The following is a 133,673-nucleotide window of genomic DNA, read 5'->3' on the forward strand; positions in this document are numbered from 1 at the left end:
CAGGAACACAGAAAAATTTGGGGTCCTGCAGGCCCCATATAAGCACAGGGTAGGAGCCATTTATCATGGGAGGAATTTGAAGTCTGTGATTCCCTAAAGGTAATGACAGCTCTAACAAAAATCCCAAATCCAGCTCAACTGCTGACTAAGTTGACTCAAACCCCCTCCCCCCACCCCCATAATGGCCTGACAGAAGGACATTCTCATTAATGGGTATAAATATTATTTACTTCAGTTTTACAATCTTTCTATATATAACAATTTGTAATTCAATAAAAAATTACAAAGCATACAAAAAAATCAAGGAAAAATACAAGGAAAAGGTATTTTGATTGAAAACTGTAAGGGTAAAGACAAAAGGAAGTGTACAAGAATAATGAGCTTTAGATAGTAAATTTGTTTCATATGGGGATATGGATTCTGAAACTGCCAGCTCATGTGACTGACACACTGGTCCTTACCACCCAAAGGTGACTGGTCCAGGTAAACGAGTGGAAAAGGCAAAATTGGCTATATAAATCATAAAGTCCAATGCACATTTGATCAAAGTTAGCAGTAAAACTATATAGGGCCATAGGAGCCCGTAATTTTTATTAAATGCTGGACATTGTGGATTATACCAGGCTTTGGGTTGCATTATCTTTCCCTAAAGATGGATGAGTTTTTTTTCTAGCAGGCAAATAAATTGCCAGTGCATTGGAGAAAGAAAAAAGTCAGGTTGAAAAGCAGTTGTTGAGGCATCCATCTCAAGGAATTAGAAGAGACCAGTAAAATAACACCAAAGAACACAGAATGAAGGAAATGTAAAAGAAATTGATCAAACAGAAAATACAAATCTAACAGAGAGATCAATGAAGACAAAAGTTTTTTTTTTAAAAGACTAAAGCCATCTTATCAAAATTGACACAAGAAGCATAAGTTTGTTTGAATGTATTCTAATATCTAATAAATAAATTGAATCCATAAATTTAAAATTTTCCACTAGGAACTCTCCTAAGCTTAGATAGCTTCCTTAGTGAATTCTACCCAAAATTTAAGAAAGAAAGCATCTAGTCTCAACAAACTCTTCCAGAGAGCAAAAGATGGGAGAATACTACTCAAGTTATTATTATTATTTTTCAGGCTAACTTAACTTTTTTGAGATACCAGAGCTGGGGATTGAACCCAGGATCTAGTATGTGGGACACTAGTACTCAATCACTGAGCTACATCAGCCCCCCGAGTTGGTTTTTTTTTGTTGTTTGCTTATTTTTTGTTTTGTTTTGTTTTGTTTTTAGGAGACACCAGGGATCAAACCTGCCATCTCTCATGTAGGAAGCAGGTGCTCAACTTCTTGAGCCACATCTACTCCCTGGGCTAGCTTAACTTTGAAAGGAAAAGTATAGGCCAAACTCACTCAGGAACATAGATGAAAAAAAATCCCAAGCAAACCAATTTCAGTTTTGTATACAATATAACACAACATATTTGATTTATTCCAAGAATGCTGTGTTAGTTTAACATTGAGACCCAATATAACTCATCATATTAACAGAATAAAGAAGAAAATGTGTATGATCATCAGGAGAAATAGAAAACATATTTAAAAATATTTCATACTTACCCTACATTTAAAAACTCTAGGAATAAAAGAGAACTTCCTTAATTTATTAAAAACACAGTAAACATATATTGGGAAGTTTTTCCTCTGATATCAGGAATAAGACAAGAATGACTGGGAAGCGGACTTGGCTCAATGGATAGAGTGTCCGCCTACCACAAGGGAGGTCCACGGTTCAAACCCAGGGCCTCCCTGACCCATGTGGAGCTCACCCAGGCACAGTGCTGATGTGTGCAAGGAACGCCATCACTCAGGGGTATAAGGAGTGTGCCCTCTAAGGAGAGCCACCCAGCACGAAAGTTCAGCCTACCCAGGCGTGGCGGCCTCACACACAGTGAGGTGACGCAGCAAGATGATGCAACAAAAAGAGACACAGATTCCCGGTGCTGCTGACTAGAATAGAAGTGGACACAGAAGAACACACACCAAATGGACACAGAGAACAGACAACTGGGGCGGGGTGGGGCGGGGTGGGGCGGGGGAAAGGGAGAGAAAAAAAAAAGAATGACTACTATCACCACTTTAATGCAACAATACAGAAGGTCCTGGTCAATGTAAAAATACAAGTAAAATGAATAAAAGGTATGAAAATTATAAATAAATGAATATAATTATTCATTGATGATATGCTTCTCTACTCAGATAACCTGAAAAATAAAACATAAGTTATTTTTTACCTACCAGTAGGTTGCTGGATCGAGGGCTAATAAAAAATAGTATTTTTATACAGTGGCAACAATTATAAAATGAATCATAAAAGAGATACCATTTTTATTAACATAAAAACATCAAATACCAAGGAATAAATTTAACAAAAATTCTATCCAAAAAATTGTTTTAGTTATTGAGTAATGTTAAAGAATGCACAAATAAATGAGATAAGCATGTCAATATTATCTGTCATTTCAAGGTTATTCTGAACAAAATCTCAGCAGGGTTTTCTGTGGCTCTTGACAAGCTGATTTTGAAATTAATAGAAAAGGCAAAGGTTCAAGAATAATCAAGACACTCTTGAATTTCTAAAACAAGGCAATGAGACATACTTTACTGGTTAGCAAGACTTATTAAAAAGTCACAGTAATTAAGACAGTGTGGTATTGTTAAAAAAAATAGACAAAAAAGCCAATGAATTAGACTAGAACAGAAAGCCTAAGACCAGACTCATGGATGTATGGGTTCCTGATTTCTGACCAAGGTTTTGTGTGACAGTGGAGAAATGATAGTTTTTTCCAATAAATAATGATGGAAGTGAAATCTGATCCCCACCTCACAAAATACAGAAAACTTAGCTGGAATTCTAACCCACTGCTGATGAGTGTATAATTTATCATAACTCCTGTGGAAAAATGTTTGGCAGTATCTGTTGAATCTGAGCATACCCACATCATAGAACCTATCAATTCTACTCCTAAGTATACAACCAACAGAAATGCATGCACCTGCTCATCAGGAGTCAGGAGAATGTAAATGTCCATCAACAGAAGAATAAATATTCTCTTCTTTTGTGATTGGCTTCTTTTGTCCAGAACTGGTTTGTAAGGTTCATCCATATTTTCAGCACTATAAAGTACTCCTTTGTGTGATTTTATTCATCCTTTCTAAAGAAAGGAATTCCTAAAATACATGTGCCAATTATATATCCAAGACTCTTGCATAAATCAGGCCTAAATCACTGTCAAAGATCTACAACTGTTAAAGAGATGCCTGAACATCCTTTTATTTTTTGTCTTTTTTTTTTTTTTAATGTTACATTAAAAAAGTATGAGATCCCCATATACCTCCCACCCCCCTCACCCCACTCCTCCCAAATCAACACCTCCTCCATCATCATGGGACATTCATTGCACTTGGTGAACACATCTCTGAGCACCGCTGTACCACATGGACAATGGTCAACACTACAGTCTACAATCTTCCCCAGTACACCCAGCAGGCTATGGCAGGACAATGTCCAGCAACTGTCCCTGAAGTACCACCCAGGACAACTCCAAGTCCCGAAAATGGCCCCACATCTCATGTCCTCTTCCCTCACCCTACCCTCAGCAGCTACCGTGGCCACCCTCTCCACATCAATGCTACATTTTCCTTCATTACTAATCACAATAGTTCCAGAATAGAATATCAGCAAGTACACTCTAATCCATACTCTATTCCTCCATCCTGTGGACCCTGAGGTGGTTATGTCCATTCCACCTCTATATCGAGTGGGGCCTTAGATTCCACTTGGATGGTGGATGCAATTCTCCTGCTTGCAGTTGTAGGCACTCTTGGCTCCCTGGTGTGGTGGTTGACCTTCTTCACCTCCCTGTTAGCTGGGTGGGGTAAGTCCAATAAATCAGAGGGTAGGAGTTGCAAGTCTGTTGAGGCTTGAACATTCCTTAAAAGACACTAACCTCTTGCCAAAACAAACAAGTTTATGAATCTAACTTCTGCCCACAACAAAATTGTTGTTCCTTCACTCACTCACCTGGACAGCTGTGAATATGAATTTCTCCCTGAATTATCCTTGGCTCCTCTTTCTCCAACTTGAAAATCATGTCTGTTTGGTATCTTGATACCCTATAATGGAAAATAATAAAGGATTTGGGGACACTTATTTGACTTTTGAAGAATGAACAAGGTATAGCCTCAGTGTTGGCAAAATTACATTTGCACCAGGACCAAAAAGAAAATATTTTTGTGGCTAAAAGGAATTAAGTAAGAATCTTAGATCACTTCAGACACCCCACAATTCCTAAAGAATTGAAAAATAACAGAGAGAAGAAAGCCGTCCTTACCAAGAGCGATGAGGTTGCTTTAGTTCTCCAGCATCACGTCCCTATACAGTTTCCTCTGAGTAAGGTCTAAACTCAGCCACTCTCCTTAGGTGAAGTCCAGAGCCACATCGCTGAATGACAGTGAGCCCTGAAAAGGATTTGCTCTACATTAAGTGAAAGTGAGAGGCCAAAAATTCCTATGTTAATGCAGATGACTAAAGGAATCCCAAGATTTAGGGAGAGAGGCATATTGGATGTATCACGGGCAACCCATTCACCCTGTGTTCCTAAGAAGGCCCCAGAGTATAAGCACTTTACCATGGGAAAAGCAGGGTTTCCTTAGGTAATATTATTTTATTGTTTTAAACATGTCCTTGATGGCTGTAAGTATATTCACCTAGGTTTCCAGACTTTATGCATAGTCTGTATAAAGTGAACATGGTGAGGGGAGCACCATGCCTTTAAATAGAACTATGGACTCTTTTCTAGAGGATAGGAAAATGGTGGAAACTGCTGCCATTTCAATGGAGGAAAATAGATCTCAGTTGCTGAAAAAGTGAAAAAATAAAAATAAAAAAGATCTCATAGTTACTGAGTCATAATAGCTTACATAATTCATTTAGGCAAGAATGGTATAATTTACCAGAGTGGTAAGCCACATGTTTTAAACCATGGAGATTTTTGATAGTGGCTAAGTGACTATGGGGTTCTTAAGACCAATTAAAAGGGTAACCCATTGACACGACTTGATCTCAATAACCAACGTGTAGGTCTGGTGAAGAGAAAACTGACCTGAGCCATATTAAAAGTCAGCCTCTTACACAATTCTCAATTTATAGATCCAGAATTCCTTGAATGAAGGGGATGGGTTCCTTGAAGCCTTGCACTAACAACAGAGGTATGGACTTTTGTCTTCCTTCAAGGACCTGTGGCCATATATAGCGGTAAAGGTGTACCGGGAAAAAAAAAGGTATACTGGGCTTATGGAGTCGTGGGATAAATGGAGATTTTGCCCAAGTCAGTCTCTCAGTGGGTCCAATGGGACCCTGAGCCCTCCTCTGGTCATTTTCCTCACTCCTGAGTGAACAGTTGGCAAGAACAAAGAGCAAATGGAAGAATCCTCACAACGGCTCTTCAACCTGTGAACTAAAGTTTGTGATGTCAGAAGGGCCTGGTAGATACATTTCCTTTAAACTCACTAATTTAGCCTGTGCAGAAGATAGATAACATAAAGAAATGAAAATATGGTGGTGACTCTAATTGTAGCTGCCTTTCCAGATGAGGTCCTTTCAATAGACTAAATCAATAATGGCCCTAATACTTGGTATACAAGAATGATCTAAAACATTTTTTTTCAGTCTATATTAAAAAACAAGGGACAGATGCAGGACATTATATATCCTGCCATAACCTATCGAATGGACTGGGAGAGAGTGTAAACTACAGTGTAAACTAGAATCCATGCTGTGTAGCAGTGCTCCAAAATGTGGCCATCAATTGCAAAGAATGTATCACAGTAATTAAAGAAGTTGTTGATGTGGGAAAAGTGGGGGGTGTAGGGAGTGGAGCATATGGGACTCCCCTATATGTTTAAAATGTAACATTTTGTGTGAAATATGTATTTTAAAAAAATAAAAAAAAAAATATTTTTAAAAGGAAGGAATACTAGAAGTAAGTCCCCTTATACCCAGCAGGGACTACAGTATACCTTTGCATTGTCTGAGGGCCATAACCTATCACTGGTTCTGTGCCAAAATTAAGTCCTCAGAGACCTTGAAGGTTGCTCCAGTACATTGATGATAAGACCTTGAGAGTGGACTGGCATGGCTGTGTCTGCTTAGCCCTGGCAGTGCTAACTCTAAAGCAGTGCTAACTCCAATTCTGATTGCAAATACCTGAAGGAATGGGCAAGGGAAGAATTCAAAAGAAACAAAAGTGACACTAAAGAGGATATAATCCGGTTGATAATTACTCCAGGCAATTTGCAGCTTAAGGAGTTAGAAGAAACACTTGCCTTAGCAAAATCTTAACTGTAGCATGTTTCTGAAGGATTTTTCAACCCTTCATGTGCTTGTTGAGATTAGGCTCACTGATGGGGAGCCCAACTCCAAGTTGAAACGTTTGTATGTACATTACTTTGGCAAATATATCAGAACACAGAGCATGGCATGTCATAGAGAGCAAGGAAAAGAGCATCACTACAATTGCCTTGGCAATGGAAAAGATACCCTGAATTTTGAAAATGTTGCTGGATGAGTCAGCAGTTTTCATAATAAACAAAAACCAATAGAACAGATGGCCAACAACCACATGAAAAGATGTTCAACATTTTTAGCCATCAGGGAAATACAGATTAAAACACAGTGAGATAACACTTCACCCCCATTTCCCCTCTAGTGTTTTGAGAGACTTCCTCTTTATTCCCAGAAGAAGGGAATTCCTGGCGTTGATAAACATTATTCACCTTGGCACAGATACCTTGTGGTGTGGAAAAACTAAAATTTGTTTTTATGTTCTCATGACCTCCTCTCTCTCTGCCTTCAGCATATACTTGACTCCCTTCAACCCAGAAACCTGTTGGGGCCTGTATTAGTCAGCCAAAGGGGTGCTGATGCAAAATACCAGAAATCTGCTGGGCATTATAAAGGGTATTTATTTGAGGTAGGAATTACAGATACCAGGGCATAAAGCAGAAGTTACTTTCCTCACCAAAGTCTATTTCTGCATGTTGGAGCAAGATGTCTGTCTGTGAGGGTTCAGGCTTGCTGGGTTCCTCTGGGCTCAGCTCTTCCGTTTCTTCCAGAAGGACAGCTGTAGAGTATCAGGTGAATGGCTGTGTTTCTTTTCCCCGGGGCTCCAGCTTAAGACTTCAGCATCAAACTCCAACATCAGAAAACCCACAACTCTGTCCTTTGCCATGACTTTTATCTGTGAGTCCCCACCCACCAAGCGGCAGGGACTCAATGCCGTAATCACGTGGCCCAACTGAAGCCCTAATCATAACTTAACAGGTCCAGGTACAGATCAGATTACAAACATAATCCAATATATATTTTTGGCATTCATAACCATATCAAACAGCTACATGGCCTGACCCCCTAAAAATTGGATGTCAGGCAATCTGGACTATCCAGTGATGTTACGGAAATGACATACCTCAAAAGAGTAGCAATTCCTTTTTTAGAGTGTGGATAAATCTGTTTTCATTTCATTTCCTGAAAGTCAGGGTCAGCTTATGAAAAGTTGTTAAACATCATACTAAATGTAAAATGTCAACCCTAACTCTAAACTTGCCCTATTCGGAGCATCAAAGAAGGCTTCATTGGCTTTTATAGTGGCTTTCTGATTTTGATAGTCCATTGAAGAAGGGAGTGTGAAAGTTGTTGTATACTGTTAATGATTGTTTGCCCATGTCCTGCCTGAAATACCATGATTGTTTATGAAAAGTATGTTTAATAAAGCTGGAAAGAGTTTGGCTTGAAATTAAAAAAAAAAAAAAAAAAAGACCTGGAGAGAAAGAAGTAGAAGGTTCACTAGATGTTTTGATAAAATACACATGTGTCAAGAGAAGCAAAGAGAATGGAGGAGGGGTTACCATTTCATTGATTTTATTTTATTTTTTGGTGGATCCAGATACCTGAATGTCTTTTCCCAAGTAGAACAACAAAAGATTCTCCAGTTACTCTGGGCTGCAGTTTAAGTAGCTTCGCTATTTGGCCCCTAATGTCCCAGAGGATTCAAGGGTATCTGAAGGTACTATAGGACATAGGATGGTATATGGAGCCTACAGCAAGTCCTGACAGAACAATCAGAGTTCCCTAAAATTCTGGAGCAAAGCCATATTCTTTGTGGCAAGTTACTCTTCTCCCGCTGAGAAACAGTTGCTCACAGAGACATCCCAGTTCCCACAAAAGCCTCAATCACTGACAAAATCTTATACCCCATCCTCTGAAGCCAAATAACTCACCCCCTTAAACCCCCTATCATAGTTACCTAAACACTGACTAAATTCTCCCCAATAATGACCACCATAAGCCACCAGTCACTAAAACTCCAATTGCTAGTTCCCATAGACACTCAATCACTGACCCCATACCCTGGTAGTCATTGACTCATATACATTCTCAATGAGTAAATTCCACAGGTCCTCAGTCACTGTAACAAACAAGACAACACGCATTGACTGCCACAAATACTCTGATCATTGAACACCATCTCTATGGACTAGAAATTACTGAACTCTATCAATGCACTTCCAAAAGTCCTCAATCGCTGACCTTTTAGGTCCCTAGGCCAAAATCCGTAAACACAACCCTTAAAAAAAACCATGAGAAGGCACCAATCATCTATCCAAAACAGAGAATCACTCACTGACCCCCAAATATCCCTAACACTGATGTAACAGACCCAAAATTATGTACTCCCAAACCCTCTATCATTTGTCTCTCACAGGCCATCCAAAAATTACCCTTTTGGTCACTCATTAACTAGCAACCACAGACCCTGCAATGAGCACAAAGATACCAAATGGTCCCTCAACACTGAACACATAGAAACCCAAAACCTGATTTTCATGGGTTTCCCTTCATTACCATAAATCAATGCCTCCAGAGAGCCATGATCCCTAACCACATAGACAATCAAGATCCTGTGGGGATCACTGACTGGACACCAGTGGGGTGGTCAGTGTATTTCTTGTAGTGTCAGTGATTCCAGAGATCCATAATCACTAACCACATAGACAACCCAAAACACAGGACTCCCAACATGCAAAAACCCAAAATGATGGACTCCACAAAACTCATACCCATGTGCTGAGACCCCTGATGATTTCTGGCCCTTAGACACTTATTCACCAACCTGCAGAGTATAACAAAACTATAGTCCATTAGGATATTCAGTGAACCCACAGATCATCAATTCTTGATCCCCAGAGATCCTTCCACTTCCACAGATCATGAATCACCATCACTGCCTGACATTCTAGTCCTTGAATCTCTCACCTCATAGAAACTGAGTATAACAAAGTCCCAATCATGGATATACCACATCATCAACCTTTCAACAGACTGGTAAATCACTGACACCCAATATCCCACAAACCTTATCACTAGCATCAAAGATCCACCCCTCCCCCCATCACCAACACACTCAGGCTATCAACCTTGACCTTATGTTGCTGAACCCTGTAGACCTTCCAGTGTATTCTCACACCCCAGTCACTGACCTCCTTACACACATACCCATAGAATACTTCAGGTCTTCACAAAATCTCTAAATCCTAGACCCCCACAGTCTGCCAATTACTGATGCTGAACTTCAATAACTGATCTACAGAAAACTCTAATCACTGGTTCTCAAAAGATCCTCAATCCCCATAAAGACTGAAACACTCTAAAAGTCCCCCAAATACTGCTCTACTAGTTAAACCCAGTGATTTCTAATCACTGACCTTGAATGACTCCCAATCATTGACCCAAAAGTCATACAAATCAATGACACCCACAGGGTTCCTCCATTACTAATGTCCTCCATCTCTCAAATCATAGACCTAATGACCTGCAATTCACTGGCACCCAGCTTTGAACCCTTCCAGAGGCGACCAAGCACTGACAGCCATGATTCTGCATTAACCCCAATCCAAGCCTGCACAAGAAAGACCTGATCCTTGAAGCCCAAAAGCCTACAATCTCTCTCACAGGCTCCCAAGTTATGAGAGCTCCAATCATTATACACTCAGGAGTCCTCAATAGCCAACCCCCATTCCTCCCTAAAACTCCAAATAACAGAATATCTAGACTTCTTTCAGTGGATCTTGTTCACCAAATCGTTAAGTTCCTTGTCCATTTTTTGAGTATTGGTGAGGGGGAGAGAACTTCATAACAGAAGGAAAAAACTGACTTTCTGGCTCCCTTCCAGCTAAGTCATGCACATGGGACCTAACCTGGCTGACATCAGTGTAGGAGCAGTGAACCAGAGAAGCAGGGGCTGAGCAGATTCCATTCTGGCAAGGATAGCAGCAGCAGCAAATCTGACATCAGTGGGAAAAGTGATAGTGAAACTGGACTACAGCGACCAGAGTCTAATTATGATGGCGTCAGTGGTTCTAACAGTGGAGACTGTTCTAAGCATAGTGTGTTAAGACAGAAATATGTGTTTTCCTTCCCCACCCCAATGGCTCCCTTGTCTGTCTGCTCATTGCGCCTGCCCATTGTCTCTGCCCATTGTGTCTGTTTGTTGTCTCTGCTCATTGTCTGCTTGTCTTCCTTAGGAGGCACTAGGAATCAAACCAGGGACCTCCCATGTGGGAGGCAGATGCCCAAATGCTTGAGTCACATCTGTTCCCTGTTGGTTGTGTCTGCTCATTGAGTCTTGCTTGTTGCATCAATTCATCGTGTCAGATCATTGTGTCTGTTAGTCTTCTTTAGGAGGCAACAGGAACTGAACCCGGGACCTCCCATGTGGGAGGCAGGTGTCCAACTGCTTGAACCACATCCACTCTCCAATAATTATTTTTTAGGAGAGATCAGATATTGAACCTGGGAAGCAGGCACTCAACCACTTGAGCTTACATCCACTCCCTCTTTGCAAAATTCCTCCAAGATGGCTTCCTTGTCTGTCTGCTCATTATCTGCTCTTTGTCTCTGCTCATTTTGTCTGCTTGTCTTCTTTAGGGGGCACTGGGAACTGAACCCAGGACCTCCCGTGTGGGAGGTGGGTGCCCAACTGCTTAAGCTACATCTACACCCTCCTGGTGGATTTTTGTGAGTTTAAGTAAGAATTTGATTTCCTTAATATTTATAGTTCAGTTTAGGCTTTCTATTTCTTCCTGGTTTTAATTTTATTTTAGTTCACAACTTTATTCAACTTATTTTCATAGCATTTCCTTTTTTCCTTTTTAAAATCTATCCTATCTAAAAATTACATCTCCATTTTCATTCCAACTCTTGTTTTGTGGTTTTTCTCCTTTTTTCTCCATTAGTCTTAACTGAATTTTGTCTATGTGTCTCTTCCAAAAACCAGCTTTTCACTTTACTGATATTTTTTTTCTTCTATTTTTCATTAAATTATGAAATTTCCAGTTTCATTAAATTAATTAAATTTTCACTTGTTTCTGAATTTCAAGTTGGATGCTTAACTCATTAATTTTCAGTTTTATTCTTTTCTAATGTAAACATTTTTAAAAAAAGATTTATTTATTTATTTATTTTAACCCCCCCCCCCCCCCCCCCCCCGGTTGTCTGTTCTTGGTGTCTATTTGCTGCGTCTTGTTTCTTTGTCCGCTTCTGTTGTCGTCAGCGGCACGGGAAGTGTGGGCGGCGCCATTCCTGGGCAGGCTGCTCTTTCTTTTCACGCTGGGCGGCTCTCCTCACGGGCGCACTCCTTGCGCGTGGGGCTCCCCCACGCGGGGGACACCCTTGCGTGGCACAGCACTCCTTGCACATATCAGCACTGCGCATGGCCAGCTCCACACGGGTCAAGGAGGCCCGGGGTTTGAACCACGGACCTCCCATATGGTAGACGGACGCCCTAACCACTGGGCCAAAGTCCGTTTCCCTAATGTAAACATTTAAAAGGACAAAAGTTATCACTAAACCTGCTCTAATTGTACCATGTAAGTACAGATAAGGAAAAATCTACATCTGTTAAAGGAATGTATAGACATCATGTAAAAGACACTAAACTTGAAATATTTTCTAATTTCCATCATGATTTCTTCTTTGACCCATAAGTTATTTAGAAGTATAATTATATTTTTTGAAGTGTAAGTTTGGAAACATAAAAATGCTTTTAATTTTAGGAGAAAATGCCGAATGATCACCTCCAAACCAAACGGGGATAAGATAAATAACTCACCTGAGACAATGCCATTCTCTGTTGCTCTGCAGAAAATGGTAAAAATCTGTCAAGGAAGAGATGAGTGTAAAGTGAACATAAAAAACAACAACAACAATGACAACAACAAAAAACAGGAGCTACCGGATTCATGATGAAAGTGCCACATGAAGAAGCCCGTGTGTGGCCTCGCTGCTCCAGAAGAAGCACGGTGTAGTAGCTGCAGCCTGGGCACGTGTGACTCTGGGCTAAGGCCATCTGGAACTGGTCTGTGGGAGTTTATTACAAGTGGATGATGTAGATTCTTGGCTTGGGGTATCAATGGTCTTTTAATAATTTACTCTACCCTTCTGACCCAGCAAATTCTCATCACAGAAATTAATTATAGTAAAATAATCATGAATAAGGACAAGTATAAAGCTGTGAGAATGGTGAGTACTGTGTTCAGTATTCAGAATTAAGAAACAAACTCAATGTCCAAGAACAGAAATTTAGGTATAGCCCCCCCCCCAAATGGAGTACTACTCAGCCATTAATAGTGTTATGGAGGAGCAAGTGTAGCTCAGCGGATGAGCACCTGCTTCACATGGACCAGGTCCCAGGTTCAATCCCTGGCACTCCTGGTACCTTCTAAAAAAAAAAAAAAAGTGATACGGTGATATGGTGGCGACCAACCCATTGGCATGGGAAATTTATTCCTACTTATTGGTACATTTAAATAAAAATCGGCTAAAAATTCTGCATATAATATGATCTCATTTTCTTGTGGTAGAAATATGATAGAAAAATCTGAAAATATTGGTTTGAGTAAGGGTAATTCTTATTTTCTTCTTTTAGCATACTTACTTTTCTTATTTTCTTACCATGAACATATATTATTTGTCATATAAAAATCAAAAGAATCATTCTATGCATGTGTTTCCTCCACTGGCCCTGTCGTGTGAGCTCCTGTCAACCTATTTTCTGAGGGTAAGAGTATCTGTGGGTGAACAATGAGGTTACACCACAGAGGTTTTTGTGGAAAGTGAACCAAGCAGGAGGTGTCAGCCTTTTCTATGGGTCAGCTTTGGTCCGTGTTTGTTTTTCTCTGTTCCTTTTGCAAATACATGTTTTATATTTATTGATTTTAATGATGATTTCTGATATAAGAAGATCTGTGATATGGGAAGGGCATTGCACTGAGTATTAGAAGACCTCGAGTCTCATCCTGCCTCTGTCACAAATACACTGGGGTTCTAGGCACGATGGCTTCAAAACTCTTTTAAAAAGAGGCGGAAGACTTAAATACCTAAGACCGATGAAGCCAACACCTCTGAGCTTCTAAATGAAACACTAAAAAGAAAAAGTATTTTTTCTATTTTGTGAAAGAATCAGCATCTCCCTAGAGGTGGGTTAAGTGTGTTTATGATTTGGTGCCCACTTAGAATCTGGAAATGGGGGTGGCATGAAGAGTGTGCTTGAGCATATGTGTGTGTTTCTGAGTGAGAAGGATGGACAGAGAACGTCCTCCCTCAGCTGGGGCAGGAGGGAGATATGAGAATTCCTCAGTGCCAGCATTTTCTGCACCCAACATCCTGTGAACTGCCTGCCTCTACACTCAGGCTCTGGCATTTCTTTCCAGCTTACCTAATGGGAGAGTTAGCTTCCTTGGATTCAGGACCTGGGAATGTAAATACAATAAATTGGAAGAAATGTTTGTTATTACCTATAATTGTTGAACAAATGCATACCCTATGATCTGATAATTTTATTTCTAGGTATGTGAGCAACAGAAACTTCACCCACATTTATAGGGCCACTATATATAGTAACCAAAAAGTAAAAGAACCTAAATGTCCATAAACATTAAAATGAATAAATAGAATATTATATGGCACTGATGTCTGTCTGTCCCACTCCTGGGGATAACTTTGATTGGTCAGTGGGATGGTGTCTGCCGTTTCTTCACCAAGTTTCTTCACTTAAAGTTACTATTTTCTCCTTTGTACCTAGTAACTATCTTGTGGGAGACACTTCGAGACTATGTAAATACTATTTTTCATCAAACTTTCATCCTCTGAAAGTTCCTTGCCTGAATAAATAATTATTGTGGTGTTTGCCAAATGACTTCCACATTTATGAGTCAACATTCTATGGGAAAGAAGAGATTTCCCTCTCTGCCACTTACTTATTTATATTGGGATGTTCTCCTGAGTTGTAATTTATTATTATGAGTATTTATTTACTTTGTTAGATTATTTAAAGTAAGCCATCACAAATAAGACGTTAGATTTGTCACTTTTAAAAGGCTGAATTTTGAACAGATTCTTGGACTGGTGGCTCTTATACATTGGCTTGTTAGGCTTTAGCACCTGTCTCATCTCCAGGTGCTTTTCCAGAACTACCTTCACCATGAAGCTCCACGAATTTTCCCAATTCAAACTTAGGTTTCTTCAGCATTTTAACTTTTCTAACGAACTCATCATGGAGAGGATAGATAGATTGGCAAGGCTTTTCTATGTCTTTACCAATGCTGGCTGGAATAAATTTATTGACCACTTCTTTCAAGTCATTTGTCTGCACCTCTCAGGTCATGAATTCCATCATCATCTTCCGGATTTGTTGATGCTGGGCAGATGAAGTCTTCCAAATCTGATTGCTGCATTTTTTTTACTAAAACCAACACAGAACAGATGAGGCAAATACCTATCAGTAGTCTTGACATCAATATGTTGACCATTTTTGACGATGGAGTACATTTTGTCATGGGTGAGAGCCATGCCACAGAAGTTGGTTAGGCTTCCTAACAGTTTTTGCCCTGCACATCCTTAGTAATTAGCTTGAATTTTCTAAATGCAACTTCATCATTCTGTAGATCAGCAAGGCTCACTTTAAAAACACCACCCTTAAGGCTACCAGGTACAATTTTTGTTCCTTGAGTCCTTGTAACTAGTGTTATCCCAATATTTCTTATTTGAACATTGCTGTGCTTTTACATCATACCAACCTTTCCTAGAAAATGGAGTGACCACTTTCTTCTTTGCTCCCTTTTTGCTACCTTTTGTTAAGGCACTTGTTTTTGCCTACTGCTGTGGTGCTGCTCAGATCCAAAAAAAACCTCAGTGTTTATTTTTATGCTCATATTTTATAGGATTTGTCAAACTGGAGTCCATTCAATCTGTCTTCTATGCCCTTTTTATATTTTCTCAACATTCTTTAAGAATTTCCCTCTTTCTGGCACAGCAAAATTGTCCAGGATCATCTTGTATTTTTTTGTTTCCTGCCCTGGAATTAGTCATTTATTTCTCCAATGATCTGTTTCCTTTTAGTCGAATGATAAATGCACTTTCAACACTAAATGCTAGTGTGCTCACTGCTACTAGAGTATCACAGCTTCTAGGCCTTCTCAGCAGTGAGAGTCAGAAAACATAAGTGTGCGGTTATGCACATACACATCTATATCAATCAATCAATATATTTATCTATCTATCATCTATCTACATATATTAGAAACCATGAATTCATAGAGTAACAGTATTTTTATAAAGTTTCTCTTAATGGTTCTAATATGAAGTCCCTGACTTCTTTTCCCTTTAATTTTTTCTTTAAAGCTGTGCCCAGAAAAATGTTATCTAAGAGCTTCCTTCTTTTGTTCTAAATCTAGAAATTTCCTTGACAATTCTATGAGGCAGGCTCTCAGCCAATGGAGAGCCAAACCTATGGATCATAGAATTCTAAGTTTTTATTTTATTCATTTTTTTTGTAACTTGGCAGATTTTGAAGACCCTTGTACTCCACCAAGAGCTGTGCATGTACTTACATAGTTAACTCTTTCTCCTCTCCCCACAGGTTGGCTCACATGTTCCCAATGGGAAGACTTCCAGGGATAGATGGTCACCTGCACCACCTGATGCTACAGTAGATGGGGGTGTCTGATGCCTGCTACAACTGTCCTAGAAAGAGTCAGGAGAAAAATCAATTGACTTGAGGCCAAGAGGGAGGTTAGGTCTTCCCTTACCATTTTAGATTTGTTTAGCACTGGATGTTTCAAAGGACTTCTACTTTCCTAGCAATAGGGAAGGAAAGGATGACTGTGGACAGAGGCAGTTTGAAAAAGTACTTAGCTTTATCTGCATCTTAAACTATTTTCCTAGGAGGGAGACTCTATTCATATACTGTTTTAATAACTCAAATTTATAGAATGACTTGTTCTCAACAGATTGGACTATCTGCCTTTCAGCTCAGGAAGGGTAATCCAAAAGAAGGTGGTCTTGTCGTCAGAGTAGCAGCCACAGTCCCTTCCAAGCCCCCAAAATCCACCTAGTCTGACCTCTGGCCACCTTGGTTATTTTCATCTCCTGCCCTCCCAGTCTTCCTTCTTTCCATTCTAGCCACAAGCCTTCCTCTACATCCTTAAATAGGCACTTTCTACTTCAGAGCCTTTATACTTATCTTTCCTGTGGCCACGAATGCCCCTTAGGACCTACTGCTTGTTCTCTGTTATTCTGGTCTCTGCTCAAGAGGCAGCAGTAGGCAAGAATCTTGCCTTGATCATCCTATTTAAAACTGTAGTCCTGCCCTCATCCAATATCTTCTAACTCCTTATCACACTTTATTTTTCTCCATGGCACATTTCTACCCAACATAATATCAATGTATTTTTTCAGTGTTTATTTCTTCTCACTAAAATATGAGCTCCGTAAGAAAGATAATTTTGTTTTCTTTCTGGCTGTATCCCCAGGATCTAGAATAGTGCCTGGAACATTGACTCAATAAAAACATATCAGGTTAAAAATTGAACAACACTTAGCACCTCCGCCTTACCCCAGGCCCATCATGCAATGAAATCCCCTGGGCTCTAAGCACTAAAGCACCCAAAAATGACCTTTGACCAACTGCTACTGGCTTACCTCCACCTAGCTCAATCCCTGAACCATTTCTAACTCACCAATCCTCCTGATGACACTTCATCCCTGACCCAAGAGAAACCCAATTATAGCGTCTCAGAAGTTCCTTGATAGGGAATTGAACATTAACTTTACCAGATACCTGAAGCAAAAATACAAGGATGGTGGAGAGTTGACAGGTCAATTTAAATCCAAATGGCAGCTATAAGAGGGAAGAGAGATGGATATCTAGTAATCAAAATTCTGTTCACAGGAGCAGGGTATGGTTTGGACATGCTTGAAGAAACACCTATCAGTGCCAGGGCCCCATTAAGAACAGACTGAGCAGGAGCCCAAACAGGATGGTCCAAAGTGCCAAGCTACTTCCTTCTTCCCAATTACGATGACACATAGCAGGAAGTGGAATGAGGTCCTAAAACAGACAGGATAGAGTGAGGTGCACTGTAAGATCACCCCCAGGGAGGAGCTAGGCAGGAACCCAGGAACAAAACAGAATTTTTTGCTTTTATATGAAAAGAGGAATCTAATATATACGATTAGGAACATCAAGGGATCTGCAGAACCCCATGTTTTGTCCTTCAGTAATATTTTGGAAAATCCTTGTAGTTCAGTAGCATAGTCTCATCCAGTGTCCTTTAGTGGTTGGCTTTGCGCCTGGAAAAAACTAAACTGACAGTAAAAAAGGCTGCAGCTCCCTTTACTGGCGATCCTATGAGCTGGCCAGAAACTGCTCAACCTGCCCTTCCTATGGGACAAAGCGGCTGGGGGTGGGGAAGGAAGAAAAGGGACCGAGGACATCACCCACCCACACTCACCACAGGCTCGCTCCCGCATCTCACTGATCGCATTACCAAGGCCCACAGTCGCCCCAATCGCGTTTCCCGTCCTGTTCTTCCTACTGTTCATGGGGATAAATGAAAGAATGGACGGGGACCAACACTCCCCACACTCGGGAACTCCTCGCCATAGGCTTCAGGCTCCGCGGTCAAAGACACCGAATACCGATCCCCTGGGGGCGCTTCACCACGCCTTACTAGATCTTCAGCACGCTCGGACGCAGACCCGCTCATCACGGACCATTTGCGGCCCTGAACCCCCAACACCACGACTGCAGACTCAGCGATCTCGCACCAAAGCCGCCTTCTGGAACCATCTTCCTGCGGCCGCTGGGAAGGTCCCTCTGACGGCCCACCGAGACCTTGACTCTGGCGCAAATTCCCAGGCGAAGTCCCACCGATCTCGCGCGGCTCCGGGGGCGGGTGGGGCCCCAAGAGGCAGTGACCCAGCAGCCAAGATGGCGGCGCCCGCCGTGCGGCCTTTATCCCGAGCACTGCCTTCACTACGACGGAGGAGATGGTTCAGTACCGCGTGGAGAGCCAAGAGGCCCCGTGGTGCAAAGGGGGCAGGCAGCACCAATCCAGCATCCAAGAGGGAAAGGGCTTCGGAGGTCTTAGAGCACGATCCCTGTGCAAGGTGGGGAGAAGCCGAGATGTTTCAGGGGTCAAGAAGGCGGCACCCGTGGAGCAGCCTCTTACTAGATGGCTCCATCTTCCCTTCGGAGGTGGACTGGACTTGGGCGGTAGACAGTCTGCTCCTGGGAGCGACCGCTACGAGAGGGAGTGAAGTCAGGATAGTACAGTCCTTTCCTGGAAGTTGATAGAATACAGCACGCCTACTTAAGTTTGAATTTTAGATATATGATGCAATGAAAAAAATTAAAGGTAAGTGAGGCATACTTATCTGAAATTCAGATTTATGTGTGTGTCCTGTATTTTTTTTTAAATTTGAGACAATTGAAGATTCGCATGCAGTTGTAAGAATTCATACAGAGATTCTGTATACCCTTCACCCAGTTTTAAGTAACATCTTGGGTGACTATAGTAGACTACTAGGAAACCGATATTGATAGAATCCAGTGATCTGTGTGCGATTTCACAACTTTCATCTGTGCTTATTTATGTGTGTGTATTTATATGCGTTTTTACGTGTAGATTGTCTGACCGCCACTACAGTCAAGTTACGGATCAGTTTCATTACAGGGATCCCTTATGCTGCGGTTTACAGCCATAGACACCTCCCTCCCTCCCGCATCTGAAACCTCTGGCAACCATGAATCTGTTCTCCATCTCTACAATTGTGTCACTTCAGGAGTGTTATATACATGGAATCATATGTATATATATATGTGTGTGTGTGTGTGTGTATATGCAACCTTTGGAGATTGGCTTCCATCCAATTTATTGTACCAATAATTCTGTCCTTTTTATTGCTGAGTAGTACCAATTCCATGGTACAGATGTACCACAGTTTGTTTAATCACTCACCGGTTGACAGGCATTTGGGCTGTTTCCAGTGTTTGGCTATTATGAGTAAAGCTGCTAGAAACACACATTTTCATTTTTCTGAGATTAATGCCCAAGAGTGCAATTGCTGGGTGGTATGGTGATCACATGATTACTTTTGTATGATACTGCCATACTCTTTCGCAGAGTGGCTATAATATCACTACCAGTTTCTGCATCCTCACCAGCATTTGGCGTTGTCATTGTCTATATTTTTCAGTCATTCTGATAGGTGTGCAGTGTTTTCTCACTGTGATTTTCACCTTGCATTTTCCTGATGGCTAATGGTGTTGAACATCTTTTCACGTGCTTATTTGTCATCTGTTTATCCTCTTCTGTGAAATGTCTGTTCCTATCATTTGCCTATTTTCTTATTGGATTGTTTGGTGTTTTTCCTCTTGAGTTTTAAGGGGTCTTTACATAGCATAGATTCAAGTCCTTTGTCAAATGTATGGTTGCAGATTTTTTTTTCCAGTTCGTACCTTATCTTTTTCATCTTTTACACAGGGTCTTCTGCAGAGCAAAAATTTTAAATTTTTGTTAGGTCCAATTTATCAATGTTTCCTTTTATGAATTGTGCTTTCATTGTCATGTCTAAGAACCTTGTACTAGCCCTCAGTCCTGAAGATTTTCTCCTATTTTTTCTAAAAGTTTTATAGTTTTACATGTTACAATTAATTTTGTGATCAGTGTTGAGTTAATTTTTGTATAAGGTGTGACGTTTAGATTGAGGTTTATTTTTTTATCTACGTATGTTCAATTGCTTCAGCCCCATTTGTTGAAAAGGCTGGCCTTCATCCATTGAATGGCTTTTGCTCCTTTGTCAAAAATCAGCTGGGCATATTTGTATGGGTATATTGCTGAGTTCTCGATTCTTGGGGTGGTTTGTTACATAGCAATTGTATTGGGAACATTGGGAACAGATGTTCTCTTCACTCTTCTTTGACTCCAATAGCCCCCTCTAGAACCGCCGTTTCCTCTCCCTACCCCAACCCCACAGCATGAATATCCTTCTCACTCTACTCTACAGCAGCCCGCCTCTCCCATCTCAGGCTCTGATGCCCCACACCAGATTCCTGTACCTGCCCTTACTTCCTGCCCCCTGGGGTGGATGTCTCCATCACTCCACTTATGCTCTTATGCCCCTACTAGGCTGCCTCCTTTGCAGATGCCTCTCTTATCCCATCTGGGCCCCTATATACCAGCACCTTTCTCCTCTGGTTGTTCTCAGACTCCTGCCATTGGGCTGTCCCTCTGACTAGATGCTCTACTCACCCAAAATAGGCACATGGCCCAAGCTGGAGCTGCCTCTTATTCCTGCATACACAGTCCTTATCATGTTTGAACTCTGACACCCCAAGCCAGGCTGCCCCTCTACAGGGATGCCCTCCTTACCCCAGTCTTGGTTTTGCCAGGCTGCAATCACAAATACCACAAACTGGTTTTGACTTAAGCAACAGGAATTTATTGGCTCATGGTTTCAGAAGCTGGAAGGCTGGCTTCCTCACAGGGTCATGTGTCCTGGCTGGCCAGCAACCCTTGGGTGCTTTGGCCTTCCCATCACATGGCGACGTCCTCTCCTTTTTCTTCCAGGTTCTACTAGACTTCACTCAGTTGGCCCACACCTTAACTAAAACAACATTTTCAAAAGATCCTATTTACAGTAGCTTCACACTCAGAGGAATGCAAATAAAGACCACGGATTTGTCTAAATGGAGGTACATGACTCAGTCCACCCCACCCACTACCACACTCTGCATAGGCAACCACCTCACTATGTTTAGGTTCCTGAACCAGGCAGTCCTCCCGTGAAGACACTCTCCCCAGCCCCGCCTCCCTCCTGATTTACTTGAGACTTGTTAGCCTGGTGTTGGGGTGGGACCAGGGCTAAGGGTGGGGGTGGTCTCTAATCTGCTTGAGCCTCAGTCTTAGGAAGGTTCGAGAACCTTCTCTAGGTCTCTAAGTGTGGACATTATAAGTGTTCCTGTCCCTCCTCCAGAGTCACACTTCTTCTCCCTGTTTGCACCTCAGCAAGCTGTTTCGAACACCATCCCCTGCAGATTAAAGCTTTTTAAAATGTAGGGGAGATAAGGGAGATGGGTCTGACTGGAGTTTGGGTGATGGCCTTCATTTTCTCTCCTAGCTGCAGTGGAATTCCACTGTCGACTCCCCAGCAGATTAAGTCTTTTGTTTTGTAGCAGAGATAAGGGGATGAATCTGAGTTGTTAATTTTCAGTTTGTCTAGAATTTTTCTTCTTGTCAGGATGGGAAAGACTTGTTTCTAGTTCTTTCCATCTCAGAGTACAGTAATGACTTTTGTGAACCATTCATCCTTGATTATTTAGGAAAATATTCCTGTAGCCAGTGCCCTAACTTGCCATGTGTCTGTGACTTATTTTCACATGGTTTAGGTAAATAAGGAATAGTAGAAAACAGGCCAGAGAGTAAAAAATCTTTTCTACTTCTTAGAATTTACTGCTGAGTTCAGATTCCTAATATTTTCACCTGATTTTATCAGAGTTCATAATCAATATTGTGTTTTCCATTCCTATTCTTTCAATTTGCTTCATGTATAAATAAACCATAGTCTTATTATTCTAGCATGAAGAATATATCTACATCCCTACCTTCCATCAGCTATGCAGACCTGAATTATCAGGTTTCAGGCACTCGATCTAAATGGTATCAACATTTATCTTTAATTCTTTTATAAGCCTTTAGCTATACCTAGTTCTTGATTTTCTGTTGCTATCTATGTCCATTGAAATGATACCATTTTTGGTCCAAAACAGTAAACTCTGCTGAACCTATTTCTCCACTGAAGAAGATATAAGATTTAGAGGAATTAGCTCAGCATAAATCTCAGTCCCACTAACTATTGTACCTCAAGATTAAATTGTAAAGTTAATGACCTAAAATTTGTATATTAAATAATAACGAGGAGAGAAAAGAAGAAAAGAAGAACATGCAAACATACATATAACAAGCAAAGGGAAAATATGCAAAGCTACTACAATACTTGCTTCTGTAATTGGTCATGTGGCCATAATTGACATGTCTATCTTCTATCTTCTACCCATTCCTTATTCCCCAGGTGCTCACCCAGAACCTCAGCTCTTCATGGTTCTTTCCCTGGTGAAGTAATCCAAACTCTCATTCATGAAGGATCTTAGTCCTCAATCATCCTGTCTTTTTTGGTTGTAGTAATTTTCCATTAATGTTTACTATTGGGCATAGAAGTATGAAGAGGTGCCCCAGAAAATCCTGTAGGTTCCAAACATAGTCCTCCTTGTCCTTATTGGTTAGCAAAATCCAATTTTCCCTTGGTGTCAATCACTCACTTTAACCAGTAGAGTAACCATTCTTTCTGCTGTTGGTTCAGTAGACTAAGGATGCCAAAATGGCCATATTTATTCTTCCAGTTCACTGGAAGCATAATTGTGTGCCTTGTTGGAAACATACCCACCCCCCTTGGGGACTAAGCCTCCTAATTAGCAAAGATGAAGTTTGCCAGGAAGAGAATCAGGTATCTGCAAGTAGGTTATAAGCTATATTAGCGAGAGGAGCATCTTTTACTCTGATTCCTACATTTTTGAACCCATGTATTCTAACTTTGGGACTGACAGCACCTCCATATAATAGTTTCTGGTTCAAAGCATGTACTGCATCCTGTGATATAGAATCCCAGGCTTCCAGGATGTTGTCTTATAACTGGTGCCATAACTAAGTCTTCAACAAGCCATTCCAACTTTTAATTAATTCAGGTACTTCTAGGTATTTAGCGTGTTGCAAGATTAGTTAATTCCATGGGCATGAGCTGTACTTGCTTTGCTGTGAAATGAGTCCCTTTATCAGAAACAATGCTTGATATATCTGTAGAAGATTGGCTTCACCAAGACATGTACTTTAAATAGTCTTTTTAGGTAATGGTGAATATTCTTTTGTGGTACTCCACCAGAACTCAACCAGATTAGTTAAAATATGGAATCTAAAGCCATATTTAAAAATTTTTTGTTCTCCTATTGCACTAAACTGTTGTTCTATTTTGCTCTTCAAATGGGTTTTGAACCCACTTTGACTTTGTAATGTCATGCATTAGTCATTTGGAAAATGTCAGTTTTTACTGAGTTACCTAATTCAATGGTTTTTACCTGGGGGCAGTTTTGCTTCCCAGGAACTGTTTGACAATGTCTGGAGACACTTTTGATTGTCACACCTGGGAAGGAGTATGGTACTGACATTTAGTGAGTATAGGCCAGGAATGCTGCTACACATCTTACAACACATGGGATAGCCCACCACATCAGGGAATTATCTAGCCCAAAATATCAATAGTACCAAGGTTGGGAAAGCCTGAGCTATTTAATGTTGACACATTTCATTATACCATATCAAAATTTTATGTTTGTTAATGTCACCAATCTTCTCAGAAAAGTTACAAGTATTGAGAAATTGTCAAGCTCATGTTGGTGGACACAAGTTCTTAAAAAAACTCTAATTTTAGCTTTAAAGCTCAAATGTTATTAAATTTTATTATTTACAACATAAATTGTTAGTTATTTTCCTTGATGATGGCAAAGCCCAATTCCTTCATTTTCAAGAAGCTGCCTTCCAAATAGCTAAGTTTGGATAACGAGTTTGTTTGCCAATTGTTCTTTCAGTTAAAAATGTTCCATCAAAAAAAGGAGCTACTTTTTTTCAAAAAACTCAACCAACCACCTAACTTTTTCCTCATGACAACCATCACAGTCAGCATATAGGATCAGTGCAATATAGGTAGTCACTTAAAATTTTTTTCCTTTTGCTGTAAGTGTGTAAATAATACAATGGCTAATAATAAAGTTTGGTGCCATTGCCTCGATTGTGGTACCAGCAGTTTTACCCATCATTGCTTTGAACCATCAGTGCAATTATCAACACAGTGGAAAAAACAAATAATACCTTAGCATTATTAGGAAAAGTATTTTGACCTGAAAAAGTCTCATGTATCTCCAGGGGTTTAGAGATCACACTTTTAAGAAGTTCTGTTCTAGACCTGTGCAAGAGAAGTAAACCCCTATTTGTTTAAAGCACCATTAATCAGAGTTTTTGATTTAAGATAACCTGTATCTCTAGTTTTCAGAGCAAAAGAGGGTATTTCCTTACCTCCCTGATGAGTTCTGCCTGTCTCCTGGATCTGGTTATCAGAAACAGATCTTGCCTGGTTCAAGTAGTTACTCAGCCAAGGTGCCTTCCAGTACATTGTGATTCTCTTTGGAGGCGTTTTCAGCCCTGGCCCATTTTCCCTGGTCCTGAGGAAAGGTCGCAAAGATATGCTTGTCGAGGAGGAGAGAGGCAGGCGGAATGAAAAGCAGTACATGGAGCTCGCGTTGACTGCTCTGCCTTCAAACTTGACGGCCTAGAGGTAGTTCCACCTCCGCTGCTGGCTCACCCCTTCCCCCGGGGACGTTGTCTGCACGTCCCCGCCCCGCTCCCAGCCGAGCCTCTGCTTTATCTCATCTCTTCAACGTTACCCGCTTTGGAGCACCCTTGCCAAAAACGTCAGCAGTTACAGAGGTAGAGACCCCTGAATTTACAGTAACCTACTTCCAATTCTGAGAGAGGACAAATATAAGAAGTGAAGAAGCAGTTCTTTTTGAGTGGTTTAAATGTTGATCGTCGTTGATTTGCAATTGAAGACGGAAAATCGCTGCACCGTCTGCCATGAAGCTTCTGCTAAATTAAGCTAGAACCTTCCTATAGGCTAGGCTATTTACCATTAGGAAAAAAGTGAGGTTAATTTTTTTACTGTAGTGAAATAATTTCCAAGGTAAGTGAAATGAAGGAATCAGGGCACAGAGAGCTCTTGTTTGATTCTGTTTGCTTTTATCATTGCTGTGTCCATATACGATATTTCCTTTTATTAACACGCCTCAGCTTCTCAGTATCTTTGCACTGTACTCAAAAGTAGGCTAGCACCACCTTCTCAGGCAGTTTTACTTAGAAATCGGCTCGACGTGTTCTCTGGACCCTCTCCTTCCCTGTTCCTAACTTTTGCAAACACAGTGAATATTATTTGGTCCACAGCTGGGGACAGTAGTGAGAACACAAGTTTTGGTCAGATCAGTCCTGTGTCTGCCGCACAGCTGAAACCTTGCACAAGTAAGTGACTTCATTTCTCTCAGACTTAATTTTCTTCTTTTTCAAGATGCTTTTGGCTGTTTGGGGCCTCTCATCCTTCCTTATACGTTTGATGATAAGCATTTCCATTTAGACAAAGTGATATAGCCTGTGCATTAAATCAAAATTATTTCCAAGAGTACCTAGTCTCCAAGATGGCCAGATAAGTAATATAGGCCCTATAGTCTTTGAATGATCAGAAGGGATGTGAGACTGAGTGTGTATTCAGGGCTGCCTCCAGACGATGTGGAGCTATGCTAATCCAAACTGGCTTGGATGTGGAGAATATGTAACTCACCTGGAGGAAATAACCTATCTGATACTAAGATCTGAAGAACCTAACCAAAGGTCTGTTTACCAGCACTGTTAGTCTTCCTAATCCTATATCCTCTGTATAAAAGGGTCTGGAAAAGGCTGTTCGGGGCTTGGTTTTTATTAGGACAAGAGTCCGCCGAGCCCGGTCGGTCAAAATAAACCAACTTCCTTCTCGGTATTCTCGTGTCCTGGCCTTTGAAACCGCGCATACCCGAATTTCTCCACTACATTTCTGGCGACTCTGGTGGGATGCGCTGAGAAGGTCAGAGGCGGCAACAGTTGTTTGCCCCTACCGGATGTCTCCGGGGAGGCCGGGAGGGCCCGGGCGAAGCCCAGCCCTGGGCGCCCCTGGACACCCCTTTTGAGTCCAGAAAGAGGTTGTGGTTTTCGCTGGAGCCCTTCCGGAGGAGCCGGGGACACTGGGAGGTTTGAGAGACCCTGAGAACGAAGCAAGGAGCTCCACACGTCGGATTGGTAAGACCCCCGGGGGCATAGTGCAGGGAAGGCCTAATTCTGAAATTAGGAGGGAGTCTGATCAACTCTCAAAGAGGAGGCCCTAGTACTCCTGAGAATACAGGAGGAAGCCGTCTCCTCTCCAGGTCCGAGGAAAGGAAAGCGGGGTGGTTGTGTGCGTGTGCTTGTGGCGACTGAGTGAGACGCGGAAAATTGCTTCTGCGGCGCGAGTGCGGAGTCCCGATCCGCGGTTCCGTGGCGACCTCATACGATCAAGGGCGGTCTGGGGGGTCCCTGCAAAGGGACCCCCTTCCATATCGGGGGCTTATACCGATCCGCTAAGGTTAAGAGGCGCCTGAAAGTTCCCGCGAGGGACGCGGCCGGAGACGGACAAAGCGAAAGGCTTGAGTGACTGTTGTACACCGCCGGCACAGGGTGGAAATGGGAAACACACACAGTAAAACCCCGTTAGGATGTATGCTAGAAAACTTCCCCCGTGCATTCCAGGGAGATATGTATGGCATAAGGTTTCAGCCAGGAAAGCTTAGGATGCTTTGTGAGTTAGAATGGCCAACTTTCGGCATGGGCTGGCCCCAGGAGGGCACTTTGGATCCCCGGATCATCCGTAAAGTCCACGACGCAGTGACTGGAAATCCAGGGCATCCAGACCAATTCCCCTACATTGATGCTTGGGAAAATGCTGTGAGCCAAAACCCGCCTTGGTTAAGGAAGTGCATGACTAAGGAAGCTAGAATTCGCTTAATGCAGACACGGAGGAGTGCCGTCCCAGGGACCAGACCAAACAATCACCGTGCAAAGGGCACAGAGAAAGTGCATCCCAAGTCCAGTGCTAATCTGCCCGTTTTGGAAGGGCCAGATGAATTTGAATTTCCACTGCCTTATGCGATGACTCCCGCCCCGGCGGTACTAAGGAATGAAAATGAGCTAGTCTCCCTAAGCAGTGACCCACAGTCGTCATCCGCACAGGGAAGTGCGATAGCCACACCATCCCCGCTGCTGCTTTTGTCACCACCCCCGCCGCTGCTTTTGTCACCATCAGAGAGGGCACCTATACTATCCCCGCAGTTGCCTTTATTGCCATCTGCTCCTGAGAGCCCTACACCATCCCCACAGCAGTTTTTACCGTCTCCGCAGCGGTCTTTGGCACCTTCGGCAAGGAAAAATGCAGACCAGCTGCTTTTACAGCCGGTTGCCCCTGGCAACGCTGCTGCAGCGCTGCTTGTCAGTCAGGGAGGAGACTCTAAGAGATTACAGCTCAAACCACAGGGAGCCCCGGGGGCAGAGGGAGCAAGGGAAAAGGCTGCTTTCAAGTTCCCGCTCCGTGAAACCCGGGCCCCAATCTTTTACGATGCAGATGGCCAGGTTCAGGGGGGAAGCCGGACATTTATCTATCAGCCCTTTACGACAACTGATCTCTTTAACTGGAAAAGCCACACCCCACCATTTTCGGAGAAGCCTCAGGCCATGACAGACCTTTTCCAGTCCATCATACAGACCCACAGACCCACCTGGGCTGATTGTAAACAACTTATAATGACTTTATTGAACTTTGAGGAGAGAATGCGGGTCACACAGGGAGCGCTAGCCTGGCTTAGAGAGCACCCACCTGAGGGAACTTTGGACAGTGATCAATATGCCCGCTTGCAGTTCCCAGAAGAGGACCCCCTGTGGGATCCAAATAGCGCTGTCGGGCTCAACCGACTAGAGACATTCCATAGGGCATTAGTTGAAGGATTCAAGGCGGGGAGCTGCAAGGCAGTGAATATGGCAAAGACCAGTCAAATTCTACAGGCTCTAGATGAGAGTCCTGTTCAATTCTATGAGAGACTGTGTGAGGCATTCCGTGTATACACGCCCTTTAACCCAGATGCTCCTGAGAGCCAAACAATGGTAAATGCAGCATTTGTTGCCCAGTCACAGGCTGACATTTGGAGAAAGCTGCAGAAATTAGATGGGTTTGCTGGAATGAATATCTCTCAGCTCATGGAAGTAGCTACTAAGGTTTATGTCAACCGTAATGAAGAAACAAAAAGGGAGGAAATTAGGAAGATGAGGAAAAAGGCGGATTTTCTGGCCGCAGCCATAGTGGAAAAGTCCATTCCTGTGACAAGGAAGGTAACTTGGCAAGCCCCAGCCCCAAGGAGAGGGAAGGGCCCACGTCTAGGGCGAAATCAGTGTGCATACTGCAAGGAGGATGGACATTGGAAGCGAAAGTGTCCTAGCTGGCCACTTGACCCGGCCTCTGCAGCCAAAGCATTAGCCAGAAAGGCCAGTGGGGTATCACAACCCAAACGCTGGGACCGTAAAGGTTCAGAGAAGAAACCTGCAAATCAGATCATTGGGCTGGCAGGAATGGAGGACTCTGATAGAGATTATTAGGACAGACCAGGCTCCTATTCCCTTGGCCCCGAGGAGCCTATGGTCGGAGTTCAAATTGGGGGCCGCACCATACAGATGATGGTTGACACTGGGGCTCAACATTCTGTAATGACCAAGCCAGTTGGGCCTCTATCAAAAAGGCAAGCCACTATTGTAGGGGCAACTGGCAAAAGTGCCCAACGGCCTTTCCTTCAAGCCAGGACTTGCAACATTGGGGGAAAGGAGGTCACTCACGAATTCCTTTATCTTCCGGAGTGCCCAGTCCCCCTCCTGGGTCGAGACCTGCTGTCTAAACTACAGGCTCAAATTACCTTTAGTGCCACAGGGCAATCCACACTGACCTTGGGGCCACAAGACCCTCCGAAGGTAGCGCTAACCCTTCCTCTGCAGGAGGAATGGAGACTATTTTGCCTCAGTGAAACTGGAAAATCCATGGCCATACAGCTCCCCTTTGAAGATGTGCCTGAAGTATGGGCAGAGGGGAACCCGATGGGGATGGCACATGACATTCCTCCAATTATTATTGAAATAAAGCCTACAGCCAGTCCAGTAAGCATAAGGCAGTATCCAGTTCCACGCGAAGCGCAAGAAAGGGTCCAGCTACATATTCAGAGATTGCTGAGTGAGGGCATATTGAAGCCGTGCCAGTCTCCGTGGAACACCCCTCTCTTCCCAGTTAAAAAGCCTGATGGAGATTACCGCCCAGTCCAGGACTTAAGAGCAGTTAATTTGGCAGTAGTAGCCCTTCATTCTGCAGTTTCTAATCCTTATACTGTGCTCAGCTTAATACCAGCATCGGCAATCTATTTTTCATGCCTAGATCTTAAGGATGCCTTCTTCTGCATTAGGGTAGCACCAAGGAGTCAGCCGATTTTTGCCTTTACATGGGAAAATCCAAATTGAGGTGAAAAGCAGCAGCTGACATGGACGCGATTGCCTCAGGGATTTAAAAATGCACCCACTATTTTTGGACAAGCCCTGGCCAGTGATCTCAAATCCTTTAAGGCAGAAAGCCATAACTGTTTTCTTCTCCAGTATGTAGATGACCTCATTCTCGGAAGTTCCACCTATCAGGACTGTGCTGGTGGAACCCATGCTCTTTTAAAACATCTACAGCAGAAGGGCTATCGGGTGTCTAAGAAAAAGGCCTACCTCAGGTCAAATATCTAGGTTACAAAATAACACAGGGGCGCCGTGAATTAGGACTTGAGAGAAAGGAAGCGATCTGTAGTCTGCCTGAGCCCAATTCTCGCCGGAAGCTGCGAGAGTTCCTTGGGGCAGCTGGATTCTGCCGCAATTGGATCCCCAATTTTGGGGTCCTCACGCGCCCTTTATATGAAGCCACAAAGGGGGGAGATAGGGATCCCCTGCTCTGGGAAAGCCCACAGAAAAATGCTTTCACTGCTCTCAAACAAGCTCTAATGGAAGCACCGAGTCTCGGACTTCCAGACCTCAGTAAGCCGTTCTACCTCTATGTTCACAACCGCCAAAGCATAGCAGTAGGAGTACTCACTCAATACCTCGGTTCCTGGCAAAGACCTGTAGCGTATTTATCTAAACAACTGGACACTGTAGCCCAGGGATGGCCTTCATGCTTGCAAGCTGTAGCGGCTGCAGCCATGCTTACAGTAGAAGCTATAAAATTGACTCTTGGGCAGCCTATTATTGTCCGGATTCCACATGCAGTAGTCACAATCTTAGAAGCCAAAGGAACACATTGGCTTACTAACAGCCGCCTGGTTAAATATCAGACTCTATTATGTGAGAACCCATCCATCCAGCTGGAACTTGTAAAAACCCTAAATCCAGCCACCCTGCTACCCATAGAGCCAGGGGTTCCATCCCATAACTGCCTGGAAACATTGCAAGAAGTATATTCCAGCCGGCCAGACCTTCAGGACCAGCCATTGGCAAATCCTGACATGGAGTTTTTTACAGATGGGAGTAGCTTTATGCAGGGCAGCAATCGACGAGCAGGATATGCTGTAGTAACATCTGAGACCACAGTAGAGGCACAGCGCCTCCCAAATAACACATCAGCACAAAAAGCTGAACTCATTGCCCTCACCCGAGCCTTGCAACTTGCAGCAGGAGCCAAGGTTAACATCTACACAGACTCCAAATATGCCTTTCTTACCCTGCATGTGCATGGAGCCTTATATAAACAAAAGGGACTCATTAACTCGGGAGGCAAGAGCATTAAATACGGCACACAGATTCTGGAGCTACTAGATGCAGTTTGGGAGCCTGCCAAAGTAGCTGTAATGCACTGTAAGGGACACAAGACCAGCCACAGCCCCATTGCCCAGGGAAATCGGAGGGCAGACGCTGAAGCAAAAAGAGTGGCGCGGGAGGGATCCCTATCTGAAAACCTGGCCGCTGCTCTCATTCCTCAACCCCTTAATTATCAGAACATCCAGCATACACTGCCTGTCCTTGCCCCGCAGCCTCTGAGTCACCGAGAGCCACAATATACTCAAGCTGAGAGAGAGTGGATACTCTCTGAGGGTGGGACACAAGGGGAAAATGGATGGTGGACATTGCCTGATCACAGAATAGTTGTGCCACAAATATTAGCAGCAGCTGTAGTTCAAGACTACCATGAGAACACACACTTGGGAAAAACTCATCTTAAGGAAGTGTTAGAAAGATTCTTTTACATCCCAAGACTAGTCACTATCACCCATGCTGTATGCCAATGATGTGTGACATGTGCAAAGAATAACCCTCGCCAGGGGCCCACAACAGCCCCAGGGGTCCAGAGAATTGGTAGTATGCCCCTCGAAGATCTAGTAGTTGATTTCACTGAAATGCCATGATCTGGAGGCTATAAATATCTCCTAGTCCGTGTTTGCACGTTTTCTGGCTGGGTGGAAGCCTTCCCCACTCGAACAGAAAAAGCTGAAGAAGTAGCCAAGGTTCTCCTCAGGGAAATTATTCCTTGCTATGGGCTACCGCTCTCAATTGGCTCTGACAATGGACCAGCCTTTGTCTCTGAAATCACTCAAAAGATTGCAAAGGCACTGCGCATCCAATGGAAACTGCACACCGCTTACCATCCTCAGAGCTCAGGAAAGGTAGAGCGAATGAATCGTACAATAAAGACTTATATTGCCAAGATTTCCCAAGAAACTGGGCTAACATGGGTGCAAGTACTTCCAAGTACTCTCCTCCAAATTCGAGCCAGCCCAAGCTGAAAACTAAGCCTAACTCCTTATGAAATCTTCTTTGGGAGGCCTCCTCCCTTAATCAGAAATATAGAGGGGGATCTTAGAGAAAGAGGGAACTTATCAATAGCTCAGCAGATGATAAGCTTAGGAAAAACCCTACATAACCTGCATTGCTGGGTCCAAGAAAGGGCCCCATTAGCTTAAGCAGCTCTGTACACCCATACAAGCCAGGAGATGCAGTCTGGGTCAAGGACTGGAAGTCAGCTCCACTAACTCCTCGATGGCGAGGGCCCTATCTTGTCATTTTATCCACCCCCACTGCAGTTAAGGTAGCTGAAATCATCCCGTGGATACACCATAGCCGAGTCAAGCGAGCTGCCTCAGAGTCCTGGACCTGTATTCCAGATACCCACAGCCCAACCAAACTCATCTTGCGAAAAAGGGGAACGCCGAGCCCTGCTCCAGTCACACCCCAGAAGCTGACTGGTCTACGCACGGCCGAAGATTGAGGAGGGAACACCGAGCTCTGCTCCAATCACACCCGGAAGCTGATTGGTCTACGCACAGCCGAAGATTAGGAATCCGGATTAGTCCACTGCAATGCCCCTTCGACTGCTTTTCCTATTTCTAACCTTAACCCTCCCCTGGTCCCAGGTCAGCACCACAGAATGTGAGCCATGTATACAAAAGGTGCGTACAGGGGCCCATGTCAACACCACATTAATATATCATAGTCATTACACCTGCAAGGGCCAGGTAACCACCTGTCAGTTTCAGGGAACCTCCTATAGTGTCTGTAATGCATCTGGCCAAATAACCTGCTATGACCCTAGACCCCCAACAGTCTCCTGTAAATGGGAAATAAGAGTGCTTAATCAAAATGGGGCGCTGCTTTCCTCCACCCCAGTCATGAGCCAGAACGAACAAGTGTCCCTCCTATTTGACGCATGTCAGGTTATAGACTCTGGGATACCATGGAACACAGATTGTGGAGGGCTCAGCTGGGAGCGGACGTATACTCATAGCAATAAGTACATGTGCGCTCCAGAGATGAGAAGTGCAGCCCAAGGGGGGAGTTTTTGGTGCAAATACATAGGTGCATACTACTGCCCCTACTGGTCTTATATCACCTGGGCCACCTGGAAAACAAACATAGCTAAACAGACAGCTATCCTCACCAAAGGTATGGCCCCGGCTGACTATCCACGTGGTCAGTATAACCCTTTAAATCTCACCATCCTTAAACCTGAATCCTGGCAGACTCAGGGAGTCCAAATGGGCCTCTGCATTGATGGTAAAGGAATAGACCCAGGAGCCTACATCTGGGTTGGGTATCGAGAATACCCACTCACAAGTAAAGCCCATTCTGTGTTCCACTCCTTTTATGAAGAAATGGAAAAGCCCTTTTCCATCCCACAAGCAGCAACAAACCTCTTTATAAGCCTGACTGAAGTGGTGGGGGCCGCCTTAAATGTCTCCTCATGTTATGTATGTGGCGGTACTAATATGGGAGACCAATGGCCATGGGAAACCAGGAAATACAATTACAGTCAACCATATAATGCAACTGGCCTCCCGGCTGTCCCCCGAGATAGTATGTGGCCCTTACAAACTTCTGTCATAGGAAAATATTGTGCTTCAAGGGCCTGCCTAAGCTCCTCTATAGCTGTTGGAAATCTAACATGTACAAGGGGAAAATTCCAAAATCATACCACAAATACAACAGAACCTTGGGGAACATGGAACGAATCAGACCTCGTTCTCATAAATCGTACTTTCCCCAATTTAATCACAGTGTGGAACTCCACTGCAAAGGGCCCCTTCACTGCCCCGAATGGTTTGTACTGGATTTGTGGGAAAGTTGCATTCCGAGAACTGCCACGAAACTGGTGTGGAACTTGTATGCTTGGTACAATAAAACCCTCCTTCTTCCTCATTCCCCTAACAGAAGGGAAAGAGCTAAGCCAGCCAGTGTATCAAAACATAAGGGAAAAAAGGGCTGTCATTACCTGGGGAGGTGAAGAATGGCCCCCTGAGCGTATAATCCAATACTATGGGCCAGCAACTTGGGCAGAGGATGGCATGTGGGGTTACCGAACCCCTATCTATATGCTAAACCGAATCATCCGCCTACAAGCGGTGGTAGAAATAATAACTAATGAAACTGCCCATGCACTGAACTTACTAGCCCAAGAGCAAACTAAATTCAGGAATGCTATCTATCAAAACCGTCTTGCCCTAGACTATCTCTTGGCAGCTGAAGGGGGAGTTTGTGGAAAATTCAATCTCTCTAACTGCTGCCTTGAATTAGATAACACTGGAAAGGTTATTGATGAAATTACAAGCAATATAGTAAAAATTGCTCATGTCCCAGTGCAAACCTGGAATGGCTGGAATATAAATAACCCCTTTGGAAGCTGGCAGTCAATAGTAAACAATTTCAAGCTTCTATTGGGAATAGTTGCCCTCTTCATAGGAGCATGCACCATCCTTCCATGCCTCCTTCCTTTCATCATAAGCAGAATGCGCACCCTAATAAATGGTGTAGTAAAAAGGCAAACAGCTGCCCATCTCATGGCTCTATATACATACCAGCCAGTCCAGAGGGACTCAGACAATAGTGATGCCGAAGCTTAATAACTTAAGTTCGGCCTCAAAGGGGGGAATATGATATAGCCTGTGCATTAAATCAAAATTATTTCCAAGAGTACCTAGTCTCCAAGATGGCCAGATAAGTAATATAGGCCCTATAGTCTTTGAATGTTCAGAAGGGATGTGAGACAGTGTGTATTCAGGGTTGCCTCCAGACGATGTGGAGCTATGCTAATCCAAACTGGCTTAGATGTGGAGAATATGTAACTCACCTGGAGGAAATAACCTATCTGATACTAAGATCTGAAGAACCTAACCAAAGGTCTTTTTACCAGCACTGTTAGTCTTCCTAATCCTATATCCTCTGTATAAAAGGGTCTGGAAAAGGCTGTTCGGGGCTCGGTTTTTATTAGGACAAGAGTCCGCCGAGCCCGGCCGGTCGAAATAAACCAACTTCCTTCTCGGTATTCTCGTGTCCTGGCCTTCGAAACCGCGCATACCCGAATTTCTCCACTACAAAAGAAGGCTGTTGGAATTGTTATTGCCTTTGCATTAAACCTGCAAATCACTTTGGGTAGAATTAACATCTTAACAATATTTAGTCTTCCAATCCTTTAGACCATGGAACGCCCTCCTATTTATTTAGATTATCTTTGAGTTCTTTCAGCAATGTTTTATTGTATTCCATGTATAAATTCTTTACATTCTTGGTTAAAATCATTGCTAGATATTTGATTCTTATAATTGCTATTGTAAATGGGAGTTTTCTCTTGATTTCTTCTTCAGATTGTTAACTACTGAATTCTATAATTATTAATTATAGAAACTAATGATTTTTCTATGTTAATTTTGTACCCCATCACTTTGCTGAATTTGTTTATTAGCTGTAGTCACTTTGTTGTAGATTTTTCAGGATTTTCAATAATAGGACCATGTCACCTAGAAATTTACTTCTTCTTTTCCAACTTGGATACCTTTACCTTTTTTTCTTGCCTAACTGCTTTGCCTGGAAGTTTCAGTTCAATGTCAGCTAACAGTGGTAACTATCCTTGTCTTGTTTCTGATTTTAGAGAAAAGCTTTCAATTTTTCACTATTGAGTATGATGTTAATTGTGAGGTTTTCATATATGCCCTTTGTCATGTTAAGGAAATTTACTTCTATTTTTAAATTTCTGAGTGTTTTCATGAAGAAAGGGGTGCTGGATTTTGTAAAATACCTTTCCATATCAGTTGAGATGATCATGTGTTATTTTTCCTTTGTTCTATTATTGTGGTATATTACATTAATTTATTTTCTTATGTTGAACCTCCTTGCACACCTGGGATAAATCCCATTTGATCAAGGTTTATAATTCTTTAAATGTGCTGTTGGATTCTATTTGCTAGTACTTTGAGGTTTTGTGCATCTATATTCATAAGGGATATTGGTTTGTAATTTTCTTTTCTTTTAGTATCTTTATCTGACTTTGGTATTACAGTGAGGTTGGTCTCATAGGATGAGTTAGGGAATGTTCCTTCTCTTCAATTTTTTTGGAAGGATTTGAAAAAGATTGTTGTTAATCCTTCTTAGAATGTTTGGTAAAATTCACCAGTGAAACCATCTGTCCTGTGCTCTGGTTTGGGGGAGGTTTTTGATTAGTAGGTCAATCTCAACTTGTTATTGGTTTGTTGAGGATTTCTATTTCCTCTTTAGTTGGGGTAGGTATTTTGTGTGTTTCTAGGAATTTGTCCATTTCCTCTAGGTTTACATAATTTGTTAGAGTACATTTGTTCATAGTATCCTTTTATCATCCTTTTTATTACTGTGGGGCTGGTAGTAATGTCCCCCCTTTCATTTCTGATTTTAGTTATTTGTATCTTTTCTCTCTCTTTTTCCTTTGTGAGTGTAGCTTAAAGTTTGTCAATTTCACTAATCTTTCTATAGAATCAACTTTTGTTTTTGTTGCGTCTCTCCATTGCTTTTTTTCCTCTTTATGTTCCCTTTCATTTAAAAAATTTTATTGAAATATATCACTCATACATAAACATACATAAACAATAAATGCATAATAGTTGTAAACTTCCAAAACAAACGTGTGTATCAAATAAACATATATAACATCTCACCCTAACACCAATAACGTGCATTGTTTTTTTTTTTTTTTTAAAGATTTATTTCTCCCCCCACCCCAGTTGTCTGTTCTCTGTGTCCATTTTGCTGTGTGTTCTTCTTTGTCCGCTTCTGTTGTTGTCAGCGGCACGGGAATCTGTGTTTCTTTTTGTTGCGTCATCTTGTTGTGTCAGCTCTCTGTGTATGCGGCACCATTCCTGGGCAGGCTGCACCTTCTTTTACGCTGGGTGGCTCTCCTTATGGGGCGCACTCCTTGCGCATGGGGCTCCCCTACACGGGGGACACCCCTGCGTGGCATGGCACTCCTTGTGCGCATCAGCACTGTGCATGGGCCAGCTCCACATGGGTCAAGGAGGCCTGGGGTTTGAACCGCAGACCTCCCATGTGGCAGACGGACGCCCTAACCACTGGGCCAAGTCCGTTTCCCTACGTGCATTGTTTTTACACCTTTTTAACTAATGATTAAAGAGCACTGTCAAAATATTACTACAGAACAAAGTATTTTTTCCCTAATCAATCCGATTATTATCTTTATATCATTTATATATGAACATACATAAACAATTAAGTGTGTAGTAAAAGTTATGAACTTACAAAGCAAACATGCATAACATCATACAGGGGTTCCATACATCAACACTTCAGCAACACCTTGCATTGTCATGAGATGTTTCTTACAAACTATGAAAGAACACTGTCAAAATCTTACCAGTAATCATAATTCATATCTTACATTTGGTGTGTTTGTCCCCCAACTCACCCTATTATTATTTGTTAAATATATTTTTTTATGACAGAAGTTGTAAAACAATCATGCTCATGTGTAGAATTCCCAAATGACACCCCTCCATCAACACAATGCAATGTGGTGTGTCATTTGCTACAGATAAAATAATGTCATCTGATTATTGCCATGTCCATAGCATACATTTGGCTCACATTTTCCATACTGCCTCAGTATCAACACAGTACATTTTTTACATAGGTGCAAGAATATTTCATTATTACTACTAACCACAGTGCATAAGTCACTCCACCTGTATTTTTCCCATGCTTCTCCACATTCCCAACACCCAGCAGTAGTGATATACATTTGTTCTAGCTAACAAAGGACATTCTTGCATCTGTACCATCAACCATAATTCTCACCCACCTCTTGGTTTACTGTGCTATCCAGTTCCTGGATTATTCTCAAGCATTCTGTCAGTGGGCATTTACATAACTAGACTACCATTTTCAGTCACATACCCATTTATAAACTAGCTGTTACCTATTGTGTGTTACCATCCACTCTATACATTTCCACAATTTTACAGAAAGCTAATTAAAACTTCTACATACATTAAACATCAGTAGTCCACTGAGTCCTTCTCTTATCTCCTTTAAGAATCCACCACCTACCATCAGGTCTTGAAGATATTTTCCAGTAATTTCTTCTAGAAGTTTTATGGTTCTTTTTAGTTTTTTGATTCATTGTGAGTTAATTTTTGGATAAGGTGTGAAATAGGGGTCCTCTTTCCTTCTTTTTTTTTAAAAGATTTATTTTTTATTTATTTCTCTCCCCTTCCCTGCCCCCCCCCGAGTTGTCTGCTCTTTGTGTCCATTCGCTGTATGTTCTGTGTCCACTTGTATTCTTGTCAGTGGCACCCAGATCTGTGTTTCATTTTGTTGCATCATCTTGCTGCGTCAGCTCTCCTTGTGTGTGGCACCATTCCTGGGCAGGCTGCACCTTTTTCGCACTGGGTGGCTCTCCTTACGGGGTGCACTCCTTGTGCGTGGAGCTCCCCTGTGTGGGGGACACCCCTGCATGGGCCAGCGCTCCTTGCGTGCATCAGCACTGCACGTGGGCCAGCTCCACACGGGTCAGGAGGCCCTGGGTTTGAACCGCGGACCTCCCATGTGGTAGGCAGATGCTCTATCCATTGGGCCAAATCTGCTTCCCTCTTTCCTTCTTTAAACTATGGCTGTCCAATTCTTTCAGCACCATTTGTTGAATGGATTGTTCTGCCCGAGCTGTGTGAGTTTGACAGGATAGTCAAAAATCATATCTGTGACCATATCTGTGACCATATCTGTGAGGGTCTGTTTCTGAACCATAAATTTGGTTCCATTTGTGTCTTTAGGCCAGTACCATGCTGTTTTTACCACTATAGGTAAGTATTATGATTTAAAGTCTGGAGATGAGGGTTCACTTTTTAAAAAATGATGTTTCTGGCTATTTAGGACTCCTTACCCTTCCAAATAAATTTAATGATTGTGTTTTCAATTTTTTCTTTAATGCTGGTGGAATTTTTATCAGGATTGCATTAAATCTGTATATCAATTTGAGTAGAATTGACGTTTTACTGATATTTAGTCTTCCAGTCCATGAGCATGGAATGTTCTTCCAGTTATTTGGGGCTTTTTGATTTGTTTTAACATTGAGTTGCAGTTTTCTGGATACAAGTGCTTTACATCATTGGTTAAGTTTATTCCTGACTATTTGAGTTTTATCTGTCATATTTTATTTTCACCACTCTTTTGACACTTTTGGTTACTTTTATTGATATAATCTTCATTTCTAGACTCTCTGCCAGGCCCCTCTCTCCTGTCTTTTCTTTTCAGGCTCAAGCACACCCTTTAGTCCTTCTTGAAATTCTGGTTTCTTGCTTAGAAATTCTCTCAGTTTCTGTTTATCTGTGAATATTCTAATTTTGCCCTCTTTTTTGAAAGACGGTTTTGCTGGATATAAGATTCTTGGCTGGAAGTTTTTCTCTTGTGGTATCTTAAATATATCAGACCACTGTCTTCTTGCCTCCATGTTTCCTGGTGAGAAATCGGCACTTAATCTTATTGGATATCCCTTACATGTTATGCGTTGCTTTTCTCTTGCTGCTCTCAGAATTCTCTCTTTGTCTTTGGCCTTTGACATTCTGATGAGTATGTGTCTTTGAGTTTGTATATTTGGATTTTTTTAGATGGGAGTATGTTGTGCTTCTTGCACAGGGATATCTGCGTCCTTCAACAGGGTTGGGAAATATTCCACTGTTATTTCTTAAATATTCCTTCTTCCCCTTTTCCCTTCTCTTCTCCTTCTGGGACACCCATGATATGTACTTTTGCACGCCTTTTGCTGTCATTTAGTTCCCGGAGACCTTGTTCAATTTTTTCCATTCTTTTCTTCATATCTTCTTTTGTATGTTCACTTTCAGAGGCTATTTCTTCAAGCTCACCAATCCTTTCTTCTGCCTCCTCTAATCTGCTATTATATGATTCCAATGTTTTTTATTTTTTTAAAGATTTATTTATTTATTTTTCTCCCCTTCGCCCCCCCCCCCCGGTTGTCTGTTCTGTGTCTGTTTGCTTCGTCTTCTTTGTCTGCTTCTGTTGTTGTCAGCGGCACGGGAATCTGTGTTTCTTTTTGTTGTGTCATCTTGTTGTGTCAGCTCTGTGTGTGCGGCGCCATTCCTGGGCAGGCTGCACTTTCTTTCATGCTGGGTGGCTCTCCTTCCAGGGTGCACTCCTTGCCTGTGGGGCTCCCCTACGCAGGGGACATCCCTGCGTGGCATGGTACTTCTTGCGCGCATCAGCACTGCGCATGGGCCAGCTCCACACAGGTCAAGGAGGCCCGGGGTTTGAACTGCGGACCTCCCATGTGGTAGGTGGACGCCCTAACCACTGGGCTAAGTCCGCTGCCCCCAATGTTTTTTAAATTTCATTCATTGTACCTTCCATTCCTATAAGATCTGCTATTTTTCTATGTATGCTTTCGAATTCTTCATTGTGCTCATCCAGTGTCTTCTTAATATCCTTTACCTCTTTAGCCATCCAATTGAATTTATCAAGGCGATTTGTGTGAACATCTATAATTAGTTGTCTCAACTCCTTTATGTCATCTGGAGGCTTATCTTGTTCCTTTAACTGGGCTATACCTTCCTGTTTCTTGGTGTGGATTGTAATTTTTGATTGGTGTCTTTGCATCTGGTTTACTAGATTATTTTTTCTGGGTGCAGTTTTTCTCTTTAGTTTAGGGCTTCCTGTCATTTCTCCCTTGCTGGTTATGCAGTAAGAGCCAAGCATGTACTTAGTGTTGTAAGCTGTGGAGGCTCAAGCAGCTCTCATTGCACCAGGGAACAATGAAGCTTCTTCCAACTTTCTCCTTTGCCTGGGGTAGGGACAGAGTCAGAGCTATGTGGAATAATCCACTTGCAGGCCTAGACTGTAGTTGCCCAGAGAGACTGATGATGCTTCATATCTCTTCTCCCCTGCCTGGGGCAGGGATGGAGCTGCAGGTATGGGCAGCAATCTAAGCAGTGTGGGTTCAAGATGACTGCAGTTGTCCTGGTAGACTTACGATTTTCAGTCTATGCCAGCCAAAATTCCCTGCACTTACCTGTATAGGCTGGTGCATGGTTCCTCAGCCTCCTCCCCACCAAAGGGGGGTTGAATTCAGACTGCAGGCTGATCTGCATGAAAGAAACTGGTTCCCACCGACACTGAGAGTTTCAGTCAGCCCGGCTTCCCCTCAGGCTGGGGACAGAGTCAGAATGGTGGCTACTGGCCTCTGACTTTGGCTGGTCCTCACCCCAGGTGTTCCCTGGATTATCTCTTAGCCAGCCAAGTCTCCCAATCAGTAGCCAAAATTGGCAGCCAACTGTGTCCTCCTCCCCTGTTTCTGTGAAATGGAGCTTCCAATTCCTGTCCCTGAGCAGCTCCTGGGGTGACTCGTGCTGCCAGAGTAGGATAATTACTGGCCTCCGCGGGTTGGCCAGTAACTTCTTGGAGAGGCTGGCGCAGGGCCCTGCAGCTTCCTTCCTGCTGGAGGTGGCACTGGGGCCTAGGCTAGACCTGCAATATGATCTGGATGGGAAGAAGCTGATCCCCACCAGCATGAGGATTTTCAGTCTGCTCGCTTCCCCTTGTTCCTGGCATGGAGCTAAGACGGCAGCTCCCAGCCTCTTCCTAACCTGGACAGGCTCAAACCTTAGCTGTTCTCAGGATCATACTGCAGCCAACTGAATTTCCTCATCATACTTGAAATTGGTGCCCAACCATTTCTTCCTCCCCCATTTTGGGAAGTGGAGATTTTAATTCCAGCCACGGAACAGCTCCCAAGGCAGCTTGTGTCTCCAGTGGAGGATGGGCACCGGTATCCGTGGCGAGGAGCCTCTACTTAGGCGTCTTCTCTGCTGGCGGGCATCTCCTTCCACTCCTTCAAGGATGTTGTGGGATGCTCTTCTGGTCTCCTGGAGTCCCCAAACAGGTGCTTCAGCTAGCTCCAGATAGCTCTGGGTGTTTGCTAACTGCCCTGTAGGCAGGAGCTGACTCTAGGAGCTCCTTACTCCACTGCCACCTTGATGGTTCTCCTTTGTTCCCTTTCATTTATCTCTACTCTATTACTATATTTCCTTCCTTCTGCTTGCTTTAGTATTGTTTGCACTTCTCTTTCTAGATCCTCCAGTTGTGAGGTGTGGTCTCTGGTTTGAGATCTTCCTTCTTGGTTAATGTAGGCATTTAGAGCAATAAATTTCCCTCTCAGCACTGACTTTACTGCACCCCATAAATTTTGATATGTTACATTTTCATTTGTCTCAAGACATTTCCTAATTTCTGTTTTGATTTCTTCTTTGACCCATTAGTTGTTTGAGCGCATTGTTGAATTTCCACATATTTGTGCATTTTTCAGTTTTCCCTGTTATTGATTTCTAGCTTCATTCCATTGTGGCCAGAGAAGATACATTGTATGATTTAATTAAATTAATTAATTTATTTTTGAGGTACCGAGAAGCCTGAGTTGAACCCAGGACCTCATATTTGGGAAGCCAGTGTTCAGCCACTGAGCCACAACAGCTCCACGTTGTATGCTTTTAATATTTTTTGGTTTACTGACACTTGTTTTATAATCTAACAAATGGTCTGTCCTAGGGACTGAATCACATGCAGTAATGTAGAATGTGTATTCTATTGCTGTTCATTGAAGAATTTTATATATGTCTTTTAGATCTAATTGGTTTAGAGTATCATTCAAGTATCCTGTTTCCTCATTGACTTTCTGTCTAGATGTCCTATGAATTATTTTTTCCATAAAAAATTTTATAGAATTATATCATTCATATAGGTATATGCATAAACAGTAAGTATATAGTACAAGTTGTGAACTAACAGAACAGACATGCATAACATCTTATAGCGCTCCCATATATCACTCCCCACCATACCTTGTATTGTTGTGAAACATTTGTAACAAATTATGAAAGAGGCTATCAAAGTGTTAGTACTAATTATAGTCCATATCTTTTATTTGGTATATTTCTCCCTAACCCAGCCTATTATTTTTGTTTCTTGTTCATAAACCATACAATTTATTTAAAGTGTACATCAATGGCATTTGATATTATCATCAGAATTGTGCATTTATCACTTCAATCAATATTAGAGCATTTTCATTACTCTAGTAAAGAGAAAAAAACAACTAAAAGCAAAGCACTATCATACTCATATATTAATACTAATAATTACAAATCCTATGATGTGCTTTCACCATTTCTTTCCATTTCTAAACATTTACAACTTTTCACCAATTCTGCATAGGTTAAACCTCAGCTTTCCATTCTCTAACCATATTCTATTCCCTGGGTGACTTATATTCTAGCTATTAACTAAGTTTGCTCATTATATTTAGTTCATAATAGCAAAATCATACAATATTTGTCCTTTTGTGCTTTAGTCAAAATAATGTCTCCCAGTTTCATCCATGTTGTCATATGCTTCACAACTTCATTCCTTCTTACAGCTGAATAATAGTCCATTGTGTGTTTATACCACAATTTGTTTATCCATTCTTCAGTTGTTACCAACTTTTGGCTATCATGAATGACACTGTTATAAACATTTGTGTGCAGATGTCTTTTCATGTCACTGCTCTCAGTTCTTCTGGGTAAATACCTAGTAATGTTATTGTCAGGTCACATGGCAGATCTATATCTAACTTCAATTGGACACAGATTTCCATAGTGCCTGTTCTATTCTACATTCCCACCAACAGTGAATAAGTGTTCCTATCCACATCCTCTCCAACACTAATAGTTTTCTGTTTTGTTAATAGTGGCCATTCTAGTATGTGTGAACTATCTGATTGTAGCTTTGATTTGCATTTCCCTGATAGCCAGTGATGTTTAACATTTTATCAATGTGTTTCTTCGGCATTTGTATTTCTTTGGACAGTTGTCTTTTCAAGTCTTTTGCTCATTTTGTAATCAAATAATTTGTCTTTTTATTGTTGAATTGTATGATCTCCGTATGTATCAGGGGAAGCAGACATGGCTCAACTGATAGAGTGTCCATCTACCATATGGAGGGTCCAGGGTTCAAACCCAGGGCCTCCTGTTCCATGTGGTGAGCTGGCTAATGCGTGGTGCTGCCACATGCAAGGATTTCCATGCCACGCAGGGATGTCCCCCATGTAGGAGTGCTCCAAATGCAAGGAGTGTGCCCTGCAAGGAGAACTGCCCCTTGTGAAAAGCACAGCCTGCCCAGGAGTGGCACTGCACACACAGAGAGTTGAAGCAGCAAGATGACACAATAAAAAAAGGAACACAGATTCCTGGTGCCACCTGTACCTGATGAGAATGTGAGCAGACACAGAAGAACACACAGCGAATTGACACAAGAGAGCAGACAATGGGGGGCGGGGGGGGCGGGAAAGGGTGAAAGGGGAGAGAAATAAATAAAAAATAAATCTTTAAAAAAAAACCTTATCAGATATGTGATTACTAAATATTTTCTTCCATTGAGTTGGTTGCCTTTTCATCCTATTGAGAAAGTCTTTCAGGTGTAAAAGTGTTGAATTTTGAGGAGGTCCCATTTATCCATTTTTTCTTTTGTTGCTTGTGCTTCAGATGTAAGGTTTAATAAAGTACTGCTTACCACAAGATCTTGAAGATTTTTTTTTTTAAGATTTATTTATTTATTTAATTCCCCCCCACCCCACCCCGGTTGTCTGTTCTCTGTGTCTGTTTGCTGCTTCTTGTTTCTTTGTCCGCTTCTGTTGTCGTCAGCGGCACGGGAAGTGTGGGCGGCGCCATTCCTGGGCAGGCCGCACTGTCTTTCGCGCTGGGCGGCTCTCCTTATGGGTGTACTCCTTGCGCGTGGGGCTCCCCTACGCGGGGGACACCCCTGCGTGGGGCGGCACTCCTTGCACGCATCAGCACTGCGCATGGACCAGCTGCACATGGGTCAAGGAGGCCCGGGGTTTGAACCGCGGACCTCCCATGTGGTAGACAGATGCCCTAACCTCTGGGCCAAGTCCGTTTCCCAAGATCTTGAAGATGTTTTCCTACATTTTCTTCTAGGAGTTTTATGTTGTTGTTTTTTTTACAAGATTTATTTTATTTCTTTCTTTCCTTTTGCCTCCCCTGCCATTGTCTGCTCTCTGTGTCTATTCGCTGTGTATTTTTCTGCATCTGCTTGCATTATCCGGTGGCACTGGCAAACTGCGTCTCTTTTTTGTTGCATCATCTTGCTGTGTCAGCTCTCCGTGTGTGTGCTGCCACTCCTGGGCAAGCTGTGCTTTCTTTCACATGGGGAGCACTCCTTGCGCATGGGGCACTCGTATGCAGGGGCACCCCTGCATGGCACGGCACGGCACTCCTTGCCTGTGGGCCAGCTTACCACAAGGGTCAGGAGTCCTGGGGATCAATCCCTGGACCCTCCATTTGCTAGAGAGATGCTCTATCAGTTGAGCCATGTCCCCTTCCCTATGGCTGTTGTTTTTATATTTAGTCCTTTATCCATTTTGTGTTATTTTTTTGTATAAAGTATGAGATAGGTGTCTTCTTTCTTTCTTTTGGATATGTATATCCAGTTCTCCCAGGACCATTTGTTGAATACACTGTTCTGGCTCAGCTAGGTGGGCTTAACAGACTTCTCAAAAATCAATTGACTGTAGAAGTGAGGGTCAGTTTCTGAGTTCTTGATTCGGTTCCATTGGTCAATCTGTCTGTCTGTATGCCAGTACCATGCTGCTTTTACCACTGTAGCTAAGTGATAAGAATGCTTTAAAGTCATGAAGGGAAAGTCCTCCAACTTCATTGTTTTTAAAGACATTTTTGGCTATTCATAGCCCCTTACTCTTCCAAATAAATTTGATTATTGCTTTTTCAATTTCTGCAAAAAAGGTTGTTGGGATTTTTATTGGGGCTGCATTGAATCTGTAAGCCAGTTTGGTTATAATTGACATTTTTACAATATTTAGTCTTCCAATCCATGAACAGGGAATGTCTTTCCATATATTTAAATCTTCTTTTCTTTCTTTTAGCAATGTTTTGTAGTTTTCTGAATACAATTCCTTTATCTCCTTGGTTAAGTTTATTCCTAAATATTTGATTGTTTTAGTAACTAATAATGGAATTTTTTTTCTGATTTCCTCCACAGAAAATGCTATTGATTTTTGCGAATTAATCTTGTATGGCATCAGTTTGCTGAACTCATCTATCAATTTTAGTAGCTTTTTTTGTGTATTTTTCAGGATTTTCTAGATATAGGGTCAGGTTATAAACACAGTGAAAATTTTACTTCTTCCTTTCCTATTTTGGTGCCTTTAATTTCTTTGTCTAGCTTAATGGCTCTAGCTGGAACTTCCAGCACAATATTGAATAATCATGGTGACAGTGGGCATCCCTGTCTTGTTTCTGATCTCAGCAGGAAAGCGTTCAGCCTTTCACCATTGAATAAATGTTAGCTATAGGTTTTTCATATATGCAGTTGACCATATTGAGAAAGCTTCCTTCTGTTTCTATCTTTTGGAGTGTTTTTATCAAGAAAGGGTGCTATATTTTGTCAAATGCCTTTTCTGCATCAATTGAGAGAACCATGTGACTTTTCTTCTTCAATTTATCAATGTGGTTTATTACACTAATTGATTTTCTTGTGTTGAACAACCCTTGCATACCTGGGATAAAATCCACTTGATCATGGTGTATAATTGTTTTAATGTGCTTTTGGATTCTGTTTGCAAATATTTTGTTGAGGGTATTTGCATCTATATTCTTTATAGATATTGGTCTGTAATCTTGTTTTTTTATAGTATCTTTATCTGGTTTTGGTATTAGGATGATGTTGGTGTCATAGAATGAGTTTGGTAGCATTCTTTCCTGTTCAATTTTGGCAAGAGCTTGAGGGAGATTGGTATTAGGTCATCTTTGATTGATTGGTAGAATTCACCTGTGAAATCATCTCATCCTGGGCTTTTCATCTTTGGGAGATTTTTGATGACATTTTAAATCTCTTCATTTGTGATTCTTTTGTTGAGGTCTTCTATTTCACCTAGGGTCAGTGTAGGTGGTTCATTGTTTCTAGGAATATGTCCATCTCATCTACATTTTCAAGTTTTTAGGCATACAGTTGTTCATAGTATCCTCTTTTGGTTATGGGTATCCAGTTCTCCTTGCACCATTTGTTGAAAAGAAGCCTCTGTCACAGAAAAATGGATTTGGTAGACTTATCACAAATCAGTTAATCAGGATCAGATGTGTCTCAAGACATTGAGTGTCTGCCTCCCACATGTGAGGTTCCAGGTTTGGTTCCTGGTGCCTCAAAAAAAAAAATCAGTTGATCATAGAGGTGTAGGTCTATTTCTGAACTCTCAATCCAATTCCATTGATTGAAGTGTATATCTTTATGCCAATACCATGCTGTTTGACCACTGTAGCTTTATAATGCACTTCAAGGTCAGGAAGCATGAGTCCTCTGACTTTTCTCTTCTTTTTTAGGATGTTTTTAGCTATTCTCCTTTCCCCTCCAAATAAATTTGGTAATTGCCTTTTTTATTTCTGTAAAGCAGGTTGTTGGAATTTTGGTTGGTAGTGCATTGAATCTATAAATTAGTTGAGGTACAATTGACCTCTTCACTATGGCATGTCTTCCAATTCATGAACACGGAATGTCCTTCCATATGTTTAGGACTTCTTTGATTTCTTTTAACAGTGTTTTGTAATTTTCTGAACACAGGTCCTTCCCTCCCTGGTTAAATTAATTCCTAGATGTTTGAGTCTTTTTTTGTCTATTGTAAAGGAATTTTTTTCCTGATTTTCTCCTCAGCTTGCTAATTACTAGTGGACAGAAACACTGCTGATTTTTGCGTGTTGATCTTGTATCCTGTCAATTTCCTGAACACATTTATTAGCTCTGTTAGTTTTTTGTAGATGTGTGATGGTCCCGGGTTCAATCCTTGGTACCTCCTAAAAAAATTCTTGGTTGGCAATTGTTTTCTTTTAGCACTTTAAATATTTTGTCCTACCACCTTGCTGCTTCCAGGGTTTCTGGTTAGAAATCCATAAATAATATTATTGGGGCTCCCTTGTAAATAACATGTTTAACTTGGAAGATGACCATTTATCCTAAACCATGGCCTTTTAAGAGCTTAAATAGAAAATTCAGTGTTTTAGTAAAGTCATCTAACTTGGGAGATTCTTGAACCTCAAACTCTGCTTCCCTAGGACCAGACATCATTGAAATATCTGCTCAACACTTTCAAGAACGCCAACTGTTCTCTAACTTACCACTGGATTCTTTGTTGTCACCCCTGCACATGCAGAATTCTGGAATCAACCAAGTATTCTCATGTTGTTTTCAGATTTAGATCTCATTCCCCCAAAACTGCCTCCCTGATATGCAGAAATTCTAATATTTTATAATATCAGGATGCTAATGAGTAATTGGGGTAGAGCTGGACACAGGTTCCTTCATTAGTGAACATTAAAGGGTTGAACAAGCTGGGAGTGGACCCCAAACCAGGGGAAATTACAAAGTTACAACCATTTTCAGAGATCAAGATTCTGAGGTAGGAAAGTAGAGTAGAGGTCAGTCCCAAGGTTTTCCACACGGATATTAAACAGAGGCTGGTAGGGTGGTTACCATCGCAATAGTAAGCACACACAAGGATGAGGTTAAGTCTAGAGTGAGCAGACTAGAGGGTCGGACCACTCTAGCCAGCTTCAGTAATTTCAGGTATTAACCTTTTGCTTTCTTATAATATAAAGACATCTATATAATGATGTAGCAATCATAATTATTTGTTAATTCTTAACCGTCAGTTACAATATAATGGTGTTCTGGCAGCTTCAAACTCTGACCTTAGATACCTCAGTTTAAGATTGTCACTTTCTGCTTGTGCTCAATTCCCCTAATACTTTGTTTACTAAAGATTGGTGTCTGGGAAAATGCAGATTTTACCCATTGTGATTCCTTCATTTGAAAGTCTGATTCTTTCTTGTTTCTTCCTGCTTCTCTTTCCCTTCTAATTCCTTCAGTTGTTTCTAATTGTTATTGTCAGAAGAGAAAGAATGTAATAAGTTACTCTGATTTTGCCATGAAGCAAAGAATGTACATGAAGCTTTGTATCTTGCATTCTTTACTTACTATTTTAATGTAAATATTTCCCAATTTATTGAAGTATTTTCCATAATTATCTTTCATGTCTCAATAATGCCCCAGTGTGTGAATGATGTCATTTCTTTGGATGTTCTCCAATTTCAGAGAGTCATACATTTGGATGTTAAATAGAGAGCTGCCGTGAACGTTTTTTGTTTTGTTTTGTTTTGTTCTGCATGAAGATTTTGTGGAGCTCTCTAATTGCTTGGGAGCTATTTCTAGGGCTGAAATTAATATAGGTTGTTAAGTGTTCTTTGAATTATTTTCCCCAACTTTTAAAGTTTGGTAACTTTAAAATACTGATTGATTTCTAGTTTTCTAGGATAGCAGCAGATTCTTTTAACAATTTGACTTAACTCAAGTTCTTAGAGGACATATGACACATTTGAAATCAAAGTTTTTATTTGGTTATGTTCCTGAAATTGACTTTACTTTCCTCACATATGTTAATGTATGTTGTGTTTCCTCAATATATTAACACATTAAAACAGAATGAAAGAATGTTATTTTTTTCTATTTTTCCTATGGAAAAATTATTTCTTATTTTAGAGTAATTTCTGAAGATTTCCTGTGGTGTTTCCTTAATTCCCACTTTCTTTTTATTTAGAAACACAATCACTTTAAGTGTGATCAGGGAGAGATTCACTTTATTTATAGAAAATAATAGTAAAATCTATGTGTTTTATTTAACTGACATTATGTGGAAGGGATAAGAAATGTTTTCATAATTTTACTTCCTTATTTGCATCTTGTCCAAGGTATGATAATCAAATTCTAATCCATTTGATAAATGATAACCATTTTCCCTTCAAATGCCTTAATTTCCTATTTTAATTAAAAACATTTTTTTGTCTTTTCTTTAGCAAAAAGAAGAAAATACCCGTTGCTTAAATATGCTAGGCCATTTTGGCTTTGAATGTTTGCCACATCAGTTGGTGAACAGATCTCTTCAACGAGGATTCTCTTTTAATATTCTCTGCATGGGTAAGTGCCAAACTCCACATTTGAATTATGCCTTCATGTTCCCAATGCTCATTTCAACTTGTCTAAATTAGCTTGATACTGTACTGTCAATTTGAGACAATAGCTGCATGTTTGTGTTGATTTTGACTTTAAGCTGTATTATTTAAACTTCTTCATCTTTCTTTAAACATTTCAGCACTCTTCAGAATTCTGACATAGGTTAGTATTGTTTTCCTTCTGTCATGGTATTGACTGAGGAGTCAGTACTAGTATGTTGTATACTTTCAAGTACATCCCTCTCTTTAAAGTATTTGGGACCCTTAAACCACTCTAGCAGTTAGGATTATTATTTCTTCTCAGCCATAACATGCTTCTATAATGACATATCTATGTTTATTATAGGGGAAAATGGAATTGGAAAATCAACACTGACAGTTTAATACTAATTTTATTATTTTTTAAAAGATTTATTTATTTATTTAATTCCGGCCCCCCCCCCCCGGTTGTCTGTTCTCTGTGTCTATTTGCTGCGTCTTGTTTCTTTGTCCGTTTCTGTTGTCGTCAGTGGCATGGGAAGTGTGGGCGGCGCCATTCCTGGGCAGGCTGCACTTTCTTTTTTTTTTTTTTTATACTTCAATAAAATTTTATTTAAAAAAAGAATAACGGAGAGTAAAAATATTGCATAGAAATCATTTAAAGATCTAAAGTCAACAAAAGTCTTTTTTTCTAATTAAAAGTACATAATGTTTTGGAGGGGAAGGGAAACAATTAAGGAAAAAATATTTCACATTAATCATTCTTTTCATACACTTGAAATTTGTACTTAATGCCTTTCTCCTCCTGGACGTCAGAAAGAACACCTGGGTATTCTGGGAGAAGTTTATATTTCTCTAGATCAATTTCTGGAAAAAATGTGTCACATTCAAATTCTTGCATGATCCTCGTCACGAACAGTCTAATATGACCTGGTTGATTCATGGCTTTCCTTATAAACAGAACTGCCTCCCACTATCCAAATCATGTCTACTTTATCTGCTAATTCTGGTTGCTCAATAAGTTTTAAGGCATCATCCAGACTTTTGGCAAGAAAATGAGCTCCTTGGGGGGGTTCCCTGAGTTCTCTACTGAGAACTATATTAATTCTGTCCTTTAAAGGTCAATTTTTCTCGGGAATGGAGAACCAGGTCTTTCTACCCATAATCACCAAATTCTGTTTACCTTCTACTGAAGAGACTGTAGTCATTTTTTGGAAATACTTGTACTCATTCCTGAGCAGGGGCCAGGGCATGTCTCCGTTCTTGCCGATGCCCATGTTCTGGGACACGGTGACAATACAGTTTAGGGGATGAACCATAATAGCAGCAGCAAATTTCTCCAAGCTAGCTGGTCTCATCACAACCCCCGGCCAAGCTAGGCATGAAAACTAGGCTGCACTTTCTTTCACGCTGGGTGGCTCTCCTTACGGGTGCATTCCTTGCGCGTGGGGCTCCCCTATGCGGGGGACACCCCTGTGTGGCAGGGCACTCCTTGTGCGCATCAGCACTGCGCACGGGCCAGCTCCACACGGGTCAAGGAGGCCTGGGGTTTGAACCGCGGACCTCTCGTGTGGTAGACGGACGCCCTAACCACTGGGCCAAGTCCGTTTCCCAATACTAATTTTAAAGACAACAAATCCTCACATTTTTATTCAAACGTTGGACTTAAATTCAGACATATGAACTACTGGAAGGCAATGTTCAATTGAAATTGACTATTATGAAAAGAGTGGGATATGGTGATCAAATAGACAAGGAAGCCAGGTTAGTGTTTTCTTATTTTAATTACAAAGGGTCTTCTTATTTCAAAGAATTTGCCTTCTTTCTCCATGGATTAAATCATAATATTCTTCAAAGGTAATTGATATTCATATGGCCACTTCATTGTTTTTATTTTTCTGTAATCATAGTTCCATCTTTCAAATTCTCCTTTGTTCCAGATTTTAATTTTTTCCTAACTAATTGCGATGGTTAATTTTCTTTTTAAGGTTTCACTTCTAGGTTTAATACTTTTTTTTTCCACATTTTAATTTTTTTTTTTTTTAAAGTTACTTCAGGGAAGCAGATGTGGCTCAAGCTATTGGGCTCCCATCTACCATATAGGAGGTCCAGGGATTGATTCTCAGGGCCTCCTCGTGAAGGCAAGCTGGCCCATGTGGTGAGCTGGCTAGAGCGGAGTGCTGGCCCATATAGGAGTGTTGGCCCATGCAGGAGTGCTGGCCTGCGTGGAGAACTGGCACAGCAAGATGATGCAACCAAAAGAGACACCGAGGAAAGACAATAAGAGACACAGCAGACCAGGGAGCTGAGGTGGCATAAGAGATTGAGCACCTCTCTCCCACTCTGGAAGGTCTCAGGATCAGTTCCTGGTGTTGCCTAAATAGAAGACGAGCAGACACCGAAGAACACACAGTGAATGGACACAGAGAGCAGACAGTGAGTACAAAACAATGAGGGTGGTGTGGGATGGGAGAAATAAATAAATAAATAAATCGTTAAAAAAAAAAAGATACTTCGATTACATAAATATTATAGAGAATATATAGGGTTTTCCCATGTATCCTGTTCCCCACGCCTCCCACATTTTCCCACATTAGCAATATCCCTCATCAGTGTAGTACATTCGTTGCAATTGATAAACACAGTTTGGAGCATTGCCACTAAGCATGGATTATAGTTTACACTGCAGTTTACACCTTCTCCCTTTTGACTCTGTAGGTTAAGGCTGCATATATAATGGCCTGTATCTGTTGTAATGTCAGTCGGGAAGATTCCAAGTCTTGGAAATGCCCTGCCTATCACACCTATGTTTTCCTTTCCCTAATCCCAGAATATCCATGAGCCACTGCCTCCACAACGATGGCATTTCTTCCATTGTTAGAATCACAGTAAGTCTATAGTAGAATACTAGTAAGTTAATTTTAGTCCATAGTTTGTTTCCCAATCCTGAGGTCTCTGGGATGGTGATGTCCGTCTCTGGGATGGTTGATGTCCACTCCACCGTTAATTGAGGGGGGGCTTTAATCCCATACCTCCGATGGATGGGACTCTCTTGTTTGCAGTTGTAGGCACTTTTGTTTCCTTGATATGTTGTTTGTTCATCATCTCCCCGTTAGTTGTCCTGGGTGAGTCCATTGAACTGGAGAGTAGGTGTTGCAACTCTATTGAGATTCAGCTGGCATATGGACAGCCCAGAGATGAGATTTAAGTCTCTTGGATGTAACCTACCAACTCTAGTACTAATTGTAGGTTCAAATAGAAGGATAGGAGAATCATGCTTAAGGAAACCACTCCTGAGTCTAACTCTGTCACACTGGGGAGCATAAATACCAGATTAGGACCCAGAATTTGGCAAGGGAGCCAAATTCCTGAACTATCTGCCCTGACTATCATGTCTGGATGTCTCCATATCCCTTAAGAGCCTCATATTTGGCATAGTATCTACTTTGGCTGTCAATGAGATCCTGTTGAGATGTGCATAAGCACTACTTCTGGGATGGCCTCTGAACACACTTTGAAGTGTCTTAGCCATACAAACTCATTTGTCTTTAGCTTTTCCCCCTTTTGGTCAATGTATTTTTTTCCCTCAGTTGCATTGCTTGTTGGAACTTGCTAGCAATCCCTTGGTGTCAGGGAGGCTCATCCCCAGGAGTCATGTCCTGAGCTGGGGAGAAGCCATTGCTTTTATATGTTGAGTTCAGCTTAGAGAGAGGCCACATATGAGCAACAAGGAGGCTCCCAGTAAGTAACTCTTAGGTACCCTATGTCAACAGGCTAAGTTTCAATTTCAAGAGCAAAGGCTCATAAGCATAGTCATCAATATCAAGGGTCCTTCAATGGACCATCCTTCTTCACAAGACATTGTCCCTGTACCTGGGGCATTCTTGTATGATGGCTAATTTTATGTGTCAACTTAACTAGATTATCGTGCCCAGTTGATTGGTCAAACACTAATCTAGATGTTGCTGTAAAGGTATTTTGTAGATGTGATTAACATCTAAAATCAGTTATATTTGATAGTAATCCTTCAGTGCCAGGGAGGCTCATCCCCAGCAGTCATGTCCCATGCTGGGGGACAGTAATGCATTTATATGCTGAGTTTGGCTTAGAAGCCACATTTGAGCAACAAGGAGGCTCTCAGGAGGTAACTCTTAGGCACCCTATAATACTAGGCTAAGTTTCCATTTCAAAAGTAAAGGCTCATAAGTACAGTCATCAATATCAAGGGCCTGTCAATAGTCCATCATCCTTCACTAGTCATTGCCCCTGTACTCAGGAGATTCTTGCAGTCCCGCTAGAGAATGTGGCAGAGCTGCTAGGATGGGAATTCAATATTTTTTCAATTATTGACTTAATCTCCACCCACCGTGACAATGCCCTGTAAACTCTTGAACACATTTATATACCCCTGATGACCCTCCACCCACGCATCCCCCATTTCTGACACCTTGCAGCAATGATCCTCCCCTGCCACAGTTGTAACCTTTCTATGATCCAAAACTTTTTAAAAAATGAAGCCAACAATATAACAAAATACAATTAATAATAAAATGAAATAATAATCATAGTTTCAAAAAATACATTTATTTATCCCCCTTCCTCTCCCTTTTCCCTGCTATTTTTGTTGTCTGTGTCCATTTGCTATTGATCCTCTATATCTATTTCTCTTTTTGTCTTCTCTTCTCATCTTTCTCCTCTAGGATTCATTGTGATTTGATCCTGGGGACCTCTGATGTGGAGGGCAGTTCCTTTTGCACCACCTCAGTTCCTGGTCTCTGCTACTCCTCACCTTGACTCTCCCCTTCATCTCTCCTTTGTTGTATCATCATCTTGCTGCATGACTCATTTGTGTGGGCACTGGCTTGTCGCATGGGCACTGGCTCGCCATGCAGGCATGCTTCCTCTTCTTTTTCACCAGGAGGCCCCAGGGATCGAACTGGGTCCACCTCTATGGTAGGTGGAAACCCCATCACCTGAGCCATGTCAGCCTCCAATAATGATAGTTTTAAAAATAATGTATAAAATATTTAAAAATTTTTAAAAAGTTTGCAATAACAAAAAATAATAAAAATACAAAATTTTTTTTAACATTATGCTTTTCATCACTGTAAGATCTATTGTCTTGTATGAACAGTGACATTTTCTTATGTTTATTCACCAAGTGTCTTATTTTTTTAAAATTTTGTCTTCAAAGAAGCTTTAGGTTACAGAAAAGTCATCTCTAGAATATAGGGGATTCCCAAATACTCAACATCCTCTGCCTTTTCCCCTTCGCCTATTAATAACATTTTACATGTGGATGGCACATTTTTTACAATTGATGTACAAATATTGAAATAGTGCTACTAACCAAAGTCAATGCTTTACATAATGGTTTATATTTTGGACCATACACTTTTATAAAAAGTTTGATGAAATTTATCTTGGTCTGTATCCATCATTGCAATAACATGTAGAACAATTCTATCACCCCTAAAATGCCCATGTTCCATCTATTCTATCCTTCCTCCCCCTCGCTTTGGGGCTGAAGATAACCACAGTGATTACTCATTGGAGTATAAGATTCATAGTTACTTGCAACAACATTGAGGGCTTGACATTACTGGCCTGTCTTCTCCTTTAAGGCACTTCTTAAACTCTCAAGAGACTCCTGCCCCTCTATCTGAGAGCATAGCGGGACTCCCCAGGATGGGAGTCCAACACTTCCCTGCTCATTATGCGGGTCTCCACCTACTGATACAACACAGTATGAAAAGATGAACACTACACATTCCCTAGAAGCTTGCCTCAAGTGTGCCCTTTCTTGCATGCTCCCCGCATTCAACACCCTAAACAAGTAACCCTCCCCTGCCACATTTGGCAAAAATTGTAGTTCCCAACATTGTAGTTATAGCCACATACCCACAAATCCCCAGATCCGTGGACAGTCCAACCCACCCTCCCCTCTCTACCCCACTCACAGACCAGTACCCCCTAACCTAGTAGCATCACTGCACCACTCTTGTGCCCATCCACCGCACAACTACATCCTTCTCCCTTATCATAGATTTTACCCATGTGGGCATTGACTCACAACCTTCTTCTCCCTTTCTGTCTCTGGTAAACCTATCTTCCAGACTCTAGCTCTATGAGTCTGCTCAATTTGCTTAGTTCATATCAGTTCTGTAATGTAATTTTTGTCCTTTAGTGTCTGGTTTGCTTTCCTCAACATAAGGTCTTCAAGATTCATCCATGTTATCCAATGTATTAATACTGCATTTCTTCTTACAGCTGAGTAATATCCTATTGTATGTATATACCAGAGTTTGCTTATCCATTCATCTGTTGATGGACATTTGGGTTGTTTCCAACTTTTGGCAGTAGTGAATAATGCCACTATGAACATTGGTATGTATATATCTGTTTGTGCCACTGCTTTAATTTCTTTTGGGTATATACAGAGCTGTGGGATTGTTGCATCATATGACAGTTCTGGAGACATCCAGACACTATAGGTAGGGCTGATAGCTCAGGAGTTTGGTGCCCTGCCAGTGGGCCCTACTTTGGAATTTATGCTTCCTAATGTGACAGAGTTGGACTCAGTTGTGGTTTCCCTACACAGGTTTTTCTGCCCCTTCTACTTGAACCTATAATTAGTACTAGAGTTGATAGGTGTATGTTCAAGAGACTTAAATCTTTGGGCTGTCCATTCAGTTGGGCCCTGAATCTCAACAGAATCACAACACCTACTCTCCAGTTCACTGGACTCACCCAGGACATGTAACAAGGAGATGATGATGGTCAATGACCATCTCAAGGAGCAGAGAGTCTGCAACTGCAAACAAGATAGTTCCATACATCTGCCCCATGGGATCTAAGTCCCCTCTCAGTTAGAGGTAGAGTGGGCATCACTGTCCCAGAATCCTCAGTACTGGGGAATAACTGATGGACTATAGTAGACTTACTATTATTCTTCTATAGACTTATTGTGACAATGGAAGAAGTTTAATCATTGATATGGATGCAGGGGCCACTGGAGGTTTTGAGGGGAGGGAGATGGAAAAACAGGTGTAATTTGGGAGTGTTTTCAGGAATTGGGAATTGTCCTGAGTGACATTACAAGATGGATACAGGCCATTATAGATCTTGTAATAACTTACCAAAATGTTCAGGAGACAATGTAAAGTACAGTGTAAACTATAACCCACATTTAGTGGCAATGCTTCAAAATGTGTTAATCAATTTTAACATATGTACCACACTAATGAAGAATGCTGTTAATGTGGGAAAACATGGGAGTGGTATGGAGCGGGGCATATGGGAATCCCCTATATTTTTTATGTAACATTTATGTAATTTATGCATTTTTAAAAAATAAAAAAGTATATTAAAAAATACTATCCAGAGCAATCTACAGATTCAACAGAATCCCAGTAAAAATTCCAGCAACCTTTATTCAGAAATGGAAATGCTAATCCTCAAATTAATATAGAATTGCAAGGTACCCCAAATAGCCAAAATAGTCTTGAGAAAGAACTATGTTCGGAGGACTCGCTCTTTCTGATTTGAAAGCTCACTGCAATGCAGCAATAATCAAGTCAGTGTGGTACTGGCATAAGAATATACATACAGACTGTGGCAGTTTGAGATTATTTTATAAATCCCAAAAAGAGAAAGATTATGTTTGTAAACTAATCTGTTCCACTAGGTGTGGTACTCTCTGATTGCATTAAACTCAGCTGAGTGGACTTTGATTAGGTTACATGATAAAATTGCTTTAAGGCTTTCTATTCCACTACATCAGTGAGGTGTGACTCAGATGAGTCGCTCCCCCTTGCAGAATCTGATATAAACTGACTCTGTCCTCAGATGGACAGAGGAAAAGAAACCCAGCATAACTGATTCTCCATCTGCAATGTGTGAGAGAGGATAGCTTGAGCATGAAGCCCCCAAGAGGCTGGGCCCGTGGAGAAGCTCAAGAGAAGATGAGCCCTGCTATATGCCTGATAGCTTACAGGTGAATGTGGGAAGAGAGCAGAACAGGCAAGACTGATATGGAGGCCCAGAAAGAGACAAGCTCTGTGCCAGACTGTAGCTAGAATTGGGAAGAAAGTGGAGCTGGTGAGCCTGAAAGACCTGATCCAACATCATATTAGATGATGAGCCAGAGGAAGCCTGAAAGGGAAGGCAGAGACCAGGCAGAGATTGCCCACCGTCTTGCTTCAGCAGGAGGCACCTGATTTTGGTGAGACAGCACCTCTTATAGTATATCAAGTTGGACTTTTCACAAATTGGAACTGTGAACTGTGAGCTTTTACCCCAAATAAATATGCTTTATAAAAATGGGAAACGGACTTTGGCCCAGTGGTTAGGGCGTCCGTCTACCATATGGGAGGTCCGCGGTTCAAACCCCGGGCCTCCTTGACCCGTGTGGAGCTGGCCATGCGCAGCGCTGATGCGCGCAAGGAGTGCCCTGCTACACAGGGGTGTCCCCCGCATGGGGAAGCCCCACGCGCAAGGAGTGCGCCCGTGAGGAAAGCCGCCCAGCGTGAAAAGAAAGAGCAGCCTGCCCAGGAATGGCGACGCCCACACTTCCCGTGCCGCTGACGACAACAGAAGCGGACAAAGAAACAAGACGCAGCAAATAGACACCAAGAACAGACAACCAGGGGAGGGGGGGGAATTAAATAAATAAATAAATCTTTAAAAAAAAAAAAAAAAAAAGCTAACACATTTCTGGTGCTTTGCATCGGCAGCCCTTTGACAAATTAAAACATAGACCAAAGGAATGGAATTGAAAGTCCAGAAATAAACCCATACACCCATGGCCAATTGATTTTTAACAAAGGTGCCAAGTCCATTCAATGGGAAAAGAATAACCTTTTCAACAAACAGTGCCGTGACAACAGGGTAGCCCAATGCAAAAGAATAAAGTTGGACCCCTACTTCACACCATATACAAAAAATATCTCAAAATAAATCAATGATCTAAATATGAGATCTAAAAGTTTTATAAAACTCTCAGAAAATAACATAGGGGAAAATCTTCATGACCTTGGTTTTGACATAAATTGGATAAATTAGTATAAATTAGACTTTATCATAATTTTTAAAAGACTTTGATCTAGTTTTCATCGCTACGCAGTGTTATATACATGGAATCAGGTAATATGTAGACTTTTGGATCTGTCTTTTCATATAGCAAAATGCATAAGATTCATCCAAGTTGTTGCATTATTCAGTTGTTCAGATTTTCTGCAGTGTTGTATTCCAGTTTATGCATTTACCACAACCTGTTTATTCATTCACCTTTGGTAATATGTTTGGGTTCTTCCAGTTTTTTTGAAATTATGAATAAAGCTGTTAGAAAAAGTGGTGTACCATTTTTTGCATGTGAACAAAAGTTCTACATTTAGGTATTTATTTTTTTTAGTCATACTTTCCCCCTCTGTTCTTCTAATTAAGCTTCAGTCTTAGGCAGGCAGAGTTTCCTAGAACCCAGGTAGGGAGGAGAGTGTGGCAGTATACCCTACTCAATTATCCTGCCACTCTGTCCCAGCTGTAGTTGTATATCCAGTTCAGTTTTTACCCATCACCCAGAAGTTGAGTTTTTGTTTTTTCTTTTTCTTTTCCCTCAGCTGCAGTGAATTTTCACCAGTGACCTAAGGGAGAGAGTGTTTGTTGTTCTTTCATCTATAGTTTAAGGGTTTTGTTCCATATAAGGATCTAGGGGAAATCAGTTCAGGCAGTTTTATGTCCTTGGTTGCTGTTCTCTTCTCCCATGTTTGTCAACAGATACTTTCTTAGGACAATCTCTGACCTTTTTGTGAGCTCCCAGTTGGATTTATGGAGAAAGAGTCTGTAGGAGAGTGAGAAACTCTTCTCTCCAATTTTTGCAGTCTGTAGGGGCTTTCCACTGGCTAGCCAGTCCACCCTTGGTCTTCACTAGATCATGAACTATTCTAGCTGAATTCTTCTTACCAGAGTCTGGTTGCATCTACCCCAGGTAAGTGAGCACTTGCATGTCTTTTCTCCCTGTAGGTTCCTGTTTTGTCCTTTTTTTTTTTAAAGATTTATTTTTTATTTCTCTCCCTTCCACGCCTCCCTCCCCCCCAGTTTCTGCCCTCTGTGTCCATTAGCTGTGTGTTCTTCTGTGTCCGCTTGTATCCTTGTCAGCGGCACCCGGAATCTGTGTCTCATTTTTGTTGTATCATCTTGCTGTGTCAGCTCTCCATGTGTGTGGCACCACTCCTGGGCAGGCTGTGCTTTTTTTTTGTTGCGCGGCTCTCCTTACGGGGCACACTCCTTACATGTGGGGCTCCCCTACGTGGGGGACACCTTTTGTGGGGGGCACCCCTGTGTGGCATGGAACTCCTTGCACACATCAGCGCTGCACGTGGGCCAGCTCATCACATGGGTCAGGAGGCCCTGGATTTGAACCCTGGACATCCCATGTGGTAGGCGGACGCTCTATCCATTGGTCCAAATCCACTTCCCATCCTGTTTCTTCTTAGACACTGAGTCACTTGGTTTCTCTGTGACCATTTCTCAATGGATTTGAAAAAAAGTCATCAATTTGGTATTAGTTTGTTTTTTTGTTGTAGTTGTTTTAAGAATGGGAGCAATGCTCCTTCCAGCTCTCTCTGTCCCAGAGAGAAATCTGGAGTCTTCTTACATCCTTTGCTGAGTATATCCTTATATTTTGGTATCACAAGATGCTCCAGGCTCATCTTCTATTTTCCCCTGCTCACCCTGGGAATCAGTTACTTCTGCAAAGGCTCCTTTAATTTAAAGGGTATTTAGAAACCAAGATCTGGGCACCAGTTGTCCTTTTTCTATTGTGGTTTCAATGCTTCTCAGCCTTCTCAGCAGAGAGAGGTTGGGAATAATACATATATAGTAGCCCCTGTATACGTATACTTATATATTTATTTCTAAACCTGCCTGTATTTAAAAACCTGATTATATTTTAAAAACTCTGATTTCAACCTAACACTCAAAAGGTTTATTTAGACCTCTGCCTTTCCTTGATTATAATCTTTTTCCCCAACAGTGAGAAAACTGGTTTTCCATGTAATAATATATTTACTTACTCATTTAACCTGAGTTTATACACATAAAGTAATTTTAGAATTGCTAGCCCATTCTGCATGAGAAATAAATTTACTAACTAGAATATGGTATTTATATACAGTTTTTTTTGTTCTCACCATCACAGTATCAAAATACTGTTCTCCATTGTTGCTTTAGTAGATTCTTTCCTTCCCCACCCTTTTCATTTTGGTTATGCTATTTATTTGTAATAGAATTTAGTTCAGTTTTTCCAGTTTGTATTCTATTTTGGATTTCTCCTACAGTATGGCTTTTTAAGATGATACAGATTTTCTTTAATTTTTCTTTTATCAGAGTTATGAAATTCCAGATCGTTCCCCTTTTTTGACAATAGCACATTTCACCAGAGGTTGATACTGAAATAACTGGCACCTATTCTCACTAGGTGATTTCTCTTAATCCAGTCATGATAGTCAACTCTTCTGATCTTCCCCAAGCAAGTTTTTTTTGTGTGTGTGGGGGAATCGACTATTTTACTTTTAGTCAAGCCTCTCTGGTATCTGTCTCATTTCCTAAGCGTTAAGTTAATACACTTCATCTATCAACCCTAAAAGAAGCCTCCCCTTTCTCTACCTCCTTCATTGGACCTTGTCTTGGCTTGCCAGGCTTCTTTGACAAATACCACCCAAAGGGTTGGCTTAACAACAGGAATTTATTGGCCCAAGGTTCAAGAGGCTAGATTCCAAAATCAGGGCCTCAGGAAGGCCATGCTTTCTCCTCAAATTCTGTTTCAGTCTGGCGCTGGCTAGTTGCAGTGCTTGGGGTCCCTTGGCTTGCGTCTCTGCCTCCTCTTGCGTGGTCATCTGTCTCCCTGTGTCTGGGATCCTAGTTTCTGCTGACTTGCCACTTCTCCTGTGTGACCTTCTCTGGCTGTATCTAAATTTCTTCTGGTAAGTCTGATAGAGGACCCCAGGAATATGAGTTAAAGCCCACCCTGACTGCCTGGGACCACCCCTTAGCTAAAAATATCATCCTATTTACACATGAATTCACACCCATGGGAATGTAGATTAAGATTAAGAACATGTCTTTCATTGGGGACATAATTCACTTGCCACAGGTTTATTTCATTTTATTTATTTAATTAATTAATTAATTAATTTCTCCCCCGCTCCCTGCCCTGGTTGTCTGTTCTCTGTGTCTGTTTGCTGCATCGTCTTCTTTGTCTGCTTCTGTTGTCGTCAGCGGCATGGGAATCTGTTTCTTTTTGCTGCATCATCTTGTGTCAGCTCTCTGTGTGGGTGGCACCATTCTTAGGCAGGCTGCACTTTCCTTCGCGCTGGGCAAGCTCTCCTCACAGGGCGCACTCCTTGCGCATGGGGCTCCCCTACGTGGGGGACACCCCTGTTTGGCACGGCACTCCTTGCACGCATCAGCACTATGCATGGGCTGGCTCCACACGGGTCAAGTAGGCCCGGGGTTTGAACCGCGGACCTCCCATGTGGTAGACGAATGCCCTAACCACTAGGCCAAGTCCGCTTCCCTATTTCATTTATTTATTTAGTTTATTCTTTTCAAAATTTTATATACAGTAAAATTCACAATTTTTAGTGTACATAGCTACGGGTTTTGAAAAATGTGTAGAATTGGGAAGCAGATATGGATCAAGCAATTGGGCTCCCATCTACCATATCGGGCATCCAGGGTTTGATGCCCAGTGCCTCCAGGTGAAGGCAACCTGGCCTGTGTGGTGAGCTGACCTACGTGGAGTGCTGGTCTTGCAGAGTACTGCCCGCTCTAGAGTGCTGGCACATACGGAGAGCTGCCTAAATAAGATGACACAACAAAAAGAGACGCAGAGGAGGGACAATAAGAGTATAGCAGATCAGGGAGCTGAGGTGGTGCAAGAGAATGATTGCCTCTCTCCCACCCCGTAGGTCCTAGAATTGCTTCCCCTAGTTGCATAATGAGAATGCAAACAGACACTGAAGAACACACAGCGAATGGACATAGAAAGCAGACAAAGGTGTGTGTGTGTGTAGAAATAAATAAATCTTTTAAAAATGCATAGAATTGTGTATCTCTCTCATAGCATAGAAAAGTTCTACCACCCTTGCACTGCAAAAAAAAAAAAAATTCCGTTGTAGTTTGGTCTTTTTATCCCCGTGCTGTTTCCATACTGCATTAATTATTTTAGGTTCATAACAAGTCCTGACACTTGAAGAGTGTATCTTATTTTGATTTCTTTAATATCACTTGGGCATTCTCGGTTTTTGCACTTTTACATACAGATGCATATAAAATTTGGTTTCTGATTGGGATTGCATGGAATTGATAGAGTGTCTTGCCATTTCTATAAACAATGTAAAGCACAGGTCTTATTGTTGATTTTGAATTGTTATCTTTGTATGGCATGTTATGCACATTATCTTTTCTCACTATAGCAAACTGTTCAGACATATTAATGGGTTGTTGCAAAAGTAAGTGAGGTTTTGCATGTTGAAATTTGCCATTTGATAATGGGATATACTCTTAAATAAATGTGGTTATGTTACACATCATTTCAATGTGCATTTCTTGCTTTATGGTTTTTTCTTTTTTTGCTAATAACTTATTACTTGATGTTTAGTTTATATTTATTTTAGATTATGGAAATGATGTTAGACAAAAAGCCAATTCAACTGATTTTTAAAATTTGAGTACAAAATGGATCATAAAGCAGCGTAGACAACTCTTAACATCAATAGACATTTGACCAGAAGCTGCTATCGAATTACAGTGCAGTGGTGATTCAAGAAGATTTACAAAGGAGACAAGAGCCTTGAAGATGAGCGTAGTGACCGGCAATCGGAAGTTGACAACAACCAACTGAGAGCGATCATCAAAGCTGATCCTCTTAGAACTACATGAGAAGTTGCCAAAAAACTCAACATTGACCATTCTATGGTCATTCAGCATTTGAAGCAAATTGGAAAGGTGAAAAAGCTCGATAAGTGGGTGCCTCATGAGCTGACCGAAAATAAAAAAAATGGTTTTTGAAGTGTCATCTTCTCATTCTAGACAACAACAACGAATCATTTCTCAATCAGATTGTGACGTGCAATGAAAAGTGGATTTTATATGACAACCGGTGATAACCAGCTCTGTGGCTGGAGCGAGAAGTGCTAAAGCACTTCCCAAAGCCAAACACACAGCAAAAAAAGGTCATGGTGGGAAGCAGACTTGGCCCAGTGGTTAGGACATCCGTCTACCACATGGGAGGTCCGCAGTTCAAACTCCGGGCCTCTTTGACCAGTGTGGAGCTGAACCATGCGCAGTGCTGGTGCGTGCAAGGAGTGCCGTGCCACACAGGGGTGTCCCCCTCATAGGGGATCCCTTGCGCCCCGTGAGGAGAGCCGCCCAGCGCGAAGAAAAGTGCAGCCTGCCTAAGAATGATGCCACCCACATGGAGAGCTGACACAACAAGATGATGCAGCAAAAAGAAACAGATTCCCGTGCCACTGATGACAACAGAAGCAGACAAAGAAGAAGATGCAGGAAATAGACACAGAGAACAGACAACTGGGGCGGGTAGGAATAAATAAATAAATAAATAAATAAATAAATCTATCTTTTAAAAAAAAAAGAGGTCATGGTCACTCTTTGGTGGTCTGCTGCTGGTCTGATCCACTACAGTTTTCCATAATGCCCGACTGCATGTCACACAACTAATGCTTCAAAAGCTGAAGAAATTGGGCTACAAAGTTTTGCCTCATTCACCATATTCACCTGACTTCTCACCAACAGACTACCACTTCTTCAAGCATCTTGACAACTTTTGCAGGGAAAACACTTCCACAGCCAGCAGGACGCAGAGTATGCTTTCCAGGAGTTTGTTGAATCCAGAAGCATGGATTTTTACGCTATAGGAATAAAAAAAATAATTTCTCATTGGCAAAAATGGGTTGATTGTAGTGGTTCCTATTTTGATTAATAAAGATGTGTTGGAGCCTTGTTGCAATGATTTAAATTTCACAGTGAAGCTCCAATTCCTTTTGCACCAACCTAATAACTATTTAATGGTGAAAATTCAGAATTCAGATTTTATTATTATTTTATGCTAAAAGTTTAAGTAATCATCTTTCAGCTACTGACCCATAGTGGACTACACAGATGCTCAGTTTGAGGCCTATCTTCAAGAAGAACTGAAGATTAAACGTTCTTTCTTTAAGTACCAGATTTCTCTCATCCATGTGTGTCTCTACTTGATTTCACCTACAGAACATTCTCTCTCTCTTTTTTTTTTAATAGCTTACTTTTTTTTTTAAGATGTATTTATTTATTTATTTCTCTCCCTCCCCACCTCACCCCAGTTGTCTGCTCTCTGTGTCTATTTGCTGCGTCTCCTTCTTTGTCTGCTTCTGTCATTGTCAGCGGTATGGGAATCTGTGTTTCTTTTTGTTGCGTCATCTTGTTGTGTCAGCTCTCCATGTGTGCGGCACCATTCCTGGGCAGGCTGCACTTTCGTGATGGGCGGTTCTCCTTATGCGGCGCACTCCTTGTGCGTGGGGCTCCTCTATGCGGGGGACACCCCTACGTGGCATGGCACTCCTTGCGCGCATCAGCCCTGTGCATGGGCTAGCTCCACACGGTCAAGGAGGCCCGGGGTTTGAACCGCGGACCTCCCATGTGGTAGGCGGATGCCCTATCCATTGGGCCAAGTCCACTTCCTTGTTGTGTCATCTTGCTGCATCAGCTCTCTGTGTGTGTGGCGCCATTCCTGGGCATGCTGCACTTTTATCCGCACTGGGCAGCTCTCCTCATGGGGTGCACTCCTTGCGCATAAGGCTCCCCTATGCACGGGCTCCCCTGCCTGGCACGGCACTCATTGCTCACACCAGCACTGTGTGTGGGTGAGCTCATCACACTGGCCAGAGGCCCTGGGTTTGAACCTTGGACCTCCCATGTGGTGGGCAGATGCCCCATACATTGGGCCAAATCAACTTCCCAATAATGCCTTTCAACAGGAATAAAAAATACTTTGGAATTTGCATACTGCTATTTTCTACAAAGTTTAATTTTTAAGATGTAAATGCGTGAGGACATGAGTGATCAGATTGTGGAACTGTTGTGGAAGCAGAAAGGATTCCGTGATTGTGTATTGAAGGCTAGGGCTCAGGAATATCCTGAGAAGGAAAATTTATTACATCAGGCTGGGCCTGGTGGACTCCTGTCCAAAAAGCCGAGCCCCAAGTAGGATTTCTGGGTCCCTTTTATACAGAATGTAAGAGTGGGGAGTCAAACGGTGCTTTTATGCAAAAAGGGCTTTTCTTTGTTAGTTACTTAGAGTTGTAAGAGTTTGTTTGAGTACCAGCTAGGTTTTGAATTAGCATATCCCCCACACTCCAGGCAAGCTTGGATTAACATATTGCCTACCCTCCAGGTAAGCGTGAATTAACATATTGCCCACATTCTGTCTGGATATAACTTTGAATACACGTTCAGTCTACCTTCTTTCTGAATATTTAAAGCATATAGAGCCTATATTACTTAATTGGTTTTCTAGAAACTCGGCACACTTGGATACAGAATTAGATATTTTTGAATACATGCACAGGCTATATTAAAACTAGAAAAAAAGTGTGAATATAATATGCTCATGTGTAAAAAGGAATTATCTCCATATTTGTTAAAAAGGTGCTGTGTACACACTCGCAAATATATATATGCACACAAACACACAAATTCAGCCTTTAGAGTATGGTACCAAAAAACAGACTATATATATTTTAGGGAGTCTATGGAGAAAAAGCAAATCTACCTTCAGAACATCATGGTCTATGAAAACGGTGAATTGACTAAGATGGATTTATTGGAATAAGATGGCATGCACAAGTGACAGGTAGAAGGACAAATTTCATCTATTCTACACTCTCGAATAAAGATCTCTCATTCTGACTTTCCAGCACACAGTTTAATAAGAAATGAAATTGTTAATGAATTAGACTACTTCACCCTACTGCTGGCAGTTTATCTCCGCCTGATATGTTGCAAATGTAAGAGATTTTGAGAACAAGAGGAAGAAGATTGAGATTTCTAAACCTGAATTCTGATAAAACATTAATTTTCAAAGAGCACTGATGGAGACACCGTGGCATCTGCTGCAGAATGAGAGGGAGCTGGGTGTTGGGGAGAATCATAGAGCCACAGCCAGAGACCATGGTGCTGCCATGGCTGCAAAAGTCCCCACAGCTGAAGAGAGACCAAACTTGTTAAATTTGACTAAACTGAGCATCAAAGGACTTGTTGAATCAGCTCTAGGTTTTGGCTGCCTTTTGGATTCTGACTATCCCTGCTTGCAGCAGTTCTTTATTGTTATGGAACATTGTCTGAAACACAGACTTAAAGTAAGAAAATCATTTCTGAGTTATAACAAAACCATCTGGGTCTCTTTCGAACTGGTGAAGAAGCTGTACCCAGAGGCAGAGGAAACAGGAGTCAGTGTCTGGGATTTACCAGGTCTTAACTCCAGGCAGTCAAGGAAATGTGTCTTTATCACTAGGTGGTACCAAATTTAAGACCCAGAGAGCTCAAATACCATATCCCAGAGTTAGTACTCTGAAATAATAAAATGTAGCTGTTCCAAAAGATTGCAAGACAACAGGAAATTATGGTCTATCCAAAGGAATGAGACAAAAATCCGTAAACCATCAATGAAGAGGACAAGACCTTGGACATAATGGGCAAAGATTAAAATAAAAAAGATAACCAGTATGCTCAAAGAGATAAGATAACATGAAGAAATAGCTAAAGAATATCAGGAAAATGATGAATGAACAATATGAGTATATCAATAAAGAGATACAAGATTTTCAAAGGACCAAACAGAACGACAGGAGTGAAGAATATATTAACAGAAATGAAAAATTCCCTGGAGAGTTCAACAGGAGATTGGAGCTGGAAGAAGAAAGAATAAGTTATCTCAAAGACAAGACAGTTGAAATGATCCAGAGTAAGAAACAGGAAGATAAAAGAATTGAAAAAAAACTAAACAGAGCCTGAGAGACTTGTGTGATACCATCAAACACTCCAATATATGTATTATGGGAGTCCCAGAAGGAGAAGAAAGAGAGAAAAGGGTAGAAGGAATATTTAAAGGAATAATGTCAGAAAACTTCACAAATTTAATGAACAATATAATTACACAAATTCAAGAAGTTCAATGCACTCCAAACAAGATAAAGTAGAAAATAGATGCAGACACACCATAGTCAAATTGTCGAATGTCTAGAACAAGGAAAGAGTTCTGAAAGGTGCAAGAGAAAAGCTATGTGTTATGTACAAGAGAGTCCTAATAAGATCAAGTGCCAGTTTCTCACCAAATACCATGGAGGACAGATGAATTATTTAAAGTGCAAAAGAAAAAATTGCCTAACAAGAATTTTATGTCTGGAGAGACTGTTTTTCAAAAATGAGATAGATATTAAGACATTCCCAGAGAAACAAAAGCTGAGGGAATTCATTGCCATAAGACCTGCCCTGCAAGCAATCCTAAAGGGAGTTCTTCTGACTGAAAAGAAAGGAAATTAGACAGTAATTAGAAGTTGCATGAGAAATACAGACTTCTGGTACCTGAGTAATTATAAATGTCAGCACTATTGTATTGTATTTTTGTAATGTAACTCTACTTTTTACTTCTTATAGGATCTAAAATGCAGATGCATAGAAAGTTCTAATAAATCTATGGTTTTGGACATACAAAAAAAAGCACTGATGATTTGGGAAAGTATTTTTGAAGGAAGGTGTTTCTAGGAATGACAGCCAGTGATTATCTAATTATAAAATTTATTGTCAGAGGTGATAAGGTTCTGACTATAAAAACAATAGGATGGAGAGCAAATTCTCTGTGATGAGGTTTTGTTTGATTTCCTTCTTAATATGTCAACATTATACTGCTGATTGCCAAAGCAGATACGATATCTAAAAATGATTTACGGATGTTTAAGAGTAAGATAATGAGAGAATTGGTCAGCAATGGCATTGAAATATACCAGTTCCCAATAGAGGATGAAACGACTGCTTAGACTAACTCCTTAATGAATGTAAGCTTCTAACTGTTCAATATTAATTATATTTTACATGTGGAATGAAAATACAATTTATAAGGAACAATATTGGTAACATATTGTCAACAAAAACAAGGTAATTTTTTTCAAAGTCTAGTATGGGAAAATGTTTTATTTTCTTGATTTGAAAAAAATTGGCTGTAAATTGATTCCTTCTTAGCTTTTTTTGTGATAGAGTTCATATACCAAATGAATATATTTAAAGTGTATAGTTCAGTGGTTTATAGTGTATTCACTTATATGTGCAATCATCATCACAATTAATTTTACATTTTCATCGTATCAGAATAAACCCCATACGTTGTAGGTATTCCACCTTTCTATCCTTCCACCCTCCCATCAGTCCTGGACAATGACTAATCTAATATCTCTCTCTATAGATTTTCCTGTTCTTTACATTGGAGATGAATGAAATGATATTAGGTTTTAGTTTTCTAGGCTGTGCAAGCAAATTCCTTGCAAAAGGATGACGTAAATCATGGGAATTTAGTGGCTCACAGTTTTGAGGCCAAGAAGGTCCCAATCGAGTTGTCATCAAGGTGATGTTTTCTTCCTGAAGACTGGCATTCTGGAGCTGGCTGCCAGCCATCCTTGGTCCTTGCCTCCTCTGTCACATGGCACTGCTTACGGCGACCTCTCCTGCTTCTCAGTTCTCTTCTGGGTTCTGTTGAATTTCAGTTTCTTACTTCCATGGCTTTCTGTCTTTCTGTCTGAATTTCACTGTGCTTCTGAAGGTAATAGGATTAAGTAATAGGATTAAGACCCATCCAGATTGAGGTAGGCTGTACCTGAACTGAAGTAACCTCATCAAAAAGTTCTGTTTACAATGGGTTCATTCATACTCAAGGGAATGGAGTAAGTTTAATATGTTTTTCTGAGCTACATACAGCTCAAACCACGACATATAATACATATTTTTTGTGACTGGTTTCTTTCACTTACTGCATTTTCAAGGTTTGTTTACATTGTTGCATGTAAAAATACTTCATTCCTTTAATAGCCAAATAATATTCCATTGTATGGATGTACCAGACATTGTGCATCCATTCATCAGTTTATGGACGTTTGAGTCATTTCTGTCTTTTGGGTATTAAGAATAATGCTGCTTTAAACATTCATGTACATGTTTTTGTGTGGATATGTTTTAATTTCTCTTGAGTATATGCCTAGAAGTGGAATATCTGGGTCATATGTTAACTCTATGTTTAATTGTTTGAGGAACTGAGACTGTTTTCCAAAGCACCTGCATCATTTTTATTCCCAATAGCAGTGTATGAAGATTCTGATTTCTTCACATCCTTGTCAACACTTGTTATTATCTGACATTTTGATTCTACCCCTCCTAGCGGACAGGAAATGATATCTCTTTGTGGTTGGGGTGTGCATTTTCATGACAAAATAATGATTTTGAGCATGTTTTCATGTGTCTACTGGCTATCTTTGTATTTTACTTGGAGAAATATCTAGTCAGATCCTTTGCCCTGTCTTTTTAATTGGATTTTTTCTTTTTATTTTCATTGTAAAGGTTATTTATATATTATGTGATATATACATATATATCTCACATATATCAGATATGTTTTGAAAATCTTTTCTCCTTTTCTGTGGGTTGTCTTTTTCACTTTCTTGATGGTGTCCTTTGAAACACAAAAGTTTTAAACTTTCATGAATTTTAATTTATTTTTTATTTTGTTGCTCGTGTTTTGATGTCATATCTAAGAATCTGTTTCCTAATCCAAGGTCATGAAAGTTTATTCTGATTTTCTTCTAACAGTTTTATACTTTTAGTTCTTATATTTAGGTCTTTGGTGTATTTTGGGTTAATTTTTTTATATCATGTAAGTTAAAGATTCAATGGCTTTCTTTTGAATGTGGCTATCCAGTTGTCCCAGCATCATTTGTTAAAGACTATTCTTTCCCCCATTGAACGGTTTTGATCAGTTGATCATAGATATGGGTTTATTTCTAGACTGTCAATACTATTCCATTGATCTATATGTCTACTTTTGTGCCAATATCATATGATTACTTCTTGCTCTATCATTACGATTGCTTTGTAGTTGGTTTTGAAATCAGAAAGTGCAAGTCCTTCAACTTTGTTCTTTTTCTAGATTGTATTAGCTATTCTGGATCTTTTGCAATTCAATATGAATTTTCGAATCAGCCTGTCAATTTCTACAAAGAAGTCAGTTGAGATTCTAATAGGGATTCTCTTGAATGTGTCAGTTAGTTTGGGGAGTATTGCCATCTTAAAACATATTAAGTCTCTGATTCATGAATAGGAAATGTTTTCCCATTTATTAAGATCTTTGAAAATTCCTTTTGGCAATTTTATGTAGTTTTCAGAATATCAAGTTTGGACTTCTGTTAAATTTATTCCTATCTATTTTATTATTTTTTATGCCATTGTCAGTGTAATTGTTTTCTTAATATAATTTTTGGGTTGTTCATTGCAAATGTATAGAAATACAATTGTACATGTCTGTGTGTATTGATATTGTATCCTGCAACCATGCTGAACTCATTCATTAGGTCTAATACCTTTTCATGAATTCCTTAGGGTTTCTTATGTACAAGATCATGCCATTTTTGAATAGAGATAATTTGATTTCTTTTCTTTCTCTTACCTACTTGCCGAGACTAGAACATGAAGTCCAATGTTAAACAGAAATGGTGAACGTAAATATACTTGTTTTTGCTTTTAATTTTAGGAGGGAAATCACCCAGTCTTTTCACCATTAACTCTGATGTTAGCTGTGGATTTTTTTGTAGAGGTCCTTAATTAGGTTGAGGAAGTTCCCTTTTATTTCATTTCTTCATGTTTTCTTTATCATCAAAGGGTATTATTGGGTTTTGTCTAAGGCTTTTCCTGCATTTATTGAGATGGTCATGTGGTTTCTTGCTTGTTTTTATTTTTTTTATATGATATATTACATTAATGGACTTTTGGTATTAAAGCAACCTTGCTTTCTTGAAATAAATCCCACTTGTTCATGGCATATAATTCTTTTTATATTTTGCTTTTAAATATTACATATAAGGGGCAATCACCGGACATTGTAAATCCTCACAGGGCCCACTGGATGGAATGGGGGAGAGTATGGGCCATGATCTGGACCACTGACCATGAGGTGCAGAGGTGCCCAAAGATGTACTTACCAAATGCAATGGATGTGTCATGATGATGGGAATAAGTGTTGCTGGGCGGGGGAGAGGTGGGGTGGGGGTGGTGGGGTTGAATGGGACCTCATATATATATATTTTTAATGTAATATTATTACAAAGTCAATAAAAAAAAGAAAAAAAATAAATATTACATATAAATATTTGATAAAATGTTTACTAATTTTAATCTTAGACATTTCCTTTACACCAACCCTCCTAGACCAAACTATTTAACTTTAGGCAGACCATGGATCTGTCTTGCTATTTCTGTTTCTGTATCCTATTCAAAGCATTCTCCTTACCTAAGGTTTCCGTCCCTTCTTTGGTCATCATCTTCCCAGATCCAGCTTGGGTTGCACCTCATTCTCCAGATTCACCCTGACTCTTAATGTTCAAAATTGCTTTTGGACTCCATTGGGACTTATATGTTCCTGTTTATTATTGTATTTTATAGTACATATCATTTCTTAATCATTACCTTGGTGTTTGAGGAGAAAGATAATGGAAGAGTAATGATATATCTACTAAAAAATTTCCCCTCTTTTTATTCCCCATAGCTGGATGCCTTGTTCTAAGTTCTGTTCGGTAGATAATTTTCAAGTGTGTGTATGGCCTGACATTAATGAGTGTAGAAATCAGTTAGCTCATCTTCACTGCCCAGTCTGACCTGAGGCAGGGCATATCTCCTTTTGAGTAAATTTAGTATAATATTTCCATCTCTATTATTTTCATAATAGTAATAATAACAACATAGTAAGCCATATTGGTACTAAGGAATGCATTGATGTCATTGTTTCTTTCCAGGGACTTTTACCCTTTACTGTGGTCGGGAGTATGGATGAAGTAAAAGTAGGAAAAAGGACGTTCAGTGGTCGCCAGTACCCTTGGGGAGTCATACAAGGTAAGTATGATGTGAGCAGGCCAGAAACAATTATGGTAATACACCATGCTTGTCACCTCACAGTCTCAGAAGAGGACTTTAGCATAAACTAATTTTAATACTCTTGCTAAACTGTAAATTAAGTTACTAATAGGAACACAGATTGCGTTTTCAAATAAGCTAATTCTTACTTGACTATGATTCATTTTCGTAAGAGTTTTCTCGATGCTGGTTTAAGCTAAAATCCAGAGGCTGGGTAGGACTGCCTAGTTAAGCCCAATGTGCCATGTGCATTTTTCTGTGTGTGCGTGTAAACTGTGACATTCAGATGATTGGGAAACGTTTTTTTTTTAAAGATATATTTTCCCATTTATTTCTCTTCCCTTCCCCCCCAGTTGCCTGTTCTCTGTGTCCATTTTGCTGTATGTTCTTCTTTGTCTGCTTCTGTTGTTGTCAGAGGCACAGGAATCTGTTTCTTTTCCTTGTGTCATATCTTGCTGCGTCATCTCTCTGTGTGTGCGGCGACATTCCTGGGCAGGCTGCTCTTTCTTTCACGCTGGGTGGCTCTCCTTATGGGGCACACTCCTTGCGTGTGGGACTCCCCATCTTGGGGGGCACCCCTTCACGGGGAGCATCCCTGCGTGGCAGGGCACTCCTCGCACACATCAGCACTGAGCATGGGCCAGCTCCACATGGGTCAAGGAGGCCAGGGTTTTGAACCACTGACCTCCCATGTGGCAGGCGGAAGCCCCATCCGTTTGGCCAAGTCCGCTTCCCGGGAAAGATTTTGAAGAAAGGGAAGTTTCAGTCAAATTGGAGCATATATACTGGTGTTTAGCCATGCTACATAAACTAATTGCTACCTAATTTATAAAGTATTTTTAAAATTTTTATTTTCAAAGAAGTTTTAGATTTCATAAATATTACATAACAATATACAGGGTTCCCATATACTCCACCCTCTACCCCTCCTTCACTTCCCACATTAACATCTTTCCCTGTTGTGGTACACTTGTTAGAGTTGTTGAACCCATACTGAAGCATTGCTACTAACTATGGGATATATTTACATTATAGTGTAAACTTTGCACCACATCATTTTACAGGTTATGACAAAATGTATCATGGCCTTTATCCATCATCATTGCAATGTCATGCAGGATAATTCTAATGGCCCAAAAATTGCCCCACTTTACAGCTATTCTTATTTCTCTGTCTCCTCAGAACCTCTGGTTGTCACTGCCTTTATAGGAATGTTACAAGTTCTTCCACTTTTAGAATAATAGTAAGTCTACATCCATCCATGGTTTCATTGTCCCTTTATGTTTGTTCATCCCTCACTCCTGAGAATTTAGGGATGGTGATGCCCACTCTGATTCAGATTTAGAATGGGAGTCAGATCCCATGGGGCAAGTGATTGGTGGGTCTTCCTTGCAGTTGTGGATACTCTGTTTAAGGGATGAGTGTTGTCCATTATCATCCTTGTGTTAGTTGTCCTGGGCAAGTCCACTGAACTGGAGAGTAGGTGATGCAACTCTGCTGAGATTCAGGGCTCAAATGGCACATGAACAGACCCAAGATTTAAGTCTCTGGGACATATATTTAATGAGTATAGTGCTAAGTATAGGTTCAAATAAAAGTGGCAGAAGAGCCATGTGTAGGGAAATGATAAACTAGTCTAACTCGTTACATTGGGGAGCAAATATTCTAAAATAAGGCTCACTGACAGGGTGCCGAATTCCTGATATTGTCTGCCCTGCCTATAGTCTCTAGATGTCTCTAGAGCCCTCAGAGGCACCGCTGTTTGAAGCCTGTTTACCGTGACTATCAATGAGATCCTGCTGAGATGTGCAGAAGCATAAACTCTGGAATGACCTCCCATCTCACTTTGAAATCTCTTAGCCATAAAAACTCATTTGTATTTAATATTTCCTCCTTTTAGTCATGGTCTTTTTCCCAATGCATTGCTAGTAGCTAGTTGGTGCTTGGTAATAATGCATTGCTAGTTGGTTACCTAGTAATAATTCCTCGGTTCTAGGTTGGCTCTTCCTTAAGAGCCAGGTCTCACCTGTGACTGGTGGGTGGGATGTAGTACATTTATATGCTTAGTTCGCCTTAGAAAGAGTCCACATTTGAGCAAAAGGATGCTTTTAAAGTATTTTTTACTGGTCTCTAGAAAAAAGACTGAGCAACTATTTCTATACCAAATAAGTGTAATTTATCTTTGGCTAAAGGTAAATTAGATTGTTCACATTTTTATTATTTATATAATTTTATGATGAGTTGGAATATTATAAAAGGAAGTATTAATAATTTACTGTTTGTTTCACATACCATAATGCTAATTAATGGGGAATGGATTATCTCTAGCCATACTGGATTCCAGATTATTTTGTTTTAAAAATTAACTTATTAGAAAATTTTAAATTAAAAAATCACACTTAAAAACTTAACATCTTTTCATGAACTATATATATAATTTAGTCACAATATCATGTATAATACAATAATTTCTTGTGTTCTGTCTCCTATATATGACAAACATGAGAGAAAGACATGTGAATTTATTGGTTATTTGAATATTGACTAGTGCAGTCTCATAAATATGGATTGTATAATAGAATTTGATAAAGCATGCACATTTGTTAATATCTTTGCATTAGGAAAATTCACTGTAGTGAAATTATTTACTTTAGTGAAATTATATTACATACTCTGTTAGGTCTCTGTAATGTATCTTGAGTGTATTTTGTAATATACTAACAAAATTATAAATGAAAACATATAACCTTTACTAATATAACATACTATTTTGCTATTTCCCATTTATTCACTAGGTGATACATTCAAAGAAAATTTCCTGGACCATAAATGAAGTGTAGTTATAATTGGTACACAGAATACAACTAAAAATTGTACATTAAAAATTAACTGATTAATTATTAATCAAAGAAATTGTTAGTTGTTTCTCATTTTAAATGTGGTTTTCATGCATGCTTTCATTCAAGGATACTTACTGAGTGCCAGGGACTGATAAAGTATGTTATAGCTTTATTATTTTTTTTACTAGTGGAAAATGAAAATCACCGTGACTTTGTGAAGCTCCAGGATATGCTCCTTTGTACAAATATGGAAGGACAGACCCACACTGGACACTATGAACGTTACGGGTGCTCCAAACTCCTTATAATGGGCTTCACAGATGTGGGTCCAGACAACCAGCCAGTCAGGTGAGTGGGGGGTCTTGTGAAGACAACCAAATGCCTAATTTAGAATTCCCCCCACAACCATGAGACAGAATCGTTTGGAAATGAGAATAACTGTATTTCTTGCATCCTGGCTTTTAGGTTTTTAATCATCTTCTGACTTAGATGCAGATAGCTCCTAGGAACAGCCTAAAACAAGGTCTCATTTATTTTAGTGTATGCAGAAACATGTATCTGAGAGAAAACTACATTATTTTGCTCTATTTTATATGAATTTCATATAAATTTATTTTTTATTTTTATATGAAATATAAATATAAAATAAAGACTCTAAAAGGCAATTGAGAAAGATCACACCAAATTGGCAAAGAACATTGCAAAGGGCTGCCTGGAGGAAAGAGGAAAAGCAGTGACGTAATGTTATGAAAGCCCAGTGAAAAAAGTTTGAGAGCAGATGTGGCTAGCGAACTGGAGAGGTAGAGGATTTATGCTGTAAATTATGGCGGTGCATGACAATCCAGATGTATCAGTTATGGTTCTTTGAAGATAACCAAAACTGAACTGGCTCTTTTAAATGACATTTGGAAAGATGCCTGGCTTTATGTAAAATTTATTTGAGAATAGTCTCATAAATTAGAGGTTTCCCCAAATTTTATTGTCAAAAGATGTGGAGGTGTGTGATATAATAGAAAGTGAATAGGAACAAGAAAAATCACTGATATAAGTGTTTCAAAATTCTACCACTCTTTATATATACTCCTATATACTTTAGTATAAACTTATGTTAAAGAGAACACCTTGTTTTTTATGTCTCCTGATACAGAATGTTCCATATATTGCATTGCTACATGAGAGTATAATGCTAAATGACCTTATGTGGGAATTGACATTCAAAATAGACATGTTTGTATATGTTTATTTATATTAAAACATTAATATGAGAGTATAAAAATACCTGTTTAGTTTTCAAGATATCTACGAAACCAAAAGGCAAGAGTTCTATGATTAATATCAGATGGAGGAAGAAGTGTTGAAACAGAGGTTTATGCAGCGAGTAAAGGACCAAGAAACTGCATTTAAAGAAGCTGAAAAAGAGGCAAGTACTGCTAGTTTAATGTAATTTGTACTCATTTGGAGGTGTCCTATAAATTTGGGGGCTTCAATCCCAAGTGTTTTGTTAAGGCATTTTTAGCACTTGCTGTTCTTCAAAACTTAGTCATTTAACATGTTTTTAACAGTGCCTTTAAAAATTATAGTCTATAATGTTATTTTTTCTAGAGTACTTGTAGAATTTATTATTTCAATGACTCCTAAAAATCATTTCAAAAAATGTACTTACCTTCATCTTTATAATTTGAGTTTTCATCATAAAGTTTAATTATAACAAATTCAAGCTTTCAACTTGTGCGAAGAGCCACTTAATTTCTACCATTCCTACTACAGTAGGAATGTTCTTCATGTTTACAAATAAGTAAATGTTGACTAATGCAAGCCTTAAGTAACTAGAGAACTTTTAGTTGGTGAATTAAGTGTATTCCTTGTTCACTTCATTCCATTCTGTTTCCAAGAAAATGCAAAAAGAGGCTATTCGTGACTTCTAAATTATTCACCATAAATAAGTTTTTGGTGGATGAATATATTTGGAACATAAATCTCTCTCTCGCGTATACGTGCTGTTCAGTTTAAGAAAATTGAGTTTTAGTAGGGGGTCTTAGTTCCCTAGAGCCACCATCAGAAAGAACCACAACCTGGGGCTCAAAACAATAGCATTTATTGTCTCACAGGTCTGGAGGCCAGCAGTCTGAAGTCAGGTGTCAAAAGGGACATGCTCATTCTGAAGTGTGTAAGGAAGAATCTATTCCATGCCTTTTCTTGGCGTCTGGACATGTCTGGTAATCTTTGGTGTTCCTTGGTTTGTGTCAGAACTCAATCCCTGCCTCTATCATTACATGGCTGTTTTCTCTGTGTCCATCTGTGCCTCCTCTCCCGTCTTATAAGGACATCCATCCTATTGAATTAAAGATGAACCCCACTCTAGTATGACCTCATGACCTCATTTTTTATTTTGCTTTTCCAAATAATTCTATTTACCTTAACTTTTTTTTAAGATTTATTTTTATTTATTTCTCGCCCCGCCCCCCCGGGAGTTGTCCGTTCTCTGTGTCCATTTTGCTGCGTGTTCTCTGTCTGCTTCTGTTGTTGTCCACGGCACAGAACTCTGTGTCTCTTTTTGTTGTGTCGTCTTGGGGTGTCAGTTCTCCGTGTGTGCGGTGCCATTCCTGGGCAGGCAGCACTTTCCTTTGCACTGGGCGGCTCTCCTTACAGTGTGCACTCCTTGTGCGTGGGGCGCCCTTACGCGGGGGACGCCCCTGCATGGCACGGCACTCCTTGTGCGTATCAGCACTGCGCATGGGCCAGCTCCACACGGGTCAAGGAGGCCCCGGGTTTGAACCACGGACCTCCCATGTGGTCGATCGACTCCCTAACCACTGGGCCAAGTCCGCTTCCCTATTTATCTTAATTTTTAAAAATATTTTTTATTACAGAAGTTGTGATCTTACAAAACAATCCTGCGCATGTGCAGAATTCCCAGACAACATCATTTCACCAACACACCATGTTGTGACGGAATATTTGGTACCGATAACTGAATCAGACTATTACCACTATCCATGTTCCATAGTATACATTTGACACACTTTTTCCATGCCTCCCCCATTATCAACACAGTACATCTTTGGCATTGATGCAAGAATATTACAGTATTGCTGTTAACCATGGTCCATATGTCGTACCAACTGTATTTTTCAGATGCTTATCCACATTTCCACTACCGTGCAAGAGTGACGTACATCTGCTCTAGCTCAAAGAGGGCACTCTTGCATCTGTACCTTCAACAACTATTCTCATCCATCTCTGGGTTCACTGTGATATTCAGACCCTAGATTATTCTCTTCCATATTTTCTTTTTTTTTCTCTTTGTTATTTTTAAATGTTACAATAAAAAAATATGAAGTCCCCCTATACCTCCCACCCCTTCACCCCACTCCTCCCATATCAACCTCTTTCATCATCATGGGACTTTCATTGCATTCCATACTTTCAATTGACATTTACATCCCTAGACTACCCTTTTCAGCTTCAATCCCATTTATAAATCAGCTGCTACTCACTATAATGTGTTCCCATCAACTTTATCCATTTCCACACATTCACAGTCAATTTAATTAAAACTTCTACATGCACTAAACATCAGTAATAGTATGATCTCATTTTAACCATCCTAATTCCATCTGTAATGATGTAAAGGTCACCTCCTGAGGTACTAGGGATTAGGACCTCAACAGATCTATTTGGAGGGCACATTTCTCCCCTTACCAGTAGGTAAATTGGATCTTGGGCTTTCTTTTTTAAAGAAGCAAGATGGCGACTAGGTGCAGTAGTTGACCAGACTTCTCAGTCAGGGACAGCCAAACTGTAAATCACAGAAATTCCATTAATTTAGATATGAAGGGAAAAGTTTGGAATTATACAAAAGTATCTTTTGGCATCCCAGAATGGGAAGCATAGCTGTGTCTCTTAAGGACTTAAACCCAAACTAGGAAGCCACCAGAAAACAAAGAAACCATTTACATTTTCTATTTCTCCGCTAGGGCATCCATGGAGAACAAGGTGATAGGGAAATACTTGCTCAGAAAAGGAACAATGGAATGCTTTTAATATGGTAAGTAAACAGCAACTCTGACTGACAAGGACAGTAGAGGCTCACAGATGTAAAGTACACTTTCCAAGCATAGCTAGCAGATGGATCAGCCAAAATTCAAGCCCAAGCCTTAAAATTTTCAAATATCAAAAAAATTGATATGTTTTAATATATCCCTCATTAATAAAGAGCTTGTAAATGAGTTCATCATGTTTTCATGCTTTAATTTTTTATTTGTATTTTTTCAGAGAATTGTCTATTTGTCCACAGTATTTTCCTGTTAGACTTTCTCTTATGGTTTGCATTTCTTTATATATTATACTGTTCTTTTGTTTTATAAATTTTGCAATAACCCTCCTAATTTGTCTCCTGTCTTTTACCTTAATTCACAATGTCCTTTGTTGCATAGAAGTTTTATACTTTGACATGGTCTAATGCACTATTTCTGTCAATTAGAAATGTTGCAATTCTTTGTATTGCTCTATGAAGGCCTTCCTTACCTGAAGATTGTAAATGTATAAAATGTGTTATTACAGCCCAGTTACAGTGCATCTCATTCTGCATCATGCCCGTGGTCCATGCCTCAGACCATGTACTTTTCTTGTGTTTTTGTTTCTTAATAAACCCTTTACTCCCTTTTATAAAAAAGAAAGAAAGAATGTATTGGAGATTTGGACCCAAAGGGTATCAGGAATGAAAGAAAGAGAAAAGGGGGAAAGAAACAAAGAGCAAGAACAAGCAAGGGAGCTGGGATCAGGGGGTCTGTGAGTAATAACTTCTCAGACTCCTTTATTGTTTACGAGGGGCTCTCTATATACCCCAGTCTACGTGACAACAAGCAGGAACATGTACCCTACGTGATGACAAGCAGCATTACCTATAGTCTAAGGAATTTGAAAAAATCTTATCTCAAGGTACAAAGTCTAAGTGTTCCATTCACTACAAAAAGTATGTGCTCATCTTTTCTTTCAGCCTTTAACAGCTTCATCCCATTTGTCGGGAACTCTTAATTACTGCATTCCTTAGGTTGCAAGAGTAGCCGTGGAGACAGCACATCTCTCTTTGTGAGGCTGCTGTGCCTCAGTTTCCAACAGAAAGAAAGAAAGGAAGGGAGGGAGGGAGAGAGGGAGGAAGGGAGGAAGGGAACGAACAGGGAGTCCAGAAATAAAACTCATATGGAAATTTAATATGGTAATATGATAAAGTTACATTTCAAATTGACAGGAGAGCATGGTCCTCTCAAATGATATTCATATTATTCGTCATGATTTTGTGAGAAAATAAACAAACATAAATTGATATGTCCATGTTAATTCTACCCAAAGCAGTTTCCTGACTTTTATAACCCCATTACAGAGAGTAAGGAAAAAAGAAGTCAAGGAACATTGTTCTTTGACTGTAGATTTTAATTTAGAACCTCTTCAGGACACATATGGCAGGCAAATTGGGAAAAAGGAATATTATTTACACATTTAAATACTAAGCACTATTTATCAAACTAAATTGGGTTAGTAGATTAGTTGCCGGCTTCTAAGCTTATACAATTTTTACATCTTTTTCTACAAACTAACAATATCACAAGAGTTACACACTTATGCTTTGATTGTTTTTTCCCCCAATTTTCATCTGTCAAACAGAAAAGGTGAGCTTGGAGTACACACTCGTATTCCTCCACCTAAATTCAAGAATTACTATTTTGCTTTATTTATCTCTAGGTGTGTATATTTGCATATGTGCCTGGTGTGGGTGTGTATGTGGAAACATACTGAGACACAGGAGCTTCTTTTCCCCTGCACCATTGGAGAGTAAATTGCAGGGTGTATGACACTTTAATCCTAGGTACTTCCGTGTGTGTTGGCTGAGTAAGGACATTCTTCTACCTACGCACATTAGCCATATCACAAGTAAAAATTAATAGTAATTCCATAATATCATTAATATCCAATAGACATTCAAACTCCCCAGTGGTACCAAGTTGTCACTTTTATCTCTTTGGTTTTAAATAAGAAACAATCACAGATCACATATTGCCATTGGTTGTTAGGTCTCTTTATTAATAAAGGACAGTCCCTAATTGAGTTATTTCTAAATGTAGATATTAAGGAAAGTAGTTTTGAGAAACAAGCAATAAGGATGATGATTTTTTTAAGATTAGTGAGTCATACAGAGAACTGATGATATTTTAAAGATGATTACTATAGTGAAATACAGGAAGTCATTAATACAAAGGTAATTTTGCAAACACAAGACACTACAAAATCCTATATGAGAGAGCTCTGATATTAAAAATATATTTTATTAAGCTTTTGTGGAACAAGCATTCACCCCTTACTCTCCCTTACATATGAATCTGGATATATGTATATGTATATTCATATATAAGTTGATAGAGTTGATTGGATAAACATATATACTAAGAGAATATTACCTGTTTAGATAACTAACTAAGAAATATTGTTCAACTATTGTTTTAGTGTTTTGTACATCTTTATTAATATTCCTCTAGATGAGTTAATAAGGCATAAGTGGCATTCAGTTTTCTTATACTCCATCTTCCATATCAAGAAAAATGGAGTATATTTATTCCTCAAATAAAATACATAACCATCTTTCAAGTATTAATATTCTCCTTAATATATGTAAGCCTATCCACTAGTAAAATTGATTCATTCAATATCTATGTCTCGCCTGCTTCAAAAATGTATTGTAGGCAATTTACAATAAAAATACAGCTACAGGAGAACCAATAAAAAAGAAAATGAAATAAAATCCAGGATCGGCTCCTTGGAATGTGTGGCCTTGGGAATTGGCTTCAAGTGAGCAAACATACTTGGTCCAACTTTCAGGCACTGCAGACAATAAGGGAGAACCCAAGATACAGGGAGCTCATTATCAGATTAAGTCACCTATATACAAAAAGAGATGCATTTTCCCTAGCTTTACTTTCTATTTTCTCAAAATGGATTTATTAGTAAGGATCATGGAACAACAGTACATATCTTCAAAAGCACTGCTGCCAAGGATTGCAGCAGGGTCCCGACTCAGTTAGCATGTATCCTTCAAAGCATGATGGCTAGTTATCAGTAACCCCCAACAAACTATTGCTTATTAATTGATTGAGCATTCAATGAAAGCCTGATAGGCTTGTATTGAATATTGTTATCAAAACCTGTGAAACACGTGAAATTATAATCACTTTCTGCTGTTTTATTGAAGCTTTTCTGTTTCCCTGAAGTTTGTAACCTACCTCATGGATGGACAATAACCAGGGGAAAAGATAAGCATGTTCCAGGGATGTGCCCTCACCCTTTGCTTTGAGTCACAATCGCACATTTATTTCATAGCTACAGGACAAGTTTGCGCACCTTAAAAAAGTCCAACAAGAGGAGACAATAAAACTTGAAGAAGAGAGAAAACAATTAGAAGAGATCATAGATTTTTATAAAATGAAGACTGCCTTAGAAACACTGCCAGCCTAGGTGTTGTACCAACTTAAAGAAGGACAAAGATGGTAAAAAGTAGTCCTCTGACCATCATGCCTACCCCAACTTCCTGTTACTGTTTTCAATGCGTTTCACTCTGTTTGAAGTTCTTCTTCTTCAAAATTAATCTGTTCATTTGCTGTACATTTCTCCAACTGGAAGGTGAACTCCTTGCGAGCAAGTTCTGTTGGCATGTTGCTAGGTGCTGAATTCCTACCACTTAAAACAAATACGAGCACAAAATTGGCACTCAAGAGATATTTGCCAAAATGAAAAAATAAAAAGATCAAAGAATATATGGGATAGTGTTAAAAAAAGTCAGTTCAGTGGGGAAATTCTTTTATCATAGCCCTGCCTGGGGCTCCCAGGCACAAGAAATGACTGTTTAATAGAAGCTAGAAGATTTGTTGGGGACTCATGCACATAAAATATTGCTATAATAAGCTAATTATTAGCTGAGAGCAGTGACGTGAATGGGGATCTGCATCCCAGTGTCCATAGCTGCGTTATTCACAACTGCCAAAAGATGGACACAACCCAGTTGTCCATCAACCAGTCAATGAATAAACATTGTGGTGCACTCACATGATGGAATATTATGCAGCTGTAAGAAGAAATGAAGTCGTGAAGCATATGACAACATGGATGAACCTGGAGGACATTATATTGAGTGAAGCAAGCCAGACACAAAAGGACAACTACTCTATGATTGTGCTATTATGAACTACATGTACTGTGTAAACTCATGGAGTTAATAGTTAGAATATATGTCACCAGAAAATAGAATGTGGTTAGAGAATGGAATCCTGAAGATTAATCTGTGCAAAATTGGTAATAAGGTTGTTAGTTAATCTTCGGAAATGAATGGAAAAAGGTGAAAGCACATCATAGTGTTTGTAACTAGCAGTGCTACTCTATGGGTATGACAGGTTGAAAGCGAAAGTCTAAGGTCTGCCTCTTCCTAGAGGAAAGCTAAAAAATTTAACATGGGACCGTATAGTATAGTGAAACCTCATGTGAATTATGGATGTGGTAATGTTGCTTATATATGACTGTTTTTCTTTGAAACTGAATAAATGTATGTTACTGTTATGTTCATGTCAGGCAAAAATACTACCAAAGCAAACTATGGACAGTAATATATAGTAATATATTAACAATCTTCCAGTAAGGGTAAAGGAAAGAAAAGAAATATACTAAGGGAAAGAAACTAGACAGAAGGTCCTACATATTGTTTGGCTCCATCTATACAAAATGTAAATATGAATAAACTAGAAAGATAGAAATAGAATAGTAGCTATGTTCAACAAGAGATGTATAGAGAGATTGAGAGATGATGAGTTTGTGTTTGTTTTTTCCTTATTAATATTATTATTATTGGAATAAGGAAAATGTTTCAATAATGTTTGAATTGATGGAGAACTATGTGATTATACCAAATACCATTAATTGTACACTTTGGAGGGATTGTATGGTTTATTAATATGTATCAATAAAATTGATTTGCTTAAAAAAATTGATGTAAAATAAAACTCTGCTTTTCTCCCCTGAAGAAAATAAAAGCTAATTCTTAGATTTTTTTTCTTTTCAAATTCTACTGATAATGCTTCTTTGATAGTTTTTATTACAATAAAGGACCCAGGTTTTTAAATTAGAACTCCTACCCTATGCTTTGATGTCAGACCTTGTTAAAACAATATTAGAAGAAAAATTTCAGAGAAAAAAAAGAGAGGTAGAATACAATGGGCAAGCGTGGATAGCATTTGCATGATAATCTCAAATCTTCTATCTTTGAGTATGTGTTAAAACTAAAGTCAAAAAGGTTATACAAACAAAAGTCACCAGGGTTCTAGAAACTAAGGTGGTTTTTTTTTTCCATTTTCCTTCCTTTTGAAAAATTTCCTTCTGATTTTGTATCCTGAATTTTCACATTTAACATGGCTTTGTCAATTCACCTTTTTGAGTGGATTGAATGTCACCATGACATTAAAAAGTATCTTTGAGGTTGCAAAGAGACATAGAGAGAGATAGTAGATTATAGACAGTAGATTATAGGTTACCAGTGACAGGGCAAGGGGGCAGAGTGGGAAGGGAAATTTATTGCTTAATGGGTGCAGAGTTTGTTTGAGGTGATGAAAAAATTGGAGTAATGGATGTTGATGATACAATATTGTGAATGTAGTTAATGCTATTGAATTGTACACTTGAAAGTGGGTAAAATGGGAGATTTTAAGTTTTACATATGTTATAAAAATAAAGAGGATTTTAAAAAATTTCCTAGTTTAATGTTATATATTCATCCTCCCAACTTGCCCAACTGGCAAGTTCTCATCTTTCTGCCCCTATTGATTCGTTTATATTTTCACGAATTTTGTAGTACTAATATCATTCAATATGCATTTTTTCCTCTAGTTTTTTCAGTCAGCATAATTATTTTGAGATTAATCCTTGCTGTTATGTGTTTAAATATTTCTTTACTTTTTATTGATGAGCAGCATTCCATTATATGAGTAAATTAACCTTTGTTATCAATTCCAGACTGATGAATACTTGAATTCTTTCCAGTTATGGATTACAAAAAAAGTTGCCGTAACATGAGTGTACAAGTCCTTGTCTAGATATTTGCTTTCTTTGGCCTAGGTAAATATTTAGGAGTGCAGTGTGTGTGTTATACAGTATTTGTTCATACATGTACCATATGAAAAAATATATATCAATTTCTTATAAACATGATTGGCAGTTCTGACAAAATACTGAACACAAACCTATATTTAAGTTCAAAATTATAAGAAATTGTCAACCAAGTAGTTCTTGTAGCTTTTTTGTAGATTCCATTGGATATTTTACATAGAGAACCATGTCGTCTGCAAAAAAGATAATTTTATGTCTTCTTTTCTAATCTACATGCATTTTGTTTGTTATTTGTTTGCTTGCCTGTTTATGCCTGCTCTCACTGGCTAAAACCTACAAACAATGTTGACTAGAAGTAGTAAAAGCATGCCAAGCTCCTGATCTTAGGCTGAAAGCATTCAGTTTCTCAGCATTAAGTCTGATGTAAGGGAGAGGTTTTTCTAGATGCCCTTTATCAGCCTGAGGGAGTTCCTTTCTATTCTTAGCAGACTGAGGGTTTTATCAGGATTGGCTGTTGGAGTTATGCAAACGTGTTTTCTGTGTTTGTTGAGATGACCATATTGCTTTTTCCTTTTTAAGTTTATTAACATAGGGAATTACATTTGTGAATATTTGAATATTATGGCAATCCCTCTTTCCTAGGATAAACAGCCTCTGGTTATGATGCATTACCCTTTTAATATTTTGTTGGGTCCAGATTGCTAAACTCTTGTTTATAATTTTTGCATCATAATGCATATTGGTGTCAAAATTCAGAATGTGTATTGGTCTATAGGTTTCTCTTCTTATCCTGTCTTTTTCTCATTTTATTTTTATTTATTTTTTAAGTTTTTTTTTTTCCTCTCCCTGCCCCACACCCCATTTGTCTGCTCTCTGTGTCCATTTGCTGTGTGTTCTTCTGTGACTGCTTCTATCCTTATCAGCGGCACTGGGAATCTGTTTCTTTTGGTAGTGTCATCTGTTGTGTCAGCTCTCCGTGTGTGCGGCACCATTCCTGGGCAGGCTGCACTTTCTTTCACACCGGGCGGCTCTCCTTGTGGGGTGCACTCCTTGCGCGTGGGGCTCCCCTACGCGGGGGACACCCTGCATGGCACGGCACTCCTTGCGTGCATCAACACTGCACATGGGCCAGCTCCACACGGGTCAAGGAGGCGCGGGGTTTGAACCGCGGATCTCCCATTTGGTAGGTGGATGCCCTAACCACTGGGCCAAATCCGCTTCCCTTTTTCTCATTTTAGTATTAAGGCAATTCTGGGTTGGGAAGTAGTCCTTCCTCTTCAACATTTTTTGGAAAAGTTTCCATAAATTTGGTATTATTTATTCCTTAAATATTCAGCGGAATTCACCAGAGAAGCCATCTCAGCCTGGAGTTCTTTTTTGGGAATATTTCTATGTAATTACAATTTCTTAATATGTATAGGGCAAATCAGGTTATCCTTCAGTGATTTGGGTCATTTGTGGCACTCTAGGAATTTGTCTCTTCTATCTAAGCAGTCAAATCTATTACATAAAGTTTTTGTTTTAAAGATTTATTTTTTATTTATTTCTCTCCCCTTTCCTGGCCCTCCCCACCAGTTGTCTACTCTCTGTTTCCATTTGCTGTGTATTCTTCTGTGTCCACTTATATTCTTGTCAGCGGCACCAGGAATCTCTGTCTCTTTTTGTTGTGTCATCTTGCTGTGTCAGCTCTCCATGTGTGCAGCGCCACTCCTGGGCAGGTTGCACTTTTCTTGCACTCCTTACGGGGTGCACTCCTTGCTGTGGGGCTCCCTTACGTGGGGGATACCCCTGCATGGCACGGCACTCTTTGCATGCATCAGCATTGTACGTGGACCAGCTCATCACACGGGTCAGGAGGCCCTGGGTTTGAACCCTGGACCTCCCATGTGGTAGGTGGACACTCTGTTCATTGAGCCAAATCCGCTCCACATAAAGTTGTTTTTCATATTCCTTTATCATCCTTTTCAATAACCACAGAGCTGTTAGAGATTTCACATCTCTCATTCCAATAATGGTAATTTGTATATTCTCTCTTATTTTCCTGATATCTATGACTAGAGGTTTTTAAGTTTTATTGTTCTGATAATTCTCTATTGTTTTTATGTTTGTGATCACATTGATTTCTACGCAATCTATATTATTTTCTTTTTTTCTGCTTATTATGGATTTGATTTGCTCTTTTCTAGTTTCTTGATAAAGAAGCTAAATCCATTGTTTGGAGATCATTTTATTTCCTGTTATAGATATTGGGTGCTTTAAATCTTCCTCTAAATACTGCTTTAGTTGCATCCCGCAAGTTCAGATGTTGTGGTTTCATTTTCATCCAGTTCAAAATAAGTCATAATTTCCCTTTTGATTTCTTCTTTAACATGTTTTAGATGTGTGTTAATATTTTCCAAGTTTTCAGGGAACTCTCTATTATTGATTTTCAATCTAATTCCATTATGGTCCTTCTGAATTTACTGAGGCTTGTTTTATGGCTCAAAATAGGGCCAATTCTGATTATTGTTACAGATGTACTTGAGAATGTTTATTCAGGTATGTTTGCATGCAGTGTTCTATAAAGATCACTCAAGTCAAGTTGGTGGATAGTGTAGCTCAAGTCTTGGCTGCTTTTGCATCAATTTCTAAGAGAGGATATTGAAATCACTGACTTTTAACTGTGCATTCGATTATATTTCCTTGCAGTTGTATTCATTTTTGCTGTTGTGTTTTGAAGCTCTATTAGTAATTGCACACATGGCGTTTAGACTAGTTGCAGCCTTTTGATTAATTGTCCCTTTTTATTAAATGACCTTATCTCTGTCAGTGTTCTTTGTCTGATACTAATATAAACACTCTGGCTTTCTTTTGACTAGTGTTATCATGGGACATCTTTTTCTACCCTTTTACTTTTAACTTTTATGTGTCATCTTTAAAGTGAAGTTCTTCTTGGCCATATAGTTGGGTCTCAGTTTTTATCCAATGTTATCATCTCTGCCATTTATTTAAGGTCTTTAGACTATTAATATTCATGTGCTTATTGATATGTTTATGATGCAATTTATTTCCGTTTTTCCTCTCTGTTCTTTGTTATCGTTTTTTTCACTCTTTCTGCCTTCTTTTGGATAAATTTTTAAAGTATCCTTTAATCCTATATCATCTCCTTATATGAGTTATTAGCCATGACTTAGTTTTTTATAATTTTAGTTGTTGCTTTGGGGTTTATAGTATAAATATTTTTTTGAAGATGTATTTATTTCCTACTCCCCCACATTGTCTACTTTCCTTGTCCATTTGCTATGTGTTCTTCTGTGTCTTCTTTTCTTCTCTTTAAGTGGCACTGGGAAACAATCCTGGGACCTTCTGGACTGGAAAGAAGGTGCTCAATCCCTTGCACCACCTCAGCTCCCTGGTCTGCTGTGCCTCCTATTGTCTCTTCTCTTCGTTTCTTTTTGTTGCATCATCTTGCTGCGCTAGCTCTTTGCTTGGGTCACCTTGCTGTATGGGCCAGCACTCTTGTGCTGGCCAGCACTCTGCTTGGGCCAGCTTCCTGTGTAGGTTAGCTTGCATTCATGTGGAGACCCCAGAAATTCAATCCTGGACCTCCAACATGGTAGATGGGAGCCCAATCGCTTGAGCCACATGCTCCATGTAGTATAAATTTTTTTGCATTCTATCATGGGCCATCAGTATGCGTGGGCCAACTCATCGCGTGGGAGAGCTTGACCTAACCAGGCAACCCTGGGTGTCGAACCCTGGACCTTCTATATGGTAACTGTGAGCCCAATTGCTTGAGACACATCCACTTCCATGTAGTATAAATTTTTAACTTATCTCTGTTGGTAGAGGCATTATACCACTTCATGTATGGTATAAATCCTTTAATATAGTATCTTTCTACTTACTTCCATCTCACCTTTTTATGCTACTATTGTTAAACACATTAAATTTATATGTTATAAACCCCACAGTAGTTTGTTGTTATTTTAAAAAATGATCACCTTTAGAAGAAATTTTAAAAGAAGAAACGTATCTTATATATTGACTCATGTATAAACCATTTCCAGTGCTGTTGATTCTTTTGTACTGGTCTAGATTTCTCACTGGCATCTTGTTCCTTCTGCCTAATGGACACCTTGGAACATTTCTTGTAGTGTGGATCTGCTGGAGATGCATGCTTTCAACTTTTGTATGTTTAAGTACTTATTAAATTTACCATAGTTTTTTATTCATTTGAAAAAACTTTGAGGGGATTTTTATATATTTCTGAATTCCATTTCCTAATGTTTTGTCAAATGTTATTAAAAATTCCTTATTTTCAAAAGGATTTTAAACTTTTCTATAATGAAAAAGCTGGTGATAATATTGGTATTGTTATTCTGAGTTGAGCGTGTGTTGTGGTATAAGGAATAAGAATGTATGTTGGTAAGATTGGCAACTAGAATTTTTAGCATAGAAGAAAAACAAATGCATAAAGATGCCCAAAGAAGTCAAGTAAAAATCCTGTAGTCCTAAATTTGGTTTGAAGTCTAAAATAAGAACTGATGATAGATTTTTATATTTCGAAAAAGAAGGAACATAAAATTTCTAGATACACTGACTTACCCAGAGCAATCAGCTCCCCTAGCTCTCAGATAATGATCACTAGATATAATTTCCCACTGAAGGAATTATGTCTGGGAACCCCAATCCTGGGAACTGCCCAAGATAATCCACTCAAAGAAGCTCTCAACGACTTCTTTGTTGAGACAAGAGAAGTCAGATTACACTAATGAAAGAAGTTCTTGATGTGGGAAGAGAGGAGGGTGTGGGGAGTAGGGTACATGGGAACCTCTTATATTTTTTGATGTAACATTTTGTATGATCAATGAATCTAAAATAATAATAATAATAAAGAAAAGACGTCAGGAGCAAGCTAGAGCCTCTTACCAATATTTTAGAATCAATAACAATAACTTTAGTGGGCTAAAACAAATCATGTATATAAAATTCATGCATATATAATGATACATAGAAAGAAAACTCCATCAGTTTTGGAGGATGCTAAGCAACCAATTCATTACTTTTCATTATTTTGAAAAACCACTAAATAAAGTGAAAGAATCAAGCATCGTGACCCCCAACTATATATGCAATGCACATAAGAATCTGAAACCCCTGGAAGTTTATTAGTTGAAAATTCCCCATATGAATTTGTTATGTGCCTTGGTTCATACACTTTTCCGATTTGGACTATTGTGTTTCTGCATGTGTGTGTGTTGGTAATAATTTTTTCTTTTCTTTTTTTATGTATCTTCTGACAGTAAAGAAGATAATCGTTCCTCATCAATGGTTCCATTTTATTTACTTAAATTAAATAGTTTCTCATAGTTCTCACTAATCTTTTCAGTTCTGGTTCCTTTATCTTGAAAACGACAATTGAATTTACAAAGCAATTAATGTACGTAGTGTAAAAGTCATACAATATAAGGTTTACACTGAAAAACAGGAATCCTCCCTTCCCACCTCTCCCAAACCCACATTTTTTTTCCCTGCCACTTACTTCCCTATTCTAAATGACATTCTTATGTTGCAATTTGTTGATATTTCTACTTTAAGTTATTTTCTACTACAGTGAAAGATGAGGGTCTTTCACTCCTCTTTCACTCCAACTCTCTCCCACCCATGTAATTTTCCTCCCTTATTCTTCCAAAAGACCTATATTCATTTTTAAAAAATAATAGGTGCTTACATGATCATTCCTATATGAAGACTGTGCACCAGTGAACAACACGGTATACTTGAGTTATTTTTGTAAAGGAGACAATGTTTTCTCTGGTGTTGTAAATTGCCTCTTTTTTCATTTGTTTAGTTTTCGATGTGTTACTAGATAGCTGGAAACTTCTCTGTCCCAGCTGTCAAACTCCTGTGATTAGGTCACAGTAAGTAGCTCCCTTGTTTCTTTGGGGATATCCCTCCTGGGGCTCTGCCCTACTGCTCCCAGCTTCCCTGGGTGAACTCTTGGACTGCTGCACCACTGCTATCCCTGGAAGTTCCTTCTCATCATCCTAAGGATTCCCCTCTTCCCGAGAAGCAACAACTTTTACTTTTTTCGTTACTCCCTCATTTTTTTCTGGGCTTCCTGAGAAAAAATAGTTCATGGGAAGCAAATGTTTTTGACCTTGTGTCTCTGATAACATCTCTGTTATACCCTCCTATTTGATAATGCTGCTGGTTATGGCTTTTTAGGTAGGAAATTTTTCTGTTAAAAAACTGAAGGTGCCGTGCATTGTCTTTTTTTCTTCATTTCTTTTGGTGACTCATTCACAGCCTATTTTTCTTCAAATGTCTGGTGAACCTTACCTGTCTGTATTAAAAGCAAAGTGCTAAAAAAGCCACGGGAGTGAAGCGGACTTGGCCCAGTGGTTAGGGCGTCCGTCTACCACATGGGAGGTCCGCGGTTCAAACCCCAGGCCTCCTTGACCCGTGTGGAGCTGGCCCATGCGCAGTGCTGATGCGCACAAGAAATGCCCTGCCACGCAGGAGTGTCCCCGCATCGGGGAGCCCCACGCGCAAGGAGTGTGCCCCATAAGGAGAGCCGCCCAGTGAGAAAGAAAGTGTAGCCTGCCCAGGAATGACAGCCCACACGGAGAGCTGACACAACAAGATGATGCAACAAAAGAAACACCGATTCCAATGCCGCAGACAAAGAAAAACAGGCAGAAAAATGGACACAGAGAACAGACAACTGGGGGGAGAGGGGAGAGAAATTAAAAAAAAAAAAAAGCAATGGGAGGCAGTGATCAGAAATGACTAACACTGGGAATTCAGGGGTACTGTATTGTAGGTGATAAGGTCCAAAATGTAGAAAAAGGGTCATTGACTAGAGCGAGAGCCAAAAAACACAAGTGTTGTCCATCTACTAATGAAAGGATTTAAAAAATGTGATATATCACACAATGGAATATGATTTGGCAGAAGAATGAAGTACTGATATATGGTATGGCATGGATGATCTTTGAAAGCATCATACTAAGTGAAAGAAGCTTGTCAGAAAAAGACCACATATTGAATGATTTCATTTATGCGAAAAACTTTATTTATATGAACATTTAAAATAGCTATGGTATGCTGACGCCACTGGGGGTCTGTCAAATCTCAAACTGGTTGTCCTGTAAAGCAAAAAGGTTTTGATTATTTCAGTCTGATCCTATTTTTTCCTGTATACATTTTCTCTTTTATAATACTTCTGGGCCCCCTGAAGATATTTTAGTGAGTGCCCACATCTGTGTGTCTCTCTGTAATGAAAACAAACTTGTCTTCAGATAGCAGATAGAGATCTCTGAATTTAAATAACTGTGTACACATCTTAAAATTATTTATCTTGTGGAAGCTGAATTTTAATAAAAGAGGTCTTTCCCTTACTTTTTGAAGTAGTGATTGCAAATCTCTGGACCTACACTGTTGATAATCTTAGTTTAGTTTAATACAGTTCAAAAACATCTTTTAATAATTCTCTGTGTGGAAACATTTTTACTTAAACTGTGAAAAGAATGTCCAACCTATACCAGATATTTTGTCAGACATTTTCTTTAATGTCCTGTATCTCTTCATCCTCACAAGCCTCATACAACAAGTATTATTCCTGTTTCATAGATAACAAAACTGAAGGTCTTAGGAGGCTGCACAGAAAGTCTCTTTTGCACACAGGAGCCCTTCCCTGGTGCTTCCATTACTCGTGGTCACACCTTGTGTAGTTTATCACGTGTGTCTTTCTGACAGGACATCTTCAGCTCTTGAAGTTAGGAGCAGGGCTTATCCCTTCCAGTTTCCTGGAACTATCTGCGGATGTTTAACATACATCCCCAGAACTGACATTTCTGGCTTCCTATAAAGAGCCTCTTTCCTTGTCTACAGGAGACACCTGCTGCCTGGCTCTGTGGGGGGAGATGATGCAGCCCAGTGTGTGTCTTAAGAAAGTTGAAGAAAGTCACAGTGTCCTCGGCCAGGTTTACCTCACATTGCAAAGCTCTGTAGAACTACCTGTGACATTTTCTAGAAGGAAGGGATGAGAGAAAGGAAGAGTCCATTTTATAAGTCCATTCATGCTGTTCTGATCATCTTACCAACTGGTGGAGGTGGAGGCAGCAGGTCAGACCCGAGAGGCCACCAGGGAGGCAGAGATGGCCCATATCGTAGCATCGCTGACAGAGGACCTCCCATGGGGTAGCGCATGAGGGGGGATCCTGGGAAAAAGGGGGATCTTCTTGCATCTGTATTGATCTGCAGGTAAAGTTTTGAAATATTTTGATGTCACAACAAAAGCACCATTGTCGCCTAAAGCCAAAACCCAATGCAGCAGGTGTCAGCACCTGGCACATCCCCTCCACAAGGTTTCCAAAGAGCAGAATCAGTGCCTGAAACTGTACTCCTCCCTCTCGGTCCCAATGACAGCCGAGGGGAGGGGGCCAATGACACCACACGCGTCACTGCCTGTGTCTGCAGAGGCAGGAAATGGCAAGAGCCTGCCTAGAGGATGAATATAATCTCCAACTGATTAACAATAAGAAAAAAGCTTATCCCAGTGCTGGGAAGGTTCCCAGCCCTGCCTTCACCATCACCGTAACAGATGGTTATTTACAAAGGATGAACACAAAATGAAAGGAAGTGAAAACTCTAGGCTCTGCACAGGGGAGTCTAGATACTCTTTAGAGCCCTTTCACAATCTTATCATGTCTTCTCTCTGATTCTCAGAAGTCTGCAAGTTTAGGATGACCACCCTGCTGTAAATTTGAGGGAACAGGAGTTCTGAGAGGAATTAGATCACTTGCCCAGGGCCACACAGTCTGCCTGCAAGCCCCTGCTCGTACCCGCTCTGTTGCGTTCCCTGACAAAAGGGTTCCTGACCAAAGGGTCACCTACTCTCTGGAGGTTTTGCCTGCATGACGTTCTCTCAGAGAGATGTGGAGTCCTGCAGCACTGGGAATGTATTTTCTGACAAAAACAATGTTACATATGGAAGTTGCTATGTAGAGCGAACTCATTTGGGACAGTGTCAGATTTCAGAGTTTTTGTTTTTGTTTTTTACAGAGAGAGAGATGGAGAGAGAAAATTATCACAGAACACACAAAATAAGTAAGGCCAGAAAACAGGATTTGAATAAAAGAGAAAAGTTTCGTTCAATATTTGTTCCAGTTGAAAACAAACAAGGGCAGCGTTTACCTTGCCCTCTGCCACCTCCTCAGGGGGGAGTGCACTTCCAGAGCTGCTGTTCTTCACGGGAGCTGCAGCAGGTTCAGGATCTGAAAAAGGCCAAGAACTGACTGAGGTTTATTCTGACCCGTGTCTCCTGTGAGGAAGGATAACAAACCCTCCACCTCTTTCTCCATCATCTTAAACCCTCGAACCCACTCAGTCCCTCACCAGAGGCAGAGGGTTTCCCAGACCCCTGAGATGAATGCTGAGAACACAGGGGAAGCCCGTCCCCTGAGCTCCACAAAGCTCTGGCTGTAGGTTCAGGTGGCTTCCTAACAAACCAGCCGATTCTGGGCAGGGCAGGGCAGGGCTTCACTCTAGCGGGAACTCAGCACTAAAACCAGGATCTCCCAATGTATAAAGGGAACTCACTTAGAATTTAAGCACACATTAAAAATGAAAATAACTGCCTTGGATGGGAAAACTATCAGGAAACCTGAGAAATTGGTCCTTTCTTCAAGTCACAGGAAGATTTTTAAAATTCTTTCAGTCAATATAAAATCTGACTTCCATATCTGACCAAGTAACATAGAAATATTCACGACCAAAAATGGACCTATATGCATGAATGCATGGTAATGAGAAGAGGAAAGACCCATGAGGCATTAATAGAAATTTATTACCTTGGTGAGTAAAATTACAGGAAAATATAATTATGAGTAAAGTGTTGTGCTACACAATAAACAGGTAAAACAAAATGAAAGGAACCTCCCACAACAGTAAGAAAATCCTCCCTCTCTCCAACAGGCCTTGCAGTAGACTATCCACCAGGGGCTATGGAGAAAATTCCTATTTTCATCAGGGTAAGCAGCCCGCATACTAAAATGTTGTTTGTATTAGAGTTCTCACATAAAAGGGAAAATACACCCTTTGTACAGTTAACTTTAAGGCAGGAAGTAGGCGCTAACCAATTCCTCCTCTGGATTTCTATTCAAGTAAAAGTAACCTCGAGGTCCTGGTGGGGGTGTCCGCTGTCCATGGGGGGTGCACGTGCCACCCTGCCCAGGGGTCAGAAGCAAGAGCCATTCAGGCTGCAGTAAGTGCTTGGGATTGTTTCCAGGCATCGCAGCGATCACTCATGGGAACTAAAAGCCCTTGAAGTGGATTTTGCAGTAGAAGATGAATTGTGCATCCACGAAGAGCTCCCTACCTCTCTGTGGAAGTTTCCGTGCATCAGGGCTTCGCAGAGTCGGTTTCATAATCTTGCTTCCCTCCTGTGGCCTTGAGTTTTTGTGGATTAACTCCAACAAGCTTGATCATAGAAAAAGAATGCATTGTACAATACCAAAAAAGTCTTGCATGGCTTAAAATGTATATAAGGTTAAAATACACTATCATGATAGCACAAAGGCAAGAGGGGAGTAATAGAATTAAATATCAGGAAAAAGAGATGAAAATATGACCTGTTAGGAGATTAAATCAAGGAAACAGATAATGACTGAAAAAAAAAGAAAAGGAAAGGAAGAAATAACTCATAACTACCCAGTTTAATCAAGGGAAAATAGAATAACTACAAATCTAAAAGACAGGAAGAAAATAAAAGAGAAAGGATTGCATACACCTGATGACGAGAGGAACCCTAATGTATTCAGAGGTTACATTACAAGTAAAAGGAATGAGCCGACATTCAGTCTCCATGTCTATCCACCATTTTGTTTATATCCATCTCTCCAGAAGAGATTTTGAGGCAGGTAAATATCTGAGTGGGTAGGAGATTGCCAGGTGAAGAGCAGAAAATATACAGTGTACACAAAGGCAAAGAGGCTTCTGGAGGCCCAAGGGACCTGAGCAGAGTGGCTGCAGCTTGGGATGCATCAGAAGGAGCTGCAGAAAATGCACAAGGAGAGGCCGCCAGGGACCTGATGAGGGGAAGCTCCCCAGGCCCCATGAGGAAACTGGAAGTGCCCCTGCAGGGCATGGAATGCCCCGGAATCCACCAGAAGGCAGGAACGGAGGTGTAGCCTACAAAGAACACTCTAACAGCTATAAGGAGAATAATCAGAGTTGGCAAGTTGCTTAAGGATGGGAAAATGGAGATAAGGAGAGGAGTTAGAAAAGCTGGCCAATATATTCACTTGCTTGGCAGCTGCAACAAATGACCAAAGACTGGTGGCTTTAAACATTTATTTTTAAAAAATTATATTCTCAGAGTTCTGGAAGCTAGAAGTCCAAAATTAGTGTGATGGGGCCCAAATTGGGGTGTTGGAAGGGCGGGGCCACACTCCCTGCAGAGGTGCTAAGGGGAGTCGGCCTCTTCCGGCTTCTGGTGGCTACATCTCTCCAGCCTCTGCCTCTGTCTTCACATCGCCTTCTGGTGTGTGTGTGTGTGTGTGTGTGTGTGTGTATGTGTGTGTGTGTGTGTGTAAGGGCCCTCTGCCTCTGTCTAAGAAGGAAACGTGTGATGGCACTGAAGGCTCACCTGGATAATCCAGGATACTTTCCCCATCTCAAGACTTTTATTCACATTGGCAACATCTCTGCCACATAAGGCAACAATCACAGGAGCCAGGAATTAGCACCCAATTTCTCTATAGGTCATAATTCAGCCTCTCCAGGCAGGAAAGATGATGGGGGCCTGAGCTAATGCAGTAGGCAGACAGGGGTGTCAGATGAATGTGGGAGAAGCTGAATCCATATCAGGAAGAAAAACAATTGCCATTTAGGTAAATCAAATGCTTAATGGTGGAAGAGATAAGCTCTTCTTAATGACTTCTGAAATGAGAAATGGTTCTTTCCAGTGGGTCAGACATTTAGTGAGCCACTCTGCAATGTTAGGAAAAATTAAGCTTGTGGTTGCTCAATGAGCACAGGAAGAGGGAAAAATTAGTGGTCCAGTTTCACAGAAGGAGGGAAAAATTAGTGGTCCAGTTCCAATGTTTAATAGCATCAGGCAGTAGCAGCCTGAACAATGAGCTATTTTCTCAGCAAGACATGCTTTCGGGGAAATTTGTGCTGCTGAAGCATCATGTGTAGGAGCAGAGAAAAATAGCAAGAGCTGCAGAAAGCCCATTTTCCAGGAAATAAAAATGGAATTTTATGCAGCAAGAACACAAAATGCTCCAGGAAAGTTTATATTTCAAAAGTTACCTCACTCCCAATTTGAGATATAACTTCCAGATGAGTAATGAGTTACCCAAATCTGTCAGGGTCACAACTCCCACCCTCCTCACCACAATCATGTTATATAATGTGTAGTCTGAATATTTGTTTTCTATTTAGTACAGAATGTAAAACATCTTCGATAGCTAAGAAATCCTTAAAGTCTGTGAAGATTTTATTTTACTAAAAAAATCACCTCACACCAGTCACTCAAGATTTTTAAGGGTCAAACAAATGGAGGAGAAATCCAAATCCAGTAACTTGGTCAGAGAGAAAGCAAAGGTGAAAAACAAAACACCAAACCAAACCAAAACAAAATATATAGAGCACTGGATATTCAGAAAGATGGAAGCAGTTCAGTAGCTGTAAATGGTGTGGTACCTGGAGCACCCCTTTCCCACCCACCACCTCAATTATAGACCAGAATCCCTGTAAAAGAACAATGAAGGTGATGGAACTCAAGGCAAAATGGAAGAAGCACAATTCTACATTGATTAAATATGGTAGACATATTATGGCTATTGTACAGAGAACAGATAAAATTATGTTCATGGGTCTTCAGGTTTGCTCATTACAACATTTGAAACAATGAACATATAAACCTCTTACTCTTGCATGGTCTTCTTTCTCTGCTCACGGACTTCCTGGAGAGACTCTGTTTTCACCATCACGGATCTGCATTCCTCTTCCATTGACGCTTTCAAAGACAGCAATGAATTGTAGTCATTTTCTACTTCCTTTAAGCATTCTGTAAAGGACAAAACATTCTTTAGCTGCAACTTGTTCACTTGGGCATGCAAATGTGGATAGGGGGCTGAGGACAGAGGTAGAATCCTGAAAGCATTCTTTGCCTTCACAATGTAAAATCATTTCCACTGAATGGGAATTTCTTCTCAAAAGGAACCTACCTGCCACATTATCTTTATTGATCGTCAAGACTCTCAGCCTATCCTGTAACAGGTTTAGATCTTCATTTTCTGATACCGCATTTTGGGCCTAAAAGTCACAACAGGGAGAAAGTTTTGTTACAAGTGAGGCATAGTAGGAACTCCCAGGCAGCAGTTAGGGTACTTTGTAGAAGGAATTATACCTGCAAGACATCCACCATCTGAGGCATTTGATTGTCCACCTTCCTGTTGCAATCACCTAAAAAAAACAAGAATTTAAACTTTCCAAGAAACTGAACAATTATTTCATCATGTTCAAACATTGAAAAAAAAGCAACATCAATAAGGAGGCAAGATTCATTAGGGTAATTTACTTTTAATATAATTGAAAATTTAGGAAGAATGAAGACTGTGTGTAGAAGGAAAAGTTCTCTCTTTTGACCTAGGGCAGGAGAGACGAGAATGGCTCCCTTCTCACCAAGATCTGCTTCTGTCTGGAAAAAGGGCTGATTCCAACATTCCCTCCTCTGTTCTGCCCTGAACTCTCCCAGGAGTGGACCTACAGTGTACCGCAAGTGACATTCAACTTGGGGAATAGCTCTAGTAACATGTCCACCACCAGCAGAGAAGGCCACTGTTGTTCCTTTATCCCCACCTCCAAGGCCAATACCCAGTGGGTGACTCTCAGCACCTCTGTGTTCTAACCCTGGCTGGGGGTCTCGAAACCACACAGATACTTTGGAGGTAATGAGCACCAACAAAATGACCATCTCCATGAGTTGAGAAGCAAGTCCATCCTCGCATGAGACCTGACAGGAAAATGTGCAGGACTTAGAGGGGCAAGATCCATCTCATGCTGCTGTAACTTCCCCTCATGTATCTAATTTCCATTGGGATGGGGAAAGGGTTTAGGGTTCTGTGCTTCTCCAATGCTCCCTAGTGCCCAGCACCTACCTCAGACCGACACAGGCAGACATATAAATAAATCCAAGGATGAGACTCTACAATGTCAATACTTAAGAGGAGATACATCAAGTTCAAGAGTATCAGGAGGGTACTTGACTAAAGGCAAAGTGGTCTAAGCTCCCTGACAATGATCTTACCTGTCAGTGTTCTATTTCTTAATGTATCTCCTCCTGTCTTTTTGGCCTTAGATTCCTCTTTGCCTTGTAGCGGGTTCAACTGCACCAAGCAATTAGTTAAAGTCAAAGAAAGGAACAAGAGAGAATGAGAAAGAGTCTCCCACTTTTAATTAGATTTCAAACTATGTTCACAAGAATGATCTTACTTCAATATTATTTTTGGGAGTCAGAGCCCCCTCAATATTATCTTCAGGAGTCAGAGCTACCTTTAAATCTTTCTGAGATCTCCCCAAGGATTTGCTTTCTTCACTGAGCTCCATGTGCTCTTTACAACAGCCATTGATTTCCTGTTGCAAGAGAAGAGAAGAAAAAATACCCATATTAAATAAATTGGCATTTTTTCCTCAAGAGACACTAGTACCACAAGACTAGAGCAGGGAAGGAGAAGGCATGCCCCACTCCCAGCTTAGCACTCTAGAACCTAGCCTAAAGCCTTGATTAAAAATTAGCAGATCAGGTGCCTCACCCTCAGTGCTAGATTGGGGACAGAAATGGGTATTTGCAGCCCCAGAAATAACTGTTGCCTTAGTTTGCAAAGTACCCTAAACTGCGTAGCTTCAACCAACAGAAATCCTCTCACAGTACTGGAGACTACAAGTCTAAAATCAAGATGTCAGCAGGGACAATGTTCCTTCAAATCCATAGTGAAAAACCAGTTCTGTGCCTCTTCTAGCTTCCAAAGCATTCTCTGCCTTAGTCATCACATGGTGTCCCCTGCTCTGTCTGTCTGGGTCCAAATTTCCTCTTTTTATAAGGACACCCATCGTATGACCTTGGGAATCTTGGAACCTTGGAGTCATTCTTTCCTCATTCTACAACATCTCTGTCCCTCTCAGTCCAGGATGGCTGCCTGCTTTCCTGCTGATACAAAGTTGTCAAAAATCTTGTTGGTCTTCTGTCCAATTTGGGTTATCCAAGCCATTAGATGAGAGGACCCTCTGCATGTATTTCTTTGATAATTGCATCTCCCTTCCTGGCTTCTGTTCAAATGGTTTTTGGATCCGCAAGTCACACACCTCATCTTTATAGCAAATGGTTGTCCAGCCACATCCTAGGCCCTGTTTCCAGAGCAAACTATCTGGATAGGCTGAGGATTTTCCAAATGACATGTTGGTTCCTTTTTGCTTAACAGGTCATTCTTCAATTTATCTCTTTCTCCTCTTATTTTATGATAAGTGGCAAGGAGCAACCAGGCTGCATCTTCCATACTTTCCTGGGAAATCTCCTTAAGTAAATGTCTATGCTCATCACTTGCAAATTCTGCCTTCCATCCAACATCAGAACATAATTCTCTCACGTTCTCTGCCACTTTAGGGCAAGGATCACCTTTCCTCCAATTTCCAATAACACATCAATCATTTCCTTTAAGTTCTTACCATTAACACCATTAATATTCCTCTTCCTAGCAGAGTTCCATTCATGATGATCTACATATTCTCTAAGACAATATTATCTTTGTCTACAGGTCCCTTCGTTCTGAGCCCCCAACGGAATCATCTTTATCATCCATCATTCTACCAACAATCTCTTCCAGGCAATGTAGGTTTTTTCTATCAAACGTCTCAAAATTCTTCTAGCTTTTACCCATTCCCCAATTCCAAAGTCACTTCCACATGTGTAGGTATTTGTTACAGCAGCACACCACTTCCTGGGACCAAAAGTTGTCTTATTTTGCTAGGGCTTCTGTTGCAAAGTTCCACAAACTGGTGGCTTAAAAAACAGAAATTTATTGTCTCACAGTTCTGGAGGCTGAAATTCCAAAATCAAGATGTCAGCAAGCCAGGCTTCTTTCAAAATCTATAGGGAAGAATCCGTTCCATGAATCTTTTAACTTTTGCTGTTTTGTTGAAAATCCTTGTCATTCTCTGCTCAGTCACCCCCATTGTGTTTTCCACTCTGTCTGTATCCGAACTTCCTCTTGTTTTAAGAATCAACCTACTCCGGAATGATTTTATTTTAACTTGTTTACATCCATTGGTACCTACTCTATTTCCAAATAAGGTTACCTTCTGAAGTAGTGGGGATTAGGACTTCAGCATATAGAATTTTGTAAGACATAATTCAACCCACAACAATTGTCTAGCAAGTTGAAACAGGGCCAATTTTGAGCATCCTTCAGAAAACCCTGTTGCACACAAGCAACTGTTTAATAAGCAGGAAAATCACATGATTTCTTTCCCTTGTCAAGTCATGAGCCTGTCAGTGTCTCCAGAAAAAACCTGTACCAGGCCTAGAGTTCCACATGATGACACCTCACCTGGTCAACTGAAGCAGTAACTGCTCTAGGAGGCTCTTCAAAACCTTGATTCTTTGGCCTAATTAGCCTGTCCATCATCACCTCCTGAGAGCTACTTAGGTTAGTAACTGGTTGATATATGACAGAATAAAGAGTCACCTTCCTGAAGGCTACAAGAAATTGTGCATGAGAAATGCAGAAGAGATAAGTAATCTGCACATGCCTTGATCCTGAGGCCACATTTCAAAATCTGTGAATCTGTAAATGTGCATCGAAATCTTGCACTCACATCTCTTGACCAAAGAGATTTGAGAAGAGACATTTAAGATGTGATGCTTCTCAGGACCCTGATTAACATCATCACTGGAATTAACTGTTCTTTATCTGTTCCTTCTCAATCTTACGGTAAACCCTTTCTTTTTGATCTCAAAGTGTTTAACAGTTTATCTTTGCTTCACTACCATGAAGAGTCACGATGTTTAATTTTAATCCAAAACAAAACATTCCTACTAGAGAACTAATTCTCAGGAGCACATAAAACATTGTGCCTTATTCCAACAAGATATCATAATTTTGTGTGTGTATGTGTGTGGATTTTTTGGTCTCTTTGTTTTTTAAGGAAGTACTGTGGATTGAACCTGAGACCTCATATATGTGAGCCAGGTGTTCAAATACGGAGCTACATCTGCTCTGCCATCACACAGTTTTTATATTCTAAGACACAAAGCACTTATTTCTCATAAAAGCTAAAGCATAGAATGAAATTCTGAAATAAATATAGACAGCTTTGCCCCTGTGAATTCTGAGGCATTTGGGAAAATGATATCTTTTAATTTTTCTCTAGATTTTTCTTAGTCTGTCATTTGCATATAAGGTAGGAAGAAAAATGTATTAGAATTTCAAAGGAAACACTGGGGCTTAGGCTAAAAAGGAGAAACATCAACTCATATTTCAAACCTATCCCTTATATTTCAGGTTAAAGGAATTGATCCATTTTGCACCTAGTCGAACAATCACATAAAGAAGTAAAGAATGAAGGAAATACTTGAAGGCATAAAATTTCATGGCATCCACAACCTTTCTGTTTACAACATAGTTTGATGAATGCACGACAAGGGGAAAGCAAAGAAGATGGAAAGTTTTTAAAAGTGAAATAGCACAAATGAAATTTTTATAATGGTGATTCAAAACATTGCTAAATTTACTTAAAAATTCTTTCTTTTTCATTAAGAGGGGTAGGACTATTCCATTTGGGGAGAAATCTCAAGAATTATCACTTAAAGTTTTTTTGTTCTGATTCATTTCTGGGAGGGCAATGCTGATTGGTGTGAAAATTATCCATCGAATTGTGGGAAAACGTACCTCTTAAGCCCTTAAATATAAATATAAAAAGCCATTAAAGCCATTCTGGTAGTAGTACTGGGAGTTCTAGAGTCAAAAGTAGCCTCGATTTCCCAGACTCCCAAGACCCCCAACTCATACTGCTGTCAACAGCATGGAAAAACATAGGGCTCGAAAGACCTGGTATACAAAAAGGCTCAAAAGCCAAATAATGATTAACAGCAGCAAAACTCTTACCAAGTCCTGATGTTTGACATTTTGATGTCTCTTAGATTCTGATGTAACATGCAGAGATTGACTTACATAATGCAGGAGTTTATTAGGTCCTGAAATTGTTGTGATGTTATCCTAAGGCAAACCATATTGAGGTCAGTAAAAATTAATTATTACATTTACTTATAATTTTAGACTGGTGCACTAAGGCAGATATATTATTTTGTAACTAAAGATCTGTTTACTTATCCCTTACACATGCACGAATCTACTTATTGCTCATAATGGAAAAGTAGGAGAATTTAAAATAAAAATGCTTAAAGCTTCAGTTTCAGAAATCATTTACATCTCAACTGCAATAGCCATAATGAGGTCCAGAAGCACAAAGTGTTTTAAAAAAAAGCTGGAACCAAATAAATGTAAAATCTTTGGACTGAAATATACCTCTTTCCCTAACCAGAAAGCATTGTAGAAATTTTAGTGAGAATTAGCTAACTTCGAATTGAGAAAGAATTCCAACAAGCCAGGTCCTATGGTTTTCCCAGACCACTGAAATCAGATCATCCAATCGCAAAATGAATAGGACACTTCTAGGGAAAATGCATGAACAACAAAAGAAATGTTGGCCAACATCTTCCAGAAAGGACAAAAGTGCTTCCAAATCTCTAGTCATTCCCTGAAGAGATAAATGAATTATGACTCCATAAAATTCAGCCTGGACCCCATTTAAACCCTTGTAAAGGGTCACTGGGAGCATATTTCCACATTTAAGTGTTAAAAGTGGCCATCAGATGCTGAACCCAGCCCAAAAGCTTGCTGAGATATTGGAATATTATTGTACATCCAAACATCATTTATGATAATGCTGTCTTTGGAAAATGCATCCAGAGACAATGGGAAAGTGATGTATATACCTCTAACATCACAGCTTCTCTCAGAAGGCAATGAGTTTCCTTTCTCCCCATGTCATGCTAAGCAGAAGACAAGGGAGAGCAGGAGGAGACATGGGCAGGCAGGTGAGAGCAAGAACAAGGGCTTCAACAGCCAAAAACTGTGCTAGAGCAGCAGGCTCAGGATAAAGACAGCTGATTTCTGGGAAAATAGGAACCGAGGTTGGGTGTTTGAAAGGAGAGAAACAGGGAGGGAAATAGGACATGCTTTCCCCTTCTCCCTATCCATTCACCTTTGTATTGTGCACTTTTCCTTCTTCTGAAGGAACCTTAGATTTCTAAGGATTTTCCAATCAATATGCAAGGAGGAAAATTTATTTACCATGTTAGGACCATTTCAATAAAGAAAACAGGGAAAGTGCACCCAACTTTAGGAAGATTTGTAGACAAAGCATCTGGCCATTTTAACTGGTAAGTTGCAGTCACCTGCAAAGCTCATTTTATGCAAAATAATGTTTTCCAAATTATGTTTTAAAACTGAGGCTTTAAGGCCAAATGTACTAAGGTCTTACTTTCTATTCCATTAATGTTTTAAAAAGAGCCTAAATTACAAATCAAGTCCAAAGTCCCCTCTGTCAGTTAAATGTGCTAGAAAGATGAGGGAATATGAGAAAACATGAACAGGAGACCCTACTTTTATCTGGAGTCTGAAGTCATTTCATTCCTTAAGGGTGATGTTTAAATGTCAACTAAGTTGGTCCTAGTTCTGGCCTCAGGCTTTATGCTGTTGTTGTTTTTATAATAAATACTACAAATGTTTGCTTTGCAAAGGGATTTCTTATTTCTTCCATTGCTCAAAAATAGATCCTTTTAGATGACTACATGCATAGATATATGAGTTAAACAAGTCCCCTACTATTGTGCTTTTAGTTTGCTGCCAGGTTTGGAGTCTAACAAAGACTATCCCATTAAATATCCATGGTCAAAATCTTAGAATGCATGTCTGACTAGTTCTTTAAGTTAGATTTCTAGAAATGCACTTATACTGAATGAAAACATAGGAACATTTTTAGGGTTTCAGATACTTATTATGAAACTGGTTTTGAAGATAGTTGTAAGAATTCACTATTCTAACAGTGTATGAAAGTGCCTGCCTGGTACTCAATGTTTACTTTTTGATATAAAGAATTTATACTTTGAAGATTTCTCATTGAGCTTATACAGTTCTCTTTTTCCCTGGGTTCTTTCTAAAAGAATTATTTTACAAGGTTAGCTTCAATTTCAAGCATTAATTTATATGTACATTATTAATCTAACACAACATAAAAGAACCATGTATATGAAAGTGCTACTTTTTTATAACTCATAGTATGCCTACAAGTTAATTTAATATACTCACAGCTAGGATAAATTTCCAGAAGAAAATAGCAACTGAAATAATTCCTAAGGAGGCCACAATGTTGACAGCATATCCATAAAAATCAGGTCCACATAGGAAATTGTAAGGCAGGATATCAAGTATCTGAAATTATAATAGTTGAAACAGTGAGAAGCCTTAAAGAAATATAGAATACAGCAAATACATTGAATTATTGATAGTCACTTTAAATCTGCCTCAAACAGATAACCACACCCTTCAAAAACTCTTCAAAGGAAGGAGCTACTTAAGAAAAACTTGCAGTTGGCAGATTCATGGTTTTTTTTTTGTGGTCTTGGTGTTGTTAAATATTGAAAATTTGGGAGTCCTTAGGTAGGAAATGGCTTCTAGTTTACTACGGGCCCTAACTCTGATCCAATGTGTAACACTGTAGTGGGTTCTGCCTGAATGAAGTTTTTCTGAGATAAGTTGATTTTTACAATGCATAAAACAAAACAATTTAAAATACAATGGAGCGATGACTCAATTTAGAAGTAATCACCTTTTAAGATAGTATATAGAACAAATGTGATGATATTTAGAGGACATTAATAATTTGCAATTTCTGTAAGATTCTTGATTGTCATTCTATTACACTCTTATGTGAATGAAGACAAAGATTTCCTCTGTGTAAGTTCAGACTGCTCTTGATAAGTACTCTAGATAGACTGCTCAGGATTTAACTGTATTGTTGTGAAAGGTTGATACCTTAATTCCAACTGTTTCACTGAAAACAGTACTTTACATAGAAATAGTCATTCAACAGATTATGACTCAACAATGGAAAGGAATGGTTTAGTGAGCCCACATTTTGATGAGTTAATCTCAAAAACACCATTCCAAGCAGAAGAAGCAAGAAGTAAAGTACATTTGACATTGGTCCATTTACATGAAATTTTTAACAGGCAAAATTTACCTGCAGTGAAGATAAGATTATCTGGGAAGAGGCACAGTGGCATTTTCTGAGATGATGGTAATGTAATATGACTTGACAGGGGTTTGCATTACACTCGCATGTGCATTTTGCAAACACTAGTACATGCGCACTTGAGGTGTACCTATGTTTCATTCTCTGTAAATGGCTCATCATGAAGTAATCCATGAAAGGATATTGAGCTCTATTTAAGGATTGCCATAGAATTAGGGGGAACTGTACTGATGTCTGAAATTTAGTTTGAAATGTACCAAATATAAGATGACGAATGCATGGGAGAGAGGGGGTGAGGGAGAGAGAGACAGAGGAAAAGAGGGAAGGAGGGAGGGAATGAGGGGGGGCAAGTTGATGGGTGATGGGTAGGTGGATGGGTGGATGGATGGACAGCCAGATTTGTGATTAAGCAATTATAAAAATGTTAAATATTCAACCTTACTGTATTTGAACTTGTTGATTAAGAGGTACACAAAACCGAATGCCATACAAATGACCGTTCTCTTGAACAAGAAGTGTGGTAGTTCCAAAAATGACTGCTGCTAATAGGCTAGAGTTTGAATAATTTAAAGGACAAACCTAATTGTATTTTTATTCCAAAACCCTTTTTCACAGAATTACAAACTTCAAATAAATGCTGGAATAATCCCACAGAAGGAATGCTTCTTGGGTTTATGTTATAAGTTTATGGTATATCCATACAATATAAATATGTACAAAATGATGGATAAATCTCAAAACAATGATACTAGAGTTTTCTGCCAAACCCAGACAACTGACCAGCCCTGCTGCTGCCCTCTTTGGCTACTGTGGACCTCAGCTTTGCATCAAAAGTCCCAGCTGTGGCTTTGGACAACATGAAGGTCATTTAGGATTGCAGGGCTACATTTATTTGACCTTAATTTCATTAATACTCATAATGGCGGAGTTTGAGTGCAAGGTGACCAACTAGGCAGCTCCAAACAAATGGTCAATCAGCACACAAAAAGATGTTCAACATCATTAGCCATTAGGGAAAGTCAAATCAAAACCACAATGAGACACCATTTCACACCCACTCAAATGACTTTTCTTATAAAGTCAGAAAATCACAAGCTTGATAAGGATGTGGACAAATTGGAAATTTCATTCATTGTTGGTGGGAGCATAAATGATGCAGCTGCTGTGGGAAACAGTCTGGTGTTTCCTCAAAAAGTTAAACACACAATTACCATATGAACCAGAAATTCCATTCATAGGCATATACCCAAAAGAACTGAAGGCAGGGACTCTGATATTTATACACGATGTTCAAAGCAGCATTATTCACAATAGCCAAAAATTGGAGATACCCCAGATATATACTGACAAATGAATGGATGAGCAAAATGCAGTATATACATAAAATGGATTATTCTGCAACCATAAAAAACAATGAAAACTGTGAGGCCTTCTACAACATGCATGACCCTTGAAAACATTATGCTAAGTTAAGTCAACCAGGATATAGAAAGTCCAGCATCTGACCCTGCAATATCATGTAGGACAACTCAAAACCCCCAAAAATGCCCCCGCATCACATCTCCTCCCTCTTCCTGCTCTCAGCAACTACTATGGCCACTTTCTCCACATTGATGCTAAAATTTCTTCTACTACTCGTCACAACAGTTCTATAGTAGACTATCAGCAAGTCTACTCTAGTCCATATTTTATTCCTCCATTCTGTGGACCCTGGGATGGTGATGTCCCCTCCACCTCTAGCACAAGAGGGGCTTAGGTTCCACATGGATGATGGATGCAATTCCTCTGCTTGCAGCTGTAGGCACTCTCGACTCCCTGGTGTGGAGGTTGACCATCTTCACCTCCCTGCTAGGTGACCTGGGTAAGACCAATGAACCCAAGAGGAGGAGTCTCCACTCTGCTAAGTGATACTTCAGGGTCAGATGCTGGATTTATATATCCTGCCACAGCCCAGTGGATGTGCTGGGGGAGAGTGCAAACTACAGGGTAGACTGTTGTCTATGTGGTGCGGCAGTGCCCCAAAATGTGTTCTCCGAGTGTGATTTATATAACAATAAATTGAAAGTGAAAGGTTGGAAAAATATATTCCACTCATATTTTTAATTGTAACTTTTTTTGTGTGCTGCATGTATCTTCAAAAACATACAATTTACAAAAATGATGTGGGGGGTGGGGAGTGGGTTATATGGGAACTTCTTATGTTTTTTGTTTTTTAATGTAACATTCCCTGTGATCTATTAACTTCAATCGAAAGCATAGTAAATAAATAAATAAATAAATAAGCCAGGCACAAAAGGACAAATATTGTATGATTCCATGTATATGAAATTTTCTAGAACAAGGAAATTCACAGAGACTGCAAATAGATTAGAGGTTACTAGTGGTTAGGGGAGAGAGGTAGTGGGGAGTTATTGCTTAAATGTTAAAGAGTTTCTGTTTTGGGTGAAAGAGTTTTGATAATGGATGGTGATGATGATGATTGCACAACATTGTAAATGTGATCAATGACACTGAATTGTGCTCATAAAGGGGTTAAAATGGCACCTATTTTATATGTCGAGGTCAGCACAAAATAAAACACAATTGCATTAGTGAAAGAAACAGGGAAAAAAGAGTACATGCTCTATGATTCCTTTTATATAAAATTCTACCCCAAAAATCCTAATCTATATTGATAGAAGCAGGTCAGTGGGCGAAGAGTTTTGTGGTGGGAGTGGGGATGGCGGGTGTGATTACACAGGGGCTCAAGGAAGTGTTTGCTGGTGATGGATATGTTCACTATCTTCATTGTTAAGTTGTTTTCATGGGTTTGAACCTAAAGCAAAACTCAGTCAACTGTACATTTTAAATAGATGCTGTTTGCTGTGCATTTTTTAGAGCTCAATAAAACAGTAAGAAAATCAAGGCAATACACAAGCTATTAGCTTTTCATTTTCTTGATTAAATAAATATTCAAGGACTTTCCATAATTACTGATATTCAGCTTAGGAGCTTCAAGCCAGTTTATCATTGAGAATAAAAAAGAGATATCCAGAACTTACATCAGTAAGGTATCCTAGTTTTTCATTAGTGAATTCATAAACTGCTTTGATCAAATCCGTTGAGAAATATCTAAAAGTACACCCAACCTGTAGAAAGAATAGGCAAAAGGAGAAAGACCAATTACAATTGCGTACAACATGTAACCATGAGAGAATGCTTAGCTGTGAGGAGACAGATAATAGCTGTCAATATTGACAGAATTGAGAAGCTAGATAGCTGCGGTTGTTATTACACTGGGATCTTCACTGCAATGAAAATCAAGTACAGAATATTGTTAGGCAGAAAAAAATAAAATAAAAAGGAATATATTTAGGCTGAAACCACTGAAGCTTTCTTTCAGCATTCAGCTTCATTCTGCACACAGGACACATAAGGCCAAACTTTTCAAGTAGACAGAAGATCTGCAAAGGGTGGACTGTAGGTACACTGTGAGATAAAAGCTATGAGAATCCAGTCTGGTTAGAAACACAATTCTGGCAAGAATTCACCTTTAAATTTCTTTTTTTTTTTTTTTTTTTTACGATTTATTTTTATTTATTTAAGTCCCCTCCCCCGGTTGTCTGTTTTCTGTGTCTTTTTGCTGCGTCTTGTTTCTTTGTCCGCTTCTGTTGTCGTCAGCAGCACGGGAAGTGTGGGCGGCGCCATTCCTGGGCAGGCTGCACTATCTTTCGCGCTGGGCGGCTCTCCTTACGGGGGGGGCACTCCTTGCGCGTGGGGCTCCCCTACGGCAGGGGACACCCCTGCGTGGCGCAGCACTCCTTGCGCGCATCAGCACTGCGCATGGGCCAGCTCCACACGGGTCAAGGAGGCCCGGGGTTTGAACCGTGGACCTCCCATGTGGTAGGCGGACGCCCTAACCACTGGGCCAAAGTCCGTTTCCCTAAATTTCTTGAGTGTATCACCGGTGCAGCAAAAGGTAAGGATATCATTCTTTAAAAAAGTATATTTTACGAGTGTTTGAGGAGAAAATAAATTTTTAATGTATTCACAGTAATCCACACACCAGGCATTGGTTTCACATCAGTTAAAACCTTTCAATGTGATCCTAGCAATGGAAGAACTTTTATGGTGGTTGTGGAGACAGTGGCAAATGGAGGTTCTGAGGGGAGGGAGAGGGAAAAACAGGTGTGGACTTGGGATTGTCCCAAATGACAATGCAATGGCAGATATAGGCCACTGATTATCTGTAATAACTTGTGAAAATGTGCAGGAGAGAGTGTAAACTACAATGTAAACTATAATCATCACTTAGTGACAATGCTCCCAGATATGTTAATCAATTGTGGCAGATGTACCACACTACTGAAGGATGTTATTGATGTGGGAAAATATGGGAGGGCTAGGGAGCAGGACACGTGAGAATTCTCTAAATTTTGTGTATGTAATATTTGTGTAATCTAAGTTTCTCTTTCAAACATTAAAAAGTATATTGGGAAAAAAACCCTCTAGAGGGGAGTGGTTGGAGCTCAGTGGTTGAGCACTTGCTTCCCATGTACAAGGTCCCAGTTTCGATACCCAGTACTTCCTGAAAAAAATTTAAAAAGTTAAACAACTCTGTCTAGAGGAGCAAATGTAGCTCACAGGTTGGGCACACACTTTACGTGTCCCTCTGAACGACCTAACATTTTCACCTTCAGAAGCCGCTGTCACAAAGGGAACAATAGCTCTCAGCACAATCAGTAAGCATGTGGGTCAAACACCCACAAAAGCCAAATGCCAAATGCCATCTTAGTCACATTCTGGTAAAGCATCCCCAGTCGTGGACACTAGTTATATCTGTTAACTGTTTGGACACCAGTATTCAAAGTGGAGCATTAGCAAGATTGACGGGGCACTAAAAGCTGCAGTTCTGAGGGTTAATATCTGAAATATGAAAAAATAATACTGCAGAGTGCAAATGAAGACACAATAACAATCATTTTGAGAGCTAAGAAGAGCTGATTTTAAGTTTCCTACATGGAAGGCTTGAAATGATAGAGGAGGTTGAGGGAAAAACCACCTTTTCATTCTAAGGAAAATCTGAATGAATGCAGCAAAGAAATCAGAGATATATGAAGTCAAGAAGGACATTTGCTTTTGTTTGAACTTTTTCCTTGAGACCATGGGAATGGGAATTATCTTTATGTCTAACCACCCGTCTTTCTGATGCTTGATTTTAACCTCTGTAACTCACCTCTCCCAAGGAATCATTAACTTGATTAGGAAAATCAAGTAGCATATTGCTTCAACAGAACAAATTCTCTATAAGTAATTCTCAGGAAACACGTAAATAAGAGCCACTCCCCTGTATGGAAATAATCCTGGAAAGTAGAAGGATGGACAAGAGTCTGACAGAGCCTTAGCCTTTCTAAGGGAGACAAAGCCAGGCAAACAAATGAACAACAGAGCAAGGCAGAGAAGACAATGCCAACAAAGCACCTTGGAAACATTCACAAACAGAGATTCCCTCTGGCTGGGCCTGGAGGATGCACTTCGTAAAAGTACAGAGAGTAAGAGTTGACCTGAAACTCTAGGATTTCCAGTGGTGGGCATGGCCTTAAGGGACGGTGGCGGTGGGATACAAGACGTCAATTTATCCAAATGCTCAAAGTTGAGGTCAGGAGAGAGAGAGCTTATCCTGTGTGAAAAACGCAGCAAAGGGCGCCGCCCCCCTAATTGTTCCAAGAGTAAAGGTTATTTACAAATAAGAAATACTTTTCTTTGTTAGTCTTCACAGAAACCGAACAGATTCTTTGTATTGAATGAAGTGACCAGGATTCTGCTCCTATGTTTGAATGTACACTGAAATTTTCTAGGTCCCTGCCTGGGAATCTGGGATATACTAAGCAAAAAAAAAAAAAAAAAAATCTATTTCCCTTAGTGGGGTTTCTTCAAATCTCATTGTTTACTTTTTTTTGTGGGGGGGAGGGGTGGGGAGAGTTTTCAGGTTTTTAAAAGTGAATTGTTACAGTTGAACTGGGTATTTCTCCATGTTTGGACACACCTAAGGACATCAAAGAAGGACCTGTGGATAATCCACAGTCTGCCTGTGACACATATCATGCTGGAAGGATGTTAACTCAGTCCCTTCCTGGTCATGTTCCTTGCCAAGCTCCCGTCCCCTCCCTGTAAAGTTCCAAGCAGGCCACAGCCACTGATTTCCACATCTGATCGACTTCTCAGGGCTCCTATCAAACCAGCTGGCACTGACCTCCTGTGGGAAAACTCCAGAAGCAAAGGTCATCTGAAGGAGCTGAAGGAAAGGGATGACCCAGAAGTTGCTAAAAAGCCATGGAAAAACAGGAAAACACGGTGTGCAGACACATTTTGTTTTTTTGACAGACAATCATTAATGCCTTCCCAGGGTTGTTGGACTTTCAGGAATACTGTAGTTCTAGAAAAAAAGCCAAGTACACACAGGATGAACTCTAAACTTGCACAGCCTAAAGCAGGATCTTAAACAGAGCTTCCAGGAGCAAAAAGGCTAACATCGGAGCTATATATAAAGGAGGTCCTAGGGATTGAAGACAGGACCTTGTACAGGGTAAGCAGGCGCACATCCACTGAGCTAAATCCGTCCCTCAGTGTGAATTGGTGTTTTCATTTTATTTTGAGGAGGTACCCGTGATGCAACCTGGGACCTGTACATGAGAAGCAGATGCTCATCCACTTGATCTACATCTACTCTCCAAGAGGGCCTTACTTTTAAAAGCTAGAGCTTAGCTGTTCAACGTTTCCAACATTTCAGCCTTTCCTGTGCCTGGAACAAGCAAGGCCGCAGACCCAGAACTCGACGTGGGCAGCAGTTCAGTCTGGTTAAGAAACCTGCGCTGAAGTCCTGGGTCTGCGAGAGAAGAGCTGGAGCCCAAAGACCTCTAGGAACACCGAAATCCTAAACCACAGTATTTTAACCGCCCAATAACCAGGAAGGAATTTAGGCTTGCGCAATGTTTGCTCACCCTGGCGGGTGGGTGACCAGGCACCTGCCAGGCCAAGCAGAGCAGGAGGATCCAGAAGAGCTGCTCCAGCGCCTCCATGTCAGCAGCTCCAGGGACGCTGGACCAGAAGCGGAGGCGGGATAGAGGAGGGGGGCGGGGAGGGGAGGGGGCGAGGTGGGGAGGGGATGAGGGTGGAGCAGAATAGGGGGTGGGAATCTGGGTGGGAGAGAATGGGGGTGGGAATCTGGCGGAAACAGGTGGATACGCTGGAGAGGGTTTGTAGGAGGGTTAAGACACTAGTCAGTAGATTAGCAGGTCAACAGGGTAATTAATACCAAGTTAGCAGGACACAAGGAGTGGAAAAGGGACTAGCAGGAGCAGGAGGAGGACGAGAGCTCCACGTCCTCCGAGTCTTCTCCTGTTTGACCGCTCCCTTGGCAACGGGGCTTTTTAAACCCTCTCCCTCGTCCAATCACCTCCCTTGGAACCTTCACGCGCCCACACTCTTATTACACATGCCCCGCCCCCGCCCCTGAGCCTCACCTTGCTCCATCCCAAGGACAGCTCCTCTCTGGAGCCTTGGCGGACCCTCTGAATTCTGGTCCTTCCCCACCCAGCTCTTCCTGTCTTCCCCGACGCCCCACCCGACTCCTGGCTTTTTGGGTCCCTCCCTCCTCTACGGAACTCCCTTGTTCTCAACCCACGTTTTCAAGGTCACTCTTTGCTCTAAGCCTGGGGGCTTAGGGTATAAGAAACATCAGCACAGTCAACCCAGGGTAGGCTAGCTACAGAGCACTTCACGGGCACCCAGGACCAGTAGCTTCTCACTGCGGCATCTGCTGAGGTTACCAGTCAACTTCAAAGCTCAACCGAACACTTTGGTGTTGTGAGATATGAAAATGATTAAGCATTTTTATTTCTCTTCATGTTTCTCAATAAGGAGGCGTTGACTATGTCATTTAAGTAATCTGTGTTTATCTGTGTATCTTTTTGGACACTAGAAGAACAGGTAAGTTGGTATTTGGAATTTCATGAGATTAAAGTGCCTAGAGAGAACGTTTTAGGAGTTATGCTCCCATAACTAGTTGAGCTGCCTTTTCTGTTATTTTACTTTATGAATTTGAAATAAAGTTATTAAAATAGAGTGGGAGGAAGGGGCAGGAACGACCTTGAAGGGGCTGCCACTGATCCAATCAGGACAACCTGAGCATTAAAGTGAATCATGGCAACGATGCTTTATAACACATTGAAAACAGCAAAAGGTAGTATCCACAAGCCACCCATACTCTTAAATGTTTAAATAGGAGGTTGGAAGAGGAGAAATCTCTTCTGTACAGGAGATTACCAAGAAATGAAGGTACAAGGAATAATGGAAATAGTAAATTACCATCTTCTGATGATCAATGGAATAATGATTTGAGCCCCAAATCATCGATGCATGCTAAAGTCATTGGGGGGAAGGAGATATGGCTCAAACCCTTGGGCACCTACCTTCCAAATGGGAGGTCCTGGGTTCAGTGTCAGTGACTCCTAAAGAAGATGGGCAAGTCAGCGAGCTGACACGAGAGGCTGCAGTGAAAGGCTGACGCAACAAGACTATCACATAAGATACACAATGAAAGACACAAAAAGCAGGGAATGGAGGTGGCTCAAGTGATTGGGTGCATCCTTCCCACATGGATGGTTGAAGGTTTAGGTTCTCATGACTCCAAAAAAAAAATGAAGACATGAAGACAGTGAGTATAAAACGATGGGGGTGGGGTGGGAATAAATAAATAAATAATCTTTAAACAATTAAAAAATGTCATTGGGGAAAGAAGGTTGGACAAAGGATATGGATAGTGGAGACCATTGTAAGCAAATAATCAAACTTAGTATCATTGTAAGCAAATAATCAAACTTAGTATCATTAATAACAAACTATTTTCATATGGCTCTTGATCATGGGACAGTGAGGACAGGATATCATCTATATAGTAATAGGAAGATAAAAAGAGGGAAAATAGCATAGAAATGTCTGGGCAAATAGAAAGCACATTACAAAATGGTGAAGGTAAATTCAAATATAAGAGGATAACATTGAGTTAAAATGATCAAAGTTCTTAATAAATGCTGAAGACTGTCAGAGTACACCAAACCCACCAAGGAACAAAAACACAAATGTACGCACTTTACAAGAGATATATCCATAGCTTAAGGATATGGAAATTTTTAAAATCAATCACTAAGTAACTAAAATACCAATCAAAAGAAAGCTGCTCTGGTTGTGGTAGTATCACTTAAAGATATTTATGGGAAAAGCATTAGTAAACATAAGGAGGGTTTTCACAGAAAGATAAGAGGTTCAGTTCACCGAAAAAAAAAATCACAATGTAAACTTGTGGCCACAAACCCATAAAGCAAAACATGGCAAAACTACAAGAAGACACAGACAAATCCATCCAGCAAAGTGGAAGATTTTCATATCACCTCTCAGTAGTTGCTTTAATAAGCAGATTAGAATTCAGTAACGACTTAGAAGATCTGAACAACAAACAAATCTAGCTTTATAGGCACCTGTGGATAGTACATTGACCCACTGTAGAAGCTACATTGTTTTCAGCACACATGGTGTATTTACAAAAATTGAACATAACTTGGCCATAGAACAAGTATCTATAAATTTCTGAGTAGCAAAAGCACAGGACACATGTTCTTTGATCATGACACAATTGGCTAGAAATCAGTGATAAAATATAACTAGAAAGGCTCCAAATGTTTGGAAACTGAAAAGTACACTTTAATTTCTGTGGTCAGTCATAGCCTCTCCCCTTTCATTTCTGATTTTATTTATTTGCGTCTTCCCTTGTTTTTTCTTTGTTAGTCTAGCAAGGGGTGTGTAAATTTTATTGATATTCTCAAAAAACCAGCTTTTGGTTTTGTTGCTATTCTGTATTGTTTTTGGTTCTTGGTTTGCTGTTCTTTTTCTAGATTAAAGTTGTTGGTATTGAACATTTCTGTGCATCTCATTATTTATTGTCTCAAATCCTGTGTCTCTTCTGGACTTTGATATATATCTTTTATATATATATCTTTTGCTTAGCCATGCCTTCCATTTTCTTAGTATGAACTGGAATTTTTTGCTGATGTCTAGGGATCTGATTAGGATGGTGAGTTTACTCAGGTGCGCACTTTCTGTCTTTCATAGGGATTTAGTGGCAGGAGGCTATGTGTGTGTGCTGTTCTTTGATTCTTGGTTCAGTCTGTTCTGGGTCTTAGGATTGCATCTGTTAGCAGCTCAGATGTGGCCCTGGACCCAGTAGTGGGCTGCAGACCCACTTTCCTGGGCCTTGGCAAGGGAGGCTGTAAAGTCGCAAAAAAGCTTCTTATTTAGCTTTGATTTCCTCACATGCAGTTCCTTGGTCCACCAGGATATGGCGATCTTTGGTAGCCCTCTCAGTTCAGTGCCTGGATGGAGTGTGTTTGCTACAACACAGACAGGATCAGTTTGATAGAGGATCCTGCCTGAAGGCTAACACCCTTGAAATTCAGACTTTCTCAGAGTCAGGTTTCCAACCTTTGCTGGCAGCCCCCTCCTTTTTCCCTGATAGGAAATAATTCCACGCCCCTCTCTGTCCTCAACAACCAGTTCCAGTCAGTTCAGAGGAAGATGGAGAGGGTCCAGTCTCTGTAGTCTCTTACAAGTTCCCAAGACAAAAATGGCCCAGCCCATCCAGCGTGGAAGGCTCGTGGGACACAGGAGCACAAGTTTGTATGTCAAAAGCTGAGTCAGCCTTACACTGTGTCCATTTGTCTCCCCTTTCCTGGGGAGGTGGATCTTTTGGGGCCCCTTTGTCTGTCGTTACTGGGCATGAGGCCTGAGAATTCAAAGTGTCTGTAGGGTGGGGGAGGATGCTGCCAGTTGCAGCTGTGGAATGTCACTCACAGTTTTATCATTGCAATTCTTTGCTTCGCTCCCTGTAGGGTGGTCTCCAGCCTTTCTCCGATATAATTACCCTAGAAGATTTTTTTCTTTTTTTTTAAAAGATTTATTTTTTATTTATTTCTCTCCCCTCCACCTGTCTCCTGACTGTGTCCATTTGTTGTGTTCTTCCGTGTTGCCTTGCATTCTTCTCAGTGGCACTGGGAATTAGTGTCTCCTTTTCTTGTGTCATCATGCTCCATCAGCTCTCTGTGTGTGTGGTGCCACTCCTGGACAGCTTACACTTTTCACCTGGGGTGTCTCTCCTTGTGGCACACACTCCTTGCATGTGGGGCTCCTCTATGCAGGGGACAACCCTGCATGGCACAGAACTCCTTGTGTGCATCAGCCCTGTGCAAGGGCCAGCTCACCACATGGGTCAGGAGGCCCTGGGTTTGAACCCTGGGCCTCCCATATGGTAGGCGGATGCTCTATCAGTTGAGCCAAATCTGCTTCCCTAGAAGTTTTTTTTTCCAGGTCATTTCTGCCTGTCTTCTTGCTATTTTTCTGGGAGAGATGATAGTCCCTTGTCTTTCTCATCTGCCATCTTCCTGGATGTCACAAACTATACTTTTAAATAAAGCAAGAGTCAAAAAGAAACCACAATAGAACAAAGAATACATTTTGACCAGAAAGATAATGAAAATACTGCATATGTGTATCAAAATATCTGTGATACAGGAAGCGGACTTGGCCCAATGGATGGGACGTCCTCCTACCACATGGGAGGTCCACAGTTCAAACCCCGGGCCTCCTTGACCTGTGTGGAGCTGGCCCGTGCTCAGTGCTGATGCGCCCATGGAGTGCCGTGCCATGCAGGGGTGTCCCCCGCGTAGGGAGCCCCACCAGTAAGGAGAGCTGTCCAGCGTGAAAGAAAGTGCAGCCTGCCCAGGAATGGCACCGCACACATGGAGAGCTGACGCAGCAAGACGACACAACAAAAAGAAATACAGATTCCTGGTGCAGCTGATGAGGATAGAAGTGGTCACAGAAGAACACACAGTGAATGGACACAGAGAGCAGACAATGGGACGGGGGTAGGCGGGGAAGGGGAGAGAAATAAATTTTTAAAAATCTGTGGTGCAGTGAAAATAGTGCATAGGAACTATGTTATATCCTTTAAATTAACATATTGGTTAAGAAAGACTGCAAATGTGTCATGCAGCTTCCAGCTATACAGGGTAAAACAGGAAAGAATAGATGAATAAACCCTAAACAACAAAATAAAAGAAATCAGAAAAATGAGAGCACAAAAGTAATGAAATATGGGGGAAATGAAGGACAAAATAAATAATTCAGCTATAGTGGTTGGAAACTAGAATACCCTATTTTGAATAGTGGCTAGAGCAAATGGGGTGAAGATCACAAGGACAGAGAAATCTTTGGAAGAGTACGATAAACTAACTAGACCTATCAAAAATCTGTACAGCACCCATTCAATAACAGCAGAATAAACATTCTTCTCAAGTCCACATGGAAAATTCTCAAAGATAGACCATATCCCATGGCATAAAAAAAAACCTCAACATATTTAATGGAACCGAAATCATATAAAATGTTCTCTGACTAAAATATAATGCAATTAGATATCAATAACAGAAAGAAATTTGGGCAATGCACATGTATGTGGCAATTAAACTACACGCACTGAAATAATCAATGAGTCAAAAAAGATATCACAAGAAAAATCAGGAAATAATTCAGATGAACAAAAATGAAGTTACAACACACCAAAACTTATCAGATGCATCAACCCAAGACTTAGATGAAACTTATAGGATACACCTGCCAATATTAAAAAAAGAAAAAAGATAGCAACTCAATAATCTAACCATGCACATTAAGAAAGTGGAGAAAGAAATGCAAACTGAACTTAAAACAAGCTGAAGAGAAGAAATACTTAAATTAGAGGAGAAACTAAAGAAATAGAAAAGAAAAAACAATAGAGAAAATCAACTAAGATGAATGTTGGTTCTTGGAAAAGTTCAATAAAATTGACAAACCTTTGGCTAAATTAATCAAAAGAAAAAGAAAAGACACAAATAACTGAAATCATCAGTTGTAACAAATGTACCACAGTAATGAAAGATGTTTTTAATGGGGGAAAGTGTGGGAGGGGGAGAGGGTGGTGGATGTTGGACTTCCCTGTATTTTTGATGTATCATTTAAGTAAACTAAGTCCTCTTTAAAATAAAAAATTAACTAAAAAAGAAAAAATAAGACAGGACATTACTCCCAATCTTACAGGGTAAAAAAGAATTAAAAAAAACATTATGAAAAGTAGTATACCATTAAATTAGGTGACAGGTGAAGTGACCCATCACTAGAAAAAGACAAATAACTGAAACTGACTCAAGAAAAAGTAGAAATAGCTTAATTGGACTTACAAGAAGTAAAGCCATTGAAATTGTAATTCAAAAAGTATCCACAAAGGAAAGTGTTTTGGAACTAGGTAGAGGTGGTGGTTGCACAACACTGGAAATGTACTAAATGTCTCTGAATTGTTCACTTTAAAATGGTTAATTTTATGTTTGTGAATTTCGCCTCAACTTTTTAAAAAGTACCCACAAGGGAAAGCTCACACACAAAGCCTTGACTGGTGAATCCTAGAAAATCTGTAAAGAAGAATTAATATCAATATTATATAAAATTTTCCAAAGAAATGAAAGGGGAGGGAACACTTCCCAACTCAATATATGAGGCTAACATGACCCTGACAAATAGACAAAACAGGACGAAATATTACAAAACAAAAAACTGCAAACCAATATCTCTTAAAAGTATAAACTAAAATATTTTTAAAAAAACTACTAGCATACCAAATAAGCAACATCTAAAATGAGTTATATGCCACGAGTAAGTAAGATTCCTGTGAGATTCTGGACAAATAGAAGTTTTAACATCTGAAAATCAATTTATTTCATGATAACAACAGATTTAAAATGAAAACAAGAAAGCAGTTATCTCAATACACGCAGTAAATGATCTGACAAAATTCCACACTGTTTCATGATAAAGTCACTCAACAAACCAGGAATAGAAAGACACTTTCACAACCTGTTGAAGGAAATCTATTAAAAATAAAAATTCACAGATAACATCATAGCTAATAATGAGAGATTGTGTGCTTTCCCTTAAGATCAGGGAAAAGTCAAGGATGCCCATTCTCACCACTTCAGTATAACATTGTAATGGATGTCTAGCCAGTGAAATTACACAAGAAAAAGAAATAAAAGACATTCAAATGAAAAGAAGAAATAAAACTCTCTCTATTCACAAACGACATTATCTTGTATACAAAATCTTGAGGAATTCATGATAAAACAAACTAATAAAAGAGTTCTACAAGGTTGCAGGATACAAAAATTTATACAAAAATCAATTTTATTTATATAAAAATCAATTTTATTTCTCTATACTTGCAATGAACAATTAAAAAATGAAATTAAGAAAATAATTCTATTTATAATATCAAAAAAATTTTAAACTAGGAATATGTTTAACAAAAAAGTACAAAACATATACTCTGAGAACTACAAACTATTGTTGAAAGAATTCAAAGAAGATCTAAATGAATGAAAAAAAAATACCATGTTCATGGATTGAAAAACTAAATATTGGTAAGATGGAAATACTCCCCAAATTGATCTACATATTCAATGAAATCCCTGCCAAAATTGCAACTAAATTATATTCAGAAAATGACAAACTGATCCTAAAATTCTTATGGAAAGTCAAGGATCCCAAAGTAGGGCAAACAACCTTGAGAAGGTAGAACAAAGTTGGAAGACTCACACTTCCTGATTTGAAAACGTAACAGTACTTAAGACAGTATGAACTAGCATAACATTTGACATGTTGATCAATGGAATAGACCCACTGGAATTAAAAAGGTGCTGTTTTAGTTTGCCAAAGGGCTGCTGATGCAGATTACCAGAAATGTTTAGGTTTTTATAATGGGGATTTATTTGGGGTAAAGGCTTACAGTTCTGAGGCCATGAAATGTCCAAATTGAGGCAGCATCAGAGGCACTTTCTCACCAAACTCAGCTACTGTTGATCTTGTTGTCTGGCCAAATGGTGAAACAAGATGGCCACCAATCTATGCCAAGGTCTCTGCCTTCCCTTCCAGAATCTACTGTCACCCAGAGCTCAGCATGACACAACCAGTCATAGGGGTGTCTCTTTCCAGGCCTCCTCTATGAGTTTCAGCTGCTCTGCTTTCTTCCTGAATTCAGCTTCAAGCTATCATGCATATGACCCATTTCTCCCTGGGCCTCAGCATTTTGAGCCTCTAGGGGGCTTCTTTCCATGCAGTTCAGCCTTGGGCCAAACTGGAGTCAATTCTTTCACATTACAGGATCAAATATGGCACCTTCCTTTTCCTCTATGTGACTGTCTCCCTGTGTCTGCATTTATATCAGATTGGGCAAGAGGGTGGACACTCAACTTGAGGTACTGAAGTAGTCCAATCAAAAGGACCAAAGCAATTTTATCAAGTAATCTAATCAAAGTTCCTTCAACTGAATTTAGTGAGTCTAAGGGTAACATACCCACAGGAATCGATTAGTTCAAAATCTTAATCTTTCTTTTTTGGGATTCACAAAATTCAAACTATCACAGGTGCCAAGACCATTCAATGGGGAAAAACAGCCTCTTCAATAAATGGTTCTGGGACAACCAGACAGCCACTTGTGGATGAATCAATTGGACCCTTACACCAGACCACACACAAAAATTAATTCGTAAAGGAATAAAGATCTAAATATAGTAGCTAAAACTATAAGTCTCCTAAGAAAACACATAGGAGCTTGGATTAATAATCTTTGTTTTGGCACTATATTCCTAGAGATGACACAAACAGCATAAACAACAAAAGAACAAACACGATAATTTGGACTTCACCAAATTAACATTTGTGCTTTGAAGGATGCTATCAAAGACTGAAATGAGAGGTTCCAGGAAGATGGTGATACAGTAGGCAGGCAGGGAACAGCTCTCTCACAGAACAAATGGAGACAGGGCCAAAAGCTGGCCAAGGGACATTGTTTGGGGCTCAGCAGAACAGGAGAGTGCTTCAAAACTCTCAGGAGGGTGAGGGACAGAGAGTTAAAGAAACTGAGACAAAAAATATGAGTTACTACACCACTGCAGCAGCCAGGAAGGGTTCCCATCACCAGCCCTGAAAATTAAGCCTGAATAAAACCCCTGGCCATGGCAGCTGACTGAGAGGGGAACAGATGTCTTCCTTCCTGTCACTTGTTATAAGAGAAAAGGGAAGGTGAGTCAGAAGGCTTCTCTTCAGTGAATTCAGCCAGCACAGCCTGTTTTGAATCTCAGCTCTGTCCAGACCAGAAACAAAGGAAAGCAGAGGTGAAAGAAACACATCCATGGAAAGGTTCTATGATGAGTGCCACCTATTGGGCAGACAGGGAATTGCAAAGAAAAAAACTGTGATTCAATCTCTCTTTAGCCCCACCCCTCGGAGAAAATTGCCCCATTAATGAGTCTGTGGCATGGTTTTGTTTGTGTAAATTGGGCAACTTGGGAGAGTTAGAATAAGTGGAACCAAAAATCAAAGAAAAGAAGTGAAGGAAAAATCCAGAAAACTGGTAACAGAGAAATTGACCAAAGTAAATTCACCAACATATTAAGATGCCTAGACATCAGCAAAAAATTCTAAGCCATATTAGGAAACAGGAAGAGATGGTCCAGCTAAAGCAATAAACAAAATATCCTGATGAGATATAGGATTTAAGACCACTAATGAATCATAACCACAAATCTCTTAAATCAATTCCAAGAATTGAAGGAAAATATGACTGAGTTAAAGGATATTGAAAATAAACTTGGTGAGCATAAAGAACAATTTAAAAACCTACAAAGTAGCAGAACTCATGGGAATGAAAGACACAATGGATGACCTTGAAAATAAATTAGTGGCACATAAGGGCAGATTTGAATTGCTCAAAGAAGAAATAGTGATGCTGAGTATAGAACATCTGTACTTGAAAAGACAGGTCAATAGAACGAGAAAAGAATGGAAGAAATGGAACAGCAACTCAGGGAATTGAATGCCACAGCAGAAGGCAAAAACATACACATTGTCAGTGTCCCAGAAGGAGAAGAGAGTGGAAAAGGGTAGAACTGAGGAAATAATGAACAAAACCTTCCCAATACTTATGAAAAGCACAAATATCAATATCTAAGAAGGACAATGCACTCCAAACAGAATAAGTCTGAATAGACCTATTCTAAGACAATTACAGTTCAGAATGAGAAATATCAGAGATAAAGAGAAGATTCTGAAAGCAGAAAGAGAAAAGCAAAGCATCACATACAACAGGACCTCAATAAGACAAAGTACTGATGTCTTATCAGAAACCATGGGGGCAAGAAGGAAGTGGTATGATATGCTTAAAACACTGGAAGAGACAAACTGAGAGCTGAGAATCCAGTGTCTGGTAAAACCGTCCTTCAAACCTGAGGGTGAGTTTCAAGGCTTCACTGACAAAAATTGAGAGAGTACACTACTTAAAGACCAGAATTACAAGAGATGGTAAAGGGAGAGCTGCAGACTGAAAGGAAAATTACAGGTAAGAGACTTGGAGAAGCATGTAGAAATGAAGGTTTTTAGGTAGTATAAATTAAGGTGTAAAAAGGTAGACCATACTAAGCTATAACAACAGAAAGCCAAAGCACAAAATGAATGAAGTAAGAAACACCTTTTTAATAAAGCATTGAATGGCAATGATTTGAACTTCCCATTAAAAAGACAGACTGAGAGGATGGATAAAAAATTATGAGCCAGTCTTTGAACTCTCATATGTTGCGCTGAGGTCAAAATCTGTTTGTTCACCTAAAATCCAGTGAGACCCTCTATCACAGCCTGTGTTTTCAGTCATGAGGTAAGAGAATTTTCTTCTGTTTCTACTACTGTTTTTTCATGTTTCTCTACAGTTACCAGGGAAACAGTTAATTAGCAAGTTGTCTATTATTGTGCTGTGGTTTCTATGGTATGCGCACATCTGTTTCTAAAATTGGTTCTATCTTTTAATGAAATCTATAGTTTGTGTCTTTGTGTTCTAAAATCGTAGTGATGGATACAAACTGTGAATATATTAAATGCTATTGAGTGGTAAATTTTAACTAGATAGATTGCATGGTATGTGAATTCTATCTCAATAAAACTGTTTCTAGAATAAAAAAGAAGAGGTTGAGGACATAGAAGTTTTAGTTGATGACCTTGAGTTCTAGAGTGCACATCAGAATTGTTTGGAGGTTCAAGAGAGGAATGGCAATTTTGAGGCAGAGTAAGGGATCTCCACATCCATATATGGTAAGGTGCCTAGGGAAGGAGGAATTTCCTGCAAACTTAGAATATAAGGAACAACCATCACAGAAAGGCTGGTTCAATTCTAATTTTAGATTCTTTGAGCCTGGCAAGTTTTAAAGGGTAGTCAGGGATTTCTTGTTATTGGATGGTGGGGTCATTCTCCCACAAGCTAGTTATCTACTTCACTTAAAATATATTCACATGAACCTATAAAATAATTCAAGTTGGTATCAAAGTCCAAATCACCATCTTCACAAACATTTCGTTTCAAAAAGTAGCATGAGTGGAAAGAATAAACCTAAAGATGCATTTAATTTCCTATGAAATATGAGACAACGAGGATTTTGGACTCCATTGGTAGCAGACCATGACCCATTTCACTTCACCCCTAGGTTGTAAAAATTTGCTTTTCTCTTTGTTTTTATTTCTTTCTAAGATTTATTTATTTATTTCTCTCCCGACCCCCTCGCCACCCCAGTTGTCTGTTCTCTGTGTCCATTTGCTGAGTCTTGTTTCTACTGCTTCTGTTGTTGTCAGCAGCACGGGAATCTGTGTCTCTTTTTGTTGCGTCATCTTGTGTCAGCTCTCTGTGTGTGAAGCACCATTTTTAGGCAGGCTGCACTTTCCTTCGCGCTGGGTGGCTCTCCTTACGGGGAGCACTCCTTGTGCGTGGGACTCCCCACACGGAGGACACCCCTGCGTGGCAAGGCACTCCTTGTGCACATCAGCAATGTGCAGGGGCCAGCTCCACACAGGTAAAGGAAGCCCAGGGTTTGAACCACGGACCTCCCATGTGGTAGACGGACGCCCTAACCACTGGGCCAAGTCCGCTTCCCTTGCTTTTCTCTTTGTGATCCAGCTCTTATCACAAGCCTGTGAAGAATGTTTAGTAGCTCCAGTCAGACTAGTCTTAATTAGCTCTAACTACAAAAGTATTCACAGAAAAAAGAAAGGAAACCTGGAAGAAGTTTTCCTAATTATACTAAAAGTCACACTTTTTTGGTGTTTTTTTTTAATGTTATATTCAAAAAGTATGAGGTCCGCATATAACCACCCACCCCACTCACCCAACTCCTCCCCCCATAACAACAACCTCCTACATCTTCATGAGACATTCATTGCACTTGGTGAATACATCTCTGAGCACCACTGCACCTCATGGTCAATGGTCCACATCATAGCCCACACTCTCCCATGGTCCACCCATTGGGCCATGGGAGGACATACGAAGTCCAGTAACTGCCCCTGCAGCACCACCCAGGACAACTCCAATCCCCGAAAATGCCCCCACATCACATCTCTTCCTCCCACTCCCTACCCCCAGCAGCCACCATGGACACTTTCTCCACACCAATGCCACATTTTCTTCGATTACTAATCACAATAATTCATGTATAGAATATCAATAAGCCCACTCTAATCCATACTCTATTCCTCCATCCTGTGGACCATAGAATGGTTGTGTCCACTCCACATCTATGTCAAGAGGGGGCTTAGATTCCACATGGATGCTGGATGCAATTCTGCTTTCAGTTGTTGGCACTTTTGGCTCCCTAGTGTGGTGGTTGACCTTCTTCGCCTCCATGTTAGCTGAGTGGGGTAAGTCCAATAAACCAGAGTGCAGGAATTGCAAGTCTGTTGAGGCTCAGGGCTTGGCTATCAAATGGTCAGTTCAGAGATTCAGGTTCCCTGGGTATACACTAAAGTCCAGCATCAACTTCAGATCTGGTAAAAGTAACAGGAGAGTCTTGTGGACAAAGATCACATCTGAGTCCAGCTCCATCTCACAGAAACACAAACTCCAAAGTAGGGTCAACTGACATAATACTGAACTCCATCTGCGATGACCATAGAACCTGTGGGTCTCGGTAGCCCTCAGAAGAACCAATACCTGAGGTTGTATCTACTTTATCTGTCTCTGCGACTCTGCTGAGGTGTGCATAAGGGCGACCCCTCTGGTAACCTCCCGACTCTTTTTGGAGACTCATAGCCAAATAAACTCATTTGTCCTTTCCATTTCCCCCTTTTATTCAGTTCAAAAAGCGTATTTAAAAAAAAATTAATTAATATTTTTTATTACATTCAGAAAATATGAGGTCCCCATGTACACGCCAACCTCCTCACCCCACTCCTCCCCCCATAGCAACAATCTCCTCCATCATCATGAGACATTCATTGCACTTGGTGAATACATCTCTGAGCACCACTGCACCTCATGGTCAATGGTCCACATCATAGCCCACACTCTCCCATGGTCCACCCATTGGGCCATGGGAGGACATACGAAGTCCAGTAACTGCCCCTGCAGCACCACCCAGGACAACTCCAATCCCCGAAAATGCCCCCACATCACATCTCTTCCTCCCACTCCCTACCCCCAGCAGCCACCATGGACACTTTCTCCACACCAATGCCACATTTTCTTCGATTACTAATCACAATAATTCATGTATAGAATATCAATAAGCCCACTCTAATCCATACTCTATTCCTCCATCCTGTGGACCATAGAATGGTTGTGTCCACTCCACATCTATGTCAAGAGGGGGCTTAGATTCCACATGGATGCTGGATGCAATTCTGCTTTCAGTTGTTGGCACTTTTGGCTCCCTAGTGTGGTGGTTGACCTTCTTCGCCTCCATGTTAGCTGAGTGGGGTAAGTCCAATAAACCAGAGTGCAGGAATTGCAAGTCTGTTGAGGCTCAGGGCTTGGCTATCAAATGGTCAGTTCAGAGATTCAGGTTCCCTGGGTATACACTAAAGTCCAGCATCAACTTCAGATCTGGTAAAAGTAACAGGAGAGTCTTGTGGACAAAGATCACATCTGAGTCCAGCTCCATCTCACAGAAACACAAACTCCAAAGTAGGGTCAACTGACATAATACTGAACTCCATCTGCGATGACCATAGAACCTGTGGGTCTCGGTAGCCCTCAGAAGAACCAATACCTGAGGTTGTATCTACTTTATCTGTCTCTGCGACTCTGCTGAGGTGTGCATAAGGGCGACCCCTCTGGTAACCTCCCGACTCTTTTTGGAGACTCATAGCCAAATAAACTCATTTGTCCTTTCCATTTCCCCCTTTTATTCAGTTCAAAAAGCGTATTTAAAAAAAAATTAATTAATATTTTTTATTACATTCAGAAAATATGAGGTCCCCATGTACACGCCAACCTCCTCACCCCACTCCTCCCCCCATAGCAACAATCTCCTCCATCATCATGAGACATTCATTGTAATTGGTGAATACATCTCTGAGCACTGCTGCACCTCTTGGTCAACGGTCCACATTGTAGCCCACACTCTCCCACGTTCCATCCAGTGGGCCATGGGAGGACACACAATGTCCAGTAATTGTCCCTGCAGCACCACCCAGGACAACTCCAAGTCCCGAAAATGCCTCCACATCTCATCTCTTCCTCCCATCCCCACCCCCAGCAGCCACCATGGCCACTTTCTCCACACCAGTGCCACACTTTCTGTGATTACTAATCACAGTAGTTCATGAATAGAATATCAGTAAGTACACTGTAATCCATATTCTGTTCCTCCATCCTGTGGAATTTGCATTGGTTGTGTCCACTCTACATCTATATCAAAAGGGGGCTTCGATTCCACCTGGATGCTGGATGCAATCCTCCTGCTTTCAGTTGTAGCCACTCTTGGCTCCATGGTGTGGTGGTTGACCTTCTTCAACTCCATGTTGGCTGAGTGGGGTAAGTCCAATAAATCAGAGTGTAGAAGCTGAAGTCTGTTTAGGCTCAGGGCCTGGCTATCATATAGTCAGTCCAGAGATTCAGATTCTCTGAGTATATATTAAACCCCAGCACCAACTACAGTTTTGGTAAATGTAACAGGAGAGACTTGTGAGAAAAGATCACATCTGAGTCCAGCTCCATCACACAGAAACATAAACTCCAAAGAAGGGCCAACTGACATGGCATTGAACTCCATCTGCGATGACCATAGAACCTGTGGGTCTCTGTCATCCTCAGAAGAACCAATATATGAATCTTCAATATATGGAGATTCATAGCCATATAAACTCATTTGTCCTTTCCATTTCCCCCTTGATTCAGGTCAAAAAGCATTAAAAAAAAAAAGATTTATTTATTTATTTAATTCCCCCCCCCCCCCCCGGTTGTCTGTTCTCTGTGTCTATTTGCTGCATCTTGTTTATTTGTCCTCTTCTGTTGTCATCAGCAGCACGGGAAGTGTGGGCGGCGCCATTCCTGGGCAGGCTGCACTTTCTTTCGCACTGGGCGGCTCTCCTTACGGGTGCACTCCTTGCACGTGGGGCTCCCTCACACGGGGGACACCCCTGCGTGGGGCGGCACTCCTTGCGCACATCAGTACTGCGCATGGGCCAGCTCCACATGGGTCAAGGAGGCCCGGGGTTTGAACCGCGGACCTCCCATGTGGTAGACGGAAGCCCTAACTACTGGGCCAAGTCCGTTTCCCTCAAAAAGCATTTTTAACTCCTGGTATTATATGTAGACTGACCTATTCTGCTGGTCCGAGTTGACCCTTTTATTCAAGGTCATTTTCTAGTTACATCATCAGCTGGTACTTGGTAGTAATCCCTCAGCACCAGGGAGGCTCATTCCCGGGAGTCATGTCCCACTCTGAAGGGAAAGCAATGCATTTACATGCTGAGCTTGGCTTTGAGACTGGCCACATTTGAACAACACGGAGGCACTCAGGAGGGAACTCTTAGGCATCCTGCAGCTCTAGGCCTTGTTCTTATTTCAGGTGCACAGGCTTACAAGCATAGTCATTAGTATCAAGGGCTCATTGTTGGACCTTCCTTCTTTTTTGGACTTTGCCATTGCTCTTGGGGGGTTTTTGCTGTTCTTTTAGGGACTGTGATAGAGCTCCCCTGGTTAGGAACTCAGCACTCCCTCAGTTGTTGTTTTAATTGTAACCACTATAAAAATATCCAAACATTTTTATGTACTCTGGGTATGTGCCCTGTAGAACTCCCTGCGGACCATGTGTGCCCTGTCAGTAACATCCCACACCAGTGTTCGTCCCCTGCCATTGTTGAACCTCTCTCTGATCCAAAAATTCTTCAAAAATGAAGCCCAATGTATTACCAGGTTCCATTAATAGTAAAATGGAATATAGTGATGAGTTTAAAAGTTAGATATAGAATAGATATTAATTTAGGAAAATTAAGGTAAAAATAAATTGGGATATCAAAAAATTAAAAAATGCAAAAGCTTTTTTTTGATGTTTTGCCTTCCATCACTGCAATAAGTGTTGCCATTTATGCAAATTGGCAAGGCAACTTCTTCTGTCTTTTCCTCAGTGTCTACATCTTTTCTTTTCCTTTTTTCCCCTAATTATTAAGCTTATCTTCACAAAAGTTTTAGATCACAGTAATTCATATATACAATATACAGTACTTCCACATATCCAACATAAAACCCTTTTCCCCTCCACAGCAATAATCTTTTTACATGTTTATACTATATTTACTGAAACTGATGTACAGATTTTTCAAGACAATAGCTTTCAAACAAGGTAAACATTTGGGTTTACATTGTGGTTTATATTTTGGACTATAAAATTTTCTAAATTTTTAGTTATCTTATGTTTACATTATGATTTACATTTTAGCCTATCAGCCCCTATATATTTTTGGTGTAATTTAACATGTCTTATATCCATCCTTGCTCATCTTGTGGAACACTTCTATTGCCCACACATTTACATTGATTCCATCTATTCAATGCCTCTTTCCTCCTCCCCTTAGGGCCCACAGTGACAGTCAATCTTCATTGCTTGAAGGGCCATGTTCAGAGATACTTGCAACAGTGTTGAGGGCTTGACATGCTCAACTTCCCTAATGCATTGGGAGCCACCATTTCTCTCGAGAGATACAATTCCCTCTATTTGAGAACATCAGTCCTCCCTAGGATGTGGGTATACCTTCGCTCACATTATATGTGTCTCTATCCAATGATATAACCCACTATGGCAAAATGAGCACTCACACAGTCCCTAGAAGCCTGTCCTGCATCAGATTATCCCCTTTAAGTATCTTAAACAGGTAACCCTGCTTATTATATTTTTGAAAAGTTTTCTCAGCATTATACTCTCAACCAAACACCTGACAAACTCCTATGTTTGTATGTTCCCCCACACTCCCCCCAATTTCTTGGGCAATATTACCCATCCTCCAATCCCTAGCCCCCCTCAAGCCTGCAAAGCCTCATCCAAAGGTAACCCTATGCCCCCATTTTATCCCTTCCTTGTACAAATACTTACCTCCAGCTTATCATAGATTTCACCTATGTAGGTGTCAGCTTGCATCCTTCCTCTACACCCCAATTTCCTTTAAGCCTATCATCCAGTCCCTAGCTCTCTGAGGCAGCTTGGTTTACTTATTTCATATCATTGAGGTCATGTAGTATTTGTCTTTCAGTGCCTGGGTTGCTTCACTCAACATAAGGTTCTCAAGATTCATCCATGTTATTACATGTGTTTGTAGTGTATTCGTTCTAAAAGCTGAGTAGTATTCCATTGTATGTATATACCACATTTTATTTATCCATTCATCTGTTGATGGGCATTTGGATTGATTCGAAACTTTGGCAATAGTGAACAATGCTGCTATGAACATTGGTGTGCATATATCGGTTTGTGTCCTTGTTTTCAGTTCTACTGGGTATATACCCAGCAGTGGAATTGCTGGGTCATATGGCAAATCTATAGCTAGTTTTTTGAGAAACTGCTAAACTGTCCTCCAGAATGGTTGGATCCTTCTACATTCCCACCAGCAGTTGGTGAGTGTTCCCATTCCTCCACAACCTCTCCAGCATTTGTAGTCTTCGTATTTTTCATTGCTGCCAATTTTATGGGAGTAAGATGGTATCTCATTGTAGTTTTGATTTGCATTTCCCTAATAGCTAGAGATTTGGAGCATTTTTTTCATGTGTTTTTTGGCCATTTGTATTTCTTCCTTGGGAAGTGTCTTTTTAAATTTTTTTCCCATTTTTTAAATGGGTTGTTTTTCTTTTTCTTTTCAAGATATAGGAGTTCTTTGTATATGCAGATTATAAGTCTCCTATCAGATATATGATGACCAAGTATTTTCTCCCATTGTGTAGGCTCTCTTTCGCTTTCTTGACAAACTCCTTTGAACTGCAGAAGGCTTTAATTTTCAGGAAGTTCCATTTATCTATTTGTTCTTTTCCTGCTAATGCTTTTGGTGTGAAGTTCATGAAGCCATTTCCTATTACGAGTTCTTGTAGATATTCCCTGCACTGCTTTCCAAAGTCTTTATGGTCTTGGCTCTTATATTTAGGTCTTTGATCCATCTTGAGTTGATTTTGGTATAAGGTGTGAGTTGGTAATCCTCTTTCATTTTTTTACATATGGATATCCAGTTCTCCAGGCACCATTTGTTGAATAGGCCATTCTCTCCCGGTTGAGAGAGTTTGGTGGCTTTATCAAATATTATATGACTATATATATGATGATCTATGTCAGAATTCTCAATTTGTTTCCATTGGTCTGTGTGTCTATCCTTGTGCCAATACCATGCTGTTTTCACAACTATAGCATTGTAGTATGTTTTGAAGTCAGGTATTGTGATTCCTCCAATTTTGTTTTTCTTTTTCAGAGAGTAATTGGCTATTCTAGGCCTCTTTCCTTTCCAAATCAATTTCATAGCTAGTTTTTCTAGTTCATTAAAGAATGCTGTCCTGATTTTTATTGGGATTGCATTGAATGTGTAGAACAGTTTTGATAGGATAAACATCTTAATAATATTTAGTCTTCCTATCCATGAACAGGGAATATTCTACCATTTATT

General features: G+C 40.3%; 1 protein-coding gene and 3 pseudogenes across 1 annotated transcript; 1 reads left to right on the top strand and 3 right to left on the bottom strand.

The window, feature by feature from the left end:
- Positions 1-14,472: 14,472 nt before the first annotated feature.
- On the bottom strand, positions 14,473-17,984 carry LOC101439406 (small ribosomal subunit protein eS1-like; annotated as a pseudogene).
- A 9,125-nt stretch (positions 17,985-27,109) lies between these two features.
- Positions 27,110-83,637, top strand: LOC101438983 (septin-14-like; annotated as a pseudogene).
- Positions 50,780-51,344, bottom strand: LOC101430347 (dihydrofolate reductase pseudogene; annotated as a pseudogene).
- Positions 83,638-93,257: 9,620 nt separating the features above from the next.
- LOC131275513 (transport and Golgi organization protein 1 homolog) lies at positions 93,258-114,655 on the bottom strand. The gene is made up of 13 exons (XM_058286182.1): positions 114,578-114,655; positions 110,639-110,725; positions 106,652-106,774; positions 104,387-104,497; positions 100,779-100,859; positions 100,534-100,612; positions 99,634-99,689; positions 99,452-99,539; positions 99,153-99,291; positions 96,595-96,695; positions 95,412-95,491; positions 94,316-94,472; positions 93,258-93,361 (listed from the first exon to the last, which is right to left on the bottom strand). Exons 1-13 carry the CDS (start codon positions 114,653-114,655, stop codon positions 93,348-93,350), a joined length of 1,194 nt encoding a protein of 397 aa, XP_058142165.1. The 3' UTR covers positions 93,258-93,347.
- Positions 114,656-133,673: the final 19,018 nt, after the last annotated feature.

The sequence above is a fragment of the Dasypus novemcinctus genome, chromosome 23 (genome assembly GCF_030445035.2).
Source record: "Dasypus novemcinctus isolate mDasNov1 chromosome 23, mDasNov1.1.hap2, whole genome shotgun sequence".
In the NCBI taxonomy this organism is placed as follows: domain Eukaryota; kingdom Metazoa; phylum Chordata; class Mammalia; order Cingulata; family Dasypodidae; genus Dasypus; species Dasypus novemcinctus.

Excerpts from the sequence above, each read along its gene's own strand:
- LOC131275513 (XM_058286182.1), bottom strand. The coding sequence starts at position 114,655 with ATGGAGGCGCTGGAGCAGCTCTTCTGGATCCTCCTGCTCTGCTTGGCC. Across the intron at positions 104,498-106,651 it reads TCTGGAAATTTATCCTAGCT|GATAACATCACAACAATTTC; the intron begins GTGAGTATATTA and ends GGTTTGCCTTAG. Across the intron at positions 96,696-99,152 it reads AGAAAGAAGACCATGCAAGA|CTTGTTGGAGTTAATCCACA; the intron begins GTAAGAGGTTTA and ends TCTATGATCAAG.